Source organism: Sturnira hondurensis, unplaced genomic scaffold (genome assembly GCF_014824575.4).
Source record: "Sturnira hondurensis isolate 20B ecotype Veracruz unplaced genomic scaffold, ASM1482457v3 Scaffold0000880, whole genome shotgun sequence".
Classification (NCBI taxonomy): Eukaryota; Metazoa; Chordata; class Mammalia; order Chiroptera; family Phyllostomidae; genus Sturnira; species Sturnira hondurensis.
In genome coordinates, this window is record NW_028073511.1 from 10,679,556 (window position 1) to 10,796,935 (window position 117,380).

Sequence of the window (117,380 nt, forward strand, 5' to 3'; positions counted from 1 at the left end):
GCACATACCTCAGTTCCTGACAGTACACAGGCAAGTGATCAATGTCTCTCTCTCTTTCTCTCAAATCAATAAAAACATATCCTCAAGATTTAAAAAATATTTAATAGTAATCATTTATTATGTTGAAGTTTTAAAAAAGCAATAATAACCACTTATTTTTGACAAAGATTAGTTATTCAGTAATAGTATGAAATAAAAGAGATAGGAATAAAAATTACAAATAAAGTTTAAATTATCAGAAAATTAATAAGCCCTGGCTGGTGTAGCTCAGTGAATTGAGTGCGGGCCTGCGAACCAGAGGATTGCAGTTTGATTCCCAGTCAGGGCACATGCCTGGGTTGCAGGCCAGTTCCCAGCAGGGGACACATGATACATTGTGCATCCTCGGCAGAGGCAACCATACATTGATATTTCTCTCCCTCTCTCCTTCCCTTCCCCTCTAAAGATAAATAAATAAAATCTTTTTAAAAAAGAATAATTAATAAAAGCTGAAATAATTCTGATGATTTCAGCTTTGGTTGCTAACTAAAATTTCCGTATTATTTATCTCTGTATTAAAAACAATAAAAAATGACTCAAAGAAAACATTTACCTTACATATGCATATCATGATAAAATGTGGAATGAAGATTTCAGAAGCTGAAGATATTCAGTTAGACTCACAGAAGACTGGAGCATGAATAAATCTTGACGATCCCTAGTATATCTGCCTAATGTAAAAACAAACAAAAGAAAGGCCTCAGGGACCAAGAGATTTGCTGTGAGTGTGAAAATCAGTGACTAAGCCAGGAAGAAAAAATAAACCTTGATTGAAACGGACACTGCCAATGCGAGGCTACTTTTCACCAATAGATAAGTTTAAGCAGTCAAGTTTTTACTTCATATTCAAATATCTCATTGTATTGTTAAAATTAAGTCTACTAAAATTTACATGAACTTTGATTGTTTAAAATGCATTTTAAATAAATGCATTAGCTTGTATTCTGGCTAAAGATAGCAAGAATTAATCTAAATTAAGCATTTATTTCATTAACTTAGGTTGAGTCCAAAATATTTAATCAAAAGTAATTTCGGAAAATATACTGTGAGTAAAAATCAGCAGTAGGTAATTTATTGATTACCTATCACAAAGAGCAGGTAATCAATAAATATGTGTTTAATGAATAAAATCACTGTCTCTAAAGTGTTGAAGCTTTTATGCCTTTTAGCCTGGAGACTTAATGTCCAGGAAAGTTATGAAAACCTTGTGCAAAAATAAGTAGGAGAACCAAAAAGTAAGTTATCAGGGCCAAATGTAAATGCATAATACAGAATATATGTGCCCCAGTAGTTAGTTCAGCGGAAGGCAAAGTGCTTGGCAAGGGGTGTGGTAGAAGGAATGGCTCATATAACTGGACTGGACGTTGATCCTACAACAGACACTCCTCAGAATAAAATAAGAATGATTCTGCAATTAAATGCTTTGAAAACTAGTTTCACTCTTTTCATATAGACAGGAATGTGATATTAAGGACAGCCTACCCAACTGAAGTGCAAAAATCCTTTTCACAAAACACATTTTCCTTATTACCTTAAGATCAAATAAATAATAATAATAATAAATGCAGCTTGAGAAGGAAAAGCCACCCTTCCATTTATTCTTTTTTGTGTTTTACCTTAAAAGAAGCTTTGATTTTTTTTAACACATCAGTCAGCATCCAGCTCATTTCTGTGCTGCTGTGTTAACCTTCTCCCTCTGGACACTTGGGATATTAATATTATCCTCTGGAACAACTAGCAAAAGAAATAAAGCATTTACACAAATACTACAAATTAGATTAAACTGCAGTTCTGCTGGAACCCGGTGACATACAGCTTCTTGTGAATTAAAGCCAAATGTACAAGCATTTAATGACTAATCCTTTTAGGTATTTTAATGCCCACGTGAAGATTTACTGAGGAGAAAGAAAAGGCATATGCAGTTTTCCTTTAGACCCTGCCTGCGGGCGGAGGATTGAGCAGATTGGCTTTCTTTTTAATTAATATTTCAGTTCTTTGTGTTTTGGCGGGCAGGTTGCACGTGGCCCTAGTACTGAACGGACAGCTCCTTTCTCTCTGGCTGTGCGCTGGAGGCTGGCTGTCTAGGCTAAGGCAGTGCAGACCCTGGAGAGGAGAGAAAGAGGGGGTGCGAGAGTGAGACCAAGTGCTGAGTCTCCCCTCTTCCTGACAGCACACACAGTCATAGGATTGCTCCTCCCCAAATTAACCGACTGATCTACACTGGTAATCTTAGTCATACTAGAAGCTTTCTCAGCTCAGCCACAAAAACGGTGGAGAAAACTTCTCAGGCCCTCCTCCCTCCCCTGGGCTTACTACAAAAAACTTACCTGGTGCTAAGAGGAGACTTTTGAAGATAAGAAAGGCAAGTTTGCTTGCATTTTAGGAGTCCCTCCTGCAGATGTTAAGGTTCAAATTAATGAAATCTGCAGCATCACATTTGCTATTTTTGTTACAAAACCTTGTTGAGTAAAGTAATAGACATGTACATATGTGAGTACAGAGATGGAAACAGATGAAGATATAGCTATATAGAGCCTGATCAACCAACTTAAAAATCTCAATGATCTTGACATTTTCCTTTTCTATTTAACCATTACACACTAGTATAAAACAAGGTTCGAAGTTTGTTTTAAAGTTCATTTTGGAATAAGAAAAAGAGATAAGAAACTGTGAACTATGGGTAATCACCCACTGCACTCATTTGGAAAGATCATGGAAACTAAATTGGAAAATGTAAGGATCTTTTTTTATATCAAATGTCATACCTTTGTGTTAAACTAAGACCTAGAACCTGCATTTGTATTTACATTTCTCCCCTTATGGTAAATAGTCTTAGTGTTCTTCAAGTCTCACTCTCCCTTTCTTCTGAGGATATGGGAAGAGTTCACTCTCTCCCTGTGCTACAGTTAAGCAGAAACACATAACTGGATCTGGCTAATGTGTTTCTGATACAAAGGACATATTTACTTGTCCAAGACAATCCAGCCCCCTCCCCAACCTTCATCTTCTGCTAGTGTAAAGATAAAGATCTCAATAAATCCTTGAGGCTCTAAATGGCCCTGGGGAGTTGCCCAAACCCACAGAGGATTGGGTGCTTGATAGAAATAAACATTTGTTGTTAAATCACAGAAATTTTTGAATTGATTATTACCACAGAACAGTATGTCCTAATCTGACCAATAAACTCCTCTATAAGAAAAAGATACTAAGCTGCTCATGGTTAGAATTTTCATGGAACATTATAAACCGATGTTGTTCAACAGAAATAAAACCATAGCCATATAAGTAATTTCAAATTTTCTAATATCAATATTTTTAAAAACATAAGATTTTACATCTAATAATATATAATCAACACATGTAAAATGTTATAAACATATTTAATAGAAATTATGAAATATTTACATTATTTTTCCATACTGAATATTTGAAAATCAGGTGTGTAGTTTATATTTACAATACATCTTAGTTTGAGAAAGCTTCATTTCATTTTTTTTTAAGATTTTCTTTTTAGACAGGGGAAGGGAGGGACACATCAATGTCTGGTTGTCTCTCGCATGCCCCCCACTGGGAACCTGGCCCTCAACCCAGGCATGTGCCCTGAGTGGGAATCCAACCCCTGACCCTTTGGTTCACAGGTAGGTCTCAGTCCACAGAGCCATGCCAGCCAGGGCAAGAAGCTTCATTTCAAATTGCTAATGTCTTTTAGCAAAAGACCACCAAATGTATACCTATAATTGAAGAACTTGGAATCATAACTTGCAGCACTGAAGGACGCCCATCATGGAAAGCCATGGAACATTTCAATAAATGAAGATGCTAAGAAAGGCTGGTTATAGGATTTGGACTTCAGTTGGGTGATTTCAAGGATGGTAAGAGAATCACAGGTTCACAATGGATTAAGTGCTCTCAGAAAAAAAAGGAGAAATTTATGACTGGATAGCTCAATAAACTTTTTATAGAGAGGGAAGGCTAAAGCTGTACTTAGTAGAGACAGGAGAAAAGTATGTCGGTATTTTGAGGTTTGGGCAATGTTCATGTTTTGTCTGTGTTCAGACATGAGTCTGTTGTAGTCTTATTTTCATCTTGATCTCTCATAATTGGTGTGGCACTGTTAAAGTTTTGTGAGGTGGTGGGCAACAGAACACCAAGCCCTGACTGTAAGTGTCAGGTCACCCTGTAGCAACACCATGGCCTAGCTGATAACACAAGTCCAAATCTGGATGAAATGGGCCATTTTGTTGTTTGCTTTATTTTTCGTTTTTTTTCTCAAAGTGCTTATATCAGTCTGTTAGAGCTGCAATAACAAAATAGTACACACTAGAGCTTAAACAACAGAAGTTTATTTTCTTACAGTTGTTGACGCTTGAGGTGACAGCAGGTTTGGTTTCTCCAAAGGCCTCTCTTCTTGGCCTGCAGATGGCCACCTTTCTGCTATGTCCTCACATGGTTTTTCCTCTGTGATACACACTGCTGGTGTCTCTTTCTCTTCTCATAAGGACATACACCACCCTGGCTGGTGTGGGTCAGTTGGTTGCAGCAATATCCCATACACCAAAACGTTCATGGTTTGTAGGTTCAATGCCTGGTCAGAGCACATGCCTAGGTTATATGTTCAGTCCCTTATTTGGGGCTCCTAGGGGAGGGAACCAAACGATGTTTCTTCCGCTCTACCCTCCCCACCCCTTCCTCTCTCTCTGAAGTTAAAAAAAAGATCAAAAAACAAACAGTAAAGCCAAGCATCCTATTAGATTATGTCCCCACCCTTATGATCTCATCTCATCTTAATTACCTCCTTAAAGGCTTTGTTTGCAAGTATAATTACATTGGGGGTTAAGGCTGCAGTAAAAAAAAAATGAGGAAACAAACTCAGTCAACAACAGTGCGCAATACCCACATTTTCTCATAGGACGGAAGAGTTATAGACCATCTGAAATTGATTATATCTATTTGCTAGAAACTCACATTGAGTGAAGATATTTCTCAGTGAAATCAAAAAGATTTTGTGAGTTTCACTGCTGGTGAAGGAGCTCTGGATTTTCTTTGGTCTCTCCTTTTATTATCTCTTCTGCCACTGGGTAATACACTGGTTTCACAGTAGAGTTCTGCAATTAGAACTCTTTGCCCAATTTTCTGCAGTGGGGTGGAGTTGCATAAGCAGTTCAATACAGAAAGTGAAACATCTCTGTGCCCTTTAGCATTTTTTAATGTTCAGTCAAGGAATCATTTCTTAACATTATACTTTATGGTATCATAAGAACATTAACTCTGTCATTCCAAGCTGCCTAACCAGCACTCTTCCCAACCTGGTAAGAGTTATAACATAGCCTCTATCTCATGTTATATATGCTATCTTGGAGAGGAATACAATAAACTTTCTCTACTTATTTCTTAATAAGCTAGTGGTATTATCTAACTGTGGAAATATGAGTAGGATCCAGGTTCTCAGGGAAAAACATAGGTTTTGGAGTGATTTTAGTTTGCTAATTTTTTTAAAAAAAGAAAAGTATGAGAGTGAAGAATTTGAAAACCAAGAGCTCTTTAAATCTTGGATTATTTTGGCTACCACAATCTACATGGCAATGATAAACAAATGCAGTGTCAAGGTATGCAATTTCTACATCTCAAAAATTTTGAATTTTGCTTTTGACTGAATTTGAGACATACTTGAGTTTGTCAATGAAAAGTACACTTAAGTGATGCCTCTTAACATTATGCATTATTATTTCTCCTCCACTTAAAGAGTCCAGGCAACTAATGGAAGAGCCTCCTCCTGTACGTCAAAACTGAATGTACCAGGACAGAATACCTACATATGCTTAGTTTTGTCACCATTTAAATTTCAGCATTTGGGTTAGAATACACTCCTAAAAGACAAATGCTGTTTCAATGTATTCGACTAGCAAAAGGAACCCATTCTCTTTAATTGCTGGTGCATAAATACATGAAAAGTAGATAGTGTTCAATCATACAGAGAACCTGACACTGTATTATTTATCAAAATGTCTGCTTTCGTTACAAATATTTCTAATATATGGTACATATTTAATACACTACAGGCTATATATATTTAAATGCCTTGTACTAGAGAGAAGTCTCAATGCTAGAATCAGTCTCCAAAAAGGGGGTCTTGAAAGGTGTCATTTTTACACCTGAAGATACCAAGGCATAGACTCATTCTGTCCCACTTTATACAACTTTTTAAAATTGACATTTCTATGGCATGACCTACTACCAGCCAAGTTGTCAGAATAGACCTAGGGGAAAAGAATCCAAGAGTTAATAGAGTGAGTTGTCTTCTTTTCTGTGGTTATTTCTTCAGTAAAGACTCTCTATGTGAAGACGGAGAAAGAGGTTGAGAACAGGAGAGGAGACTGATGGAAAGAGGATTACCTGAGGGCAGGAGAGGTGATAGGCTATTTCCAGGACTGCCACCTCCATCTTTTGCATAGATCACTGAGAGACAGAGGGAATTCAGGGGGTGCCTATAGGGTTTCATGACACCTGGAAGAAGCTGGAGCAAAAGGTATCCTCTTCTGAATCTAGACTTCTAGAACACAGTCTTCTGATGTGGAAATCAATAGAAATGTCTACAATGAAGCCAGAAGACAAACCAGGATTTAGTGTTGAAAAGGATGGGCCGTGGAAGAGAAGCAATACTTTTCATCACTACTAGGGTTACAAACCCAATGAGGAGGCTTGGCCCACCAGCAGGAAGGTAACTTACAGAAATAAATACATCATACCTAGCCATTTAAAAACATTATCAGTTACAAGTTATTTCATAATATTTACCCCCATTTAATTCAACCTGACTGTGAGGGAGAACAGAGTGGTTAAGTGACTTGCCTGAAGCCACAAAGCTGATCAATGGCAGAATATGTGCAGTGTTCATCATCAAAGAGAACTTAAAAGTGAGAAATTCATCTTAGCAATTCTCTGGTACACATCTGGTGCCCATAACCAGGACTAATTTGGGGAAAAGGGACTGCCAAAAAATGACGGAGAAAAATTTTAATGGACTGTCCTGTTGTATAAGATGTGTAGTAAAGCAGAACTTATACAAATCCCTGGACAATGTCCCTGGGCATTCCAGACAGCAGACAGAGTAAGGAAACAAAGGAAATAAGGTAAATATGAATGGACCACTAGTTTTAAAACAAAACTATTCAAGGGTGAGTCAAAGACAGATGTGAGGTCTAAACATGCACAGAGTGAGGAGGAATTGGTGAGATTACTTGATGATGCCAAGAAAGTGTAAAAGCAAACACTAGCACAGCCAAGTTGAAGAATAAAAGGAGGTTGCACCAGAGATTAAGATCAATAAAATGACGAGGCATTGTTCTAGTACATAAGGAAGAAAAGGTCAATGGAAAAATAAATGGAACCTCTCAGAGGCTGCTCAGGTAATTGACAGTAGAGCAGACAAAGCTCTTTTAGTTAAAACAAACAAACAAAAAAGGTAACTGGAGGACCTGGTTGCCACAAAGCTTGAAAGGGGCTTGAGGTTGGCAACAGTACAAATCCACGGGGGTTGGTTTGAAGGTAAAGGGGGAGATATGTACCAAGATGACCAGAACTTAAAGTATTGCAGTTGAAGAAGCATCTCTCCCACCCTCATCCCCATGTCACTGAGAAGATGCCCAGGGTATTGAGGTGAAAGTGGGATAAACCTTTGGTAAAGGGGAGGGAATTAAATCAGAACAGAATCCCAGGAAGGTATACCTGACTTGGGGGTGGGAGGAATCTAGACAATAATGGGGGGAGAGGAGGAAGGGAAGCTAGAGGGGGAAAAATGAAATTCAAAAATTTAGAAGACCAAAATGCTAATTAAGCCAAGAACAAGTATTCATTAGCCATATAGGAAACGGAACTTGAGTGGAGAAAGGAAACTAAGCTGCCTGTTCCCTGGGCTCTAAATGAGAGGCTTTGAACCCAGGGGGTGCAAGCACCAGAGTTCTAGTTCCAGCCCTGGTCTTGTCTCCTGCTTAGTCCTGTGATTTTATACTTTTGCTGAAGCAAAGTGTGGGGTCTTATGGTCTTTGAAGTCTCTCCCAGCCCTATTTATTTACTTTGGTGCCATCTGTCCCAGGGCTAGGAAAATGGACCCTAGGGAAGCAAGGATGCCCTGCTAATAAAGATTCTCTTCAGTCCCCTCCTTAACAACACCCTCCTTCCAAATGAAAACACTCAACACTTGGTAAACACTTCCCTCTCAACCAGGTTGGTGTATGTGTACCTGTATACAATCTCTTAAGCCTCACAACAGCCAACNTGGGGGGAGAGGAGGAAGGGAAGCTAGAGGGGAAAAAATGAAATTCAAAAATTTAGAAGTCCAAAATGCTAATTAAGCCAAGAACAAGTATTCATTAGCCATATAGGAAACGGAACTTGAGTGGAGAAAGGAAACTAAGCTGCCTGTTCCCTGGGCTCTAAATGAGAGGCTTTGAACCCAGGGGGTGCAAGCACCAGAGTTCTAGTCCCAGCCCTGGTCTTGTCTCCTGCTTAGTCCTGTGATTTTATACTTTTGCTGAAGCAAAGTGTGGGGTCTTATGGTCTTTGAAGTCTCTCGCAGCCCTATTTATTTACTTTGGTGCCATCTGTCCCAGGGCTGGGAAAATGGACCCTAGGGAAGCAAGGATGCCCTGCTAATAAAGATTCTCTTCAGTCCCCTCCTTAACAACACCCTCCTTCCAAATGAAAACACTCAACACTTGGTAAACACTTCCCTCTCAACCAGGTTGGTGTATGTGTACCTGTATACAATCTCTTAAGCCTCACAACAGCCAACAACACTCTACAAGTGAGAAAATTAACTCTCTCCAGTAGAATCAGGATTGAAGTGCAGACCCCGTGCTTCCAGATCCAGCGTCCCTATCACAGAACAATTGGCAACCTTGGCTACTATGGAGTCACAGAGACCAGCTGCGGAATCTTCAAAGCCACAGGCACCAGCCCACTGGAGCGTGGGTGCAGGAAACTGGAGCGCAGGCCCGGCTCCAGGTGCATGGGTGTTGCAGCCTCCCAGGCTTTATGAGGGGAGAGCTGGAGCCACTGACTCCGGGGATAGAGCCAGAGACTGACCGGCCAGGAGGAAGGGGATAAGCTCTGGAACTCCACGCACATAGTCCATCACCAGAAGAGAGAGGCCGAATTTTCGGCCATGGGACTCCAGAAAACTTCTGCCCAAGGCAAAGTCCCTTAAAACAAAAGAAACCTGAACTGGTTTGTCTCCAAGTTTGTCTTTTGTTAGATGCCTGGAGAGGAATGGAGGCATGGGATAAAAGGAGGAAACGTTATATGCAGCGGCAGAGGACAGGAGGTGTAGGGGAAAAAATAATGAATTTGAAGCCCAGACCACTGATTTCAAAGCCCCTGTGACCTTGGCAATTACTCCTACTTCTTTGCGCCTCACTTTCGCAGGTGCTTCAGTGCCTCATTTGCACTAATAACTCCAATACTAATACGTACTACATCTGCCAGGTAATACATGCCTCGTAGGGTTTTATCTCTGTAAAGATAAAATGATATAATGCTTGTAAAGAGCCTGGAACAGGACCTGATGATGCATGTTAATAAACGGTCAACAAACGTTAGCTGTTGCTGTGACTCTGCGGTTATTTTGGACCTATAAAAAGAATAATAACTACTCAGGTCCTCCCTATTTGAGTGGTAAGGAGGAGTGTTGTCAGGAGCAAATGAGCCAATACTTGTGAAAGTGCTTAGTAAACCTAGGTTGCATATAGGATCTGAATGCTGGCAAGTGGATTTTCAAAAACCTTTAGTGCGCTATAGGCAACCGAAGGACGGGAGAAAGGACAGACGGCGGCCCTTTCGGAGTGCACGCGCTTCTTGGCTAAATGGGGCAAGTTTCCCTTGGGACAGCAAGGCCTTGGCCAAACAGTAGGCTTCGCGCCACAGAGAGCACAGCCGGCTGCGAGGCCATCAGAGTGCCACGCCCTCCTGGGCTCCGTGGTGAGCGCCCTCCGACACCAGAGGGCTGGCTACGCGGCTCAGCTAGCGTCAGGGCTCCGGGGAGAGGGTGGGCGCGTCTGCCCCAAGCCCGAGTCCAACTCCGCAGCTGTTGCCGACAGGCGAGGAGTCTGTCCTCTCAGACGAGGGCCTTAGCTCCAATTTCCACTGTTATCAAAGAGAAGACATCAGACGAAAGAGTTCTTCCATTTAATTTTCCACTAATACGTTCACAAGGTTTTCTAATTGCTTGCAAATGCATTTCTCTGCACGATTATGGAATCCGTGTTGCCTGTCGGCAGCAAGGCTAAGGCGGAATACAGATCCGTGTTAGGCTTTCCACAAACAGCCCAGAGGGCGGGGTAGGGTCGTGCTGGAGGAGGTTTAACAGAAAAGGAGGGGGGAGGGAGAAAGATAAAGAAGTTTAAAAAATCAATGGCAACCCTTAGAGTGAAATAACTAGAGAGTCCGTCAGAAATGTTAATTTCCCTTAAATGTCCCAAAGCTCTTTTTTAAAACGGTATGCCATTTTTCATTTGCAATTAAGTAACGTTTAAGCCAAGTGGCCCTTGGGTTGCCGAAGGTGAAATGGGCTTGGGGGTGGGAGTGGATTGCCCAGAGGAAGGCAAATAGAGGACTCATCCAAATCACAACTGGAAATGAGAGGGGGAGGGACCTTCCGAAAGACACTTAGAGGCAGCACCAGCTTGCGCTAACAGAAGTCAGAAAGGCAAGCAATTCATTTGGAAATGGTGGAGGTCTGACCTCGGGTGCCTGCGCATGAATACCTAGGTGGCCATGCCTTTTCTCTTCAAATGTGTTGTTTTTTTAACTGGGTCAATTTTAGATTCCTGGGTCCCGCTCAAAATGTTCCTGGCATTTGAAGCACTCTTTTCTCACCACCTTGCCTAATGAGTAAAAATGAGCGAACCGGGGATTGGGATGCTGTGTAATGGACCCGACATATTTGCCTTGCCACTGCCTGAAGGATCCATCATCCCTACCCACCCACCCTGAGCAGCAGTCACGGAAAGAAGTTAGAGGAAGCACACCAGAGTAGGTTCTGGGACATGAGGATCTTTCCAGGTCATTAAAATCCTGAGTGACTGTGAGATTCTGTCCCCTTGGGAGAGGACCTTGGTTGGCTCTTGGGGGAGCCTCAGAGGCCAGTAGATTCACAAAGTGGTAGAAGGGTTCCAGGGAGTAGATAGAACCAGAGCGCCATTAAGAGAGGAAACAGCAGTCATTGGTTTTCTTGGAATTCTCTAAAGGTACCTTTGCTCTCTCCATGCATCCCAAATAAGCAGTGGGAGGGCAGAGGCTTGGGAGCTTTAAGAGTAAGTACTGATATTCAGATCTATACTCCTCGTGTTGCTTTGTGGAAAGAACATCTGCAGACTATTTTGGATCTTCAGAGTTCCACTCTTCTCCCCTCCAAGCACCCATAAAAGTTGTCTCCTATTGTGCAGATGCACGTCTGGGTTAGAAAACTGCATGCCTCGCCGAAGCAGAGCACACTCTATTTTCCTCTTAGGTAATATACACACGTGCTCTCTTAAGGCATAAGTTTAATGGACTCAAACTTATTTCTTCCGTCCTCTAAAAGGGAAGGAAGATGGGAAGGAAAAGTGGGAGAGAGGGAAGAAGGAAGGAAGGAAAAAAAGAGAAAAAGAAGGAGGGCATTCTGGTTGATTCATGTATATGAATAAGTTTTAAGAAAATATTTTTGGTTGAAAATTCCCAAATAAGTACAATCCTTAATTACTCCGCTTAGCCTTATGCAAGCAGGTTTGTAGGCAATGTCAATTCAGGCTACATAAAACAAATAAATTCATTTTATTAAGCAAATGAAATTCCAAGCAGGAATAAGGAGAAAGAAGAGAAATACAGAACTAGGGATTGGCACTTGTTTGCTGGTAATTGTCCCCCAAACTCAAACACACAATGGGTGACAGACCCTTTCGTTGACAATTAGATTGGTTAAAACCTGGGGTTTGCACGATATCAGCCTAGAAGCTCAAGACACCTGAACTTCCTACACCAGCATCTGAACTGTAGAAAACAGTTCAGAAACTCTTTCCTCTAGCTCTGGATCCTAACCAAAACAATAATGATAAATACAAATATTGGTCTGTAGATTCCAAAACAGCTGCAGTAGAACAGTTCGTCCAGGAGTGTGGAACATGGAATCAGAAGGCAGAACAGAAGTTCTGGGGTCTAAGGGAGACCTTCTCAGGCTTCTAGGGTACAGGGCTGGCAGGATGGCTCCCATGCTTTTAAGAGCTCTGTCCAAGGGGCAGGAGCCAGACCCGCCGGAGGCTTAGGCTGGGGTGCTCACTCTGGTTTCCTGAGGGAGGGAGCCCCAGGCGATTGTCACCAGTCTCCAGCTCAAGGAGGCCAGTTAATTCAATTACGCGCCCGCTGGAGAATGTGTGGCCAATTGCTCTCTGGGAAAGGAGGAAAGCAGAGAAAGAGAAATTAGCTTTTGGGTCAAGCAGGATGCCACTTATTAATTGCTCAGGACTATTAATTAAATAGGAAGGGAAGACTGTGGGGAGACTGTCAGACAAATCCTGTGTGCGCGCACATTACACACACACACACACACACACAGACACAGACACCAAGCCATACACCTGCCTCGATGCGTTTCTTTAGAGAAGGGGCGCGCTAAGCAACCCTGGAGCAGATGGAAGGGAGAGCTGACCAGTCTGTGCATATGGCACGGATGATTTCCCCAACTTTTCTTTCAGGGACAAGCAGCTTTTGGTGGGGGGTGGAGGGGGGTTAGGTGAGAGGAAGCAGTTGGCCAAATGGAGTTTCCTTACATTTCAGATGCTGGTATGGGAAGCCCGGACACCAGGGTGGGAGCAGAAGAGCTTTCCCAAAAGAGAAGTGGTGCCCTGACCAAGTAGATCCCTAAATTTAAAAAGATGTCCTCTACCCTTCCTGCTTCATCTTCTCTGAAAACAAGTTTTTTTTTTCTTATTCTGCCTTATATTTAATTCTCTCTACTTCCACAGGGGTTCAAGAAGCACAGTAAGTGGAGCCCTGGATGCGTTTTATCTTGGCATGGAGAAGTTACTCAGAAAGCTGTGGGGGGAGCTAGAGAGTAGAATGGTTCTTTGGTGCTGTCCTGAAGTATGCAGGCAGATCAGACAACCAGAGGTCACTCCTAGGCTGTCTTCAGCTCCAGCCGGAGCTCGTTACCGAGAGTATCAGAAGCTCTTGGCTGTGTGCGGATCTTCCCCTGGACGGGGACAGACACACAGGGGAAACGCGCTGGGACGGCAGGCAGAGCAGGCGGCCACGACTTTCTGAGTTTCCTGGTTGTTCCCAGGGGAGAGAATTTTCGTCTGCCTCCTGGACCTAAGCCCAGGAAAGATGGTCCCTTCGCCTTCAACAAAGATGTACCTGACAGTAGGGGAGTTGGGGGAGGGGTCTGCAGCTTGTCTGGGAAGGAACCATTCTTTTCTATTTGAGTTGGACTAACTGGGACTAACTGGGAATATCATCCGAAAAAAAAAAAAAAAAGCAAGCCTGGCAATTCCCAAGATGACCTGAGGGCCTTACACATTATTCTAGAGGTGGGGGGGAGGTTGTTTTTTTGCAGGGGTGGGGGTTCCTAGAGTAAGGTCATGGGAGCTCCCATGGAGGATTATCTATTTCGTCTGTGGGTGGAATATAGAGGCCTCACCCAGTCCTGGCAAACAAAAGACTTCGCTGCAAGCATTTTGGGATTCAGTCCTTAGTGCCAACAGCTCTCATCTTACTCCTCCTACTTAAATATCAAAGTGGGCACTTTTTCTTTTCTTTTTCATTGGGCACTCAGTCTTCTGACTCCCTTAGACCAAAATTAGGAATTTCAAGACGTGGGTGGGGGGCGGTACTTGCACACCTTGGAAAAGGGAGCAAGTGTTGGCTGCTGACCCTTGTGCAGGGCTGAAGCATCACGAATCTCTGCTTCAGACAGTGCATTTCAATTCTTGTCGTGTGCCTTTGTCCATTTATATAAAGCAANGTGGAATATAGAGGCCTCACCCAGTCCTGGCAAACAAAAGACTTCGCTGCAAGCATTTTGGGATTCAGTCCTTAGTGCCAACAGCTCTCATCTTACTCCTCCTACTTAAATATCAAAGTGGGCACTTTTTCTTTTCTTTTTCATTGGGCACTCAGTCTTCTGACTCCCTTAGACCAAAATTAGGAATTTCAAGACATGGGTGGGGGGCGGTACTTGCACACCTTGGAAAAGGGAGCAAGTGTTGGCTGCTGACCCTTGTGCAGGGCTGAAGCATCACGGATCTCTGCTTCAGACAGTGCATTTCAATTCTTGTCGTGTGCCTTTGTCCATTTATTTAAAGCAGAGAGTACTGAGTGACAGCCCCAGTTAGCCTGCATGAGCAGATCCTAATAAACCCTCCCAAACCCCAACCAAAAAAAAAAAAAAAAGCCACATGCCTGTTTGCCTGCGGCTTATTATTAAGATACCTTCTCAGCTTAAACACTTAAAAGCTAACCAAATGAAATGGCAATTAAGACGAAATTACCCTTCGATCTTTGAGATGACTCTACAGGGCCAGACGGTCCTTGTGAGGCTGACAGGCTTGGAAAGAGGAACTTTCAGAGCCTCAGTATTGCCGGCATGTAGCCACTGATACCCTCTCCAGGTGCTAGACCACTTGGTGTGGGAAAGCCAAATTTTGCATGAAGTAAAGCTGAGATAGTGCTTGAAAGTTGCGAAACCCACAGCAGAACTAGAGAAAGGTGTGCGCTCCCTTCCTTCCTGCCCTCTCTTTGTAAAATATAACTTTCAAACATTTAAGGGCTGTTTGAGGGTGATGGTGTTCAAATACCTGGTGCCACTGCTAAATGGCCCACCCCACCCCCATCCAGCACGGTTTCCAAAAGGGAAGGGAAAAACAAAAGACTGGGAAAGTGGGTTGAGTTGGGGATTGAAAGACAACGTTTTACCTAAATGTAGAATCTTGTCATGCGTCTTTATTCTCTTGTGTTTTTTCTTAAATATATTGCCAGTTGCAACATTTCTTTATGATGGAAACTTGGGACTATCCATCATGGTTATTTATTTTAAAAGCTGCAGAAAGTGTAAGCCATTGCCGGGTGTTGCCTCCCAAAAGAGGGAAAAGAACCCAAATTCGATGTAAATATGGAAGAAGCAGTATTGCTTCCAGTTGGGTAAAGGCAGATACCCCAAACTGGATGAAATTGATTTGTGTGCTTGTTGCAAAAAGCAGCTTTCAGTATTCAGGGACTGGAACCAATAGGAATGAACACTTACTTATGTAAAAGTAAGCTTTAATTAATATATATTTCTATTTTCAACATACGCATATTGGGGCTAGATCTTTATCTTCGCAATAAAATGTGTGCAAATTCTCTCTGCAGAGATGAGTCCCCACCTCAGTCGGTATAGAAAAGCATGATAAAGGTTGGAAAAAATGGATAAAAATGTTGAAAGAACCTCCAGTTCCTTATTAGGCGAAGATACAATATTTATTCCTTGTCTCCTGGGATAAATCTCTTCTGCCTATTGTCCTCCCAGTTCTCAGTGCTGATGCTTAATTTTCAAAACTTCTATATTACCAAGGGACCTACGACATCAGCCAAAGAAATACTCAGCAAGTACAAAATCTGTTCCAGGGAGCTGCTTTTGTGCAGAGGGAAAATTTTGTTCCTACAGGTTTTTAAGTGGGTAGAGGCAAGGAGCTAGCTGATCCGGGCAAAGCCATTGCGATTTAGATCTCTATCTATAGACTATTTTTTTCCTTAAAAAAAAATTGGAAAATACAAGAAGTTTGGATTTTTTTTCCCGATTCTTTTTTTGGAGGGGGAAACTGCATCGTAAGCTTTCGGAGAAACCCAACATGTCAACTACCTTTCCGGGACTAGTCCACGATGCCGAGGTATTATTACTTTTTTTTTTTTTTTGAGCGCGCGCGTGTGTGTGTGTGGCGGCAGCGGCGGTGGCAGCAGCGGCGGTGGCAGCTTCCCCTGTCTCTAATCTATATAGGACCGTTACGTTTAATTATAATCTGCCTTTCGGGAGAAGTTAAGGAAGGAAAGGGGGAAAAGTTCGTTATGACATCTGTCGCCAGGAAGGGCAACTCTGCCACGTTAAGAAACATTTGCCGTAATGAGGGGGGAAACATAATCCTAAGAAAAAAGAAAGGGAGGAGGTGGTGCGGAGAAAGATAGAGAGAGAAAAAAGATACTCAGAAAGGCAAAGTAAAGAGATTGATGGAGGGGCGGTAGGTGGACAAGGGGGGTGGGGAACCACGCACCCCTTTTGGAATGGACTTATTCTAGGAAAGTGAAGCAGAAAGTGGGGGTCGGATTCCTCGCCCCAAATGGTTAAGGAAATGAACAAATTGAACGATTTGCACAGACTGGATTTTGAAAATATATGGACACTGATTTTGAACAGCTGTGGCAAAACCTTTCGGCCCGGACAGCCTCGGATATCTGGGTTGGTGTCTGGCTGGAGTGGCGAGGCGCTCTGCGCGTGTGGACTCTTGCCTTCTGTTCCCCGCGGCCCCGGAGACAGTCGCAAACCTGGCTCCCAACGCCCAGCTCCCTGGGCAAGTTGGGCAGGATTTCTGTGTGCGTGTGTGTGTGTGTGTGCGTGTGTGTGTGTGTGTGTGTCACCCGCACCTATATAGGGTGGGGGATTTTTTTTCCCGGGCTCTCGACTGTGCGGACGAGGCCACCCACCCCCAGTCCGCCTGCTCGAAAAGGCTGTCTGGCAAAGGCGCTGAGCTGCGGCTGCGGCTCGGCCGGAGCCCTGCGCGCTCACTCTCCTCGGAGAGCCCGAGAAAGCCCCTGGCTCCGGGAGAGCAGCGTCTTGGTTGCACAATGACAAACCTCAAGTTTTTCTGCTCTCCCTTTTCCCCCTCTTCCTTCCAGATACGTCACGACGGATCAAACAGCTACCGTTTGATGCAGCTTGGCTGTCTGGAGTCCGTAGCCAATTCCACCGTCGCCTATTCCTCCTCCTCTCCTTTAACTTACTCCACCACCGGCACCGAGTTCGCGTCCCCCTACTTCTCCACTAACCACCAGTACACCCCGCTCCACCACCAGTCCTTCCATTACGAGTTTCAGCACAGCCACCCGGCCGTCACTCCTGACGCCTACTCTCTGAACTCGCTCCACCACTCGCAACAGTACTACCAGCAGATCCACCACGGGGAGCCCACCGACTTTATTAACCTGCACAATGCGCGGGCGCTCAAGTCGTCCTGCCTGGACGAGCAGAGGCGGGAACTGGGCTGCCTCGATGCCTACCGCCGCCACGACCTGTCCCTCATGAGTCATGGCTCTCAGTATGGAATGCACCCAGATCAAAGACTCCTGCCAGGGCCCAGCCTGGGGCTGGCCGCCGCGGGAGCGGACGACTTGCAGGTAAATAAGCATGCAGTGAATTTGTCTGAGCCCTCCCCTATTCGCCCTCCCCCTCCCGTTCCGTTAATTTTCTGACTGTAAGCAGACTCTCCAAGTCTCTCTCTCTCTCTCTCTCTCTCTCTCTCTCTCACACACACACACACACACACACACACACCACTTATGGGAAGTTATCAAAACAATTAGAGGAGGCGTGTGCCATTCGGCCCCTCTTATTGGATCAAGGCATTTCACCTGGACGCTCCGAAGTCCGGCTGGCTGCCGTTTCCCGCTTTGGGTGGGTCTGCAAGGAAGTCTTTGGTGAATCCACATTTCCGTCCAGGAGGCGGTAGGGTGGGGGAGATCAAGAAGGTTGGGGTTGAGACTACTGGACTCAGAGTAAGACCCGATAAGTTGATGACCAATCGCACCCTCCGTCTGGCGCTTTGCCGGGTCTACCCGTGTGTCTCAGGCATTTGTCCCGGACTGAGCTGCAGGGAGGTTATTAGGAATTGGGAGGGCTGGTTTGTTTTGGGGACGTGAATGGGACCCTGAGCTCTAGCATAAGTTTCACCAAAGGTACTCGATTGATGTGGAGAGCAAAGAATCGCACGTGAAATCCTCAAAGAATGCACCCCAGTGAAAGGATCTGCACAAGGCACCGCCTAATTCTCCGTGCCTGAGAGTGTCCAATCGCACCAGCCAGTTGATTTAAAACTTTATTTTTCTTCTTCGACCTATTAACTTTTGTGTAAGATGCAACTCCTTAAGAAGAAGGAAATGAAGAAATAAGGGGGGGGGGAGATAAATAGGGAGAAAGGAGTAAAGAAAGAGAGAAAACCAAAAGGAAAAAGAGAAAGGGAGGGAGGAATTCAGATACTGTGGAGATCACCACTCGGTTTGCTATCTCTCTCCTACTTTCTTAATGCATTTTTGCATATTATTTGCAACAAAAGAATTTATTTTTGAACCACATTGAACCATTTTGTCACAGCTTCATTTCAAACAAATAAGCTCACAAATGCCCCAAACAGAAAGACATGAATCTGCAACTTCGTTTGGCTGATAATACAACTAGTTCTACCTGTGACTCCCTATTTTTCAGTTGGCACAAAGCTGGCCACCTCCACAGTCGCCATGAGGAAGGCGAGACACTTGGAGAGCACAAGTTGGAGACGCTAGAGATCCCTTGTTGCGCACAGAAAATCTTTTCCCCTCATTTACCTCCAAGCAAGGGGTCGTTTTACAATTGAAGTGAAAGCCCTTACAGTCACAACAAAGAGCCATTGCCGCAAGATCGGCGCACAAGAAAAAAGACTTGGCTCCATAAACCTTGACTTTCTACATTTATATTCACAAAATAATTTTCTATGCTCAGGGCATTTTTACATTTTTCACAAGGATTCTCTTATGTCTCAAGGGGGGGGAAATCTGCTATTCAATGCTTAGCTCAACTAAAACCTATTTACTCCTTTTAATAGCCGCGTCTGCTGCTGATTTTTTTGTATCTGTACAAATTTTTTTTCTGTGCTAGGCACAAAGCCGGGCATTTTTCAAAAGAGGGGATTAGAACATTTGCAAGCACCAGACAAAGAGCGAATCCCATGCAAAAGAACACCGTAGTTTATCCAATTTTCGACTTAGTGCCATTCAACTGGTCATTTATGCAGTGTCATCCGACCAAACAACATGTTTTACTTACAAGGAGGGAAAGTTTGTTAAGTGAAAAGTCCAAGATTTGTTTTTTTTTCCTACAAAAATAAATATCCAAACGGTGCGCCAGAGAATAGACGGGAAAGGGTTCACTCCTTCGGAGAGCTCTGCAGCCTCCTGCCTTCTATATTTCAGATAATTTGAAGCCTTTTTCCCCAGTCTATGTATTTTGTAATACTTTTATCTTTTTTTCTATTTATTACTCATACTGAGGGAATATTCATGCTGAGAGTAACATTCCAAGATACTAGAAGAAACCGAGGCGTATTGTATACTCTCCATTAATGTATCTATGTCTATAGGCATATCTCTCTCTATATATATATATCATTTTCTATATGTGTATATATGGAGAAAGTTGTAAGTCTGGAGAGTCATTTTCTTTCACTCCTCCTGGACTTAGGCAGCAGAATAAAAAAGAAAGAGAGAAAAGTCATAGGTACTTTTAAAATGAGAAATGGGAGGGGGATGTGTGGGAGAAGCCCGTCTCTCTCCTTTTATTTCTTCCTTTTTAAAACATTCATCAGCATATGCCTCATTTCAAATGCAACAAATGTAAATATACTTTTCCCTGCACAGAATTTTAAGTAAAAGTCCAATGGTTTGGAGGGCGGTCTAAGTCTGCCTAACAGATGCAAACAGTCTTGTGGCTTCAGTTCCATCTTTGAGTCCCCTAAAAAGATTTGCTATGGCCAACAAAGGAAACTGTCACACCTTTTCCCATCACTGCTTTAATTTATGCTCAGTTTCCAAGTTTTTTTTTTCATATTGATTTGATAATCACTTTAAGGCAGAACAGTTAAAATAAGAAAGAGCTCGTGAGTCAGTTGAAAAGGGGGCTCTTACAGGCCTGCCTCAATATGGTGAAAATGGGAAAGCGAGAGGGAGCCAGGGCTGTAAAGGTTGTTTTGTAAAGTGGGTTTTTATTATGCACCGACTCTCTCCGCATTTACTTAACTCTTCACGGGCTGTTGGGTAGGTTAACACCCTTCAAGGCCTCTTTCATGTCCAATACCTCGTTTGTTTGTAAAGGAAAATGAGCCTTTAACACATTTGGACTCAGAAAAAAAAAAAAGACACAGAGAGAGAAAATTTTATTTTTCTTAATCAAAAATCAGCAAACCCTTACCTTCTTCCCAGTTCAAATGATCTCTCAATCCATTAGGAGCCTAAAGATCTAGAGTGAGTGCACCTGAGTGTGTTTCTTCTGTAGGGCCCATTTTGGGTAGCATTACAGGATGCACCTTCACTTGGGGTAAAGCAGAACATTCATGAGATAACTCGAATCTTCCACTTGAAATGGTTCCTCTGAGCTCCCAAGAAACCTGCAGTGCCAAACTTGACATCTTCAATGTAATTTGTTTCATGCAGAAACTGCTGTAGAAACTGTATATGTGCTAGGTGCCTTGATGGGAACTCAAAGGGTTTCTCATTCACCTATGCCAAGATGAAAAGCACTAAGGCCTTTGAAGTGTAATATTTTATGGTGTTGTCAAATGCATACTTTAAGATTTATACAACTTTTAGACTGTGGTTTTCTGGCCATTTCCCCCCTTAAAACAATGCATGCTGCTGAACTTGCTTCAGCTCAATGGTTGCTTTCAAGTGTCTACTATGGGGCTTTGTGAATATAAGGTTCAGGGTTGGGACAGACTGAAAGACTTAACTCATGTGGGCATAGCTATTAGTATCAATTTGAGTGATTTTATTTATTTTTCTTTTATTAAGGGCTCTGTGGAAGCCCAGTGTGGGCTTGTTCTCAATGGCCAAGGTGGAGTGATAAGAAGAGGTAAGTAACAACCTGTTAAAACTAAACATTCTTTTCTTATCTATTACTTCATTTTGAAGATCCAGTGGTGCTTTTAAACATCAGACATCTTGCCTGATGATTAAGAAAACAATCACTCTTGGTCGATTACTCTTGTCTCATGCAAGTGCACCCACATTTAAAAGCCTCCTTTTCTGCACCAAGGCTTGAACTGAGCCTGTGCCCAAAAGACTTATGATAGAAGAGATTGGCAGTTTCTTAGAGAACAGTGACAGAATCAAAGTTCAAGACAAAAAGAAAATCTTTCTCACAGCCCCTTTCCTCGTCGTGGAGCAGAATTTCTAGTCTTTTTTAGTCCTAAATGTGCCAGCCACAGCCTGGGTATTTGAGGTGATGGTGTTAGCTTAAGGCTTTGAAGGATTTTATGAAAGGATAGATTCATTGAGGCTGCAGGGAAGGCTAATGAAACACCAACATTGTAGCTGCCCTTATTTTTCTAAGTGTCCTGAACATTTCTTTGAGGGAGGGTGGTAGGGGGAGGTGGTGTTAACTGTACTGGATAAAGCTTTCTTGTTCCCATCTGTTGAAGAAAACATCTGAATCCAGAGTTAGCCATGGAATTGGTTGGTGGGTGCAGGGAGGCAAGAGTAGGGAGCTGTTGATTTTGGCTCAGACACTGAAGGGAGCTGTGTCTCAGATGTTCCATTTTGACAAAAGGTTTTGAACTATGACATTTTAAGGGCCTCAAGGCAGTGCAGATTTTGCTTGCTTTCCACTTAACTGTACCCAGAGCCTCTGAAGCACATTTTCCTAGCAAGCTGAGTAACCCGAGGAGCACACAAGGCAAAGGGGACCAGCTGTTATCCCAACTTCATACGAATTAATAAGATGTGGCCTATTCACCAGGACTAATTCCAGCTCCAGGGCTGCAGTTGTCTTTAGTAACTGAACCACTAAAGACTGGGTCTTCTGATGACACCAAATAAATGTGCTTCAGCCCCTCTCCCACTTTTTCAAAGCTCTTGTAAAGATTCCAAAGAAATGCATTGACAGAGAGCATTGGATTCCTTCGTGTTTAAACTCCAGGTTTTTCAACCCTATGTCCATTGTGAAACTCCATTTAAATTGAGGGGAAAAGAAAACAAAGAGTGGTTTCCTTTTGAAACTTGACTATTATCATAATGGATATTTGAAACTTCCATCAAATGGAAAAAATAGATATTTAATTCTGTTGTTTTACCCCATGAATATTTGAAAACTATTTTCTTAAAGAAAGCTGCTAGTGTTGCTTCACAATTTTTTTTTTTTAATGAGCAATATTAAGCTTGTCAGCCAGGCCAATACTCAGCCATATTGATGTGACATGAAATAGGCCCAAGACTAGCAAAAAGTGAAATAAAATATGCACCCTGTTGCGGGGAGGGGTTAAAAGTACAGAGTAAAGAGGGGACCAAATAAGAGGGGCTGGTCCAGGTCAGTTGGGGCTGTCACACTGAAGGTGAGGCCAAGCACTCTGGATGTACGAAGGTGTCGGTGGTGCTGAAGGACAGCGCCACTAATTAGCGCCGGGAGCCGGCTCCTCCCAGGGTCCCACTGGCGCTACTGCGGTGTTTGAGTTCAGCCTCGCACTTGATCACCTTCTCAATTGCTTGTAAATTGCGTCATATCCTACAATAGCTGACAGAGGGTGGGGATTATTAAAGGTCAAAGGTGGGAGCTGAATGTGAGGTGGCTGTGTAATCAGTTGAATTTTCGAGGATATCCTAAGGAACTCCCCCGTTCCGCCATTCTCCAAAAATCCCAACTCTCTTGGGTAACTACAAGTAGAAAGTCTTATCAGATCCAGAAATGGTCTCCCTTAGGTGATGATTTACTGTTCTTGTAGCATTCGGTGCCAACTCACTTCACCAAAAATTTTTTTTAAATTAAATTCTGTTGTTTTAAATCAAATATTGCTCTTGTGACCAGTGTGTGTCTCTAAAGAGAAAGGGGGGAGTAACTTGGGGTTTTTTTTTTCCGTCTGTATTGTTGGACTAAACCCCACCCTGTGGAGGAATTCAGATTATAACTGCTGAATGTATTCCTTTTCTGTGAGTCTTAAAGATAAGCCAATTAACTTGGTGATAGCCCTGGAGATCAGGGTGTGCTGACATGTTTACTGGGAGCGGATCAATGTTCACGACAATTTACAGGTGGATAGCAAGGGCATCCAGGAAGTCTTGCGTTAGAAGGTGGTGTGTGTCCTGCTGCAGGTCACCCAGCTCTTCATCTCAGGACTCCCAGTTTTTGAAGAGAAGCTAAGGAAGCCTCTTCTCTCTATTGTCCCAGTAGTGCATGGAATCCTTGCTATTGATAGCTCTAGTTCCCTTTGTTTTGCAGAAATCTCGAAGACCTGAACTCCCACTCTCTGTGGTACCACCTTGTGGTGTGCCAGCTCAGGTGGGAGTGTCTCTCTATGCTAATCCATGCTTTACAGGTAACTCTCCACATGAAACATAATTTCTTGAAAAGTAAAACTTCTCACCATTTTCCTTCTGCTGAGGTCTTGGATAAACTTACATTTCTAATGATTTCCAGATATTGTAGGAGAAAAAAATAGATTTCACTTCCAAAGGCCCCCCAAAGAAAAACAGATTCCTAAATGCCCTACCTGAGTTCCCCAGGGAGAGACTGTCTTAGTTTGCAGTGGTGTGTGTGTGTGTGTGTGTGTGTGTGTGTTGGGGGAGTTCCCATTTTTTAAATTTGGCCACTTCTAAAGGTAAAGATCAAAACAACACTTCCCTGGCTCTCTTTGGTAAGTGGCAGTTACATTGTTTTGCCTATAATGAAGGCCCACCAGCCGGAGAAAGAGCGAGAGTGGGGGCAGCAGTGAGGTAATTACCACCTAGATAAAATATTTGCCACCGCCTCGGAGGTGCAGCTCCCCGTGCGCTCACTCTCGGTTAATGGTGTGCGCGATTTTGCCTGCAGCTCCGCCACTCCAACCATCAGAACCAATAATCTTTACTTTACCCTGTGCTCGGGTATCGATAGCTTCTCTCGCCTCCGGCGTGGGCTTTGATATGTTAATATTTCTGAGTAGCAAATTCTGCAGAGATCATATTAATGTTGTACGTACAGAGTGGAGCTTTGCCTTCATTGAATATTCAGATACTGGGTTTCAAAAGGCATCTCTTGAAGAAATGAGGCTTCTATTTACAGAAGTCGTCTGTGTTTTTAATCACTAAAAAAAAAAAAGAAAGAAAGGAAAACCCCACTCTTCTTATCCCCAGGAATCTTCTGAGACTCCCTTACGACACCCTCCCCTTTGTCAGGCGCTGGCCCCTTTCATTTCTCACTCTGAGAAGACAATAGTAGGAGCACAATGTTGGTGATGACGAGGACGATGATGGTAAAGCTAATAATGAGTGGACCCATTATTGGATCCGATTGGAATCGGAGGGGCAGGGGTTCCATTGGGCAGGGACCGGTGGCCTTCAGAGCAGGATGCAGGTGAAATGAGAAAACCAGTTTTCCCATATTTGGGCGGAAAGTGACATTTTGGCCCTGGTCTTTTTTTGTGAAATCCGGACGACAAACTCAAAAAAAAAAAAAAAGAAGAAGAAGAAGAAAGGCGAAAATGAAACAAGCGAAGAGGGGACGCTCCCTGGTTTCGCTTTGTGATCACTCTGCCTTGCAGCCCCAGGCTAATTTCAGAAGCTTAAATACCGCCATAGCCTCTGGGCCACGCAGAGCGGGAGCGGACCCGGCCACGGGCAGGCTGGAGCGCTTTCCGGATTGCCCGTGGCTACACAAAATACAAACTACTTTGAATCAAAACATTTGGGGGGAATTAATACAATGTGAACTCTACCCGTTTTCAGAGAGCTGGAGTTTGTCAGATCGCTTAGAGGTGACTGGCACGCCAAGGCGGAGGCATTTGCGCTATGGTACAAACATTGTCGGATCTGATTTCAGTTTTTAAAAATGCTCTGGTGAAACGGAGCATAGAACCCATTGCCTGGTCTGCCAGTAACAGGGTGGATGGCTCTGAGTGCTTCTCCCTTCCGCAGCTTTCACGGCTGCCCACAGAGGCTGGTCGGGCAGGAGGATGTGCTTTCCCCCACTTCTTAGCGTTTCTCCAGGCCCCTGAGCTTTGGAGAGATGTAGTGAGGGCCTTTGGGTCTTTCATCAGTTCCTGGAAGGAGTGAGATTGGAGGAGGGTGGGAAGATTTGTGCCCCTTCTTTTGTCAGAGTCCCTAGGATCTCTCTTTACTTGAATACCCAAAACGAATTCCTATGGCGTATTCATTGTGCAAATAAAGCCAGAGATATACCTGGAGCCTCGCCTGCTTCATTAGGCCTTAAGTATAGGTGCTGAAGTTTCAGAATTCAATCACCTTCATATGAAGCCTAAAATTCATATACTAGAAGATCTAGATGTATGGTTTATTGCAAATATATTTTGTGGGAATGGGAGGGCTGCTTTTCCATAGCTACTGCCTTCTCTCTAATTTCCTTTTTGCTTTGAAAATCACCAAAATCCAAAGCACCCACTGCGTTGAAAAATGGGGACTAATTTCCCTCCACCCCAACACACACACACACACACACACACACACACACACACACACACACTGCCGCATTAAACCAGTAGGTCTTCGCTTGCAGATATCACTTTCTTTTGTTCTGCCTGCACCGAGTGGAATCTGCACCGAGAGGAGCGCTTTCAGACCTGGTAATCCAGTTATACCTGTATATCCTCCCCACAACAGAGCAATTCACTGCTCAAATGGCATCTGAGGCCTATTTGATTACAATTAAGCCTGCATCCCTTTGTTATTTGATTACAATTAGTATCTGCTGCTATGGGGACAGCGGATTACTTGGAGGAATTGGGATTGAGAAGGGCAAGAGGCTAGAGGGGAAGCCGCGGAGAAAGGTTTTACCCACCTAGTTTAAACGCTTACCTCGAAGAAATGCACCCGTAGAACAAACTGGGACAGGAAACTCCTGTAATCGCTTACACATTTTTAATGTGTCAGAAAAAAACGAGCGATCACTGGAGATGAAGAAGGGGAGGAAAAAAAATCCCTGCCGTTTGTATTTCTTTCATTTGAATTGTAAACATCTGTTTGGCTGTAAGGCGAACAGAACATTTATTTTGCTCTCAAGATTTCGTCTAATTATGTCAACACTGAAGCGGCGGCGTGCGGGGCGGTGCTGTGGCTTTGGAGAGGCTGCGCGCACAAGCCCCGCTCCCGGAAGCCCGCCGGGAAGCAGTGATCACACCTGGAGAATGCGCGGGGCCTCTCTGTTCTCCCACTGGGGAAGCACCCAGTGGGGGCGCACGGCTTGGAGGCGGCTTTGAGGGCGCCAGGGGAGCCGCGGTTCCTTGGAGAACTGCAGTGGCTGTTTCCTCTGCCCTGATTGCCTGGGATGGGAAGAGTAAAAAAAAAAAAAAAAAAAAAAGAGTCCAAGCCTCAGCGCTTGGCTCTCTATCTGGTAGCGGCGCAAAAGGTGGGTTGAGACACCGTCATTCTCCAAGGCTAGCACACAGTGACTGATGAACACAATTGTGGGGTCGGGTGGCTTTTCCTCCGGGTGCCGGGCACGCATGCATCCATTTCCTGTTGCGCCTCCTCACTAGCTGGGGAAAGAAGCAGAGCAGCTGTGAGCATCCCCGTTTTTCAGATGAGCAGACTGAGTTTCAGAGTTACTCTCATAGAGTCGAATGGATCGCTAGTTGGTCTGCCTATTACTTGCAGTCCAGTCCTCTTTCCACTCCCCCACACCGTGCCTCTAGGCACAGGGCCAGAAATTTCCAACTAAGCCAAAAAGGGCGCAGCCCCGAACCCCAGCTTCTTCTGGCAGCTGGATGATCTGCATCTAGATATTCTGTGCGTGGTTTTGTCAAACAGTAAATCCTTGGCCGACTTTTTCCTATAGCAATGGCAAAGTTAATCCCTTTTATGATTGTCGTGTCCTAGACAAGTGACCTTGAGTAGATAGTCCCTGATTTCTTATGCTGTTACTATAGCTACCCATCTAAGTTTGCAGGATCACTGGAAATAGAAAGCTCTATCTCCAGGTTTCAATTTTAAAATTAATGACCTTTGTGGAAGTATTGCTCCTGTGCACTGTGAATGTAAAAGGGATGTACTCCAGAGAAGTTCTGTGTGAGGACCTGGCTGTGGCACCAGAGACACCCCTAACTGGAGTGCTGGGTTTAGAGTGAGTATTGCTAATGTCAGTAAGAGCTGACATACAGCGCAGACACCATGAGGAATTTCTCCTAGTAACACTGGCAATTAACACTGTAAATGGCTCAGCATGGTTGACTTTCATGACTTTCCTTCTCTGAAATGTCATCATTGCCTTTAGTATTCTGGATTTCCTTAAAGAATTCCCACCTCCCTAGAACCTTCATTCGAGATGCAAAACTCTCTCATTATGTTGACCTTTTACTTTGTAATTCTTTCCTAAAAAGAACAAAGAAAAAAAACACTAGGAAGAAAAAAAATCAGGTTCCTCACACTGCTGTAAACTTTACAAGTTGCCAAATCTTTAGCCAGGACAAGAGAGTTCCCCAAGGCTGCAGCAATGCCAAGTATCAAAGCAACAGAAATTCCCTTTAAAGATGCTGTGACATAAAAAATAAAAGACTCTAGAGTTGATGGCTAATATGAATACAAAATAAATCCTCCAGGCAATTTGTGTGTGCATAAGGCATACTCTTAACGTGCAGCCTGTGTAACTTACCTAATAAATGCGTTGGAGCATAAGCCAGGAGCCCAATCCCGGGATGCGGGAGAAAAAGAGTTGGGGTCCAGAGAGTTAGCACTTAGTTGGGTAGGACACCCGTGACTTCCCTGGGAGCAGCTGGTGTTTAGCACATGGGGTTTCCCTTTGCCAGAGGGTGCTTCCTCCAGCTGGGCAGAGCTCGGTTTCACTCTTTTTACAAAAATTGTAATATTCTGCATCTTTCTAAATTAAGTTTTTAACCCACTGTAGATTGGTAAAGATAGCAGAGGTCTATAATTGTGTCCTTTCCCTTAGCAATCAGGAAAATATGTGCACAAGCCCACTCTTACTCAGAGTAAACTTGAGACACACTGGGTGAGTGAGATTCCTTGTGCCCTCAGTTGTGCCCTGGCCAGTGTGCAAGGGAAGAGGCTTTATGTAAGAATATGCATTTGCTTATGATTCATATTGAGCATGGACGGAGGCCCATTTTCAGTAGAGGGCTATTGAAGTTTGATTATAGACATTATTATTTCTTTGTTTTAATACTTTTGCTTTAGATGACCTCACAGCGACCTAAATTCCAAAGTTTTCAGGTTCATGATTCTCACAGTATGAGAGAACACTAAAACCCAGATTCACTGATATCTGGCTTATTTTCATGTTCATCTCAACTTTTGAGAGGTCATGAGTTTGTTTTTCAAATGTTCTAGGCACAAAATATATAAACATCTGTAAACAAAAGTATAATCATGTTTTTGAGCCCAGAAATCTTGGAAAACTATTATTATTATTGCACTCCCCCTTATTCAAGATTTTACTTTCAATTACCCAAGGTCTACCGAGTCTAAAAATATTAAATGGAAAATTCCAGAAACAAACAGTTCATACATTTTAAATTCTATGGCATTCTGAGTGGTGTGATGAAATCTTGTGCTATTCCACTCAGTCTTGCCCTGGAAGTGAATCACCCCATTGTCCAGTGTACCCAGGCTCTGCAGGCTATCTGCCCATTAGTCACCTAGTAGTCATCTATCTGGGTTATCAGATCAACTGTTGCTATATCACAGTGCTTGTATTCAAGTAACCCGCATTTAACTTACAGCCCCGAATCCAAGAGTAGTGATGCAGGAGATTCAGATATGCCAAGGAGAAGTAGTAAGTGTGTGCATATATAGGAAAAAGCATTGTATGTATAAGGTTTGGTGTATAAGGTTTCAGGCTTTCGCTAAGGGTCTTGGATCATATCCCCTGTGCATAAGGTGGGGATATTATATTATTATTTTTTCTTTTAAAATCATCTCTGAGAATGCCAGGTGGGGATGGACAGGCACATTTTTATTTCTGTCTCCTGAGGAAGGCATTTTTATGGTTTCCCATGGTGTTTGCTACAAGTTTAACACCAAAAAAAAGGATTTCAGTTTCACAACTGAGATTATGGCCTCTCAGATTTTAACTGAGGCCAGGTTTCCAGGCACTAGCATTGGCAACTTAGCTAAGTGTACAGAACCCACTTTCTAGCCTGGAGTGGGCTAGCTCCTCTGATGTTCTCTATGTCCTCTGTTCTGTCTTTGAGGGACATGCAGAGTGACCACAAGCCTCAGGATGCTTAAGGAGAAAGACGTTGGTCCCAGCACCTTCAGAGGCAATTCAGATGACTGAGAGCCAGCCAGAAGGAATTCCAGAAAGTAGAGGGATAGAAACACTCTAAGAGAGTAGGTCAGGGTCAGCCTGGGGTCCCCCCAGGTCCAGGACCCCTTTCCCTTTTTACAATATCCTCCCAGGTTCCTTAGCCACTGTGCCCAGAATCTGAATACCATACATAGTACCAACATAACTTTTCATCTGCGTTGCTTAGTAAAGGAGGGCAGGAGTTATGTGAGATGTCAGTGAGCCCTAGACCAGTGCTTCTCAAACTCTGATGCACACATGAACCACTGAAGGGCTTTATCATGAGGATTCTGACTCAGGATGTCTGGGGTTGGATGTGAGATTCTGCATTTCTAACAAGCTCCTAAGAGATTCCAGTTAAGAATAGCCCTTTGAGTAAAAAGATTTTGGACAATACTCCCTCGACCATTTTTCCTCTTCCACCTACTTTTTCTTTTTTTTTTTTTCCTCATAGAACTTTGCCCTTTCCTGGAACTGGGTCCAAATCTGATGAACACAAATGTATGCTCAAAAAAGCAAACTTTGAATTTGACCTTGACACTGAATCTCAGAAGGTCTCCCTCAGACTTCTCAGTGGCTTGGGATGGGGGGAAGGTGCTGAGAGCAGCCTTGGATCCCAGGGCTACACAGCCACTATGTTAGCAATGTGGACATGGGCTCAGGGATTTTGCAGTGAAGGAGGACTGAGCAGCAGGGAACGCCCATCTTGGGTCCTCAAGTCCACTTCAGCTGCCTAAGGTTAGGGGATGTACTCTGTTTTTCCTGGAGGACAGCGAAGCTCAGAGGACGTTCTGGACCTCGGAGACAGAACATTTCTGCTCCAGGAGGAAAACTGCTTTGGTGATTTTGCTGTTATCATTATCTTTGCTTTGTTCACTAATTGTAGTAATTGGCCACTAACATTTAATAGGTCACTGTTACTATGTTCTCAGTCACATGTTGTGTTTGACCCTGTATGCTGATCGGGAGCGCTGACATATGGTAGAGGGACTTGACCTATCATCTGCCCACATGGGTTGGAAGTTTCTGGCAGTGGGCAAATCATTATCACTGGTGCCTGGTGACTGAGTAACTCTGAGGCCTGTAGTTGGTAGAAGTACACAGGAAAGGTGTCGGTGGCTCTCAAACATTTTGGAAGAGCTTTAAAATTTTTTATTTATATATTAAATCATGGATAAAATATCCATGTCTGGGGGTGCATGTGTGCACACACAGGTATACACACAGCCATGGAAAAATAATACCCACTCTTTGCTTTGGTTAACTGCGGGGAATTTGGGGGTTTTCATTAATTGAAATGTTTTTTGGTGTGGGTGATGTCAAAATTAACACTGATGGGTTAGCCAACAGTCCACAAGTTGCTAATTTCCCCCAACAATTAAAACAATCTGTCACAAACATTTCCTGTATGATATCTGAAGGACAAAATGTTGAGTGTTATTTGAAATGGCCTCTTCAGAGTAGCTTTTTGAGCTGATTCAGTTGAGGTAGGTATAAGGAAAGTTGTGCCCTGCATCTCCAAATCCTGAGGAGTGCCTTGATATTCACTGTCTTCCATGCAGTTCCCTTCTCTCACTGTGATTAATATATAATGTACTTTTTCCTCCAAAGGTGGTACCTGTGTGGTCAACCCCACAGACTTGTTTTGCTCTGTCCCTGGCCGTTTGTCCCTTCTCAGTTCTACTTCCAAATACAAAGTGACCATTGCTGAGGTGAAGAGGCGCCTCTCACCACCCGAATGCCTCAATGCTTCACTCTTGGGAGGCATTTTGAGGAGGTAAGATGAAGTTGATTTCTGGCACTGTGGGTCTCCTAACTATGCGGATACCACACTCCCCAGCCCTCAGCCCTTGCATCTTTTGTCAGACATTGAATTCCCCAAGTGGTCCAGACTTCTCACCTCTTACCTCAGAGTGTCAACCACCAAAACCTAGTTTTTATTTGTTTTGGGACAGAGCAAAGTCCAAGAATGGGGGCCGCTGCCTGAGAGAGAAGCTGGATCGGCTTGGCCTAAACTTGCCGGCAGGAAGACGGAAAGCAGCCAATGTTACCCTCCTCACTTCCTTAGTTGAAGGTATGTCTTTTCAGCTCTGCAAAGTAACCGTGGAGAGGTAGCAATTCTTTGAAACTCGGGATTTGTAGAATATGCTGTTTAAGTTGTGTTTATACCAGCAATATTGAACCTTTTTCATCTCATGGCACACATAAACAAATTACTAAAATTCTGCAGCATAGCCCTGACAGGTGTACCTCAGTTGGTCAGGCATTGTCCCACAAAGCAAAGGGTCACTTGTTCAATTTCTGGTCAGGGCACAAGCCTGGGTTGTAGGTTCTGTCCCCGGTCAGGGCATGTGTGAGACGTAACTACCTGATCGATGTTCTCTCTCACATCAGTGTTTCTCTCCCTCTCTCCCTCCCTCCCCCTCTCTCTAAAAATAAGTAAATAAAATCTTTTAAAAATTCTGTGGCATATCAAATATATATTTTTTTCTGATCTGGCAAAAATATGTATAATTTTTCTTCATTCACACCAGATAGCTATTGTTGTATTAGCTGTTATAATTTTCTTATTTGACAATTTAAAGGAAAAATGGTCAATAGCCAGTGAATAAATAGCCAGTGGTAAATAGTCAGGTATTATATGTTTTAAAAATTGTCTAAAAAATTCTTGTTGCACACACTTGAAAATCACTGGTCAATACTATTAAGCAAGGTAGTTGACATTTACAATTGAAATTTCCAATTCACCTTAATAATTATTAATTATACTTAATATTACATAAAGCTCAGATAATTCATAATATTATTTAATTTACTGATCTTGGCAATAATACGGAAGAATACAACAGAACTTGAGGTAGTTTAACAAGTATACCCTAAATATCAGCAACAAAAATCCGCTGTATTATTGTCATTTTTATTGTTTATTTCAGAGTTCAGATAAGTTTGACTTAACTCACTATAATTCAGTGCAACATGACCTACAGGATAAATACTGTAGTAACCCTTTATAAAGAGTTCGCAGTAGTCTAGGCATGTTACTGAACCTGAAAACTCATTGTTTTAACCGAGTAGCTGTCTAAAGTGCTGTGACGTCCCATGGCTTTTTGGGTGGACAACCCGAGTCACAGAAAGGCTCTCGGTAACCAGTGGGGTAGGGGCGGTGGTGGGAATCTATTTCCAGAAATTACTTTTCCCATTTACCTTTTCCCCTTTGTTTCTTCTATGAGGACTAAACTTTACATGTTCTTGCTCAATCTTCTTTTAAGAAGAAGTGTTATTGAAGATTCATTTTTAACTTTGTGAGGGAGCTTTGGAATGTCAAAGGTGAATTCTTCCATAACTCAGAATACTATTGCTTTAAATAGGAACAAAGAGGCTTTTCGCCAAGACTCGCTTAAACGTGCCTGTGACACTATTCTTATGCTGGTTACTCACTTGTCTATAAGGCACTATAGGAGTGAAAAGTGAGTAAAACACATAGACAAACGTCTCATTTTTCCCGATTATCAATATATAAGACTTACTGTACAAGTTTGTGAAGTAGTGTGTTCTTGACACTTGTCTTGGAAAGATGCCTTGGTGATTTTGCTGTTAACAGTCATCCTTGCTTTGTTCCCTAATTGTAATGATAACAACCACAGTGTTAATATTGTTAGCCACAAACATATAATAAGTATTATTATTACTGTCTTCTGCGGCTGACACTGAGAGCTGACGTGTAGCAAAGGGAGTGGACCGGTCACCCATCTACAGTGGGTGAGGAGAGGCTGGGGATCGGGGAGGGCAAAGTAGAAAAAAATGACTAATAATCAATTCTAAAAGGAGGTAGACTAAAAGGAGGTAGACTTCTGCTCAATTTAAGTGAAAACATCATTAAAATGATAGCTATTTAACAGTAGAACAAAATGCTTGTTCAGGATGTAACAGGAAACATCAGTGTTATTGAAGAGTCATATGGTTGGTGGAACTTGGTTGGTTCTTACACCTAACCCCACAGTAGAATCAACAGAGAGGTTTATTTAAAATGCCTGGGTCTCATCTCTTAACTCACTGAAACCATTCTCTGGTGGTATGGCCCAGGCATTTAAGAAACCCCCAGTGATTCTGATATATAATGAGGTTGAAGGGTCATTAATCTGAATGAGTTTTGAGACCTTTCTACTTCATAGGATGGACTGACTATGAATCCTTAGGAAATTTGTAGCCAATGTGAAAAGTAAAGGCCTTAAGATTTTTCTCCAACAGGTCTGTGAATGTATTGGCCAGTACAAACTGAAAAATCATAAAAGGACATATTCACAGTTCTTCTTATTGATTGTTAGAGTAGCCCAAAGCACTGGAGTATCCTGTGTGGGAGTCAGGGACCGCTGCTAAGCGGGAGGATGCAGGTTAAATATGTGAAATCCCAGCACGATCTGGTGCTCTTGCCATCTACTCTTCCAGCTGCCTCCCCATCACAAAGCACCTCACTGGTGTGCTGTGCATTTGGCCTCTGTTTACAGAGGAGTCACAGCAGCCTTTGCTGCTGGAACTCAAGATTTCGTTCTTTCCAAATACAATTTAGTTTAGTCAGACGCTTTTGACATCCCCAAAATACTCACAACGTAGAGAAATATATCTTTTAGGGTTGAATTTCAGACACTTTGATAGAACAGAGGAAAAAAGATTTAGGGGAAAAGGGATCTTTTCCATCTCTCAGCTACCCACATATTACATTATGATCCTCAAATGCGTGCTGTCTTACACACACGCGCACACATTTTGTTTCATCTCTGCTATGTTTTCTGATACTTTTTTCTATTCTATATTTTTGCATTCTATTTCATTGCTGATTGTATACCCACTAAATTTATTTCAAGACTCTTTGTTGAGTCATGGGTCATGACCCACAGTTCAAAAAAACTACAAGTTTTTAGAACACAAGGAAAACTTAATATACGAAGAACAGGGATATTCCACCTAAATCAAAATAACCTTCACTGTAACCCCGGATGACAAGAGCAGCTTCGTTGTTTAGGACTCTTCTATTTATCGATATTCCCACAGTTCAGGTGGGTTAGAGGTGACAACAAGATGCCATGTGCTGCATTAGGCTCAGAGTCCTCAGAGTCCTGTAGGGGATGCCAGAGGTAAGCAGAATAAAGATGACCCAACTCTCATTTATCCACCTGTTAGGGTATTGACACAGTCAGTGTTTCTCTTTGGCACTTTTATTACCTTGATTCTTTCTGTGCTAACATGGGTCTGATTCAGTCAGTTCAAGTTTGTTTTGCTTGTGCAGTGTTGGGTGGTAACTTAAAACTTCACCATGTCTATCAGTTACTGTGAATATAAGACTTTGAAATAAAGGGGTTTGGGGGTAATATTTTTCCTCCTCAATCAAAATTTTTGCAAAAGCCAGCAACTTTTTAGGTTAATTTTTTTTTAGAAATTCTAAAACTAGATGGACCATCAAAAATGGTCCATCAGCTTTCTTATAAATCTATGTTTATGGGAAAGATTACTTATTTTTTTCACCATTTTAAAATTGATATCTCCCCCTTCTCTCCTGCGTTTTCTACATGAACTCATATATACATTTTAATCACCATATCATTTTAATCACAATTAGCTTTTCTTAAATGTCTGTTCCATCTTTGATTAAAATGTTTAGCCCCAGCTAGTGTGGCTCAGTGGATTAAGCATCAGCCTGCAAACTGAAAGTTTTTTGTTTCAAATTGCTGGTTTGATTCCCAGTCTGGGCACATGCCTGGGTTGCAGGCCAGTTCCTCAGTTGGGGACATTTGAGAGGCAACTGGTGTTTCTCTCGCTCTTTCTCCCTCCCTTCCTCTCTCTTTAAAAAATAAATACAATCTATTTCAAAAGAAGAAACATTTATAGAGTAGTCTATCCATGACTAGATTAGTTCTTTTTCAAACATTGTGATGGCCCAGTACATTGCCAGGATGTAATCACTCTTCAGTCCTCATTCTGTACAGTAACTGAGCACAAGATAGATGTTATCTGGTGGACTTTCTCTTCATAGACCAGACTAAAACATAAATCTCCTGAAGGTCAACCGTCTGTGACTTTATAGTACTTGTCTCTGCCCTTTTCTGAAGAAGAATTGACTGCATCTTCGCCGTTGCTGCAGTTTTGATAGGAATCCCATAGAAAGGTTAGTGTGCGGGGACTGCTCCAGCTCTCCATGCAGAGAAGATTCAACCTTTGTGAAATTCCGATCAGTGAACAGTAAGGTGCCTTATGAGAGGAATTAAAATTAGCAAATGAACATATGTTTTTCAAAAACTATCGCTGTCATGAACATAACAGTAGTTTCATCATAATATTCCTAGATTTCCATGCTTGCCTTGAATTTTCAGTCATTTTGTTTTTTATTATTTTATACTCTTTCCCCCTGTATTTCTTTCTCTTTTTTGTTTGGAATAAATCACGGTTTTATTCAAATGTAAGTGGGAAAGTTAAAATAGGAAATAATGTCATTTGCAGATTTATTTGGAATTATTTAAATTTTTATTTTTATTGAATTTATTCGAGTGATATTGGTTAATAAGATTATGTAGGTTTCAGATGCTGTATCACATATAATACATTATATATTATGTGTATGTGTGTGCATTCACCATCCCCTGTATTTCTTTTGAGTGGAGTCACTCAACTAATGGCTCTCTCCTAGAATTATTCACAAATCAACATATTTGAATCGTTACTTTAGGGGTCACCTTAGGGATTTATAAGAGAGGGCTACATAGTGTCAATTTATAATATACTTAAATAATTTCCAACATTTATGTTACAAATATCATTGTGCCTGTTAACCAATGGGATGAAGAACTTAATGCTGACTGTCCTTTATTTCACCCCAAAACTAAGGCCCCTATTTAGAATGGGGAATATTTTTGTTAATGTAGCATAGATAGATATAGTTAACCTAGAAATTAGGTATGAGTATTTGAACCTAGAGTCTTCTGAATGTAATACTAAATTATTCTCCCTTTTAATTCACATGTCCTCATTTAGCAAGTTTTAAATATATACCTAATGGTTAATACCATTTCTTGTACCCCCACCTTATTGGAAGTCTGCAGTTCTTTCATTTCTCCTTGTTTGTCACATTGCTATGACTTCTTTATCCATTGTGGTATTTACAACATCTGAGAGATTCAGATGTTGTATTTGCAACATCAGATGTCACTCCCTGGAAAATCCAGTGGGTTAAAGTTGCTTAACCCAATGCACTGATCTTCCTGAGATCTGAGGATAACCCCAGACTCTTTCAGAGTGGACAAAGTTCTATCTCTAGAAAACATTTAAAAAATTTGACCAATATTACTCCTCTAGTTCTAATACTCTTGCTATATTTTTATTATGTATGAATTGGCAAGTTCTACAGCTTCCACCCTGTATTTCGTTCCAGAATAATGTTTGCAAAGTGAAAGGAGTCAATTGTGTAGTCGTTTTTGCCCACCTCAATTGAAGAGTATTGTGGAGTGGGGGTGGGGGTTTATTCACTTGAGAATTGGGTGCATTCCTGGGACAGTTCTGCTGAGTTTGCAAAGGCTCATACAACATCATCAAGCAACACCAGTTCTGAAAGACCAGTTTAAGTCCTTAAACACTATTGCCTTGGCTTGCAGTTTGCCATTACAGGTGGTTAAATTCTGTTTATATATGTTTTTTAAAGAACAGTGTGGAGCAGTGAAGGGTGAAATATAAGTCAGCCAAAGAATAGGTCTGTTTACAAATAATGTTTACGATCCCCATTCACTCTTTTCAAGTTTAAACCCTTTGTCAGTGTTGCTTCTTTAGTTTCAAAAGTGTAAACTCCCAGATTCTACCCGGCACTTCTTTCCTCATGTGAGCTACTTGGACCACTTGCAAAATTTATTTGGCCTAGTAACCCCTCCCAACTCAATAGTACCATTTTTGAAATTCTGTCTGACTTTGAGCTATTTACTTATCCTGACAGCTTCATTTTCTTAACTTGTAATAAGAACTATAATATCTGTAATGGTTAGGATAATGCAAATGTTAGGATAACAGCAATTCCCAGATTTTCATTCCCTTAACTCAACAGAAACTTATTTCTCACTCATCACAGTTCAATGCGATACCCCTCATTGAAGGCCTTCTTTCCTCTCACAGTCTCATTCAGAGACTTGGAGTCCTCACGTCTGGAGCTCTGCCCTCTAGGCCCTATTCCTTCAGCTCATGTTAAGGAAAGAGACGATGATGAAAGTGCACAGCTCTTACCCACTTGGCCAGGAAGTGCCCCACATTACTGCTGTTCACATTCAGTTTCTAGTATCCCATGGGTATACTAGAAAATGTAGTCTCCAGCTGGGCAGCAACCCTAAAGTATGTAAGGAAAGGACAAGTCCTTGACAGTCCGGTACTCCACTACCCATCTCTGCCTTAACATGTGGCACAGAAGCATATAATAAAGATTCATACCTGTCTTCTACCTTCTCTTTTTCTAAACAACAGTATTTAATAACAAAATTTACTCAGAATCGTAAAACTTTAGCTTTGGAGGGAAACAAAATATTGAGTAGTCTATAGCCACTAGGTCATAGCAGTTAACAGTGTGCTTCTTGAGTCAAAGAACCTTGTTTGAACTTACTTCCACCACTTGCTAGTTTTGTGCTATAGGGAAATACGTATAAGCTCTGTGAGCATCAGAGTCTTTATCTATAAAGTGGTGTTAATAATAGTACCCTGTTCATAAGGTTATTCAGAGAGTAAAAGTAGAACATTTGAAAAGCATTTAACATGGTACCCAACACTAACTTGCTCCTTGACAAGTTTTAGTTACCATTAGTCTTGAATGAGTAAACTAAGATGCAATGAGATGAACTGTTCTGCAAAGGACCATAAAAATTGGGAACCTGGTCAGTGTGGCTCAGTTGGTTGGGTATCATCCCACAAACTGAAAGTTTGCAGGTTTGATTCCCACTCAGGGCACATGCCTAGATTGCAGGTTTGGTCCCCCGTCAATATGTGCACAAAAGGTAAACAATCTATGTCTCTCTCTCACATTGATGTTTTTCCCCCTCTTTTTCACTCCCTTTCTCTCTGTCTAAAATCTATAAACATGTCCTTGGGTGAGGCTTTAAAAAACTGGGAGCAGCAAGGATAAGAACCCAGATCTTCTGGTTTGCAGTATCACCATGTATATTCTACTCAAATTTTCATTTTTGGCATGGATCATGCCAAAGTTGCATAGCTGAACTACTCTGCATTTTTAAAAGGTATAACTGTGGGTTTGAAAGAAATCTGTGACCCCATTTTTCACTGTGGATTGGCCCTTCCTGCTAACTAGGAATCCTGGGTAAGTTTCTTGAGCTTACTTACAACTTCTAGTGCACGTTTTTATTTAAAATGCCAATGAACTCTCTGCCACTACTTAACCACCCAGAGTTAGAATAACATTTCATCTTGGTCCGTCCCGCTTCTCAAATAATGAGCAATAGTGTCTCTTGTGCTTTTGATAGGATGTCCATTTAGTCAGGCAGGCAGTCAGTTACAAGATTATCCAGCAATCACTTTTCTTTCCAGACCACCAAGCCAAACAAAGGTAGAAGAAAGGAATGCTATCACTTGGTGCTACTTCCTCTTTTTCTTTAATATGGAGCCTATGCAATTGCATTTCCAAGAACCAAAGGAAAAAAACTTGGCAATGAATTCTTTCCTATAGGAGAGGTAATAACAAGTGGAGGTATATCAGGTTTGCTTGATATGTGATTAACCCAGTGGTTTTTTACTTTGGGAAGATGTATTGTTTGCCATGTGAGGTTTGTAGAAGTCAAACACCAACATCCTTTTGCCAAGTATTTATGGTAAATAGCACAGGGCATGCTCAGCATTAGTTGCTCTTCCCATGGCATTGAAGAGAAAGCTAATAGTCTCATCGCTTTTACATGGGTACCACAGTGGGCGTTTATGGACCCAGGAGCTAAGATTAGCTTTCAGGGACTCATGGCAATTACAGGTCTGAAAGGACTGTCATCCCTAAGTAACTCTTCCACTGGCCATTCCAGCCATCACATTGCCACAGTATCCTTCCCTTGGAATTAATGTTTTCAGCTTTCTTCTAAAAGTGTACATGATATAAAAGGTTAATAAGTTGGCTCTTTGTCATAATTCTGGTGCTTATTTAGTCAATCACCTGGAACAGCCCAATAAGAAGGGGGCCCTGGTGTTCTTTTTTGCACACAAATGCTCCAGCATTGAGTTGTCAGTGGAATTGGGCTCCATAAAGTAAATGCTAATAGAACCTGTCTTGGTCATTCATATGAAGGTCTCAGAAAATGGCTTTTTTTTTTCATACCAATAGGTATTCTCTCATCTGTAAATATGTTATTCTAAGTCATGGAATAGTATTTATCTGAGAGATTCTGCTTTGATAATTGGTAATTAGAGAACAGTTAGATATTTTATTTAATATTTCAAACCTAGTATTTATGAAAATTTTCAATAATTGGAATCAGTAAAACAGAGATTGTATCATACAATGTTGTGGACAAATAGATTCCTTCTCAGAAGACATCTTAAATCATTTGCTTACTTTCTAAAATTACCTGCATCTGTGATTCCCTTCATTTTTAGGGGGAAAAGGTTGAAGCAAAGGAAATAGGATACTACATGTATGATTCCTTGTCTTACTGCTTGGAGTGTCCTTAAATTCCTGCTTCTATTCATGATGCCTGTGGCAAAAAGACAAATGTGCTCAGGCCCACTTGGTTCCGTTCTGCCCTTGCTCGCTTTGCTCTGCTCATTACTACCCTGTTGTAAATTGTAATTGTCACTTCAAGGCATGTCTCTACATTATTTTACCTGTGATTTCATTTTCTTTTTTCTATTGTTATCTTTCAAACTTTATGCCTCAACTAATAGCTTTTCAGATACTCAGTTCTGCTTCTTTCCAATATTTACATTTATCAAAATTCATAGATATTCTAATAAAATTGTGGACTGTAATTATTATTATTGATATCTAACTCCTACTGAATTGCAGTGGATGTTTGGAATTTCTCATGTTTTAATTTACAACATATATTTTTTAAAAGATTTTATTTATTTATCTTTAGAGGAGAAAGGAAGGAGAGAGAGAGAAATATCAATGTGTGGTTGCCTCTCCTGCATCCCCTGCTGGTAACTGGCCTGCAACCCAGGCATGTGCCCTGACTGGGAATTGAACTGCGATCCTTTGGTCTGCAGGCCCACGCCCAATCCACTGAGCTACACCAGCCAGGGCAATTTACAACATATATTTGAGTTTAGAATTAAACCTTAGAATAGGGTCACAGTGTAATTTTGCTTTTGAATTTATATACTGTTAAATAGATAATTTATACAAATGGTATAAATTTATACAAATGGTAAAACAATGTAAATGTTACAAAATTGCATGAAGTGAAATGCCTCCTTTTCTCTTTGTTCCTTGATCATTCAGTGCCCCTCCTGGAAGAAAAAATAATGTCATTGGTTTCTCCACTTCCTTCCAAAGATATAGTGTATATGCATGAATTTATTACTCTATATGCTTTCTGTGTGTTGAGTTTTTTCACTTATATTAGTGGGTTTTTTTCAGTGATTAAAAATTGTCCATTCTTTAAAATACTCATGGAATTCCATTGTTTGAGTGAATTATAATTTATTTTACCAGTCCCTTGCTGAATATCATATAGGTGTTCTGAATCTTCAGCTGTTAAAAATAGTGGTGTACAATGAGTAACCTCACACTTAAACATAAATAATTGTACAGATTATTCAAGCACATTTATTCAATAAATTCTTAGAGTTATGTTGCAGGGTGTAAAGATATTTACATTTGTAATTTCGGAAGATTATGGGAAGATTATTCTCCATAGTGGTTATAAATTTGTAACCCCATCAGCAGTGGGGGGTAAAAGGCACCGATATGATAGTACTTCCCCATGTAGATGGGGAACTATCAACATTTTGATCTTTGTTAATTGATTGGGAAAAAAAGCTACCTACATTGTGAAGGAGGTTGGATTAATTCTCAGGAAAATTTTATGAGCTTTTCTGTATGTTCATTTACTTTGTCCTTATGGAGTAATTTTGTATATTTTCTTATTGATTTATGAGTACTCATTATATATCAGAAAAGTTGGCTGTATGTCTCTGATATGAGTTGAAAATTTTCTCTGCTCTTGACTTTGGTTTGCCTCTTTGCTGTTCAGAGTTTTTTGTTTGTTTGCTTATTTGTTCAGGTCTAGCTCCTGTAGAACTTTTCGATATTAATATAATCACATTTCTCATGTATTTTACTTCATGGCTTTTAGTATTTATTATAATACTTTAAAAGACATTTTTATTCCAAGTTTATAACAGATTTATCCCATGCTATCTTCTAATTACTTTGATGTTCTATTTTTGTTTAAATCTTTGATTCATCTGGACTTTGTTATGTTGTTGGATGTATGTTATAGATTCGATTTTATTTTATTTTTTCCCAATGTCCACCCAGTTGTCTCAACCCTGAATTAGTACTCCAGCTCTCCCCTACTAGTATGAAAAGCAAGCTTCCTCTTACATGGGAACTCCTTATAGAAATATACTTTTTCAACAGACTAATGGCTTTGTTTCCCTGACAAAACTGTCTCCCCTTCTGCCACCATATTTCCTGTTTTGTTTCCAGAGTTTATACTGTATCAGTCACATAAGGCCAAACTTATGCAAGAGCCCAGATAGAGGCCTTTGAAGTTTAATATTAACTCTATAGTGACTGCCATCCCTTTGCATAAGCCACAGAATCATTGTGTTTGGGGAGCATGCATAGTTGGTACCTAATGCATTCCCTCCACCTGAGAGCAATGGGTCTAACACTGGCTTGCGATTACTGCAGGGCTCTCAGACAATGCAGATGCCCTGACTCCAGAGATCAATTGATGTGGGAGGGGACGCAGACATTTCTAAAACTAGACTCTTAGGTATGGAAGTAGCAAAGGTTGAGAAACACTGCCTTCAACTACTGTGTGTTACGTGGCTCCACTGATAGAACAATATACTCTATTTCTCTGGGTTTGCTATGTATTTTGACCTTTATAACCATTCTCTTGTGCTCCAGACTTTCACTGTGTGCTTTGGGGAGTGCGTCTCACAAGACTGTTATTGAAGGTTGTTTATTTAACAAATGTTTACTGAGTACCTATTATGTTATTATGTTATTGAAGGTTGTTTATTTAACAAATGTTTACTGAGTACCTATTACGACTTAGGTGCTGTGCGAAGGGCAGAACATAGGATGGAAAGCAAAACTATCACTTTGAAAAGCCAGTGTTGGTGTTTAAACAAAATCACCATTAAGCAAGGGAAACTACCACAAAATAAGGCACCTTTCTCTACCACAGATTGTATGATATATAGTGTTGTAGAGTACATTTCCTTCAGAGTAGTTTGGGAAACCTGTAACAGATATATTATCTTTGCCATGCAGCTCTAGGAATTATTGTAGCTGCATGTAATAAGATAATCCATTTAATGTAATATCTAGGTTTGAAAATATTCTAAATTTGCTTTCTAATAGGTACTTTTTGGAATAATCCCAAAGATAGACTTAAATGTGCTCTTGCACTGTACATGTAATTAATGCTGAAATCATAGACATGTGACTGGAATTTAACACATGGATGCTTTTATTTAATAATATCGGGTAGAGCAATACTAAGTGAAACCTAAATTGCTTTTTTAAAATCTTCATCTGAGGATATGCTTATTGATTTTAGAGACAGAGGGAGGGAGGGAGGGAGGGAGGAAGGGAGGGAGGGAGGGAGGGGGAGAGAGAGAGAGAGAAAGGGAGACAGAGAGAGAAACATCTATTGGTTGCCTCCCATATGTGTCCTGACTGGGATCAAACTCAAAACCTCTTGGTGTATAGGACAGCACTCCAACCAACTGAGCAACTCAGCCAGGGCTCTAAATTATTTTGAGTGGGAAATATGAATGCCCTGACACTGAGGAGCAAATTGTCTTTTTATGTTCTTCCATATTCTATCATTTCACTTGTGCTGGCTTTTTGAGTGAGTTAATACATATCAGTCATCAAGTGCTGCTGTTACTATTGAAAAAATAAATAGCCCTCAGGGGTTTCCACTTTTTTAGATGTAGGAGGGTAACTCACTTGGCACATAGAGCCTAAAGCCTTGCACTCGGAACACTCCTGTCCAAGCAGTACCACTAGCCCAACAAACATCTGTGTATCCTACTTCTTTTTTTAAAAAATATTTTATTCATTTATCTTTAGAGGGGAAGGGAAGGAGAGAGGAAGAGAAACATCAATGTATGGTTGCTTCTTGTGCATCTCCTGCTGGGAACTGGCCCCTGCCAGGACCTGGCCTGCAACCCAGGAATGTGCCCTGACTGGGGATCAAACTGTGATTGTCTGGTTCACAGGCCTGTGCTCAATCCACTGTCCTACTTCTAATACATTCTTGAAATGACATGAAACACAATGGTGTACTTGCCAAAGTTAGTATGTTCAGTTGTGGGGGAAAAGAGGAGCTGGGGGACTGGTTTGTCAAGTGGCACAATGCACCGAAATAAAGGAATCGCTTAAATCTGCTCTGAAACAGGAAACAAAGAAGAAGAATCAGGGCATCCCACCTCGTCTCACCCAGAAATACAGGGTGGGAGGAGCACCCAGCTGTACGTGCAGTACGGGAGTAGAAGGGAAAATGCTCAGGGCCCTGCATGGACCACACTTTCCGCCACAGGTGGCTGCACCTGCTTGTTGTTTACCCACCAGAGAGACAGAGTCACTCCCAGATCTCTGTTTTCACAAATCAGTCCAATCACCTTCCAATGTATGCAGATGCTTTTCTGATACTGACATTTCAATTTTTTAAACTTGTTGACTCTCAGATAACTGCTGTACAGGACTTAACTGTCGATTTGTCATCCTTACTGAATAGCATGTGTATTCTAACACATGGGTCCATTTCTCCATTCATTCTTGGGTCCTCACAGACAAAGCTTTTGTGGCATGATGTACACATTTTAACTACCTATCATAGTGTCTTCACTTGTCACTCCTTTCGATGCAGCATTGCTATACATCCAGTAACAATGTTACATTGCATGCGGGAGAAAGCAGTAAACAGAACTAAGGAAGGAAGGATCTGACTGTCAGTGTAAATGTAAATAGCAGCTGTTCCATTCAAACTGTTTTTAAAACGACCACACGGTTAGAGCTTTGCATGAAATGGGCCAGATCCACAAGAATCAGGTTTTAGCACCAAAGTTAAGAGGCTCGCTGCTGTCCTCCGGTTTGCACAGTTTCACTTTCCACTATCACATGAACGATAAGGGAAATATATAGGGTCCAGCACAAACAACATCTTCGTTTTATTACAAAATCATTTAATTGCAAAAGTATAAGCATGTGGTTCTATAACATAACAATATCACACTCAAGCACACGATATGACATTTTAGGTGAAATGTTCAAATTAAAACTGTAAATTATTACACCCATGTTATTACCTTACCAATTGCCCTCAAGCAAGACTTACTTCTGCTGGGCCCTGTCAATAATGGTCTCAGTTAAAATGTCATTTAAACATCCACTTCTGCGTGAATATTGTAAAATGCAGATACATCAATATACACAATGACCTGCTGTACAGAGATGACACTGTGAGTGGCGTTATTGTGCTGGTTGCAAAATATCTGGGAGTCAAGGCCCCATGAGCTTCTCCTTTGATCAGATGTTATGGCCACTACCTGAAAATATCTGGGAGTCAAGGCCCCATGAGCTTCTCCTTTGATCAGATGTTATGGCCACTACCTGAGAGATATTTTACCTGAAATTTGAAGTTTTTAAAAATTACCTCCTGTTGTCATTTTCCAAGCAAGAGACCATACTCTATGACAATACAATATCCTTCTAAAAAATGTTGGTGCCATTTTTTTGGCCAAATATGCGTACATGCCCCCAGTTGGCTAGAGTGATAAACTGTTGCTTAAAAACTTGCGTGTGCATTGCTGCTGTGTTCACAACTGTGACCCTTCAATAACTGGCACCGCCCAGACTAGGAATTGCAGACACCCTTTCCTTTTCGTTATGTCACCTTTCTATTTAATGTGGAGGAAAAACAAGGATGTTTTCTACTACGTGAATATAAAGATCTTAACTGAAGACCTGCAGCTGCATTGAAATACAATAAGGGGGTAGGAGCATTATGATGGGGTAGTTCACCAAACTTTATCTGGTCCAGTATGTCTACCTCCCTGTAATCGTTATATATTAAACTACACTCTGCCAAGGGCTAGAACAGGGCTTCTCACATTTCAGGAATGAAAAAAATAAGTTGTTAAAGACACAGTGAATGGATTTTAAAAAATGACAAGATTAGTTTCTATTGGTAACATAAATAAAAATTAAATACACTTGCATAAATACAAGAGTCTAACTCTTGCTTAATATTTATACACATTACAACTTCAAATCAGGATATTAATTAATATCGGCATATAAATGTACTCTTCTGTCAAATAAACAAGCACAGGGCCCCACCAGTTCCTATTTACTCAGTAGGTGTAAATCGTACAAATAAACCAGCATTAAAGAGTTTTTAGTCTTGTTCCTTCTTCTTAATATACATCAGGGAAAATCTTTGAGATACAGTTTTTAAGGAAAAAACTATAAACAAACATTAAACCTATTTAAATACATAATGCTGAAGTCTTCAAGGAGTATATATATATGAGGTTTATAGTTTACTCTGAAATTCATCAGATATAACATGGATTCAAGGATAAGTAGAGGTAAAGAAAGATGAACAGATACGTGATAAAGCAAATTTAGTTTAACACGAAGGGGGGACAAATGGGAATTCACTGTCAAACTCTTTCAACTTTGCAATATGTTTGAACTTTTTTATAATTAGAATGTTTGAAAATATTTCTTATGAGTTTATTTACCTTTTATCCCTGCTAGGACTTTTAGTGGTAAGAAAGGCTAGGTATCTAAAAATAATTTAAGATAAAATTACTTTTAAGATTATAGTTCCTCAGCTCTAAATTATCCTAAATTGTCTTCCTGTTTTTTATTATTGGTAATTTTCTTTGTCCTTTTTTTTATAAATGTGGTTTTCCCAACCTGAATATTAACTAGCCTATTTTGTATATTTATTTTGTACAACTATAAACTTTTCCTCCTCTTTAGTAATATTAACCATTTTTACTTCTTCCTGCCATTAAATCACCCACTACTCTATCATTCTACGACTATAAAGCAGGATCAAATCCATTACACTGATCGCCAAACAAACATCATATGATTTAGTCATCAAACCTGATCTTTAAATTTTCTCATGACAAACCTTGATTGACTTTGTGGCTACAGGATCACCTCTTCATGATTAACACCTTCTCCTCCTTTGAACTTATGTGAAACATTGTATCGCTAACACTCACTTGATACTTGCAATGTAATAGCTTTTATTACATATAATGTCAACATATGTCAATGAACATATACCAATTATAGATAATGCTTCTATCAGTGCAATATAAATTGTAAAGTTCTACTAAGATGTTTTTGTGTTTGTTGTTATTGCAGCTATCAGTATTGGTATGATTGTCACCTTCCTAGAAATAGGAAACAGAGATGATCTTTGGTGACTTTTATATCCCCCACTGCTTCTACCTAGCACTGTGCCTTGAACAAAGTGGAAGGTATATATAGATATAGATATAGATATATAGATATAGATATAGATATATAGTGAAAGCTTGTCTTTTAAATTTTTTAATGGTTGAGTAAGATTTGGCTTGATTGACCTTTAAAAGTACTGTTGTTTTCCAAATCAAAACCCATCACCAAATCTTAACCAATAAACCATTTTTACCCAATTTCCTAAAATTTTACTTGGGTTTAGGATGGTAAAAGGACAAAGTTATCATACCTATGAAACCTCATATATTTTATAATGTAGTTAAGAAGCATTGTACCTAGTGCTAAAAGGTACTGAAGCTTACCATAAAGCCTGATAATGCTACTACTATAATTATGCAGTATACTCTGTTTAACAATGTGCTGATATGAAATTGGTGTAATTCACTTAGCTCACTTTCTGAAGTGTTCCTACCTCTTTGAAAAATTATTTGGACCCTTTGCCAATATTTTGATAGATTTCATGGAAAAGATATCTGAATATTCCAGATATACTGAGACTAGGCTGTAGGTTGAGCAACAACAAAATGACATAGCCATGGAGCTCTTTCCAAGGGCATTAACATGTAGAATCTCAGACGTCCATCTGGTCTAATGGCCAGAGCCTCCAGGGGTGTCAACACTCCTAGACTGTGGTTCTGGGTTTTCCCCTTGATTTTCCACATACTCCTCCTGGTAAGTGGCTTCCGTTTCTCAGATTCTCCTCTTCCCACCCAATTCTGCCTGCAAGGTCTTTTCCCTTGGATTGTTTAAACGAATACAAAAAATGATTCATCTAACCACAGCCAGGAATGAGGCTGAAAATAAGGTGTTAGTCTCATTGACTTTGGTCATTTCCGAGGAACTGACTTTTATTGTCTGCCAACAGGGGAGGCTTTACACTTGGCTCGAGATTTTGGCTACACTTGTGAAACAGAGTTTCCCGCCAAAGCTGTAGGAGAACATCTTGCCAGACAACATATGGAACAGAAAGAACAGACAGCAAGAAAAAAGATGATCCTAGCAACCAAGTAAGCCAAATGGAGAAGTCTCTGTGTGCCTTTATCTTCAGGGTTTCCATTTTCCTTGATGAGGGAGAGTCAGAGAGCACCAGTTCCCTTATGCAATGGGGGTGGGGGATGAGGTTCTGACATACCAGCAACAAGATGTATTAAACAAGGACCCTCCACATCCTTCTGGTGCCCATAGCAAGATTTGCAAACAGCTCTGGGTTCATGCGGGGGTTATCTTTCACACTGAAGAAAGTTCTCAGAAAACCTCTCCGGAACATGCAGGAATATGTAGGAGAAAAACATGTCTAGGAGATGTTGATTCCAGGCAAATATGTCTCTGGTTCCTACCTAATTTGGTATAAGCCAGTCATTGGGACTTAATAAGGCCTTAAAACACTAGGAGTGTTTAGGGAATGTGAAAAAGTTGAAGAATTGGGCGCATGAAAGGCAGCAGGAAGACCTCTGGGGCCAAGGAGAGCCATCGGGGCCCCCATCTGGCATATAACAAAGCAAATAATCCATGTATCACCCCATCTCCTATGGTGACATTGTTGAAAAGAAAAAGGTATAATGTGTGAGAAAGTTTCTGAAACTGGGGGGGAAAAGTCCAATTAAAATGTGAATTAAAATAATAAGAAAAATGTTGCAGGGAAAGGGAAGCTGGCATAAGGTGACTTTAAATTTCCTCACACTTGAAAGTTCTTTGATAATTAATAAAAGAACTACCATTTACTCTGTGAAAACACAGCTGAACAGAAGTATTGCTGCAAGTCAGGTTCACATTTTTAGGGAAAAGTCTTTCAGGTAATAGCTAACTCTTTCTCTCTTCTCTTTATTAAAGTAAGTTATTGCTACATACAGACCATTAATAATTTAGAACTCATAATCCTAGGTGGTTCAATTATTATTTACAAGTGCGTTTCTTACTTGGGAAATTTTTTAAAGAGAAAGCATAAGGTAGATAGAGTTAGAAACACTGCTTCTTTTAAACTGATGAGAAAATGATTTTACAAGATGTTGGCTAGAACTTAAATTGACTAAAAATACATAAAACTAGAAGTACATATTTCTTCTTCCACCAACTTCCAATGTAACATAGGTCTTCCTATGAATTTAAGGGTTTTTCTGGAATGCCTACTACCTAACAAGTTTGCTCAAGACACTTGAATCCTTCATTTGGGGTTTGTACTGCTTATGGCTGTGACTGAATGGGTTTGGCATATATTTATGTATTGCACTTTTGGAAATACCAGAAATCCTCTTATCTTGCCCCAAAGAGAAAGAAAACAAAAGGAAGTGGCTAAAGGAGAGGAGAAAAAAAACAAAACAAGGAGATAAAAAGGAAAAGAATAGCAGGAAGAATGAAGACCAAGATTTAGAGAAAGAAAATTGGAAGACAGGTGTAGATTTGGATTTAAGATTTGGGGATAAACTTCGTGCTTTGGAAGCTCCTGAACACTTACTATAGAAAGACTAAACCTGGACTTTATGTGTTGTTTATCTTCTGGAGGTGGACAGGGTGTCCACTATTATTTTGCTTCTACTCTTTCCCAAAGGGGTCTATACCAGTCATACTTCAGTTTCTCCAGAAGGAACCGAAAGTACATGTAGTTAATTAGTGGTGATCCTTAATATAATCTCAGGAGAATGCAAAGACTTGTTATACATCAAGAGAAATACACAGTGCTAGAAAATAGGTAGTATCCCCCAGGTGTTCTTGAAGCGTAATATCATTCTAGCTGGCAAGATCATATGGATTTCCCCATATTATTGCCCGTGTGATATAGCTGAATGACACTGTTATCCCAAAATACAAATTACCCAAGGGAAAACAGTTCCTATTTTCTACCTCAGAATCACTTGTTCGTGGTTTCATTGTGCATATTCAAAGTCTTTCACCCCCTAAACCAGAGAATTCCTTCTTCTGGCCCTCCTTCCCCCAGGAATGGTTGTATAACTGTTGACCATTACCACCGCAGCCGCTATTAACATTCCCCATGAAAGTCCATTTTTTTGGGAGCTTCTGTCCCTCTGTTTAAGTGTTTGGGAGTCAGGGTATTCAAACTGATGCTGAGAGTTTGTTTTCACAGAAATAAACATTACAAGAACTCGAGGGAAGTAAGAGAGGTACTTCCATATTTGTCAAAGTTATGCTGAGACATCTATTTTAGCAGACTCAACTGAGGAGTCGTATTTTCCTTTTACCTGGGATCTAACTCAAGTATATTACATCAGGTGATATTTTGACCTTTGATTTAATAAACTATTGTGAGAACATATGATTTTCTTTGATTCTTCTGCCCATAGCTGAACCTTTTCAGGCCATTACATATCAATCAAAAATTGAGTTCACTAGCTTCAATGATCTCATTTTACACAAAGTATGTAGGCCATAAATATCTGGAGGTTAGGAAAGAGTATTTATAATTTTTTGTCTTTTTGGTTGTTAGTATTCGACCCACCTTCTTATGAAATGAGGTGAAATAAGAATTAAGAACCAGACACTGTGTCATCACAGCAAACATACACAATACCAGTAGTCATTAATGTAAGTAGATAAATGAGGGATGTGTAGGGATAACTCGCCTTTTCTGCAACTCACCAATGGATCCAACATGTGCTCTGAGTGGTTTCTAATTTTTCAATGGCTCTTTTCAATTAAAATACTCAGAGTTGAGATTAAATAGCTTAAAAAATAATCATTATAGTCTCACAACTCACCTTGATTCACAAGACTGTGATAATTATGTCAAAAATATGTACCACATTAAAATTCTTTGTATGAGAGATCCAATTGCTGATCTGTATCAAAAGATTGACTTAGATATTTCCTTCTTATCTCTATGAATAACACATTCAGTTGCATTTAGTTATTCTGCCAAGTATATCATGGTATGAAGGTCCCTTGATTAATTGTCCGCCTCCCAATTCCTCCTTATTGCTAGTGCTTTGGTGATTAACCAAAATGCTTTGGTGTCATTAGATAGTTATTTGTGAGACCAGATAGGCAATTTTTGAAATCTAAAATGTACCAGACAAAACAATTATTGGATTTATGGAAACATATGTAAACACCTTAATTAAATTTAGAACTAAATATGATTAACATCTGATCTACATAAAGGTAAAGCAAAATAGTTACCAAGTTTTAATTGAGTTTTACCTTCCCATTAGTCATTAAAAGGAAGAAATACAGAACTTTAAATTCAGACTGGCTAAAAATGATGTCCTTAAGGACAATGATGTAAGGGATAAAATTAGAATTTATGATTCATCGAAGATCATCTTGTGTTACATAATTCATAATGTGACATTTTGTTTGAAGAAATAAAAATATCTTATTGTATTTCATAAATAAAATTTTAAATAAGAATTAAACCAAGCATAAAAATAATAACTTTGTGTCATAATGAAATGGTAATGATGATTGCCTAAGGGATATCTACAAATTTGTCATCTGTTTTCAAGTCTAGAAGCTGTTGTAAGTCAATGAGTTAAGCAGCAGAATCAAATATCAAAGACTGAGACTTCTGAAACTTTTCCTGATACAGCTTTATGTGTGGTTTAGTTGAATTTTTTAGCATAAGGTAATTTTTTCCACAGTTTGCCTTTTCCTCGTTTCTTCATCAACTTTAAGTGAATTGGAACTTGTTGTGTTATTTATATATAAGAAAGTTGATGTGCTAACATATAAATTAGTTGACTCAAATATCCAACTAATCCCCTTAATATAACACAAGAACTAAACCAGTGTTTCAACCTTCATTTTAAGTTTTTAATATATTTTAATTTGATAGAAAATTTAAAGTGTTATCTTTAAACAACTTCAATATTTCTTTGTACTAATGGATCACAATGATGGCCTTCCAGAGAGTAATTCATTTTGCTAGTCTGAAATATGATAATATCAATCTGTATTTAAAAATTTAGTTAGTCGTTTTCTAAAAGCAAAGATAATATAGCTAACTATTAAATAACACAATGTGAAACAGATAATGATGCCCACAGATATTATCATTTGTTTGATGCCATCAAACACTTAGCTGAGTTCCTTATTATCTATTAAAAATAGGTTATATACTTGAAAGTCAGACAACTGAGTCTAACTCAGTACAGAAAAAGTGAGTTCAGATCAAATATTCTCAATGAAAGTTCGCACATGTGAAAAGCATGCATTTAGACGCTGTATCTCAGACATTAGCAGGGGAATATGGAGGATTCCATTTGCTTTAGAGCAGGCAAGGACTTATCCCTGTTCATTTGTTTTCCTCTCCCTGTGATTCTCTCTCACCGGTGTTCAAAATGAGTAAGGCAAATTCTGTGAAATGAAGCAATATTTGAACACTGGCAATAAACCGGAGGCTCATTGCTCATTTAAAACTTTCCAAAGGCAAGTACGATATGATTTCACTCACACTTGGAATCTAGTGAACAAAATGAACTAACAAACAAAATAGAGACAGACTCATGTAGAGAGTAGGCTGACATCTGTTAAGGGTGGGTTGGAGGTTGGCGGGCTGGGTAGGGGGATATGGACAGATTAAGCAAAAAAAAAGGAAAAAACTCACTGACAACAGTGTGGAGATTGCCATGGGGAGGGGGTTGGGGAGAGGTGGAGGAAAGTATGGTGGGGATAAATAGTAATGGAGGGAGACTTGACTCGGAGTGGTGAACACACAATACAGTGTACAGATGATGTGCTGTGGAATTGTACATCAAAATCTGAATAATTTTTTAACCAATGTTACCCCAATTAATTAAATAAAAAGGAACAAAATCACAAATAATCTTTGGAAGAAGTCAATAAATTTTAGGTACCTAATCATAAACAAGACTCCACTAATTTAACTTAGTGATAATTTACTTGTGCTCCAAAACATTTTGTCATCTCTCAGTAGTTGTTTGTTGATGACACAAATGCTTTGGAGAGGNAACAGTGTGGAGATTGCCATGGGGAGGGGGTTGGGGAGAGATGGAGGAAAGTATGGTGGGGATAAATAGTAATGGAGGGAGACTTGACTCGGAGTGGTGAACACACAATACAGTGTACAGATGATGTGTTGTGGAATTGTACATCAAAATCTGAATAATTTTTTAACCAATGTTACCCCAATTAATTAAATAAAAAGGAACAAAATCACAAATAATCTTTGGAAGAAGTCAATAAATTTTAGGTACCTAATCATAAACAAGACTCCACTAATTTAACTTAGTGATAATTTATTTGTGCTCCAAAACATTTTGTCATCTCTCAGTAGTTGTTTGTTGATGACACAAATGCTTTGGAGAGGAATTAGTGGCTGGGTCCATGCTCCGACATCCACTTGGAATAAATTGACCCTTTTCCCTTGCCTCTATTGATAATTATAGTCAGGGCTACATCATGACATTTTTATGAATGCCCATTACAAATCCAGACAATAAACCTAATCACTTTCATATTATCCCTTGTATATAGAGTGGCCCCACTTTAGAAGATAAATTCATTTCAGCAATTCCTGGGGAGTCCTTTACTTCTCTCTTTAGCTACTATATTCATCTAGTCTTTTGTTGTTTTATAAGTGTTTCTGTACGTGTTGCTTCTTTAGAAGTATATTGTTTGGACTACATATGACAAAGGCTTTACTGTTATACCGCATACATGCTAACGTGGCAGTTAACACTGAAGCCAATGATCAGAAATCATAGTCACTGAAAATAACAAAAGCAGCAAGAAAATGACCTTACATGGAGCATGACAATAATTTCTGTGAGGCTGGTGGACTACATTCACATAAGTAATATCTACGTCAAATAGTAAGATGCAAATTTGGTCTACAAGAGTCTGAATTATAATGAAATATTAAGGAAAAAGGATTTTCTAAAGCTTACTTGAATCACGGCTCTGAAAGATGCCTGGATTTAAACCTCTTTATGGATATGATATTATCCAACATCATATTTTAATGAAAAAATAATTTTTAATTGAATAGTGATTCTTTCATACAGGTTTTTCCTTATCCTTAGGTTACCCTATGTACATTCATTTTAAAGTTAACCTTGCCTTTATCCAGGCTCCCCCGGATTGTTACTCACTGGAAAAGTTTATGAGAAGGCTCTGCTGGAGGGAAGCGGGCCCCTGTGCCCCTCATCTGCATGATGTGGATGGGACCTCACAGCTTGCTTTGTGAAATTTTCTCTAGTCCTCTTGTCGAGGGGAAAACAAACCTTAACAAAATCTCGTGGGATGAAATTAAAGCCCCATTTCAAGAGTTCAACTCCAACTTTGAATCCTTTATTTTAGACAAATTTGTAAAGAATTCCAAGACCTTTTGAGCCAAGACAGGTCACCACTGGGATCCTCCAGACCTACTCCAATTCTAGACCTGGACATCCAGAGACACTTAACACATTTCAGGTAAGGCTGCTTTTCTCATGGGCTTAACCTCTCCTTTTATACTGTTAAAACTGTCTTTACTAACCCAGACATTTTTGTATTCCTATCACAATTCCATTTAGAGATATGACATACTTATATGGTGACTGACTGAAATTTTTGAAATTCCAAGCATCTAAGCCAGGGGTGTCAAACTCATGTTCACTGGGGGCCCCCATCAGCCTCGCAGTTGCCTTCAAAGGAGGAAATAATTTTAGGACTGTATAAATGTAACTACTCCTTAACTGTTAAGGAGTTGAAATTACATTTGGTTGGAAATTGCATTTAATGCATGAACCATTTTGGATAAGAATATTTAATGTCTTTGTGTGATTATTAAGAATTTATGACTTTGAAAGTAGATACTATTATTTCAAATAATCACACTTTTGGATCAGGAGTCTGAAATCCTTTAAACAGTTTTTTTAAATCTTTATTAGTTTAATTTTTGAATGAACAAATGATATAACAAGTCTGGGATGTTATAGATTGATTTTCCAGGAGTATAATTTCTACACAACTAGAAACTGCCAATGGTTCTTAAGTTAGTCCACACAAACATATTTAAAGGGCCTGGAATATGTTATAAAATGCATATTTTGTATTTTATTTTTGAGAGGATTAGGAAAAGAATGGAATTATATTTTCCAGGTTAATTTATGCCCTGGATACAATGTAGAAAAGGACATATAACTATACAGGTGCCTTCCAGTTTAAAACATCAGAGTTCCATGCCTACAGGATGTTTCTCACCAGTATAAAAATATTTATGTCTTTTAATTAGTACCACTTAGTTTAAAAATGCCAAGGAAAGAATTATGCTTAAATTTTAAACATTATCATTACATTTTAAAATACTTTTAAATGCTTTTCAATGATTATAATGCTGTTGAAGGGAATACTCCATCATAATAAAGAATGGGTACTTAAATAATTTGGAATTTTATCTTCAGGATCAAAGATGTATAAATATGGTGTTTTATTTTCTATACTATCACAAGGCTCCCCAGGATGTAACAGACATACCTCTGAACACTAAACATTGTATTTGTCTTCTAAAAATATACAGAATGGACTTGTATATTTCACAGGACTTGACTCCTATGACTCATTTGGGTTAGTGAAGATGAGTGTTTAAAACTGGAAGAAAATATAATGCTTAGACATGTAGAGCAACAGGCTTTGGGGTCAATAGAACCACCTTCAAATTTGAGCCTTACACCTCTGAGCTGGGTTGTTTGGGGTAACTTATAGACTCTTTCCAAGCCTTTCCCTCCTTCGCTGTAAGTGGAATAAAAACCCCTCCATTATACGGTGGTAGTGAGGTGAAATAAGAAAATGAATATAAAGTAAGCATTCATGTAAATGTTGAATTGTTCACTCCACTGCAGGTCCAGGTTAAAAGGTATAGATTGCTCCACTATACTATCTCTACACATATTTTTATATGTACACATATTAAAAACATCTATAATGTTTACAGAAGTTTAAGTCAGAACTTAACTCTTATACAAATTCAGTTCTGGATTGAAGGAAGTTTAAGTTACAAATTTATTCTAAGGAGGAACTTAACTGCTCAAATAAAGAGAATTAGAACTCTATATCATGTCATAGGTTATTTCCAACTATAGATGCTGTAGCCTTCATCAGACGGTGAGCTCAAAATAAAAGACAGCATAAATGTGTAAATCTAATATCAGCTACACTGTGAAATAAACAGCCAAATTACTTGTTTGCTCAGTATAGCCACAATCTGCTGTGTTGATACTTCAGTCATTTGCCAGTTTAATGCCAGAGAACTCTTTAAAGAAAACTTTTGCTTCTAACTTAAGCTGAATGCTTCCCAAATGGGCTTTGTATGCTCTTATTGACATCTCCATGCAAAATATGGTAACAGAGTAGTCTGGTGTCTACCAGAGAAGAGTAAAATATATGGTAAACTGCTCCTCCAGTTCTCAGTTTAAAAAGAGAGAGAGAGATTATATTTTGTGTGTAAAACTCTCAAGATTATCCATGGCTGCAGATTCTCAGTCATGACCTTTGAAACACATAACCAGCACTGGCTGCTGTAGGTCAATAGATTGAGTGCCAGCCAGTGAACAGAAGGGTCACTGGTTCAATTCCCAGTCAGGGCACATGCCTGGGTTGTGGGCCAGGTCCCTAATAGGGTGTGGATGAGAGGCAGCCACACATTGATGTTTCTCTCCCTCTTTTCCTCTCTTCCTTCCCCTCTCTCTCTAAAAAGAAATAAATCAAATATTAAAAAAAATGAAACACATAACCGTAACTTAAAGCCTGTAACACTTCAAGGTGAATCTACTTATAAAAGTATGGTCTATGAAATTTTGCTGTTATTTGTATGTTGAGTATTTTGTTATCAGGGTTACAAAACCCATTTATTATGTTCTTTTTTAATGTTTTCCAGATTTTTCATTTATTTTTAACCACAGTCCAGATTATTCATGTAGATGGAATATTTGATTTTGCAATGGAAGGCAGTATGGTGATAGACATCACTTAACCAAACTCACTTTACAGCAATTTCCTAAATTATGTCTTTTTAAAATTATGGTAAAAATGCATACCATAAAATTTACCATCTAAACTAAAACCATTAAATAACAGCTTCCCATTCTTCAGTTTCCCCAGCCCCTGGCAATGACTGTTGTACTTTCTGTCTCTATGAACTTGGGTACTTTTTAAATGTCTCATATAAGTAGAACCATGCCTTATTTGGTTTTTTTTGTCAGTGGTTTATTTCACTCAGCTTAATGTCCTCAGGGCTTACCTATGTTGTAACATGTTAAATAATTTTTTTCTTCTGAAACTGCATAATGTTCCATTGATGTGTATGTGACACTTTGCTTATCCATTCATCCATCTATGGACACCTGGGTCTCTTCTACCTCTTGGCTGTGGTGCACAGTGCTGCTATGAACATGGGTGTGCAAATATCTCCTCAAGATTCTACTTTCAATTCTTCTGGCTATACACCCAGAAGTAGAATGGCTATGTCATGTTGTAACTCTATCTGAGAATCTGCAATACTGGTTTCCATAGTGGCTGTGCCATTTTATGTTCCCACCAACACTGTCCAGGATTTTGTTTAACTCCTCCATATCCTGGCCATCACTTGTTGTTTACTTGTTTTCTATTTTAGTAGTAGCTGTTCTAATTCGTAGGAAGAGATGTTGCATTCTGGTTTCGATTTGCATTTCCCTAGTGACTAAGGATGGTAAGCATCTTTTTGTGTGCTTGTTGGCCATTTCTGTGTCATCTTTAAAGAAATGTCCGTTCATATCCTTTGCCCATTTTTTAAGCTGCTTATTTGTTTTTTTTAAATAGTTTTTAAGAGCTCTTTATATATCCTGGACATTAACCTCATATTAGACATGTGGTTTGTAAATATTTTCTCCTGTTTATAGATTGCCTTTTTATTCTGTTGATTGTGTTCTTTGATGCACAGTTGTTTTTGATACAGTTTGATTTGCCTATTTTTACTTTTGTTGCCCGTCTTTTCTGTGTTATACTCAGGAAATCCTTGCCAAATCCAATGTCATGAGCTTTTGGCCTACTGTTTTTCTCTCAGAGTGTTATAGTTTCAAGTCTTATATTTAGGTCTTTGATCCATTTTGAGTTAATTTTCATATATGGTACAAGATACATTTAATTTCATTCTTTGGCATGTCTTAAATTACATTAAGATCTCAATGTCACCAATAGGTTCTGCAGCTTTAAGTGAAACATTGGATAATGAAATCCATTCTACCATAGGCTGATTGATATAAGCAAGAGTTAAGTTCGGAAGGCATCTCATCAATGCTATAACAAAACAGTGTTATTCGAGGACCAGCTGTTATTCAAGGGACTGCTGTATATCCTTTTAAACAAAAGGTTTAAACATGGTTTAAACACTTCCACTTAAAACCCAGACTGAAGTCTAATGTAGACTGAATTTAAAAGTGTCCATTTTTGTTTTTACTGTGCATTTATTAAAAGTAGCCTGGCCCTGGCTGGTGTAGCTCAGTGGATTGAGCACGGGCCTGTGAACCACACGATCACGGTTCGATTCCCAGTCAGGGCACATGCCTGGGTTGCAGGCCAGTTCCCAGTAGGGGACTCACGAGAGGCAACCATACATTGATATTTCTCTCCTCTCCTTCCCTTCCCCTCTAAAGATAAATAAATAAAATCTTTTTTAAAAAGTAGCCTCAATAAATAGAATTATAAAATCCAGCGTGTTGTCTGACCCTGAAAGAGACTCCTCACTTTACAAGTGTACCTCTTAAACCTGGCTTCAGGGTAGACTTTTTCTTGGAGTTTTTAAAAAAATCTTAAGACCTGGAGTGCCCTTGTAAAGATCTGATTTAACCATTCTACAACTGCACTCAGGCACCTGTTGTTTGCAGATCTGAAGTTGATTCTGATAGTTGGGCAGCTTTAAGAACCATGGCCTAGGATATTCCTAGGCTATTAGCCCTTTTTATGAAAAGAAAAACAACTCTAACTTATTTTTAAAGTGACACTGAGGATTATGGAAAGTTTTGTACATTAATGTATTAGATTCTACGTCAGTTATTCTGCTAATTATCTGGGTAACAATGTTAGCATAGGGTATGCCCTTTTCATAATTTCCTACTGAGAGTGGTCATTTTAATTTTGATAGAAGCACAAGCTCAAGAGAAAAATTCGTTAGAAAGGAAGCATATGCCATCTAACTTTGAAAACAATCCAATGACAGAGTGTGATTTTCTGGTTTTTGCTGAGTGCTGGCTGAGAAAGAAGGAGAGCATAATTGGATGGGCATAGAGGACACTCTAAATCATAACATAAACTCGTGCCACTGTTTTACTTAGTCAAAATCTCCTTCCCAATGCAGAGCACTTGAATTACACCTCATAGGGTGGCTGGTCTTGCACCTTAACAACTGTGACTTACTTTCAGCAGGTTGTAAACATCCAGGTAAAGCTCTGGAATGCTCTGGTCTTGGAAAACATGGATCACTATTCCCATTTTCTGTGGCAGCTGGGGTATCAGAGAGCTATGGAACACCGTGCATGCAGTGGCCCTCCTCGCAGTTCACAGCTGGGAAAGCTGCTATTTCTGTCAAAATGACAGGAGGCAGCTTTATTCACTATATATAGTTTACTGAGTGCCACACAAAAAGTGTCTTGCTGTAGAGAACACAGCAGACACTGCAACTCCTACTGGAAGGGGGAAGACAATTGGCTGAAATCTGTGGGAGACTCCGCAGATGCAGTTCCCAGGAATGGTGATTGTAGCTAGGCCTGGGGTTCCACTGGCAGAACGAATTCATCTAAGGTAGAAACCCAGAGTCCCAATTTTCTGAAATATTAGGAATTCTCCTCTTTGAGATCTCTGGGCATCTTAACTTTTTATTTCTTTGCCTCTTATATTCTCAGAATCACAATGAATTTGAAGTCAAGCATCTGATAACATGAATAACTGGAGGAAGTTAGACCATCTTTCATACTCAGTTCAGAGAGAACAGCCTAATAGAAAAATGAGAAATTTTTCTTTCTCCATACTCTCTTGGGAGCCTGAAAGTTTATTGTTTCTAATATTTTAATGTGCTAAAGTCAGGTGGTACAAGGATTGCCCCATTCTTTAGGAAATTCTAATGTGGAAGATAATTACATTCAAAGACTTAAATGAGACAGATTTTATAATAGAGAATTAAGCAGAGAGCAGGTAATTACTTGGAGCAACCAGAAAAGGCTTCCATTTATTTTACCCACACTATTTAGCACATAGTATATGCCCAATAAATATATGTTAATAAGTGTAGATTATGGTGATATCCATATTAGGTCTTAAATGAAATCTCCACTAATTCTTTCACAAAGGCGATGGGGCTGGAGAAGTGAAATGATCAATGTGCTTAATTTTCCTATTTGAGTCAAAAAGTGTGCTGATATCACACCTTACACATAGATCCTCCTGCTACCCCCATAACGCTTTGAAAATAAGAAATGTACAGGCATTCCCAGATAACTGTTCGCTCGTGATTAATTTTTTTCATTGATTCTCACTGTTGAAAGCCCCTTTACATTTCCCACTATTCTTCAATATTTGAATCTTCTGTTCAGCAACCTTGTCAAGTTGTCACCCATTCCAGGCTTGAAAACTTTCAATGACAGACAGCTCTTGCCGAGATATCCCTACTGTGACAGCGCTATTAGAAATGCCACCTTTTTTTCCAATGAGGCAACACCCGTCTCCCTAACGTCCCCCTCCTTGGAGGCTTTACAGAGTCAGTTCAATCCTGTTTTCTTCTCAATTTCTAAGGACAGCTCTCATGTCTCTCTGAGTTTCTCTTCCTCGTCCATTCATGCCTAATTCCTTTAGTGTTTCACATATGTTACGCATTCCAGTCAACTCAACTAGCATCATCTGAGTGCTGTGTGCTTGGCAACATGCTGAAGAGATTTTTCTTTTTATTTAAACGTGAACATGTTTGGTCTTCCCCAGAAAGCCTACAGTGTGCATATTCCCCCCGCCTCCCCACCCAACTTTGGACGAGAAGGTGGCAGGGAAGGTAATTTGGAGTGAATGAATTTCTCAACTGCAAAAGTATTTTTCAGTGCCAGAAGACAAATGAAGAAATTTTAATGAAATCTCCAATCCCCAAAGAAAACATCATGAAATAAATTGCACAACTAAGCTTAGCATCTATTAAAAGATTTTATTTGTTTATTTTTAAGTCGGGGAGGAAGAAAGAGAGGAAGAGAAATATCAATCTGTGGTTACCTGTCATGCACCCCCCGCTGGGGACCTGGCCTGAAACCCAGGGACGTGCCCTGACTGGGAATCAAACCAGGACACTGGTTCATAGGCCGGCATTCAATCCACTGAGCCACACCAGCCAATGCTAAACTTAGCATTTAAGAAATAAAATAATTAAGCCTCCTTGAGGATGTTCTGCCCTGTTCAAGGGGATATATAAGCTCATTTTCTTTAAGAATATTGGAGATCATGAGACTAACTTATGAAGAAAAATGAATCTTGTATTTTCCAAACTTCAGATCCTTCATGTAGGGTTGAAATCAAACTTTAAAACTTAAATTCCAAAAGTGAGTGCCATTTTCAGGGACATAAAAAAGAAAATATAGCTCTGGCTGGTGTAGTTCAGTGGATTGAGCACAGGTCTGAGAACCAAACAACCTCGGTTCAATTCCCAGTCAGGGCACATGCCTGGGTTGCAGACCAGTTCCCAGCAGGGGATGCACGAGAGACAACCATATATTGATGTTTCTCTCCCTCTCTCCTTCCCTTCCCCTCTAAATATAAATGAATAAAATCTTTTAAAAATAAAATAAAAATCACTAAGTTTAAAGAAAACATACTCATCAGGTCTTATCCACCAATTAAGTAAGCAAGGATAGTCTGTATTTACAGACTAGAAGAGAGTCTCTCTTGAAGTGAAACTCACTAACAGTACCGACTAAAAATAAAAGAGGCTGCAGTTTCCATTGCCTTCCTTAACAGACAAATGGAACCAGAATGCCCTTCTAGTGTGAATCTACATGAAATCACTTACATTCACTTAGCAGTAAGTAAGAAGTTAAAGAATTAAATCCCCCCCTGGCTGGTGTAGCTCAGTGGATTGAGCACAGGCCTGCGGACCAGAGGATCTCGGTTCGGTTCCCAGTCAGGGCACATGCCTGGGTTGCAGGCCGGTTCCCTGCCCGCCAACTCCCAGCAGGGGACACACCAAAGGCAACCATACATTGATGTTTCTCTCCCTCTCTCCTTTCCACTCTAAAGATAAATAAATAAATAACATCTTTAAAAAAAAGAATTAAATCCGTTGCCAGTAGTCATTGCACTTCACAATAGCAAATACTGCAGGAGATACAAACATAGAAGCAGGGCATTTGATGACATTTTTATGGATTTTTAGGTTCAGCATGTAGGAGGTTAGTAACTCAAATAAATGAAAGCAGAGGTAATGGTTTATTTTTTTTTAATTTTTATTTATTTATTTTGGAGAGAGAGGAAGGGAAAGAGGAGAGGGAGAGAAACATTGATGGTAACACAATGACCTGGCTGGTTGCCTTTCGCACTCCCCCAACTGGAGACCTGGCCTGAAACCTGGGCATGTGCCCTGACTGGGAATTGAACCAGTGACCTTTCAGTTTTTAGGACAATGCCCAACCCACTGAGTCATACCCTTAAGGGCACAACTGTTTCTAATAACAATTTGCAAACATGCCCTGCAATAGTTATGTGCAAATATTTGATTTGGGGGAATGCATACCTTGGAAAAGGATTTCGGTAAGTCTTTATTTAAATAATTTCTGGTTTTTGAGCTATGGATTGGGGATCAGTCAAAGGAGGAAAGCACGAGATTGTGGGCCACACTCAAGACAGATGTCAGGGGACCTAACTCAGTCTTCCCCTGATCTCCAGCTGGAAGTGTGGATTTAGAGCAGGCACCGTGCCCGTCCAGCCTCTGCATATTCTTCTGTAAATCAATGCAGTCAAACTGGACCATCTCTAAAGCTCCTGTAGCCCAGTGCTGTTTCTCCCATTGTTGATTTACTGCTGCACTTTACACCTTTATTTGTGCTATATTTCCATATGATCTTCTTTCTTCTCCTTATGTTTTAGCCACTCATTTATTTTAAACAGTTAACAGTTGAATAAAATTTAGCGGGAAGCACAGAACACTTGTGAGCGTGCTACGGAGGGCCTGGCTGATGAGTATATTTCAGTGATTTCTAGCCACCAAAGAACTATATACCTGATATGTGCACCTTAACTAAACTACATTTTAAAATCACTTGGGACCATGGGATAATACAAAAAGAGAAATGCAATCAGCCAGTTTCCCTTTTCCTCTGTTTCCTCAGACAGTTAGGCTACACAGGATAGATATCATCAAGTTCTAGGAGGATAGGACCCAGCTACCTTCCTCATGGGGAGGTCTTTCTCCCTGGCCTATATTCAGAGCTTGTGCTAATTCGGAGAGATGAAGGGCCTTACCCTCAGAGCTCTGAAAAGAAATAAGGTTTTGAAAAGAAGCCCCACAATCCTTTGCCCACATTCTCCAGGGTCTGTTTCCCAGCCTCCTACACTCACAGCTGTTTCCATGAGCTCAAGAAGGCATTTTTCTGGCCATCACCGAAGACAATAGTGGGGATATAGACTGGGCCTGGGGCTATATTTGGACCTAAACTTGCAGTAGCTGAATAATCCAGCAGAGGAGGAAAAGACTCTGGTCTTCCCTTTAGATCTTGCTGCTTGCATGACTGCCTGAGGCCAAAAAAAGAGAACTGAAGTGGACGACAGTGGCATCTATAGGCAATTCGGAAAAATCAAAGATATATGAGAGCAAACACCCATTTGAATAATGCAGCATAACAAAATAATAGTAATAATAATAGTAATAATAATAGGAATAATAGCCCAAACTATTTCAACCTAGCCACATATCAAAAACAACGGAGGAAGAGAAGTTGGCTTGTCAAGGTAGAAATTTGAAGTTTGACAAAATGAAATTTGCTTTTACTCTAACTACCTAAATGATGATGGTAGTTGGCTATTTTCTCTTGATTTTCAGTCTTCTAGTTTGTAGCATGATAGTGTCTGTTACTTTCAGCATTTTGTATATCAGAAAAAGCTATAAAAAACCAAACCATCCATGGTTGTCAGACACACCTGAGAGATCCAGTCTTCAGTGGCAAATACTAATGAGGCTTTCTTTTTTTCTTTTTTTTACTAACTATTGTTCAGTAACAGTTGTCCTCATTTTTCTCCAGTTACTCTCCCCCAGCCTACCCTCCCCCTCCCACTTTCAATCCTCCCCTGCCCCTGCCCCATTGCCTTTGTCCATTTGTCCTTTATACATGTTCTTTGCCCCTTTCCCTTCTTTTCCCCATTGCCCCCTCCCCCTTTGCCTCAGGTCACTGTAAGTTTATTCTTTATTTCCATGTATTTGGTTCTATTTTGCTCACTCGCTTGTTTGTTTTGTTAATTACGTTCCACTTATAGGTGAGATCATACGATATTTGTCTTTTACCACCTGGCTTATTTCACTTAGCATAATGCTCTTCAGTTCCATCCATGCTGTCTGCTATTGCAAATGGTAGGAGTTCTTTCTTTCTGCTGCATAGTATTCCACTGTGTAAATTTACCATAGTTTTTTTTTAATCTACTCATTTACTCATGGGCACTTAAGTTGCTTCTAGCACTTGACTATTGTAAATTGTACTGCTATGAACATTGGGGTGCATATGTTCTTCTGAATCCGTGTTTCGGGATTCTTAGAATATAATTCCTGCAGTGGAATTGCTGGGTCAAAAAGCAAGTCCATTTTTATATTTTTTGAGGAATAATGAGGCCTTCCTTTTCTTTTCAATACATATTAAATCAGTGTTTGCTTAGTAAGTAGAAAGAGTATGCTGGAACCCAGGCCCTACTTTTGCCAAGATAGGAAGAATCCAGGGGATGATTCCACAGAAGTTTGCTTTAGGCTGTGTTTTAGAAAACTGCTTCAATGGTTTAATTTAAATTATTTTAGACAAATTAGTAATGATAAAACATTTCTCAAGGACTATTACAACAATGTGTAAACAGCTTTGTGACCCTTCTCTAGCTTAAAACAAAGCTAGTGAAAGGTAAACCATATTTATTTAACTTAAGGAAAGTAAAATAGCTTTTGTCCCTCTGGCAGATTTTTTCATTCAGAATCCTATATTAACTTCCATTTCAAATAAATAATGAAGGTTTTTAGATTTTAAAGATAAATACTAAAGCCTTGACCCTGAAAAACTGCCCTCAACCAAGGATCACAAGGTATGAAGAAAAGTTTATGAAATTTTTATTTGTACAGAAGTTTATTGATAGCCCTCATCATTAATGTCAAGTGTAGTCATGTCCGCCTTCATGATGGGGATAATTCTGAGAACTGGGTCCTTAGGTGACTTCCTCACTATGTGAACATCGTGGAATGTACTTACAGAAACCTAGGTGGTGTAGGCCTATGGTACGTTGTCTGTCATTGACTGAAACATCATTTTGTGGTACATCATGGTAGTTTATAAGTATAAATGCTGTTTGTGTTAAAAATGGAGGGTCACTAACATCTGATTAGCAAAACTACACAGGAGAAAAGAAGGACTTTAATTGATTATCTTTCAAATAGCATTCTCTCGCCTTTATCCTCTATTACTTCTTTTATTTCTGAGTCTCCATTTCTTCCTGTTTTAACCCTACTGATAGAGAATACAGTTTGAACTGTTGCAATATAGTTTCTTTTTAAAAGTTAAATTTTGTATCACAACTTATTCTGATCAAGGCCATTGGTCAAGAAAAATAGTTAGAAAGCCACCTCATAAAGAGGCAAAAGCAGTATAAGTCCACAGGTGTGCACACTCACACACAATCTCTCCAGTAAAGGCGTTCTATCACCTGGTGCCCCTTCAGTTGCTGAACTGCGAACCTGCCCTAACAGTCACGGGAGAAGTGGTAATAAAGTAGACCCTCACTTCTGGATCAAGCACATAGTTTCTACCTTCCTGAGCTCAGCCTATTTGAAGAGATGGTTTATGTTGCAGAAAGATGCTCTAGAGAATGTTAATTGGGAGGGCTAGCAAAATAGGGGTTTTTAAACCCATGAATAAAATTAAGAAGATGACTGTTAAATATAAGTTACATTTGCTGTAACATCAGGTGCCATAAACAACAGCAGCCTAGATTTTCTCAGCAGGTGATTATATTGCTCACAGTCAGTTGTCAGAACCTTCCTGTTCTTCAGTACGAAATTAGTAATGGGAAATGAAATCAATGAGCTGGAATCTAGTTAGAGACAGAAAGAACGGTTTGAAGTAAACACAGCTACTAAGCCTGACTAGCTGGCATTGAAACCTAAAATTCTGACCCATGCTTTTTTAGTTTAGGCTTACTAATTTGGTAAGACAGTTTCCTAAGAATTGCTCTTCATTCAGATCTCTCTCTCAGTGTACTACAAGTGGATATGTTTTCCTTAATCTCCCCTAAATTTCACATCATTGATTTTGGCCCACCAACTAAGCTTTTTACCACATTAAGGTATTTCTGCACGTTGGTTCTGCTATCCAGTGCAGGAATTTTCCTCTCTATTTTAATGCCAGCCATTAAGTTACAAATCCATGATGCCTGCAACCACATTGTCAATCAACATGTTGAGTGGAATAGAATTAACGAGAGAGTGTTGCAGGGCTCCCCTGGAGGTGTCCTTCAAAGTTGACAACTGCCCTTAAGTCCACACTTCAGGTTTCATTGTCCAACCAGCTGGGACTCTTCCTTACTCTGTTGTCCTCTAGCCCACCCTCATCCCCCAACTTATTACATGATATTTGGGGAGAATTTAGGAGATGTATTGCTAAGATTCTAGAGTAAGTTGCACTGTTACTGCTCTAATAACACTTATAGAAAAATTAGTACAGTTACTTTATTGGGTTCCTATGGAACTAAGTAACCTTTCAGTGATCACCTCCATGTTTTTAAATGTTAACGCTTCCAATTTGTAATAATTTCATGAATAAATTGTGCTGAATCCCTTCATGTAACACTTTCAACAATGAAAAGATCTATTGACAAATACAGCAACGTGGATAAACCTCAGAGGTATCATGTGAATTGAAAAAAGGGAGTCAGAGGCTTGCCTGATGTGGCTCAGTGGATTGAGTGTGGGCCTACAAACCAAAAAAAAAGGGAGTCAGAAAAGTCTATGGACTTTATGATTCAGTTTAGATGACATTTATGGGAAAAAGTACAAACTCTAAGGATAGAAATTAGAGCACTGAGTCTCAGTAGGGGGGGGTTGGGGAGCATGAATTCTGGAAAGAAGCCCAAGAATACTGTTTGGGTAATGGGGGCGATTACATGACTGAGTTTGTAGATACCAGTGAATTATACACCTAAACAGTGTAAATATTGCCATATGTAAATTCAAAATAAATAAACCTGATTTTATTTTATTTTTTTAAGATTTTATTTATATATCTTTAGAGGGGAAGGGAAGGAGAGAAGGAGAGAAACATCATTGTATGGTTGCCTCTCGTGTGCCCCCTGCTGGGAACTGGCCTGCAACCCAGGCATGTGCCCTGACTGGGAATCGAACAGCAATCGCGTGGTTCACAGGCCCCCGCTCAATCCACTGAGCCACACCAGCCAGGGCTAAATAAACCTGATTTTAAAAATATCTCATTCCAAGAAATTTGTTAAGGGACTAAGTAAACATAATTTAAAAACCCATAGTTTCTCCAATCTGTCTCCTTTTCCCCTGCTTTGGGTACGAAGGCATGTTTCTCTATTCCATCTCACTATTTCCTCTCATCTCCCATGATTTTTCAAACATTACCTAATAACTCCAGTGTCTTAGAAACACATTCTTATGTTTTCTTTATCCTAAAATAGGAGATTCCTATACTTAAAAGGTCTTAATTTAGTTATGCTATTGGCAGTTTTAAGAAAGCAAAGCATCTTAAGTCACCATTTAATCTTTCATATGCAAGCATTGCACTGGTCTCGCCAAGCCTTGGACCTATTCCTGCATTATTTCTCTTCCTCATTCTTGAAACAGAACTTCAAAGCCTACTGACCTGGACATCAGAGACTGCTAAATGGAACCAAGGAAACTTGAGCCTGTGTAAACTCAAATGATTCCACACACTGAAGTCCCCACCCATTGTCCCCAAGGCTGCTGCCTCCTGCAGGTTATGGCCACCCAAATGCTGGCAGCAGAGAAGGTCCCCTGGGGTGTAGGTTGACAGTAGTGCCCCACCTCAGCCTTGTTTGCTTTGTTTTTGCTTTGGTTTGTGGTTTGTTTTCACTTTGTTTTAACACTCTTCATATTTTTTTTAAGATTAGACTATAACTGTGGTTACCAATTTACAGTAAGAGCCCAAACCACAAATTTTTGGAGATAAGTAGCTTCTTATTTGCCACTTACATTACAATTTGGTGAGCTTTGGTGGTCACTTGTGCTGTAAGCCACCCTCCCTCTTCCTCACTTTGGTGACTGAGTTCTTACCTTCAGGGGTCTATTTTCTTATTGTCTTCTGCCTGCTTATTTTACATTTTTAGAGGGATGTTACTCCTTTCTCCTCAGGATTCTATTTAAGTCCTCTCGTTACTTTGGCAGGAGCACATATTTTTCAATATTGTGATCAAGGGATCAGGAAATTAATGCCTTTTTTTTCAAGAGCTTCCAAGGAGCTTTGAGGAGTGAGTGGACTTTAGGCAAAAGAGGAATGAGGACAAATAAAGGTACCCAACTAAGAATGACCATCATAGGTTTGAGGATGGAGAGGACACAGGCCTGAAAGAAGCCTTTTAAGAATAAAGTAACAGAACACACGATTAAAAAGGATGAAGAAAAGAGACCTGGGAAATGTACATGTGTTAGGAAATCAGATACAACATTTGTATCCTCTGCCACTGTTCTGCGAAAATTTTTAAAATGTGTCATGAAGATGCCACATTGCTAGTTGTCTCTTTCACCTGTTTTATTTATTTTACATAAATTTGAATTTAGAACTTCTAGGTTTAGACTACCTACTTCAAACCATCATGGCTACTATTTAACTCAGGTAATGTTTGCTTATGAAATGCCCTCTGATGTTAATGTTATGAAAATACATGCAAATGCCAAGTATAACTTAAATATGAAGTCTGTGGTTAAAAACTAATATTTTTTAAAGCCAAAATCAATTATGGTTCTCAAAGACTTTGGAGATTTGGAGTGGGTTACCTGACTATCTTTTATTTTCTGTCTGAGACTGAAAGTCAGCATTATCAGTTTTGTTTTTCTTCTGTTTTTCTGTATATTCTATATTATTCCTTTTTTCCTTTTTGTAGGTCACTATGCATGAGATATATACCTGTTTTTCTCCAGTGTTTTGGGGCTAACAGAATGTCATGATATCCCCAGAAATTTTTTAATCACCTTGTGATTTTACACTTTTTTGTGTGCTATTCTAATACAATATTAGATTATTTTAATTATTTGAATTCATAAGCCCCACTGAAAATTGCTAGAACAAAGGCTATCCTTTGCATTGAGAATCATCCTATGTGGTGTGCCATGTATATTTTTTGTTGTACAAGTAATGTTAAATTAAGGAAACTAACAAAATTTACATAGTGGTTTTTAAAAGATTTTATTTATTTATTTTTAGAGAGAGGGAAAAGGAAGGAGAAAGGGAGAGAAACATCGATGCGTGGTTGCCTCTTCTGCATCCCCCACTGGGGACCCAACCTGCAACCCAGGCATGTGCCCTGACTGGGAATCGAACCAGAGACCCTTTGGTTTACAGGCCATCACTCAGTCTGCTGAGCCACAACAGCCAGGACAAAATTTACATAATGTTTTTAATGTTGAAAGAAAACAGTTCAAGTAATTACTTTTCTTATGTTGAATATTCCACAATCAACTTTTGTCTTCTTTGTTAAGCTCAGTGGTCTTTCAGATTCCATCACCTTCTGTTCATGTCCTGCATTTTAAGAAAAGCACCATAAGCATTAATAATGATGAATTGAAGCTTAGAGCTGGAAAGAGCTTTGCAGATGTTCTAGTTATACCTTTGTCATTTTACAAGGTTACATAACTTCTTGCAAATCAGAAAGTGACTAAGGTCAGAGACTTGGTACACCTGGTTCTCAGTTCAGGGCAAAGATGACAATGCAACCTGCTAATGAGCAGATACATATTTTAGAAGCCAGAAAGGCCATCAGCCAAGAAAGATACCAGCTTAAGAATCTTTCATTATGGTGACAACTTTTCTGGACATGGAGAATTAAAGCATTTATACAGACCTATACATTTTGTACTTAATCTTTAAAACTGTGGTTTTATATAGGAACATGAACAGGAAGAATTAATATCTTCTGGATCTCAAGTCTGCCTATAGAACAAAGTTAGAGAAACTAAGCTAAAACTACAAACATAATGTGATTGTTCAAAGAAAAGGAATAAAACACACCCTCAGCCTGAGAAGAACATAAGCATAAGAGCCATACACAATATCAGATTTCTCTGGGAAATTATTTAACTTCTCTAGCATTAGTTTCACCATCTATAAAATGGAGATAATAATACGTGCTTACTATTGATGCCAGGGTTATATGAGGCCATACAGAATAAACCACTCAGAACAGGGTCTGCCATGTGGTCAGAACTCAAACATTGGCTATTAACTTTAATATTTAACCTAGTAAAAATAAATTCTGCATATTCAGCTATAGATGAAGAAGGCAGTCACAACCAAGAGGATATGGAAGTAGAGAGGAAAAGAAAATAAATCTAATGATACATGGAACCCTAAAACAGGAATAAAACACAAGAAAACAGGTAGTTTGTGTCCAGAGTCAAACATCTACACATCAGTGGATTGCTTCACTCAGTTCTTTTTGTGGGTACAGCCATGATTAATTCTTCCACCACTCCAGTCAATTTCATTTGTTGTCCAGACTCCCTAATAGATACTAAAGCATATAAATTTCTCTCTAGTTATCTCATTGTAGAAATGGTGTAGAAGTCAGTATTCCTGCTCAGCAGTGCAAGACACTGCAGCAAAAATATGCATATGCTTGAACTATGATGATGTCTCAACGGTGCAAACTGGGTGTATACAGTTGCCCACTGACCATTCTTGTTTTCTTAATAACAGGATACTGAAGGGCTTTTTTTTTCCTTTTTAGTGTATGTGAATTATGATCTAGGCGTAGGGCAAACTTTGTAAAATGTCCAGATGAAAGATGCTAGTAACCTGTGCAGTATAGTGAAGGACATAGAGAAAATCTTACCCTCACCCTTAAAATCCCACAGCTAACAATATCTATTGTTTATTGAACATATACTCTAGGTCCACCCTGTTCTGAGCCCATTAAATGGATTAATATAAACAATTCCCTCAGGTACATCCTATTGTTATCACTTCCGAGACATACCAGTAAGCCACATTAGATCCTAAGTCCTGTTGTTTTAAAGTCCCTAAGCCCCACTGTTTTAAAGTCTCATTTTAAAACAATGTATATCTCATTACCTTTGTTCCTGAACATCATATACTCTAAGAGGGATCACTAGCTAATTAACATGGTATGAAGGATAATTCTATCTGATTTCAAAACTGCTGCAGTCATAACAACCATAGCAACCTAAGACTTGTAAATAGTTAATAGCTTGGTTTTTTGAATATTATATATACAATATATATAATGTATATATCATTATATATCATGTTATATATATGCTATATATAATCATGTTATATATATGCTAGAACATATGCATAATATGTGTCCAGCGTGTTTGTCTGTATTATTACAAGTGTGAATTGTGGGGAGCAACCTGGCAGTGGTACTTTAGAAACAATTGACCAGTGGTACAATCTGGGTCACCTCTTTTCACAGGAAAGTGAATCTGCACTTATTTGCTCAACTAGAAATGATATTTGTCATGGTTGAAAGGGCTACTGAGGTTGTCATGATATCTACATATGCTCATTAGTTATGATTATTAGTTAATTTGCTACTAAAACCCAAACACAGAGTGGTTTACATAAGATAGAGTTTTATTTATTTTTTTCTCACTAAAGAGACTGGGGCTGAGTGGGTTCTTTCCACCTTGTTTTGTTACCAGTACCACAGTAATTATCCTCATCTGCATAGCTGCATAACTCTTTTGAGAGGACCCAGCTTTGCTTTAAGCAGGTGGGAGGGTCCCACGTTCAAACAGAGCTGCCCAGGTAAAACTCAGTTCCTACGAAGAAAAGAAGGATGGAGTCAGGAACAGTCATCAGGCATGCGCAACCACCTTTGCTTTCCTCTTGTATGATCTATGCCCATACAAGCATGGCTATCACTCTTTAAAATGAGATGATTCCCACGTGTAGAAAGTTGTATTTTCTGACTTTCTTAATGAGACGGAGAATCAGAGTCAAGTCGTGTTAAATACTCAGACTTGCTAATAATTAATGCATGTCAAACCTATCAGGGATAAACCATCTTCCAAATACGTCCCAGATTTCTTATGGTCAAAAGCAATACACTGACCAGTGTTCTTTCTTCCGCAGTGCTTGGCATGATTTAGGAACATAATCCATGCCTGTTGACTTGATTGATGTGATTGATGGGGGATTTGTTATCCTGTATCACACTGTAAGTTGTTCATCTCTTTTTCCCTACCACTTCTCATTTCCAGTTTGATCACTCATGGCTTTGGGACTCCAGCAATATGTGCAGCCCTCAGCACTTTCCAAACAGTCCTCAGTGAAATGCTGAACTACTTGGAAAAACACACTACCCACAAAAACGGCGGAGCGGCAGATTCTGGCCAAGGACATGCCAACTCGGAGAAAGCCCCCCTGCGGAAAACTTCAGAAGCTGCGGTGAAGGAGGGCAAAACAGAAAAGACAGACTAGCTTCATCAAACAGAATCTATTTCCAGAGAGTCTTGCTGCTGATATTTTTTCTAATATATATATCATTGAGGGTGATTAATCTTCAGTGGACTAAATCTCGACCCTCCTCTGAACCGTCATAAAAAACAAAAATGGAAATGAAAAATGAAACAAAAAAGGACAAAACCAAAAAAAAAAGAGAGAAAAAAAAGGAAAACAGCAGTGTAACTGTGTGATAAAATTGTCACTTTTTAATTTTATGTTATGATAAACTCCTTTTGTGCACGTAATTTGTTGTTCTGAATTATACACATCACAGTTCTAAGCGCTTCCGGACTTTGGAGAGGCAGCACGTGCTTTTTCACATCTGACTGATGCACTTTCTTACCCAACGTCCCAGGTAGGGATCAGAAAGCACGACCGAACTGGAATCCACCACCGTAGCTAACAGCTCCAATCTTTCTTGACTTAATTCCCTGTAACAAGAGTGCCTCTTTCCATTAACTAGACCACTCTGGCAATCAATCCACCAATAAATATTTTGGGAGCTCAAAACAGCAGATATGAATCTTCGTCCTGTAAATTGACAGAAATTCTAAAATTTTGGCCACCCCAAGCCCACTTAACCAGTGCCTTGGTGGTATTTAAAAATTCCAGAAAATGCTGCCCCCTCTGTGTATGACTATTCTTACCTCACCCTAAGTCCAATAGCTAAGAAGAGAGTTGGCACAATATTGAAGAGAGAAGTAATAAATGAATTCCTCTACCCACTCTCCTTATATGTCTAGCCTAACAGATGGAGAAACAGACTGCACTTAATGGGTCGAGGCAGGCTGGATACAGGAAAAGGTAGCTTTGCCACTCTTGGGCTCCCAATGGGAAGCAGTGGGATTGTGTTGCCTGGAAACATGGGAATAGGAGCAGTGATCTTTCCAGGAGGCCCTGCCCCTCAGAGACAGGAGAGGAGCCCAGGGCAGCACTGGAGGTCCCCTGAAGTGCTGGTGGCCAATGATTGTATGATTAGAATGAGTGCCCTCCTTTTTGTACCTTTGTGCATTTTTCTGTCATTCTAATAGCGGTGTTCTAAACCTTTAGAAGCACAGAAGCATTCGGGTCTGTGTTTAATTAAAAGAAAAAAAACAATAATCAGAGAAAACTTTTGCTTTTAACATGATGCTTCCTTTTTTTTTTTAAGTTTGTTCTTATAGCTTCATTGTCCTTTAATTAAGATACTGAAAACAAGAGGTTCTAGGCTTTGAAGGCCAGAGGATAAGTGAGTGAAAGGACCATTTAAACCAGAAAGTGTCAAGAACCTGATTGGTACCACATTGTTCTAGCCTTTCTATTGTTAATCTTTTCCAACTGCTAAGTAAATGAAGATGTAAGTCATCATCTATGAAAAAATACTTTAATAATGTGTGGACACAACACTGAGTATAGCATGAAAATATTGTCCTCTTGTTAACATATTTCAATTAATTTTGCAAAGTGTCTTCCATAATATAATCCCATGGGGAGTATTGGTATTATTTTGAATTGGAAGAAAATTGCTCAAGATTTTTTATGTAGAGATCACAAAAAATATTTTTACCTAACAATAATTCTTAAAATTATTTGACTTTTATCTTCAGTCTTGTATAGAAAAGAAGAACCATAATCAATAAAAATCTAAATTTTCTACATTAAATTCAATTAACAGACATTACTAAGGAAATCTATGATAAAGGGGTTTTATAATTACACAGGAGAAATGCTTAAAATAAAGAAATGAATTGTGATTTCATATGTTTAGATCCATTTTGAAAATTTTACCATTATTTAAAGCTTAATTTTTTTAAATAAAATAGAAGAATAAAGCTGAGATTCTGCTGCAGTTCCAAATTTCATCACAAAATAAATTATTCCATTTTACATGAAATTTTCCACATTGTAAATTATACATATGAAAAATGATGAATATTTCAGTTCATAAGTAATAGGAAAGCTATATACTAATAATGTGGACCACTAATATTTCCTTAATAAAATTTCCACATTAACTTTCTTTCATTCTTTTTATCATTAACAATGCATATGTATTTAATATGGCTTTTGATATGCATATCTGCTAGGTACTTAATGTAGATATACACCATGTCAAATGTTCACCAATAATTGGATGAAAAATTAGGTCTGGCTTATAGTACCAGCTTATTTCTCCACCCATAGTTGTGACTAGTTGGGGTTCTTAATACCTCAATGGGGTGTTATTATTTACTAGCCTTGGAAACAAAAGTATAACTATAAATAATTACAATGCATATTACTTACCAGGATTTGGGGTGTCTTAAGAGCCTTAAATGGACAACACCCATCATTTAACTTAACCAGCCATTAGGACAGAAATGAATTGATGGACTGGTCATGTTTAGAGTCATTATTTATTATCATATTCTAATAGACATTGTTAACATACCAACTTTTGCCTTGTATATAATAGGTACTCAACACTTTTTAAATAAATGAATAAATGAATGCGTCTGTGTTCTTTGTCCAAAATGGGCCAAAGGACCTTTTACTTTTGATTGTTTTTCAATACTCAGTGCGTCAATCTGGCATGCTTCTTCCATGGTAATTTATGGATAATTCTTTTTATCTGAATAAGAAAATATTTCCACTATATCATATTAGTGGCAAGTAGATATAGTTAATATAGAACAATAAAGAAAATTAGATATGTATAGAATTTCAACAAAAGTCAAGTTATAATCATTATCAGTATTATAGTAATGGAAGATAGCTCACAAATATCTACCTGATTTTTAGTGTTATGATGAGTAGTAAAACAATAAAAAAGTTTTTCAGATTATTACCTCTTCAGAAAGTTGTGCAAACCTTTCATAATTACACATAACTGATAATGATAATGTAAATTTTTATATTTAAACATGTAAAAGATTAGGTCAAATTCTTCTAAAAAAGAGAAATGTCTGTTTTAAGACTGTTTCAATGATCAAGAGCCTATGGCTATTTCAATAGCATTACCATTTAAGTTTGGTGGTTCTGGAAAAATAAATGAAAACTGCTTTTCCACTTTTTCTTCTCTGGAAAGTAGAGAGCACTGGGAAAATGCCTCATCTTCTCCTGCTCACTTTTTTTCAGATGTTTCAAAAATAGGAATAATTCTTTCCGACTTTGCAGTTCCTTTGTTTCCTTTCCCCTTTTTTAAGTTTATATTCTCTTCAATGTCCAGGGCATAACCTGACCCTTCAGCACTTGTGAGCGTCTTGACCCTAGTGTGACAGTGATAAGAATTTGATCTTTTTTCACCTGGTACTTTTAAGGTAAATGTGTCAATGGATTATTCTTGTGCATACTGGGTAAAACAATATAATTTCATTTTGCCATATTTTTTCCTCATTTTATGCTTCTTTGAAGGCATTTTAGACAAATGCAATTTTTAAAACATGTAAGAATGTCCTACACAATGAGCATGCCATCTCCCTTCAAGTTGTAAGCCAAGTTAACATAGGAGGGGTGCCATGGCCTACTGACTAAGAACATAGCCTCTGAAGCTAAAATACCTGCATTCAAATCACAGCTCTTTCATTTCCTTCTGTGTGACCTTGGGCAAGTTGCTGAACCTCTCTATGCTTCCATTTCTCCTTCTGTAAAACGAGGGTAATAATGATATCTACTCACAAAATTATTGTCAGAATCAAAAAGTTAGTGTATCTAAACTGAGAGCAGAAGAGGAGCATGGTTAGTGATGCATGTTAGCTACTGCCTTTAATACATAGACAGACTATTCTTTTTATCTAGATATCAGTTCCACAGTTTTTTGAACTCCATTTATATAGCATGCTCTGTCCTAGAGAAACAGAGTGGAATAGGGCGTTTTTCTTGCAAGTGTCTCCATCTTCTATGAAAATCCCAGACATTAGCACATGGTAAGTGCCGTGATGACAAGGTGTACAAGCTGTCCCAAGATAAACCAGACCAGGGTCCAGGGGATTGTGGGGAGGGCCTGAAGGCTAGAGAGGAGGATAGAAAATCAAAGACAGCAGTTGTGATCAGGGACTGGAAAAGCAAAAAGTCAGTAATACAGGGACTTTATGGTTCTGGGTGAATTAAAAACACTCAGCAGGATGCTATTTTGAAAACTAACAGATGCACCATGTATTTCTCTGGTCATTCCTACCTTCCTCCTTTTTAGGCAACTAACATTTTGTCTGGCCTGCCTCAGGGCAGAAATGTGACCCAATGGAATGCAGGCAACAGGAGTTGAACTTTTGTACAAGTTTGCAGTTTCAAAATCCTAAGCCCTAAGGAAGACTTAAAGTTTAAAAGTATATCTGTCAGGACATTTTCCCTTCCTACACACATGCACCACACACACAGGAGACCATAGTTCCTAGGTAGAGAGAAAAAAGAAAAAAAAGAGATTAATTAAAGAGAGCTTAGCTGTCATTGCATCTCTCTGAGAAGGGGCTGTCCTGGGGGTAAGGTAGAGGACAGAGGTAACTATGTTTTCCTCCCAGAGAAAAGCCCAGGGAGGAAGAACATCCACCTAGTGGGCAGGCAGAAGTGACGTCTATGTGCTGTGTGTCTAGGCAAATGGTTCCCAGGCAGCTTCATGGGGTTTCTCCCAAGGAGTTTATCTCAATGTGGCATGGAGAGACCAGGATGGCATGGTTTGGGGCAGAAAATAAAGAAGCAGCAAAAGCATATTTCACGTGTATCTAGAAGCAATCCTGGGAGCTGACTCACAGGCAGCATGCTCACAGGTTGGACTCCAGTCACATGGGAGACGCCTGAGACCTGTGCCAACCAAAGAGCAGATGGGAATTCCCATGCATCAGAGTCCAGTCAGGAGAACAGAATCCTCTGTAGGGATTTCTGAAAGAACTTGGTGAAAAGAACAGGTTAAACAGGTGTTAAGAGACTGAAAGAGCAAAAATGAGACACTGAATCACCCAAACATTAGTAATTTTTTTAAAAAGTGACCCCTAGAACCCCATAGATGGGAAAACAAAAGGAAGGAGGTGAGGTTACTGCACCCGGGAGGTTGTAGGAGAGCACCCTCCTCCCCACAGCTGTTGGTCAGACCTGGTGGCGGTACCTCTGAGGAGACAGCATGGCTCATGCTGGGACTACAGAAGAAGCTGGAGGCTGGAGCCATGACCTTCCTCTTCTGCTCAAGGAATGCTGACAGGAACTGGTAGTACATGGAGCATCCTTTTCCTTTCCTTCTTCCTTTCAATTCTCAGTGTCTTCCATTGTCAGACCCAATTAGAAGCCAGGGGGCCAAGGGTAATGAGAAGGATAGTGTGCAGACTTGCAGGCCCAACATTTCTACAATGTCAACATCAGTAGATGAGGATTCAGGCCACGTGTTCCCACACACAAATTTGTGCTACAAAAAGCCTTCCCCACCTGACTCTGGGACGTAGATGCAACCCCAGAAGACCCTGAATGGAATTGATTAACTTTCTGCCACATTTAAAATGAGGCTCAAAAATAGAAATAATGTCAGGTTATAGAAAATACAGTGACATTTCTCATATATTCAGAATGGAAAACAGACATTCATACTGCACTTAAAAACTACATGTTAGCTACTTCCCACCTGCATCAAAGATGATTTTAAAAAACCAAGACACTTAATGAAATTTGAAATAACTCAGCAATTTCAAATAAAAGCAGAAAAAAATTAAAATAAGTAAACATGGATATATGAGTTATTGCCAAAATCTAATATAAGTTTTCAAAGTTATTCTTCCTTTAACACTACGTTTCTTTAATTATTTTTTCATGTCAAGAGATATTTGAAGAATACACATTCAGTTGATATTTAAGTTGATGTTTAGTCTTCCTTCCAAATTCAATTGTGATACTCTTACTGTCAATAAAAGCTAACTCTGTGCATAAATATCAGGGTCTTTTATCTTCTCAGCACTCACATTCTCCCTGGACAGTATCATCTTCTATCATAATTTTAACTATCATGTCTTATCTTGCAGCAAAGGCCAATAGCCATCTGACAAAGTCCATGTAGGTGCACATCGATAGCAGGTTTGGCAAACTTTTTCTGGGAAGGGCCAGAGAACGAATATTTAGGCTCCAGAAGCCACACATACAGTCTCTGCTGCAACTCAACTCTGCCACCGCATTTCTTTTCTGGTTTTAGAAGTGTTTTCTCTAATCAGTTAACTTTCATTTTATAGTAGATAAGTTTTTGCTTCCTTAATGAATGACAGGATTCCACTGGAAAGTATGGTCTTTCATCCTAGAGGTTATAAAGCTATTATAATGACTTTGGAAGCATGAAAGTAGCCCTAGACAATATGTAAAAAATGGGACATGATTCTTCTAGTAAGTCTTTATTTAGAAAAATAGGCTAAGGGTCAAATTAGTTTGCTACCCCTAGATTAAATTTCTCAGTCTGTCTTGTTTTTTTTGTAGCTATGTGGTTAAGTTCTCTCCAGTGAGAGAGAGGAAGTGATGTTTGTCACTTTCAGATTTTACCAGTAAAATCCAGCCATGCACTTGCCTCTATTTTATGTTCTCTTCTATCACATGCATGAAACAATGATGAGGCCTTAGGATAAGGGTTCTCAGTGTTGGAGTTACTGACATTTTGGGCCAGATTATTCTTATTGTGAGGGACTGTCTTGTGTATTGTCAGATGCGTAGCATGTCCTGGACTTCTATGTACTCATTACCAGCAGCATTTCGCCTAGTTGTGATGACCAAAATTGCTTCCAGACATTGTCAAATGTCTCCTGGGGGACAAAATCACCCCAGTCAAGATCACCAATCACCCTGTCTCGCCCTGGCTGGTGTAGCTCAGTGGATTGAGCACAGGCCTGTGAAGCAAAGGGTTGCTAGTTCAATTCTCAGTCCGGGCACATGCCTGGGTTTCAGGCCAGGTCCCCTGTATGGGACACATGAGAGGTAACCACACATTGATGTTTCTCTCCTACTCTTTCTCCTTCCCTTCCCCTCTCTCTAAAAATAAATTAAAAAAATATTTTTTAAAAAAAGAACCACTGTCTCAGAGATGACAGAAACACAAGATAGAAAGTACCTGGGTCCCTAAATGGCCACACAGAAGTACACATGACTCTAACCTAAACTTCTATTATTTCAAACCACTGGAATTGGGTCGGGGGTGGGGGGGGTACAGGAGTTTGCATTTGTTACAGTTTGTTAGCATTGCCCAACCCAATGCTGATGAATTACAAATCTATATTTTCATTCCAGAATATTCTTCTGCACTCTAGGTCCATATAATCAACTTCCTACACATGATAAGCTCCTTATGAAAAACAGCAAGTTCAAACTGAACATATATCAACATACGATTCCTAATCAATCTCTTTCCTCAACCAACTCTTCCTCTTCCTGAGTTTTCTTGTTATGTTAGTGATGTGCTCAAACAGTTGTCCAAGACAGAAACCTTTTATCTTCTCACCACACACATTCTCCCAGGACAGTATCATCTTCTCTCATAATCTCAACTATCATGTCTTTTCTTGTGGCATGGATCATCTAACAAAATCCATTTAGGAACTTTGTCCTATGTACCGATCTATAGCAGGTTTGGCAAATTCTTTTTCCCACTGTCTACCCCCTCCTACAGTTAATTACTAGTTATTACAAATAAATATCATAATAGCATGATAAATTATTTCTAGGGCCAAGTGGATGATGGTATGGGGTAGCCGTTCCCCTAGTTCAGGGCACCATCAAGTCAGGATTGCAGTAGCCTCCTACCTGGTTTGCCTGCCTCTAGGCTCGCTCTTCTTTATTCCATTCTCCACACTGGAAGAATTGTTCTAAAAAAATGAATCTGATTTGAAGATCTCAAATAAAACCCTTCATACCTGGCTCTTGTCCTTAAAATAAACTCAAACTCTTCTAAAGGATTTTTAATGCCCTCCTGACCTGGGTTTTGCTCTCTCCCTCAGTCTCCTCAAGCTTTATCTTGTATTCCAGTTTCCCTCATTACATTCCCTCCTCCCCCCATCTACATACTCCATGATTTAATCACACTAAACTTCTTTGAATTTCTGATGCTCTTCATGATCTAAGATTTTTGCCCTTTAGCATGTAGTCCTTTAGCTGGCAACATTATGTTCCACCCAATCTCCTTCACCAAGCCAGCTTCTACTCATCCTAAAAGTCACTAATTCTGTGCAAGTCTATGAGTTTTCTGTTGCTGAAAACTTAACAGCTTAAGTCAACATCCATATATTAGTCCTTTAGCTGGCAACATTATGTTCCACCCAATCTCCTTCACCAAGCCAGCTTCTACTCATCCTAAAAGTCACTAATTCTGTGCAACTCTATGAGTTTTCTGTTGCTGAAAACTTAACAGCTTAAGTCAACATCCATATATTAGTGCATATCTCTGTAGGCCCCAAGTCCAGCCAGGGGTTGGACTGGGTTTCTGCTTAGACTATCATAAAGCTGGACTCCAGATAGGGACCAGGCTGAGCTCTTCTCAGAAGCCTCTAGGAAAGAATCCCCTTCCAAGCTCATTCAGGTGGTTGGCAAGGTTAGTTCCTTGTGGTTTTAGAACTAAGGTCCCCATTTCTTTGCTGACTGCCATCCAGGAGTGACTAGCACTCTCAGGTCTTTGTCACATGGCCCCTTCCATGTTCAAAGGCCCTGACAGTGCGCTGAAGCCAGCAAGTGTCTCTCAGACTTTCCCTCTGCTGCTCAATGGAGAAAATACTCTGCTTTGAATGGGTTCGCCCAGATGATCTTCCTTTGGATTAACTCACTCATAGTAAACATATTAGCCACAATAATTACATCTGCAAAATTTCTTTATTACCTAAGGTAACATAATTATAAATGTGGTATCACATTATATTCAGAGTCCTGGGAATTAGGGTCAGAAATCTGGGAGTTCCTCCTTAGAATTCTACCTACCACAGAAGCCTTCTCTGATTCTCCAAATCAGGGCGCTTTTCTCTCTTTCGTGCTCCTCTGCCATCATGTACCCCAGTAATGTCACTGGTTAAAGACATTTGTATAGCCATTAGTTTAATACAGACAACCCCCAGTTTCCACGACAGTAAAATGAGGGTAATTATGGCATTTACATCGATAGGTTGCTATAAGAATTAAATGAATTTTTTCATTTAATTCCTGCAACATTCCTGATACTTCATAAGGGCCCAAATGATGTTAGCTGTTTATATCATTGCATATGTTGGAGTTGCTAGAATTAAATATCACCAGGTTTTGAAAAGGGAATCCACGTGTCTTGCCTATCATTGTATTCCCAGCAGCTAGCCCAATGCTGCTCTGACTTATTACTACTTGCCAGGAATGAAGGATGGATAAATGAACATGGAATTCAAGGGCTAACCCGAGGTCTATAGCGTAATATTCCCTGAAAGAAATGGAGACACTCACAAATTAATGGAAGCCCTAGATCTGTCTTCAGCTTCGCAGTGCCAAGTGAAAAGTGATAGGCGTGAAATATCTCATGCCTTAACCCAGAAAGTCATTATCACACAGTCCCCAATGCATAAATCCTGTAAGTACATTGTTAAAACTAAGATTTAAATAAAAGAATAATGGAAAATAAAACTGACAACTCATTGTCTCATCTACAGAAAAGCATTCTTTGTACACAATATTATATCCTCAAACAGCACTGAAATGGGTATAAGTGCTTATTGTTCCTAAATATCCTAATTATCTATTTGAAGCCTATTTACTAGCACAGTCAAGATGGATTTTTTTTTCTTTCTGAGGCTGGTTGAGGGAATATGAGAAAGTGGCAGAAATTTCTTTTCTGGCTTCATAAATGTTTTCTCTAATTAGTCAACTTCCATTTTATAGTAGATAAGTTTTATTTTCTTAATGAATGTCAGGATTCCGCTGGAAATTATAGTCTTTCCTCCTAGAGGTTATAAAGCTATTATAATGTCTCTGAGACAGAAGACTGTTGTAATGGTTGTATTGAAAGGGTTTTGGAGAAGATTGTCTATGACTTCCTCCGACCATGGAGGAAAAAGCAGTCCTGTGTGCAGAGAATACTACAGATAAGTTTTCCCCTATCACCTGGCTAAACTTACCCTGTACAGAAGCATGAATTTAATTGTTATATGAACATCCAACTCCCAGAACATGTAACGGTAACTTTGGAAATTCTAGATTTCTTTGCAAATTGGTCAAGCTAAAATTCTTACCATCAGCAACAAATCATAGTTAATCAAAAGAGATTTTCTTGAACCCAGAACATTTTAAAATAAAATCTTCTCATACTCTTCATCAAAATGAAGACCAATTAAATCTATTCATTCATTCATGCATTTTTCAAAAAACTACTTTAGAATTCACTATATGCCAGTCACAAAGTCAAACGTATAATGGAAAATGCTAAATAAGTTCAGCACTAAAGCTTTAAATTTTACTCAATCCTTTGTTTTCATTGGTCTTATTTCTTTAAAATCTATATTAATTTCAAATCTTAGGTCTAGGAGCTCATGTTCCTTTCCAGTGGCTATATTTAGCAATTCTCATTATGTATTTGCTTTTTAAGTCCTTCATCACAGACTAGAAATGCTTTATTTTATCCATTTATTTATGTATGCTCCTACAGTCTTCCAAAATTAGATTTAATGCAGTTTTCAGGACTTATACAAATAATAACACACTATAAGTTAGAAATAGCTGAGAAATAAAAAAGGCAAATTAATGGTAAATTTATAAAACAGAGCCACAAATGAGGCTAATAAAAAAACAGAGTTGTGTTTGCTGTATACAGCTGGGTAACAAATCAAACTCTGAGCTTTCTAGTAGCCATGGTAAAATGATCATTAATTCAGTTTTATGTTTGTGCCTAAGACCAAGGCAAAACAATTGTTCAGCAGAAATACAACTATTTCAGACACTTAGGTTAGAAAAAAGTCCTTGGACAAAGAACTATGAACAACATTCAGCAGATCAGAGTTTTTCTCAACCTCAGCACCTCTAACACACTGGCTGGGGAACCCTTTGCTGTGGGGGGATGGCCTGCGATTTGTGATGTATTGGGCTCCCTCCACTAGATGCTGGTTGCATCCCTTCCCCAGCCGTGACAACCAAAAAAATCTTCGGATATTGCTAAGCATCCTTCAGAAGTTCAAATTTCACCACCCCCCCAACATGCCCTGCTCATTAAGAACCACGGAGGTAGATGTGTAGGAGGCAGTTAGACAGGTGTGAGCAGATTAGCAATGGTAGGCCAGGTGCAGACATCACCAGGGCAGAGAACCCTGGGGGCCTAGCAACAGGCAAAACTACAAACCCTTGCATGACCACTCCCTTAAAAATGAATCTCTGGAGATGACATCTAGGTTTCCGCTGTGTTTTATCTCTAGGCCTAGAAAAGCAGCAAAACCAGGTGAAGCAATGCCATGGCGAGCAATGCCATGGCTGACCAGATGCACTGGCTAATGACCACCTGGTGCTGACCATGACCCTGAGGAGACATACCCAGAAAGCTGATGAATATTCTATTGGGATCCTCCCCTGATCTCATAGATAAAAGCCTTCAGGGTGAGGGACCCAGTGCTCAAGCTCCAAGGACCCTCCTTTTACTTCTGTAGCTTGTTTTCTGAGCCCATGTCTTCTACAGCTCACTTCTACCTCTGTGACTTTCTAAATAAACTTTATCTTAGAGTTCAGAGCCAAGCTTTTTCACCATCTTGAAGCCTGTGGAGCCTGCCCAGAACAGGATTTCTACAACAACAAGTATGTCTGGAAGGTGGTGGTCCAAGGCCATTTTGGGGGTTATAAATGGGGTCTCTGGAACCAGAGGGAGCACACAGTCCTTCTTAAAATTGAAGGCGTTTTATGCTCGAGATGAAACTGAATTCTGTGTAGGCAAGAGGTGTGCTTCTGTGTACCAAGCAAAGAACAACACAGTGACTCCTGGTGGTAAACCAGACAAAAGCAGTCATCTGGGGAAAGGTAACTTCTGCTCATGGAGACAGTGGCATGGTTCATGCTAAATTCCAAAAAACCTTCCTGCTACGGCCATTGGACACAAAATCCATGTGATACTGTACCCCTCCAAGATTTAAACTTATTGATAAGTAAATAAATAACAACCCTGACCGTGTGGCTCAGTTGGGGGCCCTCTGGCAAAGGTGAAGGATTCTGAGTTGGGGCACATAGTTGGGTTGCAGGTTCAGTCCCTGGTCCAGCTGCAAAGGGGAGCCAACTGACGAATGTTTCTTTCACACAATGATGGTTCTCATCTTCTTTTTTCCCCTCCCTCCCCTCTTAAATAAGTAAATAAAATCTATTTTAAAGAGTAAATAAAAAAAGAATTCAGAGCCAAGACTCAAAACTCTTTCTTAGCCAGAGCTCAAGTGCTGAGGTTGCTGAACTGAGGTCCAGTCTGACTCCACGGGTCTAACACCTGGTTCTGTTTCGCTGACTTCAGATCCGTCAAGGAGGAACACACTGTTGGCTTGGATAGATGACGTTATAGCAAAACACAGTACAGTGAAAACAAGGCTCTTTTGGGTCAGAACACTAGTCCAGTTAGTCATCTACCAGCCTAACAATTCTGGGTTCTATTTAGAGTAACAAACTGATACCCATCAGACAGGAGTTTAAGAAAACTGTTCCTCTCAGCTCAACTTCTGATTAATGTTGGATTATAGTGGGCTTTATGATTGTCCTTCTAGGGAAATACTGTTCTAAGTTGTGTGTTTTTTTATTGCATGGGTGGCCCTAATTTTTCCACCTTCCTGTACCCACACCCTTTGGTAGTGCCCTCTCATGCCAGCTCTGGGCTTATGGGAAAGGGACAAATTTGATGCGAGCAAAGGCTTGAAAGAATATTCTCTTTCTCTCTCTCACCCTCTCTCTTCCTGCCTCTGCTAGGAGGACAAATCCAGGCTAGCCTGCTAGGGGGAGAAGGGACTTTGTGGAGAAGAGATGAGTTACCAGCCAGCATGCTGCTGGTCCTCTGCTCACGCCACCCTGGTCATGCCAGACGCACAAGTAAGACCGATCAAGCACCACAGAGCGAAACTCAGAACAGCGGAACAGCCCCAGCAACCCTTAGACCTACAAGACATAACAAATGGTCTCTCTGAGTGTGCTGACTATGTCTGTTGAAATGCTCCCTATACTTGCCTAAGGCATTGGTCCAGTGATAGGAGGGGGAAAACTGTCTCACAGCTTCACATGAAAAAAATGTAATAGTAAGTTTTTGGACAACAGTTTGTGGTGATAAAAATATTTTTATTTGAGTAAACAACATTTTTCTATCATGATTGAAAAGACCAACGCCATCTTTTCATTCACAAGACAAATACGCATTTTTGACTCCTCTGACCTTAGCATTGTGCTGGATTTGGAACCCTAAATAAAACAGACACCCAAGGAGCCAGAGGGGAGAGCAGCACTGGGGTATGAGGCTGGCTTAAAGCAGAGATGGAATCAAGTTGCCCGGATGGTGGGCTTCTCGTGGTCACTTTCCAATGGAGTCCCTTAGTTGTGCAAATTCATACTCTCAACCTGGGTGTAACCATAGGCAAATTACTCTCCATGCCTTGTTTTTCATATGTGTAAAATGAGGGTGATTCTACCAATGGTATTACCTTCCAGGATTGTTATGAGGCTTAGCTGAGTGAGTGCATGGAAATCGCTTACCAGATTGCCTGGCATAGAGCAAGTCATTTTGGAGGCCGTTTGGGAACGAGTCGGGAGCAAAGGGGACACCGGAGTCAGACTGTTTCAGGTGGAATTTGGGTTCAGCTACCCTCCTTCCTAGGTGCCCTGGGAAATTGCTATAACCTCTCTAAAATCCTGTGGAAAGTAGAAAAAAATCATATAAGGAGAACTAAAGAAGATAAACCACGTAGCATACTTCACATATGCCTGACTCACAGTAAATATTCATTTATCTATAATTTTATTTCAATTAAGTAACAATACACAGATTATTAGTCTGTTATGAAGACAAAATGACGGAGATTTAATTTAGAAAAAGAGAAATAGGGCAAAGCTCTCTAATAAAGTGGGGAATTACTGAAAGACGAGTAGTATTTAACCCCCCAGAGAGAAGAGGAAGAGCATGCCTGGTGAAGGGACAGCATAGGCTGAGACTTGAGGAAGGAGGAAGTTTGGAGTTTGTAGGAATCGTCAGAGGTCAGTGACAGAGGTCTTGCCGTACAATGAGCCAGGAAAAGGTGAGCCGGGGATGGAGGTAGAGATGAGGATGCAGAAACGTTTCAGATCATGTGGCCCCACTGAAAACTCTTTATTTCATTGCAAATGCAACAGGGAGCCAGGAAAGGGTTTTAATTCAGAGACTGATTAAACCAGTGGGTTTTTCAGTCCCTAACACCTCGGAATATCTGACCTTTAGACCTCTTACACCACTCCTTTTTTTCCTTCAGCCTCTTTTCTAGTTGAGACAGAGTTGGGTGACTTGGGGAGATTGGAAATAAAAATGTGTTAAAATCTTATTAGGAAGATGCTCGACTTCACTAGCTATAAGGGAAATGCACATAAAGAAAAGTCTTCGTAGGACCCAGGTGTGTGGCAGTCTGACCAGGTAGACAAGGGGCCCGGGCAAGATCCTGGGGGGGGCTCTAGTCGTTCTCCTGCCCCAGCACCTGTCCTGACCCTCGGCCACAGAGGCGTGCGAGATAATCCTCCTCTTCAAATGGAGGGTTGCTAAAGCCCTCAGGGATGGCAGCCAAGCACAGGTCACCACGGAGCTGCCCCTCAGTGTCTACTAAGGTTTCTATTTGCCTGTAAGGAGAACTGTTGATAGTGGATCTCACAACCCACTGGTTCTCAGGCATCAGCTGTGTCATGTTTGATCTTCAGTGTGGATTCTTGTGAAAGTGAAGTGGACATATTTTTATTAGTCAAGTATTTGTGAAAACAATAGCCATGTTTTTGTTTTTCTAATCAAGATACTTAATATAGCAACATTTTATTAGTTTCAGGTATACAACCTGATTGGGCAGTTGTATATTCTGAAAAATGATCACCACAAGAAGTGTGGTTAACCTCCATCGCCTCACAGAGTCGACTGTTTTGAACATGTCTGTGAGCTGAACTTAATTTTTCATACAGACAAGATCCATGATTTTCTTTGAGAGTGTGAAAAGAACAATATGTTAACATACTGTTAACATGTGTTAAATAAAAACTAATCTGGGTTTAATTAAGGGTAACCCCATTCAAAGGGATCCTTGCAATAAGGGAAGGGGCCAGTTGCATTAGGGTGGATGTAACTGTGAGACCCAGGGTCCCCAAGGTCAAGCAGAAGAGGACTTTTCGTTCATAGGGAGGGGTAAACAAAGGTAGAAAGACTCTGGTGTGGGAGAGTGGGTCGAGTAACAGGACAGTCAGCTCAGGAATGGCTTTCCTTTGGGTCAGCCATTCTCAGAGGGTCTTCTAAGGAGAGGGTGTACACTGGCTTCTGATGAGAGTGGGCTCAAGATCAAAAGCAAGGAAAAGGAGAGCGGCTTATGTACAGTTTGGTCAAGTCGGCTATTTGGTTCAGATTAGTCTGTGGGTACAAGCTAGTTGGTTCACCCTTCATGAGACAAGGAATAGATTTTGGAGGGTCCGTATGTACCATCATCAAAAATCAGAAAGGAGGCATCTGAGTCATTATAGGAAAAGGTTTCTTCAGCATAATCCAATCACGAAACGTTGGAAGAATTTCTTAACTGTTGCTCATTTCCAAGAACACAGAGCTCAGGTGACGTTGAATGTTTTCACAAGAATGAGGTGGTCACCACAAGTGATGCACAAAATAAGCAGGAAGACTCTGAGACTGGTCTGAGACCCTCTGGCTCATGACGTGCTATTTTTTAGAACTATGAGTATTCCTGTGATACTGAGAATTATAAACACGGATGAATCAGTACAAAAATGCCACCCCATTGTCACTTAGAGAAAAAAAGGAAAAAGCTGCTCCCATTTAAATCCTTGAGGTAAAAGTGCTATATTTCTCATGTAATTTTTTATTAAAAAAAAGAGAGAAGACAGGGATTTTAAGGAAAATCAGTGTGGAAATTGAATGTTGTTTTGGACAGATCAGTGGTTTAACAAAATAAATTCTTCAATTCCAATTTCTTTTCTAAACAGGCCTATGTCTACCTGAGTAAGCCATTAGTCTTGTCTCCTTGAATATTTTCAAAATTCTTTTATCAGGTGACCCCCCCCCAAAACTGGATGTCTGACAAGTATAGATAGCATTTCTCATTTTTTAAATTCACAGTAGTTATTGCACAAGGAACTAAATATATGTTCTATGAAAACATTTGGATTAACATTAAATTTCAAATTAACTAGACTACTAAGGTTCACAGTAATAAGTAATAATTAAAATATTATTTATATGATTGAAACCTTCTTAAAGGTTCTGACAAGTAGCTATCAAAAAGGATCCTCAATTTTGGCCAAAATTTTTCTGACAATTTCTCAAGAGCTACCACCTTGTCCTGGCTGGTGTACCTCAGTCAACTGAGCATGGACTGCAAACCAAAGGGTTGCAGGTTCAATTCCCAGTCAGGGCACATGCCTGGGTCATAGGCCAGGTCCCTGGTGGGGGCCATGTGAAAGGCAACCACACACTGATGTTTCTCTCTCTCCCTCTGTCTCCCTCCCTTCCCCTCTCTAAATAAGTAAACAAATAAATACATCATTTAAAAAATGAGCTACCGCCTTGATAGTTTTACAAATTAATTGTTGAGGAGAAATTTGTTTTTGGCTCTATTTTTTCAAACCTAGTTCTTACATTTTAACATATGCTTATGCTTACACAAGTTAAGGATTTAAACAACATAAACAGACAAGGCAGGACGTCAAGCAGTCATAGAAGGGAGTACATCATACCTTCAGACCCACAGCTACTGGGAGTACATGTCAGTAAGCAGGACCAAACTCACAGGTCTAATGCACTGAAGCCAGCTACATACAAAAGCTCACCTACACAGATCCACTAGGGGTATATACCCAGATGTGCTGTTTCTAGTAAAAGCAGCAAATGAAGTTTCAGCCTCGTTTTGACCATGTGATGACTTTGTGGCCCATGCTTTGAGAATAACAAAGACCAACTTGTCAGGAGACAATTCTCCGTGGGTCTCTTGTGCTTCTATGTGTCTGCTGAACTAGCTACTCGGGTCTGGGTTATCTCTTCAGGGATGTTTATATTGTAAAGCATCAATGGAAGGTAGAGAGGACATCTGCTTTGGAGCAAGGACTAGTCCTGCTATTGTTCACCGCCCTTTCAGAAAGATTTATGTCTCATCAGCTCAGGTTTCCTCTCTTCTCAGACAACCTGCTGTACATGTAGATTTTATCTGGTGCTCTTCACACTATGGTGTGAAAACCGAGAACTGCACAAATGCTTTCACTCCTGCTACTGCTATCGCCCTGAGTAACAAACTCCTTTGTCTCTGACCTGGGGGCCTTGTGTCTTCCGCCAGCCTTGGTGAAACCAGGGCCCTCTAACTTGTCAGCTTTCATGTAAGGTAAAATCTCAGACCCTTCACAGTTCTCTTTCTTTCTTTCTTTCTTTCTTTATTTTAATGGTTCAAGTGCAGTTTTCTGCCTTTTACTCCCATCCCACCCCCCAGCCCTCCCCACCTCCCTCCCATTTCTACCCCCTGCCCCTGTTTTTGTCTATGTGTCCTTTATACTTGTTCCTGTAAACCCTTCTCATTATACTTGCCCCTGAAATTCCCTCCTCCCCTCCCCCTTCTGGTCACTGTCAGCCTTCACAGTTCTTAATGAAACAACCGCTAAGGAATGCTCTCTAATGTATGCCTTGAAAGGAACTCTCTTGTGTGGGGAAATTCAGTCTGTTCCATTTACCGATGTATCCCCTTCACCCAAAACCTTGCCTGGTGTAAAGTGTTCACTTAACTATTGATAACCGAATGAAGGAAATTAAAAGTATTCTTTGGACGACATGTGTTTAATACAGGGTCCTCGCCAAAAAAGGAACAAATAAACAAACAAGCAAAATCCCTTGCCACCTCCAAAGTAAAAGGTGACAGAGCAGAAAATGGCATACCCTGTACCAAAGCATATGCAGAGAATATTTCTTAAAACGTTCAGCAATTCCATTTAAACCAATATTTCAATATTCATTTTCCCCACTACTTCTGCGACAAAGTCCACATGCCTTAACAAGGCCTAGGAGCCCTTTAATGTGCCTTGTTTATTTATTTTTGCCGCATTAGCCTCTCTCCAGCCCCACCACCCACCACATCTACTCCGAGCTCCTGGGAAGAGTCTGAACGATCCCAACAACCTGAGAGGACAAGTCAGACTATCTAGATCTGGCAAGCACCAGCATGCTCTCCACCCACCACCTTCCTCTTTACCTCTCACACCTATGAGTCCTCTGGGGCTTAGTTTACATACCACTCTCTTTGGTAAGCATTCTGCGGTGTCCTCAGAACGACCAAAGCTACCATTGAAATCAAGGTTGGCTGCAATCAGAGCTCACTCTTCTCCCCTTCCCTTCACACTGTATTACTTTGTTTACTTTTTTTATAACGCTGTTGGAAATTATCTTGCTCGTTTGTTTAGTGATGTATTTCCTGTCTCAGTGGGACTGGGTACATGACACAGGGAAGGTCATCAATAAATATTGTGCTAATCAAAGAAATAAACAAAGGCTGAATAGAGGGACATTATACATTTTTATTACATTCCCTCTTTTGTTTTTTAGCTCTATTGGACTATAAAGTCCTCAAGAGAGAAGGGACCTCACCTCTCTAATTCCTACATAGCGTGGGACAGCAGAAACAGTTGCCGATAGAGATCGTTACATCCCACCACTCAGATGCACACTCAGGTAAGAGGTGACATTTAAAGACCTGGAAGTTGGAATGAACCACAGATGTTATAACATCCAGTCCCTTAGCCCTAAAAATAAGAATTAATACAATATTTGAGATCATATAGACTTTAAATCTTATCCAGGACAGCTATTTAAAAATACCATGTTTGTGACTTTGCTCAGCCAACTCTTCCTATCCCTTCGGTTGTGGCCCATTTTTCTCTCCTACCTATTGTTTTCCCCAATTCTGGCTCCCACTTTATCATGGTTAAGAAGCAGCTGGGTGCCTCCGAGGACAGGATACCTCGAGGACTTGTGCTCTGGGGGAACCTTTAGTTCTTCTCACCCCCTTTCTTTCTATCTTCCTGGTGGAAACTCGGCACAGATCACCAAGCACAGTGGAAGCAAGGACAGGGCAGTGTGGATGTGTGGGGGTAACAGAGGTGTGTATGTGTGCGTGACAGCCTATGAAAGCAAGATCGAACAGGTAGAGAGATCAAAGGGCGAGAGCTGGGAGAACTTGGTGCACATCCTAACACGTTCGTTGATCGGTATGCCAGGAACAAGCAAGTTTTGCAAAAAATTATCTGTAGAGGCGGGTCCTGTAAAAGGATGGCTGCCCTAAAAATGATTTAAAGTTATTTTTAAATGTTTCTTGATTGTCCAACAATTAAACTAGTAATTATAGAGCACAGATTTATCTGATTGCTAAATATTTTAGTAACTACTTTAAGGCACAGATTTACCTTTCTAAATAAATGATTAAACATAAGGGCAGATTTATTGGCCCTATAAACCCATGTCACAAGAAAATAAAATATGGATAAAATAGTATTTAAATATAAAAGATAAGTAACAAAGACACTTAAAAAGTACTGTTTTATATAGTGATGAATGCTTTTGAGTCACATACCAATGTACCAATTTGCTGAAGAAAAAAGTTACAGTGAGAAAAGATTTTTTATTTTGATTTATATCAGGAGTCAATGTAACCTCCATTTTCCTCTATTTTTTTACTACAAACTCTCACATATTTCTCCTCCTTTAATATATCTGAACACAGTACTTCTTTTCAAAATAGCGGTAGCGTCTAAGGTCTTGGTAAGCCAGCGAGTGTATTCTACTGCCCTCTGCTGGCAGGTGGAGAGAGTTATCACCCACCAACTGGATTGCTAGAGCAGGCGGAGGAAATGGCTGCCCTCTCTATAACTCATAAAACAACTAGTTATTTACCACCTGCCAGCCAGTATACCACCTAATATAGATGATAAATGGTAGATGCTAATAACTATTTATACATGATAAATAGATACAGATGCTAGGTCATAGAATATTATTCAGAGACAAGACTGCAGTTAGATTAGATTACTTATAAAACTCAACTTCAACAAACTGCAAAATTGAACTAGTACACTCCTTTAAAAATCATAAGCATTTGACAAGTAGGGAATGGTGAAGGAGCTGATTTTAACCAGTGTGCAGATAATTGATGGACTGAAGCTGTTCAGTAGAGGGAAAAGATTGAGGTTAAAACAGAAAAAGTTGTCAAATAAAGAATAAATAAGCGGGTAAGGAAGACCTTATAACAGCAGTATCGTTCTTTATGGTGTTTCTCTACTCACCATGAGCCTATGGGACTGGGAAGTCCGTGAGAGCACTAACAACAACACACAGTTCACAACTGCATTGCTCTGGACCTTAACTCGTCCACCTTTAAAGTTTTTATTTCAACAGTACAAGCTTACGGAGGGTGACAGTGTGTGTGTGCAGAGCTCCTTAGAATATGTGTGTTATATTTGACCTCATAATTTTATTTGAACTGTGTATTTAATTTGAAGTTTGCAGAAGGTTTATGTGAAATATAATGGGTTAAAATGTAATGGGTCCTAGTTGGGGAACATGTTGGAACCTCCCTTGCCAGGTACTGTTGACATTTGCTTTCATGTCTGAATGATGCCTCTTGACTCACTGGGGTTGCGTTTGGGCTTGAACACTGGCTCAGCAATGTTATTCCAATCACTGGGCAAGGAGCTTGCATGGGTTTCAGATTCACAGAAACTTGGGTTCACAGAAACTTGGGCTTGAATCTCTGCTCTAAAAAAAATGCAATAACTGTTAGAGCAAACACTTTGCATGATATGTACCATATACAAGAACCCCATGAAGGAGGTACCCCTCATTATTCTCATTTACCAATAAGAAAACTAAGGCACAGAGTGTGGAGTAACTTTCACACATGTAAGTCCGAGAATTAGGAAGTAGAGAAGTCCAGATTCAAGCCCAGGGCTCAAGATACTAGAATCCTTGCTCTTAAGCCCTAACATTACGCCGCCTCTCTTCCCTGGATCATATTTTCCTCATTTGTAAAGTGATAGGAAAGAAACTCAGCTTGCTGGATTTGGGAGAAGATTGGGGAAATATATATAAAGTATGAAGCACCAATCCTGACGTCCAGTAGGTACTGAATTAAACTGTTGACCGTATTTTGTCCCTTGACAACTTGGTGCTTACAGACTAGCTGACACCCAATTTTTAACAACAGTGCTTCACTCAATAAGGCCACTACAGAGTCTTCTTGCAGAATGCAGCACCAGAACGGAGCCAAAGACCATCTTCCCCACAGCCTTCATTTTAGAAGAATAAGGATTCCCAGAGAATGTAAAAGGTTTGTCCCAAGATGCACCAAAACCGGACCCCAGAACTCACCATTCTCAGAATGCTTTGTAATTTGTATCACTCAGTTTTTTCCAGGTATAGACTGTTTTCTGACTATCCCCAACTCTGAAAGTTTTGTGGGGAAGTCTAGACTGCCTCTTCTGCCAGATCTTAAACCTAATCAAATCACATATGTCAGCTGGAAAAGCACAACAGGAAAATAATTGCAGCTCACTTCCCCTGTTAGATTATTGGATGTCACGGCATCTGATAAATGAAGCTTTCCTCTTTCCTTCCTTGATTCAAACATCCTTTTCTCCTTCTCTCCAAGATAACCCTGGGTTTCCAACATGATCACTTTTATTCAGAAGGAAGTTACACAATACACACCCTACGCAATTCATAGAACCACCTGAATTTGAAATTGCTGCAGTCTTTGTTAGAAGGAAAATTCCCAGGCCCTCCCCCCAATTTGCTGAATTAGTAGTTTAAAAGTGGAGCCTGAGAATTTGAGTTAGCTGTGCTCTCCTCATTAAAGCACCTGCAAGTTTGAAAGCTACCACCTTAGAGCGCAGGGCTGAGGTCATGCATAGGGGCAGCACAGTACAGCTCTGAAGCCTGCATTCCCTGGACTGAGATTAGATTCCCTGGCTTTCTTCTCTGCTCCTACCACTCCTCATCCCACCCACCCACCCACCCACCACATAGTGGCCCTGTCTCTGTCTCTCTCCTTTTTGCCTTTTCCCTTCTTGGTAAAAATGGGGTCTGTGTAGCTTAGAAGATGCCTATGAATTTCAGGGCAGTACTTATGGATGTGTGTGAGTGTGTGCTAAGGATTGTTGGTTTTAACCACATTTCTTAATTTATTGCAACATATTGAGAATTAAATTATAACTCCTTTATGAAACTGGCAAAATCTCCACAGAAACCACTAAGCAGCTCTGGGTGAGCTAATCATCCAGAATAAGGTTATCTCAGGACTTTGTAAGGTCCACCAGTTTCAAGGACTACTGTATGGCCAGTCTGCTGAGAAAATAGAGAAGAGGACAAAAAGATGCATAGAAAAGCACACCTGTCTTCCTCAGGTAGCTCGAGCAATGCCAGAGAGTCCATGTAAAGGAAAGATGGGGGTAGGCTGACTGAGAAGGCGGCAGAGACCCATGAGAATGTGGCCAGCGGGTAGAAAATGGAGTTCCCACGGGGCATTGGAAGAGGAGAAGAAAACACCCTTCCCTTCCCACATGCTGTGGTTTCCCTAGCTCTTCTTTCTTTTCCCTCACCTATCCATACCCAGGTTGGTTAGATGCAGCCTTTCTCCTACCTAACTGACATTTTGCACACAAATGGAGTGGCTATGAAGGTGATATTTTTCTAACTCTAGCAGTCACACCTTAACTATCCCATGATTTACTTAAATTATGGGTGCAATGCCATAATTTACCTAGATCTGGACCAGCCCGCCCTATTTGAACTAATTAGTTGTTATAAGCATCTACAAGTCCCAGGTGCGTAGAACAGGTGAAAATGAATGTATTCTCATGAGTCATTATGAAGAAGCAATGCCAGGCCCAGAGACCACAGCAGAGACATCTTCGAGTTGCCGTCCTGACTCACAGAGGCAACCCGAGAGTCCTCCCTGCATTTGCAGTGGCTTCAGGAGGGACATCTTTTGTGTCCTTGCAGCATGTCTTCAGCCCTGATTACTCTATTTACCAGTCCATAATGTCTCTTCCTGTATAGAGTGTTTATACTCATTTGCCTTGACTATTTGATGTGGTTCCTCCGAAAGATTGAAATGATATTCTTCAGATCTTTCCTCATGAGTCTGCTGCTCCAACCTGTATGAGTGAATAACAAATGGGAAGGTGTCATTACTACACTTTACTTGTGAGCCACAAAATTATACGGTTCATGCATAAACCCTCTGGTAAAATAGGCCTTTATGATTCTCAGTTGGAAAATTTGAGGGGGTTTCCATTTTACTCTAGGTTAGATTTCATGGTACCAATCAGGGCATTTCAGCTGCATATGATATCTCTATTTTTTTTTAAAAAAATACCTGCATAAATTCTTACTCCTGTAAATATTTCCATTCAGGAGATATTTCCATCTGTCAATAGTGAAGAATGACTAATGTAGGTATAATATTTGTAGAAGGTTGAGGGGTAAAAAACCTAGTTATCGCTCCCCCATTTTCAGTTTGCAATACTTCAAGGAAAACTGTCATGTGAATGTGCAAATTTGTGTAGGAATAAAGACACAAATTAGAGAAGATCCTTCACATCTCAGAGTAAATTACCAATTTTCATTTTTTATAAATGGTCTTTTGAAATATTTTTTAAATAGAGGCTTTGTCTCACAAACACAAGAAAGCAATTTTAGTGACCTAGTTTTGAAGGTTTGTTTTATTAGTTAAGTAATCATGAAAGAAATAGGTGTTTCATGTATATTTATTTTGTGCCTATTTTTCTTTGTTATAAATTACCTTATAATTTTATTTGCTCTCCGCAGTCAGATACACTAAACTTCTCAGCTATATGTCTATGGTCCTTGTTAATAAAGAGACAAATTAGAGTCTAAGCTCAAAAGTTCCCATTCAGTTCATCAGTAAATGTTTACTGAAGACCTACTATGTTCCAGACATCCTTCTAGACACTGAGGATGTAGTCACAAATTAAAAAAAAAACAAAACTAATGCCCCTGCTCTCATAGTGACTACAATTCTAACTTGTGTTGTGTAATAGAAGAGAATGGGGTAGAAAATAAGAGATTTGAACCCTAATCCTTATTCTCCAACTCATTCTCTGTTAAACATTTTACTTTTCCCAGGCTTACAGCTGTCCTTCCTATTAAATTATTGTTTTTAAAAGCCTATTTACCCACTTCATTAAGATCTTTTGAGATTTAATAAGAGCATGGACACAAAAAGCTATGGACACAAAAGAATGTGAGAGCCACCTACGAGATACCCTGAGGGATAAGCCACGCGGTCTACCCTCCAGGAAGTGTTCATCTTGCCCATTCTATCTTGCTACGTCAAAAAAAGACAGAATGATGACTAACGACTAAACTGTGTGTTGATGACTCTGACTGCAATTAGAGAAATCGATGAGCTCAACTAACGGGAGGATGACTCCAGGAGAAGGTGGAACTTGGACTGGATCCGAGGCAATATTCAAATTAGCAAATGAGAAAAGTCTAGAGACAGGAATGAGAATCATGAGACTGATGTACAATGAGGAGAATGGGACATGTCCTTGATAAGACTGAGAAAAACAATCAACCAAATAGAAGGCGTGGGAGACGTTTTGGAGATCTTAAAGTCCAGAGGAGAATTCAGTGCAGTGGAGAGCCAGTCGGAGCCTTGAGCAGGAAGCAGAGGCGCTGACAGCGCGGTTGCAGGAGGGACTGTGCTGGATACTGATTCCGTGGGAAGTTTCTCTGAAGAGTAAGCGTGTCCTGACATTTTCAGCCTCTTCCAATGACCAGAAGCCTTCCCTCTCCAGACCCAGTAATATTCTGAAGTCTTGAGAGAAGGGAAGAAACCCGTGTACTCCTGAGTCCCAGAAGAAAACCATCACCACTGTGCCTCTGGTCTTCCAACTGTACCTCTTTGGGAAGATCCAAAGGGTAACGTAAAAGTTTTGACTCAACCTCCCTCTATCAGGCTGAAAAAGAATATCTTCGTCTTCAGTCATATACTCATGAGGCATGCCAAATTTGAAAGACTGGTGGGACTTAACGTAGGTTGACTTCTTTAATATAGTAAGTGTCTGAAGAAACTGTGTTGTCAAGAATCTAAAAGTGAGGGGGTGACTTCGTTAGGAAAAGATCTAACTGAAAATCTAAAGTATATATGGCTTAAGGGGAATAAAAGTTTGTTTCTCTCGTATATAAAAGAAAGCCAGAGGTAGGCAGCCCAGCGCTGATGTCGTGACTCCAGTCGTCGATGGCTCAGGCTCTTTCCATCCAAGGCCTGACTTCCCCCTTTCAGATTCAATCCGTGGTCCAAGATGATGCTGTTATACCCTCAATGCAGGCAAGCGGAACGGAGAACAGACTTTAGACATCTCTAATGCACCCTTCCCAGCTGCATCTGCTCTCTTTTGGGCACCCTTCCTGAAATCCCACACTACACTGCACTTAGGGTCCACTGGTCATGTGACTATATGATCAGCAGAGCCTGGGACAGACAGGCTTCCAGCAAGGTCTATAAAACTAAGCTCAGTAAGGCTATAAAACTACTGCATTTGAATATAAAGTCTTGATGAATAGAAACAGAACAAAGTGAAAAATATTGAGAGCAACAGTTGAAGTAGATAAAGAACAAGATGTCAATTGAAAAAAAGAAAAACAAAGAACAAGGTGTCAAAGCACATTTCCCAGGACGACACAAGAAATGACAACACAAACCTGCTGCTAAAACTGAGCCTTTTGTCCAGCTTTAGAGACTGCTGAGGTATGTCTTAGTTAATACGGATAGACTCTCTCCCATACTCCACTTATTAACATCCTACCTCGCTTGCTTTATATATGTGCATTTGGGAATACATTGCAGACAGAGTGCTGCTTTATCTGAAACACTTCAGTCTGCATCTCCTAAATGCAAAGCCATTCTCTTATATAACCACAGTACAGTTTTCAAAACCAGGAATACTTGGTATTAAGAGAACGCCATTCAAAAAAAAAAAAAAAAAAGCCCTGGCTGGTGTAGCTCAGTGGATTGAGCGGGGGCCTGCGAACCAGAGGATCGCGGTTCAATTCCCAGTCAGGGCACATGCCTGGGTTGTAGTCCAGTTCCCTGCAGGCCAACTCCCAGCAGGGGACACACAAAAGGCAACCATACATTGATGTTTCTCTCCCTCTCTCCTTCCCCTCTAAAGATAAATAAATAAATACAATCTTTAAAAAAAAGAGAGAGAACGCCATTCATAATCTACAACCTTATACAGATTTTGCCAATTATACCAATGACCTCTTTTACAACAACAAAAAAATGTGACTAATCATTGCATTCAGTTGGCATATCTCTTTAATCTCCTTTAATATAGAACAGTTTTACAAAGATTGGCATCGATTGCCTTCTGACATGATAACAGGAGAATGTACGATTTCCATGCTATTCCCACCAAAAATGCATAACCTGAGTCTAATTTAATTATTTTACTCCTTATAATATGACAAAACCATTAAAAATGACTTCCACGTTTCCCTCATCTCTCTGTTTTTATTGCATGATTAACCACGCACATTTATATTGCAAGTACCAAGATCATCCACCTTAGTTATTCAAAATCTGGGTAGTTTGCTCAGAGGAGAACACCGAGGATATTATTTTTGCTCACGATCCCATCTGGATTTCTAAGCTCCTGTAACTTCCTCTACCTTTTGTAACTAACCAACTTGTTAGATACATAATTCTGTCACTATTCCTTATTCCTTTTTGCAGAAATATGTAGACCCAGCATCTGGAAAGTTAAAGGAAAAATTTAGTCCCATCTAATGTTACACAATTTGAAGAGAGAACAGTATTTTTTCTTTATGTTACTTTTGAGCCAATCCCTAGATGTGATTTAGGCTTCTTCACTCAAATAAAAAATATGTATGCATCAAAATGAATTTTCTGTCTCTTTTCCCATGACTGTCCAGAGTATAATATTGCAATTATTTGTGTAGAGAATGAAAGCTGTATTTTTTCCAGTGCCTAACAGCAACCAATGCCAACATGTAAATTCTCAGAGCAGTATAAGGTTTCATTCCTCATGAAACCCAAGCAACAAAATAATGAAAAGAAACATGTTCTTTTTATCAGCATTTGTTATTTATCTTTCTTTACCGTAGTTCACTCATTTTAATTTATTTTATTTTGTATCAGGGATTAATCTGGAATGTCTGATTTTAATTTCAAATCCCCTTTGTACAGAAATTTTTAAATATGATTTTAATATAATTTATTCCTAAATTCAAATCCTGTGGACAAGGAGTATCAAAAGTTTTAACAGATATCTTCCCTTTAAAGATTACAGGAGTTAATGTAATATTTAACAAAAGAAAGGAGCAAGTGAGAACCACTAGAAAAAATCAAAAATGTAAAAGCAAACATAAATCAGTAAGTGAAAAACAGAGCAGAATTTCCTTTCAAAACAGAATAGTCTACTTCCTGATGACACAAGAGATGCCTCTCACTCACTGCATGGACCCAGGATTGTCCCTTAACCTTCTTGCTACCCTACCTTCCTACATAACAGAGATAATAAGTAGGCCTCTCCACATATGTTCAACAAGAGGTAGCACCCCTCCACATTATTAGGGTAAATCAGTAGAGTATATTCTTAACATATTTTTAATGAAGCACATAATGAAATTTCATACCTAGGCTTTTGTATTTTGTTATAGTTTCTCTAAAATATTGTTTTAAAGTGATTATGTTAGTAATACAAAGATGGTATTTTTGCTGCTTTTTAAGTCAACTCACTCTATATAATATTTAAGTGAGTTATTCCTTTGAACTAAAATATTTTGAGTGTATCAGTGAGCCAATTCACCCCCCATTTCTAGCACATTTCTGTCACTAGGAAACTGAATAATTCTTTTTTCTTTTCCTCCCCTGAGTGAGAGTATTGGCTGGATGAAGAAACAAATTTTTCGAACCACTTGGAGGTGTGAACTTACTCCTTATCATCATCCTGGAAAGAAAATTTCTTTCATTTATATGTCGGGGGAAATCCCCAGTCTCTCTGCTCACAGCCCCTCCTAGCCCTGGCAGGCTTCTCTCTGACTAGCACACAAAAGCTTCACGTACCAGGTTCAGGAGGTTCAAGTTGAATCCAATTTATCTTGAGTTATTTTATTAGCTTTAGAACTCCATCTTCAAATATAACCATGGAAAAATATCTATCAATCACATGTACCATTTAATATCATGATTTTCCAGTTGCAATTGGGAGGGAGATTCTTGATATTCTCACAATGCTTAAAACCCAATTCTTCTGTGTCTCTCTTTGTATTTTTCTTTCTCCTCTACTTCCCTTAAGTTTTATCTGTACACCCACCTTCTAGAAACCCTCTCTGAATAAAATCATATTCCGACTAGTCATTTCCCTTTGAGACTGGGCCAGATATTTCCATATATAAATGGGGTTAGCCTCATATGCATTTTCCCAAAAGTCAAAGGAATTGTACCTGAATTTCTTTCATCTCCAGATTGTGCAGTGGACTAGTGTAGGACAGCAAATAACACATACAACAAAAATACCTAGAATTTTGCCTAGCACAGAAAAGCACCTAGTAAGTGTTAGCATTGCTACCATTCCCTAGGGTGCTGAAAAGAAGAAACAGGCTTCTAAAAATTGTTTGTATATTAATGCACGTTTTATTTATGCACTTGATTTTAATTGTTGAGCTCCATTCTCCCATGGATAAGTTACACTGATAAGAAAGTTAGACACATTTGAGAACTGCATAAAAAGAAGAGAAATGGTGAATGAGTTGTGTTTTCCTTAGGTACTGTAAGTTATAAAAGTTCACAAACTACCACCATAGCAAAGCTATAATATGGTTCTATCAAATGCAGTACCTCATTATTATTGCTTTTCTCTTCTTAGAAGAAAGAGCAAATGTTTTATCACTCATCACAGAAATTTAAAAAATTTTTACTTACTGATTTTATAGAGGGGAAGGCAGGAGAGAGAGGGAGGTGGGGGGAGAGGGAGAGGAACATTGACTTGTTGCTCCACTTATTTATGCACTTATTGGTTGATTCTTATATGTGCCCTGACTGGGAATTGAACCAGCAACCTTGGTGTATGAGGACGATGCTGTAACCAACTGAGCTACCTGCCCAGGGGTCATCACAAAATTTTTAGGAGAGAGTGTAAGCATTGATATTTGTGTGTCAGACAATGTACTTGTGTCATTGGATGCTTTTAACAAACAGACATCTGAGGAATTAAAGAGAATGATGCTTAAGGTGTTTCCATGGTGAGAGGTAGTGGTGAACTGCAGAAGCAAACTCAGTGGGAGGAAGGATCTAAGAATTAGATGGTAGAAGAACTGCGCTTTTGTCTTGCCCCTCCCGTGACTTTAGGCAAGTCACTTCACCTTTCTGAGCCCCGTCTTCCTCCTCTGTTCAGTGATGGGCCTGGCAGAAGAGAACCTTATGTTCTCCTCGTTCTAACACTGGCCTTCTAAAGTCTTCAGACAGAGCAATCAGAAGTGATTGTTCAACCCATTCTGCTTTCTTAGAGTTGACAGAATGTAGTTGAATTGCAGTTTATACAGAATAATATATATTTTAATTTTATATAAAATATAAAATGTATCATTCTAAAATTATATTATGCAATTATTTTGTCCTCTCAAATCTTGCAGGAAAAAAATTAACAATACTAAAACTTCTCTGTTTTGTGTACCCTAGACTTGTTTGAGAATTATGATTTAACATTTTTTTGAAAATTACAAAGTTATTCCAAATGTCCCATCTCAATAGTTGAACAGTCAAACCTTAGACTAGGGTTTCTCAACCTCAGCACCATGGCTATTTTGATAATTATTTGCCGAAGGAGCTGTCCTGTGCATTGTTTAATGTTTAGCAGCATCCTGGTTTCTACCCACTAGATGCCAGTATCACCCCCACACAGCAAATTGTGACAATTTAAAAATGTCTCCAGAAATTTCTAAATGTCATCTGGAGCTTAAGATTATCCCCATGTTGAGGATCACTGTGTAGACAGAAAGTCAACAGCCTACCACATGTTGTATCCATTTTCTTCCCTTTCTGCCCATTTTCTCTCCTTCATTTTTCTTTTCATTTCTCCATTTGATTTCTTTGTTCTCTTGCTCTTTTTTTTCATCATGTATTTTTTCTCACTCTACTACAGGTGATTTCACTTTGCCATTGTCTAAACCACTGGCCCTCGGGGTGGAGGGGTGGGGAGCTCACTCTGGGCCTTGATGAACACTCATAAAGTGGCTAGAAGGCTGACAGAATAACTTTAAAATCAGAGTCGGGCTGAGATTCTATTTCTGTCATTTATCAGTCCATGACAGTTTGGGAAAGTTGCTTGATTTCTTTGGGCCATGGTTTTCTCATCTAAAAACCCAGATGAATAATACCTTTATCATAGACCTTTTTCCCCACATTTTTAAAATTGTTGTTCACATACAGTGGTCTCCATTTTCTCCCGACCACTTCCCTTACCCCAGCCATCCCCATTTCCCACCCTTGATCCTACCCACCTTTGGTTTTGCCCAAGTGTCCTTTGTTCATGTACCTTAATGGCCCTTCCCCTTCTTTCCCCTGGCATCCCCTCCCACCTCCCCTCTGGTTACTGTCAGTTTGTTCTTTATATCCATGGTTTGGGTCATATTTGGCCTGCTTGTTTGTTTTGTTGATTAGGTTCCACTTATAGGTAAGATTATATGGTATTTGGCTTTTGGCACTGGGCATGGACCTTTTGAAGATTAAATTAATTGAGCTGAAATGTTTAATGGGCTTAGCTTCAGGCATGGGACAGGGTAAGGTTTCAATAGGTGGCAACTATTATTTAATAACACTAGGTTACTAAAAAAAAGAAGCTATGCTTTAGTAACAGTGAAGAGATTTTAAAAAGAGCTCATAATAGAAATTAAAGCCTTATTGTTGTTAGTTATCAAAACAGGTAGAATCTAATCAGTCTAACATAAATGTAACATTAAGTGCAAAGTTAATGGTGGCTATCCGCTGTGTCTTTCTGCCCAGTTATGTCCAAACTAATCTGGTCCAAGTGCCTGTAATGTGACCTTTCATGTAAGAACAACTGTGTTTCTTCTCAAATATAAGTCAATCATGCTGGCATATATTAATATAAGGTGGGGCAAGAGTAGATTTACAGTTGTTAAATGGAAAATAATAAAATAATTAATAAATAATAACACAGATATAAACTGTGTTTTGTGTGCTCACAACTGTAAACCTACTTTGTCCCACCCTGTGTAAGAATCATTCCAAAGGTAATGGCTCCCTTCTTCTTTTGCAGACAAAAAAAAAATGTTAGCCAGAAACAAATAATGTTTGGAGAAAATTTTTAAAGCACCCTGATTTCAAAAAGCTAAAGCTTCCCTTCACACCTAACATGACTTAGGAGGCCTTAGGTCTCTGCTCGCACTTTGCAGTCCATGTCATTTGGTCCTTTGGGGTCACTTAAGCAAAAGGTCCCTTTGCAGACGACATCATCCATGGTCTAAAATTGTGTCCCTCATTTTTTTGTACTGTCCCCATAACTAGAACTAAAATAAAACGTAGTTGTGAAAATAACATCAATAATAACATCATGGTGCCAAGATACTAGGTGAAGAATGAAGCATGGCCAGTCTTGCATTACAGATTTGTAACAACCAGAAAAGTTTCTGTAGGTAAAGCTCTAGGCCCTGGAACAGATCCTTTTTAGCATCCCTAAGCAGCTGACTATTTGCTGCCTCATCCAGCTTTTCCCATGAGTTGCCATTCAACACACAGACACACTCAATCACACAATCCTGATCCTGGATTTGGAGACATAGGGAGGTGAAAGACCAGCCAAGGCCAGATAGGACATTGGCATCCAGGCCAAGACAAACCTCCTCATCACTTCACAACTGAATGCTCTTTGTTATCCCAGGGCCGAGGGCCAAGAGCTACAAAGATGATAAGAGATGTGGTCTTGAAGACAGTCTTTCACTGGTGACTGAGTAAATCGAGGCCTGGGAACACTTATGGTGAGACCTTCCTGGCACAAAGCCACCCCTGGCAGAATAGGGAAGAAATGAAAAGTCTGAAGAAATCACAAGTGTTGGAGAGGATGTGGAGAATAAAGAACCCTCATGCTCGGCATGTGGGAATGTATACTGACACAGCCACTACGGAAAACAGTATGGAGATTCCTCAAAAGAAAAAAAAGGAAGAAGAATAGAGCTACCATATGACCCACCAATCCCTCTTCTGGGTATCTACCAAAGTTATTTGAAAACATTTATTACTAAAGATCTATGCACCCCTATGTTCTTTGCAGCAGTCAAAACATCCATAAAGAAGATGTGGATAGACTTCAGCTAAGATGGAGGCATAGGTGGAAACACTGTGCCTTCTCCCACAACCAAGTTTGAATACAACAAAGGTTTGGAGAACAAAGACACAGCCAAAGAACAGAAAATTGAATTATACGGAAGTCCCACAACAATGAACAATTCAACCAGGACGGTAAGAGGGGTGGAGCCAGCAGCGGAGCAGGGTCAGGCAGGAAGGATCCCCCGACCTAGGTGCGCAGGTAGCCCAGGCCCTGAACAGCTCAAAAGATGGCGCAAGAAGAACTCAAAGTCCCAGAGCCGATAACTCTAAGTGACCAAGAGATTGCCAGCCTCTCAGAAGCACAGTTCAAGACACTGTTTATCAGGATGCTCACAGAACTGGTTGATTATAGCCACAAATTAGAGGAACATATGAAGGCTAAACTAATTGAAATGAAGGGAGATGCACAGGAAACCAATAGTGATAGAAAGGAAACTGGGACTCAAATCAATGGAATGGACCAGAAGGAAGAACAAAACATCCCACCAGAAAGGAATGAAGAAATGAGAATTCAAAAAAATGAGGAGAGGCTTAGGAACCTCCAGGACATCTTTAAACGTTCCAACATCCAGATTATAGGGGTACCAGAAGGGGGAAAGAAACAGCCACGAGTGGAAAGCTTACTTGAACAAATAATAAAGGAGAACTTGCCAGTCTGGCAAAGGAAATAGACTTCCAGGAAATCCAGGAAGCTCAGAGAGTTCCAAAGAAGTTGGACCCAAGAAGGAACACACCAAGGCACATCATAATTACATTAGCCAAGACTAAAATGAAGGAGAGAATCCTAGAAGCAGCAAGGGATAAGGGGACAGTCACCTACAAAGGAGTACCCATCAGACTGTCAGCGGATTTCTCAAAAGAGACCTTACAGGCAAGAAGGGGCTGGAAAGAAGTATTCCAAGTCATGAAATCCAAAGACCTACAGCCAAGATTGCTTTATCCAGCAAAACTTTCATTTAGAATGGAAGGACAGATAAAGTGCTTCTCAGATAAGGTCAAGTTCAAGGAGTTCATCATCACCAAGCCCTTATTATATGAAATGCTAAAGGGACTTATATAAGAAAAAGAAGATGAAAAATATGAACAGTGAAAGGACAGCAAACTCACAGTTATTAACAACCACACCTAAAACAAAAGCAAACCAAGAGGACAGCTAGATCAGGAGTGGAACCATAGAAATGAAGAACACATGGAGGGTTATCAACAGGGGAGTGGGAGGAGGAGAAAGGGGGAGAAGGTACAGAAAATAGCATAGACAGTAGGTAGAAAATAGATGGGGGGGAGGGCAAGAATAGTAGGGGAAATATAGAACCTAAAGAACTTGAGACATGTGGTTATAAACTAAGGGGGGAGAATGGTGGGGGAGGGAGTGTGCGGGTGGAGGGGAATGAAGGGGGGAATAGAACAACTGTAATGGTATAATCAATAAAATATATATTTAAAAAAAAGAAGATGTGGATACATATACAATGGAATGCTACTCAGCCATAAGAAAGGATGAAATACTGACATTTGCCACAAAATGGACAGACCTTGAAAATACGTGCTAAGTGAAATAAGTCCGACAGACAAAGATAAGAACCATATGATTTCAGTCATATGTGGGATGCAAAACAGAGTGCAAGAAGTATATGAACACTTTTTTTTCCGGCAGGTCTTTGGGCGCAAGAAGATGGCCACAGTGGTGGCGTACTGCACACAGGACAACAGTCTCATCAAGGTGAGCGGGTGGCCCCTGGAGATGATTGAGCCCTGCTGGCTGCAATACAAGCTACCGGACCCTGTTCTGCTTCTGGGGAAGGAGTGATTTGCCGGCGTAGACATCCGAGTCTGAGTGAAGGGGTGGTGGTCATGTGGCCCAGATTTATGCAATCTGCCAGTCCATCTCCAAAGCCCTGGCGGCCTATTACCAGAATGCGTGGATGAGGCTTCCAAGAAGGAGATCAAAGACATACTCATCCAGTATGACCAGACCCTGCTCGTAGCTGATCCCTGTCGCTGAGAATCCAAAAAGTTTGGGGGTCATGGAGCCCCTGCTCTTTACCAGAAATCCTACCCATAAGCCCATCAGAGTTCACCTTTATAATAAACAATGGTTGTGGGTTAAAAAAAAAGAGAGAAGTACATGAAGAAAGCCATGAAACCTCAGAAACAAACAACAATATGGTAGGTGCCAGGGGGAAAGGGGGGAAGGAAGGATAAAAATGGTAAAGATGTCACCAAAAATATGGTGACAAAGGGAGACTAGACTTGAGGTGGTGAGCACACAATGACCTTGACTTTACAGAAGGACGCCCAGATCAGCTGAGCCACACAACTCAGGACTCACACATTTTAGAATTGTACACTTGAAACTTATATAATGTTATTAACAAATATTACCTAAATTAAACAAATTTATTTTTTTTTAGTTTGGGATTTTAGAGTCTGATAGATAACAAACAGGCCCTCCCCCCTGCACACATCTTTGCGTTTCATACACTAACACTAATCATGAGTTTTACTTAAAACAAAACTGCTTAAGCAAAAAAGTAAAATTTGTTAATATTAGGATATCAAAACACTTGATAGAATGCAATAAGTTACTTAACATTTTAACTTAGAAACTAAAATGCCACTTAATCTAGTTTTGCAGTCAAGATAAAAAAACTCCTCTCAGCCTACAATATTTCATTTCCTTTACTAAGACAGTAAAATCTTTCCAAGAAATCTACTTCTCTGATCTATCTTTATGCCGGCATAATGCATTGCAAAAAACAGGCCCTTAATAAGTGTTTATGGAAAGAATGAGCCACACAGAAGCGTCAGATGGCTACAGAAACTGCAAACATGACCTGACTCAAGTTCTTAGTTCAGTTCCTTGGAAGCTTTCCCATGGTTTTCCTGCTGAAAACTCCACATTTAATGTATTCACCAAACTTTTGAAGGACGCTGGTGAGAGAAGGATGATTAAAACTGACTGCTTATGTTTAGTTGGGTCTGTAAATCTTCTTTCACTTTGTTTAGGTCGTGATAGTAGAGTTAATAAAAATATTTTACAATCCAGTAAGAGAAGAACATACTTCATACTTTATAAATAATAGTGAAAGTTTGATAAAGAATCTTTATATTTCTCTGCAATTAACAAAAGATTTAGAAAGAATTGCTTTTCCACTAGCTGTGTTCTTATTAAATTGCCCAAAGATGTTGTTGTTGTTTTAAAATTATTTCATATACCTTTTGGTGAGACACAGTGACACAGTATTGCTGTAGTATACAGAGAAAAAAAATGGTTTACATTAAAAACCCAGAAACAAAAGTTACTGTACATTGTTTAGAGTGACAAAGCTCTCACTAATAGCTTAATGATTTTTAAAACTTGCTCAAAGGGAGTCTGGCTTGCATTGCAATCATTGGATAAATCTTCAGCAAAAGATTTATTTCTTCTATGAATCAAACAACTGTCCCTCAAAAATAACTGCAAAGGAAAGCCTAAATGGCCCTTTATCCATACCCTAAATAAATAAATGTCCTTTTTTCCATTCTATAAAGCCACCCACAGAAATCCTATGAAGTATGGGAAAAAGTGATAATGACAGAAGCAAGACGATCAGAAACTGACAGACCAATAAGGCTATGGAGTATACAATTACTGTCTGATGTGATTTCTACTCCTAGAAATCAGATAGCATGTGCAGTACATAAAGACATGGGCTCAGTAAATGAACATTTGCCCAATCAGATAATACCAGCCAGAAAATAACCAGCCATGTAATATGAAAACTAGAGACATTTATTGAAGAAGATGCAAGATACAAGAAACATGGTGCATAGGACAGTGACGCCTCAGTCCCCTTCAAAGTAGGCGCCTTAGGACCTCACACACTTCTCCCAGCTGTCATCAACTGCCCTGTCGTGTTTTCCTGAATCTCATCATCAGTCTGAAATCTGTTCCCTTTCAAAGGCGACTTTAGTTTTGGAAAGAGCCAGAAGTCGCAGGGCGCCAAATCTGGGATGTAGGGGGGCTGAGTCACCTGGGTAATTTGATGTTTTGCCAAAAATCTCTGCCTGAGATGTGATGCAGGCGTGTTGTGGTGATGAAGCTGCCAATCACCAGTTGTCTATAGCTGTGGCTATTTTCATTATATTTCATCTCTCAAGTGATGAAGAACATTGAGTAGTACTCCTTATTAATTGTTAGGCCTGGCAGGGCATACTTGTGATGGACAGCAGCTTCTCAATTAAAAAAAAAAAAAACACAGTTTACATGCTCTATATCTTGTTGCAACTTTGCCACACCTTCTTCAAATGTGGTGACCCAGGCAACTTCCATTAGGATAACTGGGCCTTCCTTTCCAGATTATAGCCATACACCCACCATTCATCTCCGGTTATGACTTTCTTGAGGAAATCTGGTTCATTTGTAGCCGTTTAAATCAAGTCATTAGCAAATGCAACACAATGTTCCTTCTGCTCTGGTAGCAGCAGCCACGGAACAAATTTTGCCACAACATGTTTTCACACTAAGATCCTAAGTCAAAATCTCAGACACAGCAGTTTTGGAATCCCCAGATAAGCTTCTAGTTCTCATACTGTCAGTCACCAGTCTTTGTTGATTGTAGCTGGTACACGTTCATCCTTCTCAGGTGTGCTGCTGGTTGCAGGCCTTCCAGAACATGGATCACTTTCAACAGATTCTTAACTATTTTTGAAGCATCTGTGCCACACTTGCGTCTGTGCCGCACTCCTTGCTCTGTCCCTGAAAGCCTTCTGAATCATCCGAATCGTTTCCACGAAGGAACGCTCAAACTTAACCCAAAATGTGATGCAGATCTGTTGCTCTATGCACTCGGTCATTTTGAAGGTCACGCATTATTACACATGCTCACTCAATGGGGTCCGCCGCCCCCACTGACTGGTACAGTGAAGTCGTCATTGCTCACACCTGTGCATTCAGTCCACTCTCCTTGGCTGCCAGGGCACATGGTTACAACAATGTCACGCAAACAGTTCTTGTTTATATTATCAATGCTGGACATTTTCCGGACATACCTCATACACAGATGGAAATCATAGGGCCTTGCACATGTATATCTCAATGCCAGTCCTTTACAATTATTAATCTGCTAAACTCACATTGCTGAGCCTGTGATGTGGAACCACAATATCTTGGCACTGTAAAGGACTTCCTGCACAGCATCCCTCCACCCGACAGAGGTGGTCCCAGCCCTGCCAGCGTCTTGCCAGGACTGACAGTTCACCACAATCAAAGCTGCCCTGTCCAGTCCTTCAAATTTCTAGAATTTTTCTCGCACTGAGTAAAATTGGCCTCTTAGCAATATCTTCCAATTGACCTTCATCCTAAGTCTTTAGAGGGAAAGAGAATTGGTTTCACCCAAATTGTTTTGAGCAAATTTGGGTCAGCCACATGGTTTTGTGCTGACAATACAGCAGTGAATAAAACAAATGTTATTTTTTTCCTCCACTCTCTCTTCCCCAAAATGAACCCAAATATTACAAGACAGAGTTCACATCCCCAAGTTTTCTATGTTGCAGAATGATGATCCCCGTTTCCTCAACCCTTCCTCCCTTGACATGGCTTACAGGCGTTCTTTACCCCTGCTGCTTTTTTTCAGAGATGTTGGTTTTGCTCGGGACAGTCCTAAAGCAGGCCATCTCAATTGAACACAATGCCAGAAACCCAGTTTGCCCAGCTAACAGGACAGTGGGAGTGCAGCTTCTCTAAATTTGAATGTATCAGCCTTGCTAATGCCACTGGGGATTCCACTCACTCCCCGTATTTATCACCGTGCAGTGCTGCTGTGAACGCTGTATTCCAGAAACAGGGAGAGTGCCGAGCAGTGCAGAGATGGAGATGTTTTCATGTCTTTTTCTGTCAGTCTCTGATCCTCCCTTCCACACTTACGCTTGTGTTGCTTTTATCCTTGTTCAATTATAGCTTTTGGGATTTGTTCCAGAGACTTAGCCTGTCAAAATATGTTTGAATCCTCATTCTGTAACCCAGCATACTGACTGCCCCCCGCCATGTTCAGCACGTACAAAATAATGAACGTGTCTTCTAATTCCTCTTCTGAGTCACCAATTCTTTTAAAGTATTAGAAAGAATAAGACTAAGAACAAAGTTCCATGGCAAACTACCTATGAAAGCTATTGCCTCAAATTTGTTTTTATTTATCAGTCAACTTTTGAGGGAGAATTATTCAAATAGTTGTAAATTTATAATGGTAACAGTAGATTCAATTCACAGAGTGGGTTCCTTCGGTGGGAGGTGACGACCGGATTTTCTATGTATTATCTCCTCGGCATGGCCAAGCTGTTACTAGGTACATGTACCATACAATGAATGAGTCTCATGTGTGAAAATATATTTCCTCGTGTAAGGAAACTGAGGCTCAGGAATGTTCAATAATTTTCAAATATCCAGGGGAGAAAGTGGCAAATCTGGAGTTCACACACATTCATTGCACCCCAAAGTTCATGTCCTTAGCAAAAGGCAGTCCGCCCCAAATGCCATCCCTCAGCTCAGCTGGGGGAACCGATGGGAAATTTTTGAAATGCCTCTCTGATCTTCAGGGACATGTGTCCCGTCTCGTAAATCTATACCAAAAGGAAAGGAGAAGGTGGAATAATCTGTTCTTCCTGATTCGTGTTGGTTTTCAGGGGTCTTCTTCCCTTCCAGGGTGCAGGACTTTTACAACTTACACTGTCATTTTGGGGGGGGGGCGGGGAATAGCATGATTCCTCATTGTATCCGCTGACCATTTCCTCCCTTTTTCTGAAAATGAAGTGTTTTCCAACCTCTGCTAGTAGACATTGCTTCCCTTTCACACACTTAATCAGAGGTTACAGACGATAATTTAAAGATCAAAACTGCAAACTCTTTTACTACATGAGGATGTCATTCTTCTAGACTTAGATGACTGACCTCTTTCAAATGGCCTATTAGGTGCTATTAAAATGATATTCTCTCCCCTCCAGTTGCATTCTTATCTTTTCTTTGCTTGCTTTCTTCTAAGATGGCATTCCTAAAAACGTTTTGTGTAAGCATGTGATCAGCATTTACCAAGAGATCAGCTCAGTTCTCTTGAACTGTCCCTTCAAAGTTGAGATTTTGGGGACAACATATTTATAAAGGAATACTTCCACTTTAAAATTTTCATTAATTTCTTCTTGGTGCTTTCATAAACCCCATAAAGTCCATTTCTAAAGAAAAAATACTTGGATATCAACCAGTAAATTAATCTCATTTTATAGATTAAAAAAAAAAGGTCATGGAAAGGCCAAAAGACTTGCCCAAGATAATTTAGCTGGCAAGTGAAGGCGGTATCTCATGTTCAAGAAGTGGAAGTGGTCATAAAATGAATACTATTCTATGTTTTTATCAAAAGTCACAAATGTGAGCTTTAGGAAGTAGTTCCCACATAATGCTAATTCCTTCTAAATGTCCCTTGTACTCAAGAGATACTTCAGCTCTGATGTTGCACATTGTATGTGTTTATTCATGCTTTAAAGGTTATATTTCTGCTCTACATCTTTCCGCATCTTTATTTGCAAACTTTTCCTCACAGATAGGTATTGGTCTATTGGTTGCATTTGGATGCCCAATTGTTCCGTGTTCTCACCCTTTGAGATTGCTCCTTCTTAAAGCAATAACATGGGAAATGTGCACAATGCTGGAAATACCTGTCTGCCTGCACTAGTCACGCCAGGAAGGCAGCACACCTCTCAGATTCTGTGTGGCAAATTCCCACCGGTGTTGAAACCGTTGTGCTGTGGCTGTTTGCATCATTGGCTCCAACCCCCTCTCCCAATCTTCCATTTCTTAACTGCTCTTTCTCCAGGAAACAGGAATTTAAAAACGGTCCTCTTCATAACTTTATGCTCCACAATTAAACAGAAGAGCGTAAGGACTTCAGAAGACCAAAAATATGTAATAAAATTGCTCCTGTTCCTCCAAAGTCCAAGAGAAAGGAGCAGTTTCCACAATCCCAATGTTTTTCACTCTCACAAGTGGGATTCTGACCTCCACTCGATTTCAGCTGTACAAAACCATTGATTAAATACTATGGTTAAAGTAAGAAATGCTATTTCCCTTGTCATGTTGGCTTCCATCTGTATAATCATGAAGAGTCAATCTAGAGCTAATTCCATCCTTGTTTAACTTTTTAAACCCTGTTCATGCAAACACTAGTCCCTACTATTTTGTTTCTTCAAGCCCAGATCACTGAAACCGCTGTGGTAGCCCTGTAAATCCAAGGACAGGTACTTGAATCATAGTTTCACACATTCGACTCTTTCCAAATTGGTGATAAAACACATGAGCAAGATCCCCCAAAGAGAGGATCGTGAGAAGCCTTGACGTTAGAAACATGGGAGAAAAAGGGAGTCAGGTTGTCACAACGAAAAATGTAGCTGCCATTTTTTATTTAATTTAATTTTATTTATTTCTTATTGTTGTTCAAGTACAGTTGTCTCCGTTTTCTAGCCACCACTTCCCCCGCCCCCACACAGCCCCACCTCCCACCCTCGATCCTACCCGCCCTTTGACTTTGCCCATGGGCCTTTACCCAGGTTCCTCACTATCAGTTTGTTCTTTATTTCCATGTCTCTGGTTCTGTTTTGTTTGCTTGTTTATTCTGTTGATTAGGTTCCACTTATAGGTGAGATCATATGGTGTTTGTCTTTGTCGTGTATGATGAATCAACTCAGCGGACAATAATGCTCCTGAGGGGTAGGAGGTGGGGGTACTATCTGGGTGCAGCAAAGTCAGTCAGTCTGCCTCTCAGTCTGCCTTTGCTTATTCATAAGTCCAAGACGAAATAACTCTAGAAAGATTGAGCAGTGCCGCATACTGTCTTCTTCATTTTAGAATGGGGAAGGAAGGACGGCAGCCGCGGGGGAAGTTCTGAGGACATCGGAGAAAGACCTCAATCAGGATTCTGACCTCCACTTGCCAACCAGGAGCTCAGCAACTGCCTGGCTGATGAAGTCTTCACTTGGTTTATACCCAGCTACAGTGCCTTGAGTTAATGTTGAGAAATTAAACTGTTGTACAAAGCGGCAGTATCAAATATCCCTTCACAAGTGTTGTGCTAATGACTTCTCACAATCATTTCCATTCCCAAGGTCAGTACACTGAAGTTCATGCTGCTAAGCAGCTTGCCCCATCCCTGAGAACAAGAAGGGTCAGGGGTCTGGACACGGTGATTCTAAGTGTTGTCTTTTGCTATTCTACTATTTTTGTATTTGGGGAAGATAAAAAGGGAAACCCTGGCAAACTGTTCAATGTGTAAAATAAAAGGCAATTCCTTAGGCAGCTGCAGAAAAAGATAGTTTATGAAGCCTTAAATCACAGATACCAGGGTTGGGAATACGGGAAGGAAGTCTGAGAAATTTAGATAATTCAAAATTAGATTTTTAGAACAAAGAAGAAATAAGACACGGCAGTGCTAATAGTTGAGTTTGATTGAATATAATGATATTGTATTTTTCGGTAACTTTTTAAAAAAGTTATTAACCTACTCCAGAAGCCGCCAGCAGAGGGCTCTATGCTAAATCCATTCTCTTTCCATCAGTAGCTCCTACATTTATCGTAAAATATCCCCTCTATCTGAAGCTGAGAAAAGAAAGGTATTATTAACTGCCCCGTCTGCAATTATAAACTGATGTAAATATAAGTGGAAAAGGGAAATACGAATATAACTATGTAGCACGCTTCGACCTGGGCGAGCGTGTGCGTGACCCGGTGGGGGAGGGGGAGGAGGGTGGAATACCTGCACAAGGCAAGACAACAGGAAAAAAAGAAATGGTGATGAAAATGCGTATTTCAGTCGCTTAACTTCCCTTGGATTCCAGAGTTTGTTGTGCCTATGCATTTGGCTTTCGTGAGTCCCTACGAGAATCTTTTCTTACATTACACGATTGGAGGTTAAAGAGAAATGCAGAAAATTAAGGGCAAGAAAACTCGGCTCAAGTTAGAAAATTTCTCTCAGTAGAGATCGAACTTGTATCTGTACAATTCTTAACGTGTTTGAACTTTTTAGATGCTGAGGCAATTGTTTCTAAACGTAGTAAATATGGAGAAATCAACTTAAATGCCCTTAGAGTGAACAGGTTTTCAAGAACAGAAAGAAATCGCTGAAGAAACTCTGGCGGCCGTGCTGGATTTGCTTATACAAAATTCCGACAGAGGGCGCTGTTGCCCGTTCAATGACTGAGAAGTCTTCCCTGGGAAAGATTTCCCTTGCAATTTCGAAGATTTTTTGAATAATGCCCACGTTGAAAAATTGATTCGGTTTTAATTATTGTTATATACTTCTTTGGCTGTCTCTTTCTATGTATGTATATATTTTTCAATTTATGTTTTATTCTTAATAAAACCAGATTGGTTAGTTTTTGGTTTTCATAAAGAATTTTTATGCATTTTAACCAAGTATTTCAAGACCTTTCTTGTTTAAAAAAATACCCACTATTGGCAGGAAATAAAATGCAAATTTGAAATTATACACATATAAAACTATAAAGTAATCATGGCAACATACTTTAAGTTGTTTTATACATAAAGTATTACTATCTCTAAGGGTTTCTTGGTTTAAGCTTTAGAATTTATCTATTTTAGACCAATGGTACACCAGAAAAATGAAATATTTGTTCAAAACATTTGGTAAAACCTTAATTTATTTTGGGTGAGAATAATCTTTAGGTTTAAAAAAGATAATGAAGATATTGATTTGAAATGGAGAAGACAATTATTCCCATTAATAAAATTGTGTCTAGAGAACCTGAATTTCCAAGTCTATAATCTTTATTTTACAAAGTAATAATCTGCGACTTATTTTAGTTCTGAAAAGTGTGGAAAGGAAGGGTAAAATCCATTTCAAGTTCCTCCACACAATAAAATTAGGGGGAAAAATGGCTTTCCATGTCTAAACCAGCTCTGGGAGCAAATAAGAATTTTTTGCTCATGCTCCTAGTGGAAAAATTTGTATAGCTCTTATATAATTTAAGGTATTAATATTTAAGTAGAGGGAAGGAGAAAGGAAGGAAGGAAGGGAGGAAGGAAGGAAGGAAGGGACAGGAAAGGTAAAGCACAAAAATTAAAACTGAAAATGAAGGTAGGATTTATGTCTAAAGTTCCTTTTGAAGCACCTTCTTTGTGTTCCTTTGATTTCACCTAGCATTTAAAAATTAAGGTAAAAATCTGATGACTGGTGTATTCTGCGTGTGAAGCCTCTGGTCAGCTTCTATCGAGCCAGTATCCACCGCGGTTGTCCGGAATCCTCTCCCCAAACATCGCCAGTCCCTGCATGCACAGCAGCGCTCAGACATCCTGAGACTTACAGACATTCGTCCTTTGCAGATTCACTCTTATCGGGTTTAATAACTCCCACCCCAAATTGCCCCGTCCCTCCTCGTTCCCTCCTGTCATTTATTTTCTGCCCCAGAGGCAGAGATCTTCCACTGGACTTCCCTTCTGGCTGTGGAGATCCTTCAGCACCCTGAAAGGGAGCAGAAAAAAAGAAAGAGGGGGTGGGAAAAGGGGGAATGAGGTGAATATTTACTAAGTGATGAAATCCAGAAATGCTGTGCCTTAAAGGGAGCCCATTTTTAAGGTTTGGTTAACTTTGTTCTGATCTGTGTTTACGTTGTGTGTGTGTGCATATATATATTTGTGTGCATATATATATACATATATATATATATAGTATGTGTGTGTATACACACACACACAAATCGCACTATGGAAAAAATACACTCAAAACAAACAAATGAAACCCTAAATATTTTTCACTATGCTTTTAAAGAACATTCTGCTCAAACCTTCCAAAGGTTTAGGTGACCATGTCTCGACTCTCCATAATTAAACCCACTTAAAAGTTGGTTATAGACAACAGATGTAAATATGAAACGTGCTCTGACTCTGCAAAGAAGGCTCCAAACTCACTCATTGTGCCGACCTGTGCATGTGCCCGTGTTGCTCCCAACATCTGAAAAAAGGAGAAAAAGTC

General features: G+C 39.9%; 1 protein-coding gene across 1 annotated transcript; it reads left to right on the plus strand.

Annotated features, from left to right (window-relative positions):
• The first annotated feature begins 16,884 nt into the window (after positions 1–16,884).
• Positions 16,885–72,929, plus strand: TFAP2D (transcription factor AP-2 delta). The gene is made up of 7 exons (XM_037056163.1): positions 16,885–17,433; positions 20,854–20,914; positions 30,899–31,064; positions 31,243–31,361; positions 47,863–48,004; positions 54,270–54,383; positions 72,613–72,929. The coding sequence occupies exons 1-7, from the start codon at positions 16,885–16,887 to the stop codon at positions 72,830–72,832; spliced, it is 1,371 nt and encodes a 456-aa protein (XP_036912058.1). The 3' UTR covers positions 72,833–72,929.
• Positions 72,930–117,380: the final 44,451 nt, after the last annotated feature.

Bases quoted from the DNA above. Each gene is read 5' to 3' on its own strand.
- TFAP2D (XM_037056163.1), top strand. From the start codon at position 16,885: ATGACAAACCTCAAGTTTTTCTGCTCTCCCTTTTCCCCCTCTTCCTTC. The intron at 31,065-31,242 runs GTAAGATGAAGT...GTTTTGGGACAG, and splicing joins TTGGGAGGCATTTTGAGGAG to AGCAAAGTCCAAGAATGGGG. The intron at 54,384-72,612 runs GTAAGGCTGCTT...TCTCATTTCCAG, and splicing joins AGACACTTAACACATTTCAG to TTTGATCACTCATGGCTTTG.